The sequence below is a fragment of the Drosophila elegans genome, unplaced genomic scaffold (assembly GCF_018152505.1).
Source record: "Drosophila elegans isolate 14027-0461.03 unplaced genomic scaffold, ASM1815250v1 contig_183, whole genome shotgun sequence".
NCBI lineage: Eukaryota > Metazoa > Arthropoda > Insecta > Diptera > Drosophilidae > Drosophila > Drosophila elegans.
Window position 1 is genome coordinate 9,791,870 of NW_024545550.1, and position 136,665 is coordinate 9,928,534.

Below are 136,665 nucleotides of genomic sequence, written 5' to 3' on the forward strand. Positions count from 1 at the left end.
AGCTCGTTGGCGAAGTCACAATTTTCCCGCCATTTCCATACGGACAAAAAAATTGATCCTGTTCTGGCAGAAAAGAAAACCGAAAACCGAAAAATTTCAAATAAATTCTTGCACTCAATTAAAATATAGCGCATTTTTTTGGGACCGTAAATCATGCTGAGCCTGCGGCACAACAGGAGTCTCGAACTTATTTGCCGTTTGCACTGGTGTTGGCTCGCTAAAACCACTTAAAACTGTCAACTTAGCATTGATTAACGAGCTTATGGCATGTTTATTTTGCGATCTTTGTTGCGGACGGCCGGCAGAATGGACTGTAGATATATACATATGTATATTTTTGGGGCTGGCCGTTTTCTTCGTTTTCTTCGTGTTCGCCCGCAATCTGGCCAAGTGCGCGCGGCTGACAAGTCTTTTACGATTCGGGCCTTAGCGTCTAGGCCACATGAGAGACGAGAGACCGCTGACAAAGTCCATTAAAGCCGCGTAAGCCTTCGGTGCACGTTATGTTTTTTAATAGTCCGCGCATTTAGCGACTTAATGATTTTTCGCTGTAAAATTTTAAGCTCGTTTTCTCAGCAAAATGACTATCTTGCTAATTGGTAAAATAGAAATATTCGCTTCACTGCTGATGGTTTGAATTGCGTGTGCTGCGCGCCAATTGCAGCGCCCTCTGGCGAATTTTCTCCACAACTACAATAATCACTTCGCGGTCTGGCAACGTCTTCGATTGGTTATTTCAGACATTCCTGCCGCGGTCACACTACCACGAGACAAACAAAAACAAACCAACATTTAGTTAATTTAATTAAATAATTTAAATATGGCTGTGCTACCACCAGATCCTGTATTCAGTCTCCGATCCCCCGACATGGGCGCCGTACATTCACTTTGCTTTCAGGAGAACGATCGTTTGTTGGCGGGAACCCTCAAAGGCAGTGTTTTCCTTTGGGACTTGCAGGTGAGAACCTCAAATTTACCGAATATATTTGCGGTTTTTAAGGCACAACATAATTGGCATCAATAATTAAATAAATATTCCCTGAAATAGTTTTAAATAAAAGGGTACAAGTTTTTGTTGTTCACCTGTTGATTGTCCCCATCGTTTGTAAGTACATATAGTATAACTGTAGAGTACAATCTTGATCCAACTTTCTTGTAATATTTATAGTCCTATCACAGTGCCAGCTGCCAAGTTTAAGGTAATTATATTTAGAAGCAATGAGTCCATTCTACATTCATTGTAGAGATAGTTAGACTTTCGATCTTAGCAAACTTGGCAGATATGTAGCTAAAAAGTTTCTACAAAATATGTGGCATGATTTTAAAAATATTAATCCATAAACAAAAACCACAATAAACCAAACTAAGATAAGATTATCTTCTAATTCTTATACTTTTGTTGCTTTTTAAATTTTAAAGAAAAACTATAGAACTATAGAACATATTCAAAGATTGTAGGTCTGGTATGTTCACCATTTGTTTGATTAACGAAATAACCGCTCGTTCTTTATCCCGCTGCAGACCAATCGTTCCGCCCTGCACTTTGAGGTGGGATCCGAGCCCATCAGCAGCCTGCATCATACCCCCGACCGCCTGGTGACGCAGGAGAAGGGCGGCACCATCACCATGTTCTCCATCGGAGGCAGCAGCTACGTGAAGGAGCGCAGCATTCCGGGCAACCATCTGGGCTACTGCCGATCGGCCCTGCACACGGGCACCAGCAACACCAACGAGCAGCTGCTCTTCTATCCCTGCGATGAGTCCTCCATCGGGGTGCTGCACGTGACGGATGCGGCTGCGCCCACCCAAATGCTGGTGCCCGACGATCCGCAGTTGCCCAAACTGGGCAGTGTCACCTGCTTCAAGCCCTTCGAAAGTGCTTCGCAGCTGTTTCTGCTCGCTGGCTACGAGTCGGGCCACTTTCTCACCTGGGACATCAGTTCGGGCGTGATTGTGGATGTGGTGGAGGTTGCCCCGGATGCCACGACAGTGGACTATGATCCAGTCACAAATCGCGGCATTATTGGTAGTCCCTGTAAGTCTGCGTTGCTAAATAAGAGGTTTTCCCTGTTAGCTAAATTCCTTACCTTTTCTACAGCTGAAAAACTGATTAGTTTTAGCTACCAGCGACCATCGATGCAATTGCAGCGCGGCTCGGAGCTGAGCATCAAAAACCCAGGTGTAAACTGCGTACGCATTCGCTCCGATCAGAAGGTGTTCGCCAGCGCTGGCTGGGATGGACGCATCCGGATCTTCTCGTGGAAGAGCCTCCGACCGCTGGCCGTGCTCACGCAGCACAAGCAGGGTGGCGTAATGGACCTGGCCTACTCCAGCCAGCCGGTTTCCATGTGGCGGGCACCCATTATGGCTGCGGCGGGCATGGACGGCCAGATATCGCTATGGGACCTCTACAATTGAGCTTAAGTGTTACAGCGTCTGTTCCAGATTTCCCTGACTGCAACGGTTCAGAAATCCTCTTGAAATAGCTTTACTTTTAGAAGTATTTTTTGTAAGAACCTTTGGATAATTGTATTGGTTCGGAAATTGTTACTGAATTTGGTTAGTTTTGGAGCCAATTGAAGGTTATGGCCACATATCGTAGGTGCCTGCAGCTAGTTTCTGGTAATATTAAGTACAATTTGTTTACTTTTGGCACTCTTTAAAGAAAATGGTATTTTTTTAATGAAATGTATCTTATTAAAGTTTATGATTATTGCCAACCAGAAGAAAGGTATGGCGTCTAATAAGTTATATTTTAGTTTATTAAGATTCAATTCTGTTTACCGCATGCACTTTGTGCCTTTCTCTCTCTCGCGTTCTCTCTCTCTCAGTTTCTGTGGCCTCCATTTCCGTTTCCGCTTACACATACACACTGACACACTCACACATACATAGATAAATACATTCTACTACTTTTTAAGGGTAAATCCTAAGGTCTAAGTCTACTTTTTAGCTTTAGCATGGCCACTACTGTTGCTACTGTGGCTGTGGTTGCTGCTGCTCATATTGCACTCTGCATCGGCATCCGCCTCCTTGGAGTGGCTCCCATTGCTTCCATTGCTCTGGTGGCCATCGGTGGTCACTTCCTCACGCTCCTTGACGGCCATCTTCTGGAAATCGCAGTCGATGATCCTCTTGCGCTTGCGCAGCGGTCGACTGCACTCGGCCGCCGCCTCTTTGGTTTGGATGAGCGTCCGCTTGGTCTGCAGCCGCGTGATCTTCAGCTTGGGCAGCTTCTGGCTGTCCGCCTCCGGTTCGGACTGCGTCGCATCCCGCACAATGCAGTGCGTCTCCTGCGGCGAGGACGACGAAGCGGACTCCTGTGAATTGGACGGCGAAGCCGGGGTGGTGGTGTCCCTTTCTGGTTGTGTCTTTGGTATGGATTCCTTCACCTCCTCCTCCTGCTCCTGCTCCTGCTCCTGCTCATTGTCTAGCTCCTTGGGCTGGGCTGGCTCCACTTCGGGCTTCTCCTCCTCCGGCTCACTTCTGGCCTTGCTGCAGTCCAGCGGCTGTGGCTGCTCCTGCTGCTCTCCTGGATTTGCACCCCTGTTTGGGGCAGCGCGCTCCTCGTCGAAACGCTTGCGCTGCTCGGGCGTCAGATGTGCCTTGTAGAAATCCATCACCGGCAGCGGAACGGGTATGGGTATGGGCAGGGGTATGATGATCGGGTAGGGCACCATCACGGTCACCGGCGGAACGGCACCGAGCAGGGCGCCCAGCTCGGGCATTTGCGGCGGAAGTGGTGGCCCGAAGGGAGGACCAAATCCCCGGGGCATCATGCCATGCGGCGGCGGCGGATGCATAAAGTGGTGATGCGGTGGCGGTGGTGGGCGGCCCACAAAGGGATGGCCCATGGGCACGCCGTTCGAGGGCGTGGCAAAGTAGCTGGCCGGAATGGCCGTGGCTCCCCCTTGGCAATCCTTGGGTTGGTCCTTGAGGAGCAGGACCCTGCTGCTGCTGCTGCTGCGGCTGCTGCTGCTGCTGCTGTGGAGACTCCTGCATATTTGGCATGGGCGAGAGAGGAGGCAATGGCACACTGGATCCGGCAAAGTCAGCCGTTAGAGTTGGACCTGGCTGATGTTGCTGCTGCTGCTGCTGCTGCTGCTGCTGCTGTTTCTGCAGCAAACTGGCCACTGTTTCCGAGCCCGAGGAGGTGGAGAGACCTCGCCGCTTTCGGCGTCCCAACTTCGAACCCAAATGCCGCTGGACAGGCGGCGGCGGAGGAGGCGGAGCTCCTGCCGCACTTGGACTCTTCTGGGCCAGCAACTTCGAGACGGGGGCCACTGAGATCAGGGGTTTGCTGGGATGCTGATGACTAGGCGGCGGCGACTGGGGGGCAGATGGGATAGGACCAGGTCCAGGACCAGGACCCGGACCCGGCGACACCGAAAGCGTGGAGGCGGGCGAAGCGGAGCGACTGCGGCAGTTGCGCAGCCACAGATCCGGCGTAATCAGTCCCGCCTCGCTGCCCGCGTCCAAGGCCTGATCCCGCAGGTGCGGATGCATGTCCAGGTGGGCCTGCGTTTCGTGGCAGAAGATCTGCATCTTGTACTGGTTGAGGCACTTCTCCGAGCAGAACTGCAGCTGGGAGGCGCCGTCCTGGAAGTCCACGTAGCTCACCGCATGGCGGACGTGCTTGCACCAGTCGCAGGTCTTGGCCTTCTTGAAGGAGGCCCTCCTGCTCTGGGCGAAGCAGGACTCGGAGCAGTAGCGCGGTCCGTCGCAGCTGGTCAGGTAGTCCGGCGCATTCTCCGCGATCGGTCGATGGCACCAGCAGCAGTTGCTGAAGTCTGTGGAGGACATGATAATGATATGATTATGATAAGTAACAAAAATAAAATGTATACAAATATAAAAATTAAAAAATACATGTATATAAAATATAAATCTTTAGAAAATCCTAACCATTTACAAAAATTCTTTAAATTACTTTAATAACAAGGATGTTTTTTTTTATTTGCTTATTGAATTTCAAGTAAATATAAAATTATACTTTTATATAAATTATAAATAAAAGATAAATCATATATAAAATGTACATCTTTAGAATATCCTTACTATTTCAAAAATCCTTTTTAAATATTAAATATTTGCTTATTGAATTTCAAGCTTGTCCCACACTGTATAAAACTATAGTATATATAAAATTATACTTATAACAGTAATATCATATCATTTTCAGACCCTTTATTGTTTTATTTTTTTAAAGGAAGTCCTGAATTTATACACCCTTTATTGCTTTAAATGGTAAAGAATAGCCCAAAAACATTGTAACATTTAAAAGTGTAAGCAAAACATGGCAAATATTAATTTATCTAAAAATAAAAGTAATGATTTAAAAACCATAAAAGCACCATCAAATGGAAATTGATTCCTAGCGAACTTCAACATTGATTTCCACAGGCTGCCGTACAAACTGAGCACTGGATATCCTATTCCTAACATGGCCCGACTCCAGCTGCCTTCTGCCCCACTTTGCTGGCCAAAATTGTGTAAACCATATTTGGATCTTAATGAATCTGTTATTCGATAATGCAGGCAGCAGGCATCGACAAACTCCGGCCGGAGTTGCTGAAAAGTTAGACCCGAATCCACGGACGGATTGCAATCGAAGGGAATTGCAGCGGTGCGGTAAAGCAGAAAAGTTGAACTTATCGAGTTTGCTTCAAAAAACAAAAAGCACTAGAAACAAGTAGATGATTGTTTCGAGGCAAGGAAGTAGTCAGAGATTTTATCTGGGGGTTCAAGTCACATTTCCTATACTACTTTGGACAGAAAGCTGCAATCTTGTTTAGTTAAGGAGCAAAAGCAAGTCTTTCGATAGCAGTTTTTACATTGTTTCAAACTCAATTTTGAATGCCACCACCTGTGTATTCCTGCCTACGCCCTTGTTTTGGTGTTTTGAGTCGGTTACAGATTTTTGATTTTCGATTTTGACTTTTGCTGTCCATTTTCGGTTGCAATCAGCTCGAATTACCCATTGGTAACCTGCAAACTGTGCACTGCAACTTTCATAGTCAACTGGAAATCCTTGGTTGCTGTATATTTAATATATATATGTTTTTTTTAGCTAATAATATTATCTAATTTAGCTTTAGATAGGTTATACAATAAATCAAATTTGTTTTAATAATGTAGGAAGTGTTCAAAACATTTTGGGATTTTAAAAAATATAAGCAATGAAAAGAAATCAAAAGAAATTACTTAACATTTGAGCCTTAAAATTATTTTCTTTTTGAAATAATATTATTTACTTATTAATTTTTGTAGTACCCGTATATCCTCAAATAAATGTTTGTTACTGATAAATATAACTTTGGCTGTTTTTAATTTTTTTTGACTTTCTATAGTCTTTTAGGTGGAAGTCTATATGTTTTCATCGCAGTGCACTTCTAAATAAAACCTGGCCTGTAAATCGTAGTTCTGAGCCCTCTGTAATATACCCACCTATTTTCTCCTCCGTGTGCGGTACTCCCGCTGGTTTTCCGATGGAGTGCGGACTCTTGGAGTCCTCCTCCCGTGAGCTCCGAGTGTCGTGGTCCGAGGGCGTGGTGGTGGTGCTGCTGCAGTTCATCAGACCGCCCTTGCGTCCACTCCCACCTCCAGTACCGCCTCCCCCTCCACCTGATCCATTATTCTTGTTGCTGCTGCCATTGTTATTATTGTTGTGGTAGGCTGCTGCCAAGGAACTGCGACTGCTGCGCAACAGACTGCCCCGCTTCCTCTCCAGAATCGGATGCTGGTCCAACTGATGCAGTGGGTGGCTCTGGTGGTGCTGCTGTTGATTGGCCACTGCGGCAGCAGCGGCACTTTGCAGCAGGCGCGATGTCTTGGCGGTTAGATCCAGACGATCCACGTCCACACCCTCGAATCCGTACCATCCGAGCAGCTCGTTCATGGTGTTGTGTGCGAATTCCTGGAAGGGTAAAAAAGAAAAAAAAACCCATAGATGAGTGGTTGCAAACATGGAATCGCTGTCACAGTTCCCCTAGTTTCCCCCCGATATTATACAAAGATCGAATCGGTAGGTATACACTCCAAAAACTGCATTTTTTATTATATTTAAATGCCTTTCATGAAATATATTTTGTTTTATTGGATAATCTTAAACCTTAAAACTTTAAAATTTGATAAAATAAAAATAAAAAAGATATTCATAAAATAAAAATTAAGAAAACACATCTTTGCAAAAGTAAACTGTTAAAATGCGGTGCTTAAAAAATTCTTAAGGACGTGATCCTTTCCCTTTTAATTTTTCTGGCATTTTAGATTTAGTTTTTAAACTAATGTGTTGCATGTTCTTGAGTAAAGGGTATTGAAACAAATTCTAAGTTGTGCTTAATTGTTTTAAGTTAATCTTGCAAAGTTGTCTTTTTGAAATATAAAATACAAATTTTTTTAGGTATATCTTTTCTCTTTTTTTTGGTATTTCATTAATTAAGTTTTAATTTCCAAACATTTCTTTAAGTATATTGCACTCAACGGGCAGCTGAAACTTGGCTTAATGCAGACAGGTGTAAAGTTGTGGCCAACTACTGGTTTTAAAACAAAGGAAAGAAATACTTAAAGGGCAGGGCGTCCGAAAACATTGTACCTCAACTGAACGTGGCTTTCACTCATTATTGTTTACCTTTGAACGTTGACCTCTGAGCACAATGTCCAATTATGCGAGTCCTTAATCTAACCATATCAAAGCAATGTTGCAGTGAAATCGATAACTCTGGAGGAAAAGCCCACGCATCGAACACCTCACACACACCCGAGTTTCCACAGAGATATCACTATCACTGCATACAAACAGGTAACGGAGAACTTCATTACGGCAAGAGGGCCGGACTAGTTGGCTTTTTCTGGTGGCCAAAGTGGGTGGCATTTGCATTTTTGCCTTGGCCGGACACGACACTCCCGCCCTTTGTTTTGATTCTTCCTGCATCGACATTGATACCCCATACCTTCGACCAAACTCTTTCGCTTTGCGTGTTTCTCCTGCCTTTTTGCCTTAAATTTAAGCCGAAAATTCAGCCTCAGGCTGAAGTCCAAGATGCAAAAAGCATTTGCGGCTTTAAAAGTTGCTTATTTCTGGCTCTTGCATTCCCATTCCCAATTCCAGTTTCATTCCAATCACAAGGGAGATATATGTACATATGTGTATCTGCACACAAAAATTTCACACAAGGCTGTGAGAGCTGCTCAAACTAGGGGATCGGGTTACATGGAAATTCTCAAATTCAACGTGGTTTTTGCTGCTCAAAGTCTTCAGCCAGAGGCGGGGATTGAAGGGGCAACAAAATGTCTGCTATAAAGTGATACATAAGTATATAAAAATCTTTAAGAAAAATGTAAACCTTTTTGAATACTATAAACCATGACCTTGATTTTTTTAAGCGTAACTTTTACGTTTGAAGCTATGTAGGAAAAAGTTTTAATTGCAAAGGAAAGCACTTTTTTGCTCTTTTTTAAAAATAAAAAAATTAACTTTCTGATTTTACCTGATCTCAAGTAATATGCACAAAAAAGTAAAAAATTAATTTGAAACTAATGAAAACGGTATGAAAAAAGGGTAAAAAAGGGCATCTGAATTTAATATCTGAAATATGTAAATACTTCAGTGCACATATTTTTTTCTGTGCAGCCCTTTTTGGTTTTAAATTTTGTCAAGTAGCTGCTTCAGCGGAATGCCAAATTGCTCATACGCCATGTGGCCACAATCGGTGTCCAATGCCGAGATTCAGGGGAAATTGGTCCGCGCGCCAGAGCCAAAGCCAGAGCCAAAGCCAAAGCCAAAGCCACAATTGGCCAATGCTGGCCAGATGAATCATCGCCTCCATTGCATCTATCACAAGCTCCAGCTCCAGACAAACTGGATATCCCCGGCGTTATCCGATACTCTTCAAATTAAGCGTTGCTGCCAACTTGCTGACAAATGCAAGTCGTCTAATAAGTCTCCGTCTCTTTCAGACCCCCCCTCTTCCCCTCTCTTTCGCACCGCATTAGTTCTCTCTTTCGCACTGGAGACACCTTTCTCTTTCGCACTCTGTAAGTAGCGCTCACACGCTCGCTTGGTTATTTTTCTGCAGTCGGATATCGGTGACAATCGCATTCAGGTTTTCACTGTCTTTCTCGCTGCGAGTGAGCGAAAAGCGAAAAGAGTATTAACAATTCGCACGATAAAATCTCTGGGGCCGGCTGCTTGGGTACGGTATCAATTACACGCCTCAGGTGCGACCTCGTCCAGGTGGGGTAAAAATGGGTATTACGGAGATGAAGGCTATATGGTAAGGGGAAGGGTGGTTGCGAAGGGGGGTTATGGCGGCGCACGCTTGGCTCAAGTTCAGCATCTTGCAGTAACCGGAGGAACGCAGATACAGATACAACTCCCTCCGTCTCTCTCATTATCCCATGCGCCGTCTCTTTCGGCAGCTCGGTTTTTAGTATCATTTGTCTGTTAATTTATGTTCGGTTTTTAATTTCTGATTTGTGCGTTCGTTCAGTTTTTCAGCTTTCTGCTGCCTGACAGTGGCTCAACGGGTTCAAGAGGGATGCCAAAGGGGGGCAGTGCACAGGAAAAAATAAGTCAAAGCTACTAGTTTCATATAGCCACTATTCCCATCAAAACCGACCATCACGCTTAGTCATAATACTCAAATAAAAATACTCATAGTAAAATCTAAAAACCTTGCAACTTTTTTTAGTGTTAAATAGAATATAGTATCAAACTTGTTATTTAAAAAAGTTTAAATTGTCTAGTTTTTACAAGAAGTGATTTTATAAATTTTCCGGTTGCAAAAACAGCTTAGCTTAGTTTTTGAAAACTAATTTCAGACGTAACTTTAAGTCAACATAATTGTATACAAATATTTTTATAAAACGTAAGTTTTAAACATAATTTAATCTTATAATCGGTTTCAGGGTCAAAAACTCTTTTAAAACGTATTTTTCACTTAAATAAAAGATGTTGGGAGACATTTTGAAAAAACTTCTTTTGTGACACTGTTTTTTTTTCCAGTGCCATCTCCGCCAGCGACACTCAAACTCGCGCCCATGCCTGAAACTCTACACCGAAATGCGAATAAAAATCAATTAATTAAAAACTGAAATTGTATGCCGTCTGTTGTTGCTGATGGAGTTGGGATCTGATTCGCCCTGCCCGCACAGTGGTATGTATTAAAGTGTGTGTGTGTATTAAGAAATATACAAGCACACACGTCTACCTTTACATTTCCAATTCGAATTTCCTTTTTTCTCCATACCGCCAAGCAATCAGATCTCTTTGGATTCTTGGCTGGCTTTCCATTTCGATGTTTTTCGTAATTATTGCCCAAGAATCCGGTGGATACATTTGCAATACTCGTTCTGTTTCTGACTGCTCAAGTTTGTTGTGTTGTGTTTTCTTTTCGTTTTGCAAAATCTCAACTTACAAAAACATATCATATTTTCGTTTTTATTATGAATCGTAATGAACCGACTTGACGGCTGAGAAGCGGGATCTGGGAACTCCAAGTCGACAGCCAAGTTCGTTCTTTGTCTGGCATTGGTTGCACTGCGAAAAATAATAGTGGTTTTCTAAAAAAAATATAAAATCTAAACAGATTTATATTTTTATGGAAGACTGAATATTTCTTTGATTTCATAATTAATGATAGTGCTTGGCCACCTCTGAAAATAATTTATTTAAAGATCTGATTCTTATTGTTAAAATAGTTTATCTTTATAAAAATAAAAAGGAACAACAAGTTTTAAAACTAGAACCTTGGGATAGTTATAAGATTACAAACCTAAATTTCGTCTGCTAAAAATAGTTTTAAAATGAAAAGATAATTAAATGATCTAGTGTAAGAATTTTGTTATCAAAGTTGTAAGGTAAGATTCAGTACAAATTACAGGTAACTGTTCAAAAGTATTCCCAAACTATCGACCGAATTGACTTCGTTTTCCTGACCTACTTCCGAACCCATCCGAAGAAATCCAAGGGAGCTTATCCCGCTGCAGTGGAGCCGCCTGTTATGCGAGTGGCTCGCATTAATACACGTCTTGGGTTACCGGCGAGGAAACCCAATAGAATAATGTAAAGTACACGACAACGGCAATGAGACACCGAGGCGCGAACGGGCGGTACTGGGGGGTGATGGGGGGTACTGGGGGGTACTAGGGGATGGAGGAGCGGGACCGGCAACCCAATACGCTTATAATAACTCACCCTGAACCCAGTAAACTGAACTGAGACTAAGGCGAACTAAAACCGAGCTGCAGCAGAGCTGGTGTCCGGACCGAACCCAATCCCAGGCCCCCCGAACACCACCCCGAAAAAGTACGCTCATATATATGGTATATGGTCATATGGTTGGGTTGTGGAAACAACACCCAATGGCAACAAATTCTAGAATTACGCTAGTTTTCTCAGACAGACGTACGTATAGTACATATGGGTATGTACGTATGGGTGCTTTTGCGAGTCGAGCACAAAGTCAGTCGGTTTTTAGTTTGCTGTAATCGAATATCGATAGCTCAGGATTGAATGACGCGCGTCCTTCTTTTGAATTCTTACATGACATACTTGGCCTTTGCCGTTTGTTGCTTTTGCTCGGCGAATTTTCAGTCGCCCCTCGACTACGTTATGTATTCTATTTCATTTTAATGTACACCAGATATGGGTGGCTCACGGCTCAGACAGAGATGCATATGAACTCGAAACACTCAAGAGGGGTGAGTGGGTGGGAAAAACTAAGGGTTACCTTTCACAGTCACTATCAATATAATGAGCGGTAGGTCGGATAGATTATTTTGTTACTGGTTCAAGTAATGTTCTTAGTCTTACAAATATTTTATACAATTTCTGTTCTCCCGAAAAAAACATCTACATTTTTTATAAGAATTATTATAAGAATTGAAATATTTTTTTTATGCAAAATTTAACTTGTTGTAAGCCATTTATTGTTCCTTAAAAATTCAGAATTCAAAACTGAATTATTTTACAGAATTTAACAATAATAGGAACATATTTTTCTGAATGTCTTTAAATTAGTTTTTTTTTTGCAAGATCTGTTTTTAGAATTTAAGCTATATTTTGAAGTATCAATAAATGTTTTCATTTATTTTCCCCGGAGACTGGAAATAATACCCAATGTTCCTTCAACTGACTTTATAAACCATTTAAACAGATTTATTAAATTCCCGTGGAAATTAGGAAACTGGATATCCGTCCGTGTGAGCATCGATCCTTTCACCTGCTGCATTTCGAGTCAAGGGGCATTAAGCCACCCACCCATCCTGCCATCCACCCAGCCACCCATCCACCGAGCCACCCATCCACCCAGCCACCCACTCAACCATCCAGTCATCCACATTGCCTCCTGGCCACTCGGGTTCGCTTTCGTAATGCTGGGCCATCAGCAGTGGCTCGAATTAATTTAACGCTATTTTAATTTGAGCTGCTGTTTGGGGAAGCGGACCGGAGCGGGGGGTGAGTGGGTGATTGGGTGAGTGTTGCATGTTGGCAGGTGCCTCACATTACCTGTGCACTACCCATGCCTCCCCTCTGTCCCACCTTTGAGCTCTGGTTCCTGGTGTTTTGTGTAGAATTTATCATATTCTATTTTGTTTGTAACCCAATCTGCGGCGCTGTTATTAAAGTTCTGCTGCTGCGGCGACATTTGAGCCCAGTTGCCACCAAGCCCCCTCTATTCGCCACTCCCCTCTCTCCCCTGCTCTGTATTTGGTATTCCTGAGTGGCTGCCTGGCAGGCTAACGCTGTCATTGTGTCATCGTCATCTGGCCCCTCGCAGTCTCCCCGATCTGTATACTGTATGTGTATGTAGTCCAGGTTGTGCGAGTGTAACCCAATCCCATATCCCCACTGCCCGGAACCCTGGGTTATGTGCATAGAATTCTCCGTTTGGAGTCTGCCATCACTTAACTCGGGGGCGCTGTTTAGGCAATGAATATTATGTGACTACATCAGTGGCTGCTGGATTCCAAGATGTGCAACAAACTTGACAGCATGTGCATTTGAATTTAATTTTGAAAAATTTGAATTTAATTTTTCAATAATATTTCCATTTCTATTTGAATTGGATTAAATTGTATCTTTAAGTGAAAATACTTGCTTTTTATATTAACACATCTAAAGAATATATATATAAAATATGTATTTTTCTTAACAATCATAAGTATCGCTTTTTGAAATGTTATTTTTAATATTATATTATCAGTATTAAGTATATGTATTTTTAGTTTTCTTTAATGAACAGCAATATAACAAAAACATAGATAATTTAATTTCAGAAACAATATATTTTCTTACTATTTATTGATTACGATGCATTTTTTAACGTTCTTAATTAATAATAATCATAATGCCATAATCGGAAGCACTCAGTTCTTTATAAATCAATCGACAAGTTGGACTAGTATTGATGGTATATAAATAAATTAAGTGTTATTGTTTTCCCCCAAAATAATTATTATATTCAATATATGTTAAGCAGCCACCAACACAATACTTTGTTTACCATATTTTCCTTACTATCCGCCCACAAAGAGTTATTGATTTCGGTTATGGATGGGCCACCTACCGCACTTCTTCACTCTACCCACTTCCCAGGATAATGCCTAGTGTATGCCTCGGAGACATCCTTCCTTGTGGATATATATGGCCCAGCCTCAGCTTCGGCTTGACATCGGTCGCACAGCGGAAACCTTGAAGGATATCGCCTTACCCAAGTCCTATCAAATTGCACCCATGGAGCGCGTTCGAATTCCCTCCCCTTGTACCTCTTTATACCTTATACCTTATTCCCTACCCCTCACCACGACTTGTTGTTGTTGTTTAATTACGCTGTGTGCTTTTTGGTGTGCCTTCGGGCCATTAAATATAAAAATTTGTCCTGCTTGCTGTCTTTGCAGCAAATGCAGCTTGTAATTATGGCCAGGGGAGCCGCAGGAGAGGCTAAAATACTGAAAACGAAACCGAAACTGGGTGAGGTAAGCGAAAAATCAAGGTATGAATTACAATATTTTTAATTGATATTTTAAGACAGCAAAGTGTTGCATACACAAAGGAGGTTGGGCGACAATTGAGAGCCTGAAGGAAAGGAAATTTCAGGCAAAACACAAGGCAAAAAAATAGATACGCATAAGAAATTAAATATTGTGAAAGAAAATCACATTTAATAAATTAATTACACAAAGATAAAACCACAATCTTCTAAATTTAAAAAGTTTTTCAAAATTGCTAAGAGTATTACCAGTTTAAAGTAGATTAAAACCATAATATTTGGTAATGTTTCCTTTTAATAAAGATTGGGTCGCTTTAAGTTTATTTTTTTTTTAAATTAATAAATTACTTAATGCAAACATCTTTAAAGTAAGCAATTACAAATATATTACTGTGTGAGGGACCAACTCAATATTTACATTCGCCATTCGATTACAAATTTCCCATGACAGACATAAATAACTATACAGATATCCGTATAAATCCCACGTTTACCTAGAAAACCAGTCGACAAGCTCAGTCTCCAGCGAATACTCAGTTCCCAAGCCCCCGACCAGCTCATTCATTATAATAATTTTGGTTTTGCTGCTGCTGCTTTGTTTTTGTTTTTGTTTTTATTTTGTATATTTATTTCCCCTCCTTATGCCCGATGGCCGACAATAAGTATCATTGCGCCCAACTGCAAGTCAAGGGGTATAATTTCAATTCGCCGATCGGATTACACGTGCTGCAAAAATGTTGCTCTGGGACTCTCCGTCCCAGTCTGTGGCATTAAATTAATTTTGCTCATTTGGCGGATAAAGCAAATAGGGGGGTGGCTGAGAGAGGGAGGACGGAATCGGACCCGCTCACTCGTTAAAATGATTATAAAAATTTATCAATATAAAATTACCGCCAACTCCCGCTCGACTTACGTCCCGTAATCGCGTTAGAGCGTAATAGCATAATCGCAATCGCAATCGGAATCTCCTCAGCTGCAACCACCGGCAGAGGCAACTCCTCTTACAAATTCCGGACCCGTTCTGAAACAAAGTTGCATGGAATTTTATGCAGCACTTCTATTCTGCGCGGGTGTATGTATTGCTATTGCATAAACATTTCCAAATACCCCCACAAGAGCAAACTGAAAGCCGAAACGCTTTTCGGTTCCCTGGCCCAGGCATTTCGAGTCCGATTCTTGGATTTCAGTGCTTAGTTGGAAATACTCGGTTGCTTTTAAACGGAGTCTAATTATTTGCAACATGCAGTTCAAATCTTTCAGGGCTCGTTAAACCAGGAAACCTGGTAACGCAATAATCACGACCTTTAAGGATGAAATAATTGGGATATGGGATCTGCTGCAAAGCTATTTGGTTGCTTCAAAATTGCCAGAAATGAAATAATATTTCAAAATTTGAAATAATAGTTTTGTTAAACGGTTGGCTGACGAAAGAGTGGATACATATTTGGTCCCTCGAATTTTGGTTTTATTAAATACTTTGTAATAAGAAATGTTATCCCTTTTTCTTAATCCAAAAATTCACTTTCTTTACTTCATGATAAAACTTTGTTTTCATTTCATATTTAGTTTTATTTATAATTTCTACAATTTGATTTCTTTATAATTTATTTAATATTTACAATTTATCCACCCCAAGGACCAGTCTTTAGCAGTTTTAGATCAAAACAAATATCCAAGATCAACAAAAATTAAAAAGGGACCCGACAAATTTAATTATTATCAATTTTTAAAAAATGAGTAGGTTTACTCCCACTGGATATTGGATCCACTTCGAAGCTATTCCAACGTAAAATATGAATGTGCAAATGGCGAGTGGGTGTTATTCACCTTTCCCCATCTAAACACAAAAACAAATAATAATATTTGAGCTTATATGCAATTCACAGCGATACAAGTAGAATGTTTTGCCAAGAGAGCGAAAATCTTTTTTTATTTATAAACCCAACGTAGACTTTGCCTTCCATACATTGTCGGCATCCTTGTTATTGAATACTCGGTGAAATAATTTGCAGACAGGGGTAATTAATTGTCAGGCAAGAAAGTATCTCAAAGTGTGCATTCACAAGAATAGACTCACCTTTATCTCATCGCTGGGCAGTTCTTTTTTGATCTGCACGGGAATCGAACTTGAGGATCCCACGTTGCCATCTCGGGAAGTGGACGATGGCGACGTCTTGGCGGACATTTTAGCGGGTTAGATTGTGTGCTTTTGGTTGAAACTGGAACACAAGAGAGGTCAGGGGTCAGAGCGGAGCCAGCAGATTCTTTTTTTTTGGGTAGTTTAGGTTTGAGGGGATGTATTTTTAGGGCGCCGAGTCATTGATCTTGCCACTGTAAACAAATGAACTTTGGCTACATCAATCACTTATGCTGTTCGGCCCCAAAACAATTAATTACAGCGATTCACAGTCTTTATTTTTTTTTTGTTAATACTCTCAGTTCTTTGGGGGCCCTCTTTGCAGGCCGATTCGCATCCATTGGATACGCATGCGGCGGACTGCGATATATTTATACACCTCGCTGTATAAGTGAGTATCTGTGAGCGAGCGTGTTCGCTTGGCGCGCACTTTGGTGTCTTGTAATTTAATACCCCGTACGAAGCGAAACGTTACCACCTATCGCATGACACAAGACTACAAATTCGAATTCAAATACGAAACACAAAAACAGAAAAACCCAACAACACTGGCGATGTATGCATATTGTGTTTGTTGTCGTTTCGGAGGAAATCAGACAGAAAAAGACTAAAACGGTGGCCACACAGAAAAAAGTTAATATGACAGTAGATTATTTAGCAGCATTTCAATATATACAAAATTTCAACATTAAAAAAAAACTTTGAAAATATAAATAAAATTTCACCAAGCAGCACTGCATTTTTATAAGTTTTTTAAAACTATTTATTGACATTTTTTGAAACCTTTTTTTCTGTGCAGCCTGAAGGAAAGTAATCGGAATCTGAAGGGAATATTTTTGTGTATCCAAAGTTGAGCAATGTGTATTTCCGGAAATGTACTAAATGCTCATATACACTCAAGTTTTGGCTATGGGATTGAAAGCAATCCTTCATCAAGTCCCTCCAAGATCGTTTAAGTAACGCCATTGTTCGTTCATCTTTAATGCGTTCGTTCCTCGTTCTACGCGATATATCTACCCGATCTTCATTATTTCTGATTGTCCATTAAAAACATTTCACTTTAGCGTGTTCTTTTGCCTTGGACTTCTTTTCGTTTTCGTTTTCTTTTTTTTTAAATTTTTATTTTCTCGATGGCTTTGTTTTGTTTTTGAAAACTGTTTTCGAAAACGAAATGCAAGTCAAATGGAAGCGTATACGAGATATTTTTTAAGCATTATCATTTCTCGAGGTTTTTTGTGTGTTGCTTCACTTGGCGCACAAATTTTCCAATGCAGCGTGTGGGTAAAACAAATATATATTCCAAAAATAGCCAGATATTTTCAACATTATATTTTTGGCGTGTGTGTTATTCAGCTCTCACTCACAATATATTGGCCTTTCTGCTTTCGCACGCTCTTTTCAGTTTTCTTGGGATGGATTTTCCGAATCGAACGTCAAGGAAACTCATGCACCGTGCTCATTTTCATTCTTCATTTCGTTTTCACTTTCACACATGCACGGCCCGAGAATTCGTTTCGAATCAACCGATTAAACCGAATAAAAACCGATTCGGAATTACAAACTTCTTGTGATTCGAAGCGGTTTGGCGCAAAACGACGTCCACACGCGTCCGCGTTTCATGAACATTTGAGGCAGCAGTCCGCTGGCATGTGGATTTTACTTGCTTTTCTGCTGCTTTGCTGCCGCTTTGCTGCTGCTTCTCTGCTCAGGCGCTGCTTCGTTGCTTTGTTGTTGCCTTCGGTTCTTCGTCATCGTTGTGGCGCAGCTGTGGGTCTGATTTGATGACGTAGGGCCCACCCCCTTTGCACCCAAAACATCAGACACATGGGGAGAAATATACCCGGATTGACAAGAAGACTTTATGATTTTTTTACCGTCTTAAGTACTTGAAACAATTTTTGATAATATAAAAAATTAAGGGTTTACTTCTTTTCTTCGAAATTGCACTGTCAGAAATATAAAACTTAAGTTTAAAATTCCTTAGACTGGATGTAATATTGTTCAAAAAATTGACTTTCTTTCATAATTGGATTTCATTTAAAGTTTATTACAATTATTTAAATTTAAAGAAGTACTATTTTGTATATATACCATATAAGAATTTTCTTCAAATATACAATGAAATTTAAACCCCAAATTAAATTTATTAAATTGATTTTAAGAAATATTAATATCAAAACAATTAAAAGCAGACGAAATTAAATTTCTTCAGGATACATTTTTCTGCCAGATTCGTTCAATGGATTCAAACTATTCTTTTCTCACAGTGCAGTGACTCAAGAGAGCGGCGCAGACGCTGGCATCTCTGGCGGATGAAAACGAAAACGAAATTGCACTCGGCTGCAGCGAGCGATTCTTTTGCATAATTTCCTATATGTAGGAGCATTTGGGCAGTTAAAAATAAATCGCACCGCTTCACCTGCCTTCGTTTTGTTCTGCCAGCGATATTTATGTTATGTCCAATTTTTGTTTTAATTTGCAAAAAATACTTGTGCCGGCGGAGACAAACGCACTTGGGCAGAGATCAGAGAAACTGCTATGGGAAATTAATGGGGGGCAACTTAAGTAATGCGAGGAGAAAATGCATTCTGACAGCCAGAAAGGTCGCATTTGGCAAGCCGAGGATAAATAATATCGAAATTGATCATCCGTTTGGTTATATTTCGTGCCAAAATGGGACATTTATCTGTGTTATATTGAAAATATTTAAATTATATTTTCAAAATCAGCCTTTTATCATTTCAATGTAGTTTTTATATTAAGCGATTTAATCCAACTTTATTTGGGCTATCTTAATAATGTAGTTAAGTTCTTCTTAATGTCATTATGTTTTTAATGGTTTTATAATGTTATATTAACATTGAGAAATTTTAAAACATATTTTACAAAATAAATGCCATCCTTATTGTTTTGGTTGGTACATCAAAATATCTTATGTTTGGTCTCAAATAGCTTTCATATTGTATAATAAGCTAAAATGCTTTAATATCGTTGATTTGTATTTAAAACTTCTTATTTCACACACTAAAGCTGGCTACGGATTCTATCACTCAAATGTAATAACTTTTCACCTGATTGAATCACAATTTCCTGAGGGCCCGACTGCTGGCCCACAGAGTTATTGGTAACTGGCTCTGGAAAACAGTTGGCAATTCTATCAATAAGCCCGGTGCTTGGGGGAGAACTTACCACTAGCCGACGCCCAGTACCAGCTATCAGGAGATAGTGCCAGTCCCAGTACCTTCGCGACTATTGCCCAATAGCTAAAATAACCGAAATGACCGAGGAAACAATTGAATCGCCTAAGTAGAATATCATAATCAGAGAAGAACCAGAGGAGGAGCAGCTGGCATGCCAATCAAGCAATGGCCCGCGGATAAGCAATGCTCTAATATAAATACATGTTGCATTTTATGCCGAGAATTTTATTTAAATTGAACACGAGCCAGATAAATTTAGTGTTGGATGTCACTAATTCCTTCGTTCCCACGCCGCATCAGTAGACAAAAACATAAGTTTGTTAGGGCGTTTCAACAATTTATTTTATTTCGGCGACTGACTCATTAGTGACAGTTGATGAAAATTGCAATTTAAACATTAATTGCCGTTGACTTCTGGCTGCAGATTGTTTCCCCACCCCGAACACAGCTTTTCACTTTAAGTGCCGACATAAGATAAATTCATTTAAAATGTTCCTCCGACAATAAATGAACATCTAGAAATATGTTAGGTGGATTATTATTATAAATGACATAAAAACAAATATATTATACTATCATTAGTGCAAACAAATTACACTTTTAATTGCAGGGCTAGATTTCAATTTGTTAAATTAATTGCTTGTACGAAATATGGTAGCCGAATTGTCTTGAGATTATTTTATAAGACAGTGTAAAAGACTAGAAGGAGATAAAAATATATAAATTACGATTTGATATTTCTTTTTAATAAATTCTGTTTTACAATTTAAGTCGAATAGCTGCAAAAACAAAAATCTTAAATTGTTACTTATACAACAATGCCTTATTCATTTGTAATCATATTGGCATTCAAGCGCATTTTTAATCAACATTTTTAAATAGTAACGGTTTTGTATTTGCTTGTCAAACTATCGTTTCTAAAGTGCAACCTCTAGAAGAATCCGCCCATCTCTAAAATCATAACAGCTGACAGTCAGCTGTTTCTGTTTTGGTTTTACTGATTACAAATAATTACGGAAAATGACAAGAAAACTTTAAGAACTATAAACTAAACTTAAGAATTTAATTAACAAATAGCAAACAATAAATCTTATTAAACCCAAAATGTCCAAGGTTCCCAAAGCAGCACTTAGTTTAAAGCAGGTAAGCTGAATTTTAGAGGTATTTAGGTTTCATTAAGCTATTACTTTGACTTAAAAATCGGTTAATATATCAAATATATGAGTTATAACATGTAAAACTTGAATTAAGTGAACTAACCATAAATTGCAATTCAACAAAACTTCAACTTACTTAAATAAGATTATAAGGAAGAACTTTAACCGAAATCAAGCTATTTAAGCCCATTCGGTATTATCATTTATATTATATTTTTCCTCCAGTTTATGCTGCGCCAGGAGGTCCTGAAGCTCTACCGCGACATCTTCCGCACCATTCGCCAGGTTCCGGACAAAAACAGCCAGCTGGAGCTGCGATCCTGGGCTCGTTACGATTTCCAGACGAACCGCCACCAGAGCGACGAGGTGGCCATCAAGATGCTCCTCCAACATGGCAGACGCAGCCTCACCGAACTAAAGACCAGCCTCCAATTAAGCGGGGTGAGCGAGGGCAAATAGGTATATTCTTTAAACCGCGATCTTTGCTTAATTTGATTTTATATTTTTGAGCTCGACAACCGTACGAAAATAAATACGAGTTAAGACTAAGGACTATGACAAAAGCTATCGAATCTTTGAGGTGCTACAATTCGCTGTGTGTGTATCGTGTGTGCATCGTGGAGGTGAATTAGCAGTCTAGCGTCTTTGGAGGGAGTTGGACTCCCTGGTTCCATCCTATCAGTTATCAGCATCAGTTCCTAAAGCAGGGGTCGCAGAAAGCTCAGCCAGGCCACCTTGAGCAGGGCCAATCCAAAGAGCAGGGAGCCCACGCTCGTGATGATCACCGAAATGAGATCCCTCTTGGCATGCTGATCAACACGGCCCACCAGGAAGCTGTGTATCACTGTGCTCGTGATGTGGGCGCCATCGAAGCCGAAGCAGGGAATGGCATTGATCAGGGCCAAACCTATGCTGAAGACCACATTGTACTTGAGGAGTAGCAGCCAGGCATCCGGCCAGGCGGCCTTCAGGAAGGAGTACCTGGGCACAAAGGCCGAAACCTCCACCGTTCGCGTGACATCCCACGGATGACCCACATAGATCACTGGCGGCAGCTTCTCTCCGCGCGAATTCTGCCGCTTGAACGTCATTATGGCAGTGATGTTCCGTATCAGCGGGCGCAGGCAGAAGCCCTCGTTGCAAATTCCCGAGGAGCAGTGCTCGGTAACCTCCTCCAGGGTGCGGCGCACATTCAGGCACACGTGCTGCGGCAGCTCCACGGGCACATCCCCATTGACATCCTCCACCACCTCGAAGCAGCTCACATTCGGATTCAGCTCATCGCAGCACTGCAGCTGGCCATCGATACTGTGATGCGAGATGGCGCTGCTCTCGTCATTGAGCTGCACAAAGTCCGCACTCACACAATAGCCCGGCTTGAGTTTAAGTGAGTTCTGCAGACAGGCCATCCAACTCTCTTCGCTGTCCACCGGACAGCCATTCACCTGGGTGATCTGGTTGTCCACCTGCAGGCCACGTTCTCCCCGCAGCGGCGATTTCCTGGTCAATTCGGTGACCACCACGTGCTGATTGTAGGCGTACAGTGGCGACATGGTGATGCCCACCGTTGAGATTAGAAGGTAGCACACGCCGGCGAACACAAAGTTGTGCCAGATGCCGGCGCACAGCACTCGCAGTTTGCGGAACCAACGCAGGCTGTTCAGGTGGTCGTGGGAGAGCTCTGTGTACGCCATTGGCAGGCAGAAGATGAACTGGAATGGAAGAAGTAAATAAGTTAACGGTCCTCTTCAAAAGTGGTCAAGAAAATCAATAGGTGTACTAATTATAATGCAAGATTTTAACTCTTTTTTGGAATAAATTTAAGCTTGCTAGGAAGATCTAGGCCATTCCCTACCCAATCCTCACCTTAATCCCAAACCCAGTGACAGGCACATCCTCCATGACGGCGGCCAGAGCGTGTCCCATTTCGTGGACCACCAGACACAGCACCAGAGTGGTGATGTAGTAGCCGATCTCCTCGAGCGGCAGGTTTACGCCCGGCAGCAGGATCTCCAGCTGAACGGGCACTCCAACCGGCGAGGATGTGGACGCAGATGAACTGTCCTGCTCGCCACTGCTGAAGATGGTAGCGATGAGCACGATGAGACCAATGGGGAGCAGTGAAAAGGTGACCAAGACACCGACATTGAAGCTGGTGAGCATTACTCGGCGGGTGCAGCTGTTCCCGGCGGATCCCCAGCGCAGAAGGGTCCTGTTGAAGGCACTCGTGTGCCAGTGAAGGCTCATGAAGTTCACACTCAGTCCGGTGTTCTTGAGGAAGGCATCGTATGGGTAGTGCATGCAGCTCTGCGGGTTTAATCCAGATTATTCAGATGTCAAAGGAGGTTGCACCTTGGAACCCACCTTGAAGAACCGGTCAAAGAAGTACAGAACGCCATAGATCGAAGCCAGCACTATGAAGAACACCAAGGGATCCATGATTTGTGCGCGGTTAAGAGTTCATCGGAGTTTAAGGATGTTAAGTCAGGCGGATGGGAGAGATCTACGGTTTGCAGGACCACCGCCTGCCGCTGCTCGTGCTCCTTTTCCGGCACAGAATCCTCCCCAGAATCGTAGTCCTTCGGTTCCAACTCCAAATACTGGAACTACGTGAAAGCCCAGGCCAGAAATAAGCATTAATCACGTCTGAGAAATCGTGTCCGCAAAATAACCTGCGTAAAAATAAATTAAACATATACTAAAAATACTACAAGGTAATCGTAATCGATAAGGGATAGATCGAAAAACCGATTAAAGTTAACGATATCGATAGGTCTGAGGCGCCCGAAGTTTGAAATCAAAACAAAATTTCAACATGTCACAAAATAAATAAACAAAATATAAATAAAATTTATGTGAAAACTAAAAATTTACTACAAAAAATATCAGTCAAAAAGAGGCAACTTTGAAATATGTGCCAGAATAAGGAATTAATACTTTGTAATGGAAAACACCGCTTATCAAAAATTAATCTTTAAATTTCTTAGCTTTAAAAAAAAAGGTGCAGCATCTGGAAATCAAAAAACGTTTAGCATGACATAATTTACTTAAAATACCTCGTAAAAATGAATGGAAACACTAAAAATCAAAAAACAATATTTTAATGAGCGCGAACGAATTCACGTATGGAAGACTTCTGCCGACATGCCGGGTGGTGGTCTCTATAATGGCCTGCTTATCCATTCTGTCAGGTGTGATTGCTGGTTACCTTTTCATGACCAGCACGTCGGGCGTTTCACTGGCGGTTAGGGTTGTCTGGACCACTGGATCGGCCATCTATGCTCTGGCCTCAGTTTTACTCATCATAGGAGTTTGGAAGGTAGTAACCCTCGTCACATAACATCTTATCCAAATTCTTTTTCTTAGCAGCAGATTAAGTGGCTGGTGTATCCGTACATGTGCCTGCTTCTCATGGCCATTGCCGTTTATACGATGATCCTGCAGTGGTTATTCCATAATCTCCCGGCTGCCGTTTTCGCATCCGTGGCCATAAGCTTCATATTCCTTGGAGTGGCACTGCACCTGACCAAAAGTTTGTAACAACTTCGCAGAGAAGCCGCCACTTAGCTGTAAAAAATGTACCTTGTGGAAATGTCCTTCATTCAGATTTCTAAATTATAGAGTAATTATTATATTTTGAAAAAACAATGTTACACTCAAACATATTAATGTTTAATTTTTTACTATGCCATTTTCTCGGGGTGTGCATCTTTAAATGCAAGTCTTTTTCATTTTATTTCTACTCTACCACTCTTTTTTAGAGTGCCACTAATATTTGTGAAAAACCATGTGTTTTCCTTTAATTTCTAATGCATGCAATCCAGGTTCATTCATCAGCTGTTTGCCAGAAATTAGGGGTTAGTAGGGGGTTTTTGTGGGGAGGTGGCATTGTAGGCAACAAGCGGCCAAACTTGGCTAGCAAAACAAAACGAATAAAGGACGTGCGGCCTCTTGCTCTTTGGCTTTTCACGCTCCGAGGAGGAAAACCCACCTCCACCTAGCTCACCACAAGCCAGTTGGGTTTTCCACCACGTCCTCCAGAGGACATGAAAATCATCCGTTCAGTCGTGAGCTTGAGCAGCAGCAGAAGAGACGCATCCGCCGAAAACCGGGCAACCGAAAAAAGAGTCTTCACGGAAAAGGGATTTTGCAAAGGGTTTTCCCCCACTCAAAGAAAGTGTTGGCCAGTTTCTGAAATATAAAGGGCGTAATTTCAACAGTTCTAAATTGGTATAAAATATCCGATTAGAGCGTTTAACAGGATAAACCTGATACAAAAGACTTCAGCTGGAATCTGGCCCCATATCGATTTGTTCCAAAAACTGCATATTCGCCAGCGAGTGAGTGAGAGAGTGCGCTTGTGCTGAAAGCGGAAACGGAAAGGGGCGACAAGGAAGCGGAAACGGAAACAGCTGCTGCCTAAACAAGAGCCGAAAGGGAAACCCAACGATCTGTGTGTCTTATCAAAAGCATCATGACGCCCGAGCAGCCAACAGTATATCGCCCCTAAGAAAACCCATACAAGTTCCTCGAGGAAGCCCCTTAAAAATAAATAAACGAAAAAAAATAAAGGAGGCAGTAGTAAATCGAATTCGACAAAGACAACCCATCAAGACGAAACCGCAAAGGATTCAGTGCCAAAGGAGCCGGGGCGGCGGCAGTAGCAGTATAACGAATTTGGGCCATCCGGTGAAGGCCCGCGTACGTCAGCTCTTCAGGATTTTAAGGACCCAATCCAGAGGCAACCCAATGCATTTGGGTGCACAACAACAACGCCCCAAGCAACAACAACAACAGCGCGAGCAACAAGAGAAACATCAAAGGCGTTTCACGTTCAGTAAAGGACGCCAATGTCGTCCCTACAGCGTGACTGGCATTTACAGGTGAGTGAGTAGTGGTCGTCCAGCATCCATTTATCCTTTCCTTCCCTTTGGGAAGGTCAAGAAACAGGCCTCCCCCTTTTTTGGGAAATTCTGCGGAGTGGGCCAATGGCACTTTTATTGAGGTAGCTAGTGGTTTGGGTTCATTTGGTGAGCATGCGCCCTGGCCAAAACTCTGACTTACGACTAGGTAAACATTGTAAGCGATGCGAGAATGGGTCAACGTAACATATGGCTGGCTTTCGTAAGCGCATCCATCATTATCACTATCGAAATGGGGACAAGAAGGTAAACAATGGGTGTCCCTGACTGGAGAAATAAATGCAGTTTGCAGGGGCTAGATTCATTAAATTAAATGGTTAACCATAAACATAAAACTCAGTGCAAATAGGTCAGGAAATGAAAACTTAACAATGGGACTGCTAAAAGTGATAAATAGAATAGAATACAGAATAGGAAATGATATTTATTTATTTTTTCAAAAGAGTTATCAAATCATTTTTATTCAAGGATAATAACAACACATTATAAAAGCCACAGTTCAGATACAAGACTGTTTTTTAGGTTGTTTGTAAAATATTAACTCATAAAGTTACTTTTTGTGCTCATATCTTTATACTTTTTTTTCATTTGTGTAAAGTTATTTAAATGAATGAAATTAATAAAAAACACAGCTCAGATACCAGGTTGTTTCTTAGGTTATTTGCAGAATAACAACTCTTAAAGGTGCTCTTTATTATTTATATAACTTTATTAAATGTTTTTATTATTATTATTTATTATAATATCTAATGTTATTAAACATAATATTTTTAATGCCATTTTACATATCTATATTTTGTTAATATGGATATTTGCAATATTCCTTAATTTGATAAGTTTATCAAGGCTCAGTATAATCAAGAGGTTATTAAACAAAAATTGTAACTGGCCAAATTGCTAGCTACAAAGTAATAAAGTTATCTGATAAAAATAATGTTGGAAAAAAGAATTTGACACATATTTCCGATTTTAAAGATATAACAAAATAATTATATTTAAACTTATTAAGTTAAAGATTTCACTTTACCACTGTTAAACAAGATTTTAAATTAAACCAACCAAGATTTTAAATTAAACCAATTTTAATTGATTTTTTTGGTTTCTACCAATATCAAGAGCAAGATTTTCTTTCGGTGAATGCTGCGCCCTGTTGATTGCGTAAACTATTGGCCCACTTGGCGGCCACTTCCAACTAAAAGCAATCATTACCGATTGCTTTCAATTACTGGCCTATATAGCCCTGCTCAACAAGTTGAGCCTGAGTGGTGCGTGGCTGCCACCCAACTAGTGAGCACCCCCAACTGGCCACCCTCACCTTGACCGCTTATCGTTCAGGCCCACACACCACACGCCACGAGCCACGAGCCACCAACATACTAACTTGGCCCGGGGGAAGGTCCTTCCGTTTCATTAAGTCCCGGCCAGGGCCTTGAAATGTTGGGAAATTGAAAACAAATAGCGATTGCAGAGCTCCCCCAGCGAAAGCTTCCTGACAACTTAAGCCGGATTCCAGTTGACAGGAGGAGGCGGTGCTCCTGGCCCCCAGGACATGCTACAATGGCAGTCTCTGACATTCGACAAGGTCACAGGGTTGGGATGCTGTGACTCATGTGACTCATGCTCTTGCGGGGGAGCTGCCAAATGCCAGAGTTGGCCAAATCCTCATTAGCCCCGTCAGACGTTCCGCCAAGCCGATGCATTCGCCTTTGAATATTGCATGCCCATTTTTTGCCATTCGCCATGGTTATTTTCCGCCATCAATATGGCAGGCAGTTCATTAGCGGCACGTTCACCGAATTTGACACACGCCATGACACTGGGGAGAATTGGTCCTAAGTTGGTAATATATCTTCCAAATAAGGTTTTATGTTTAAAAAAATATAGTTTTTTAAAATAACAAATTTAAAATCACCAAGGAAGCTGTTTTTAATTTTAAAAAAACATTTTTTTTGGCACCTTACAATATTTAATCTTTTAACGGCATTGAATAAATAAGTATTTTGATATGAAAAAGACTAAGATCAAAATTAATACTGTCATGCAGTTTTTTTTATGTAATTTTCAAAGAAATAAACAGCATAGGTATCGAATAGGAGTATATGGAGTAAAATACGTAACCTGCGCACATAACAAATGAGTTCAACTAGCGATGAGACCCAACCCATCCCCTCGTTGGGCTTACGCGTCGTATACTTCATGTTGGTTGTTTAACAGTATATCATATTACGTATACGTCAGAGCAAATACTTAGAAAAAGGTGTGAGCTGGATAACAAAGTACGGAAAGAAAAGCCATTAGGAAATGAGTTAAGTTGAATTATTGAGGAAGTGAGTTTAGATTACGTTACACATAGATACTTTTAGGTGCAGGTAATGCAAACTAATTAAGAGAGTGCTTCGATAACCAAGTAAAAAATGTATTAAGAGTTAATCCTTGTAACACCTTAAGTTTTTATATGCGAAACATTTTTGGGGGTTCAAAATAAAAGCTGACGAAATTTCATTTCCAGTTTCAAGCCAAGCTATAAGCTCGATAATATCTTAGATCAACATATCCAATTCAGCAGTTTCTTGCTTGCCAATTTGAACTTTCCTTCGAGGGCTTAACAAAGTTTGGCGTCTTTCCATTCAACCTTATCACCACGGGTCTTTCCTGGCATTAGCCTTGGTTTCAAACATTGCATCAGCCTTGGATTGGAGCAAACACCCATTTCCTCACAGCGCTGCCAATCGAACCACCCATCAATTTCCGGCAACAAAGACAGACCCTAAAAAACCAAACAAAAAAAACCAACCGCAGGCTAGACCGCCACCCCCACCTTGCAGTTGACCCTGAATCGTCGGAAAACAACAGTTTGCGAGGGGAGGAAAACCGGAGTCGCTTCCCGCAGACAAAAGGAAGAGGAAATGGAAATGGAAAATTCCCAGACGTCATGCCAACCCAAGTGGCACAGCATGCACATTGCAGCTTGGCATCGATTTAACAAAGTACATATAACAATATAGGCAAACGAGAAAAGCCTCACGGTCCGCGCGTAATTACAGACAGAGCCCAAAAAGAGCGGGAAACCGGGGGAAGTACTGGATGTTAACTCAATTAAACAAAACGTATTGCATATATTAGGGCGCTGCAGCGACATCGTCTGAAAGTCTGGAGTTCGCGTGCGCTCCTCGCATTTCGTTTAGCAAGGCAAATTGGGCCCAAGTTGTTGCTTCCTTGACCCGCCTCCAGTCGATTTGTCAACAGGCCCGCATTTATGACAAGTTAACCCATTTTTTAATGGTACGGAATGGAGGTGGAATTTTGGATGTATGCTAATTTGCGATGTTACTTCGCAATAACAAGTGCTTGATAAATACTATCGCAATTTAACTTTCATAATTGGGCTGCTTGTTATTTAGGCATAAATAGCAAAAAGGTCATGTAAAACAAAACAAATTAAATCTTTATTATTTTTTTTGTATTTTATTGCTAAGAACTTTCTAACTCAATTAAAATTAATTGAATTTCAATTTTACAAAACATATCAATCCATTTTTTATTGTGTTGCATGGCCAAAATATTATACAATTAGTTTTATAATAGAAAATTTAATTTTAATAAATTGCTATTTATATTTATGCTACTTCTTAGTTATACTTCTTACTTTGAAGTTCAAAAACACGTTTTGATAAATTTCCTATAAAACTTAAACATAACTATCTTTAAAGATACTAAGAATTGAACATTTTTTATATTTATAGTGTGCCCATTATACGAGTATTTAAATATTTTATCTAGGGCTTAAAAATAAGTAGTAAGGTTATAAAGTTGGCTTATAATTATGATATTTTATTTAAAAGATTGTTGCTTAAAAAAATAAGAGTACATAGAAAATTATATTTTAAATTTATTTAAAGCATTTGGAGTAGGTTCAAAAGTAAAAAATTTTATTTTTCTTAAAAAACGATTAAAGGAATCGTTAGATTTAAAACTCATAAAATAATGTTTTTAAATTAAATTTTATACCAATTATAGAACTAGCAAAGTGAAATGTGTTTCTTCTGCTTTCAGGGTTCCCGGGGATCGGTTTACTGCGCGAGTGAACCGGACCCAGCTGGTGGAGTCCAGTACGAGTCGGGAGGGCGCCTTCTCCACACGAATCCGGCCGAGGGCTCCGGCGGAGGGGCGGGCGTGGGCGTGGGCGGGGGGCGTGTCCGCTGGCGGAGTTGGCGGTGGTCTCGAGTGCGGCTCCCTGTTCTCGGTGGTGTCGGCGCCACCGGCTCCACTGCCCGACATCGTCGTGCCCACCGAGCTGGATGGCCAGCACTTGGCGGCACTGGGTATGGGCATGCCAGCCACCTTCCACTCCGGCTGCTGTTCGCCCAACGCCTCGCCGATGCGACGACCCGCCACCCTCAGCCTGGACACGCCCTGCTGCCCGAGGACCCTGCACGCCAGCCTGCTGGAGCACCACATCTCCGAGCTGGAGGAGGACGACAACGAGAACCTGCTGACCGTGTCCAGCATCACGGCGCGTCCGCTGATCGCCAAGTCGCACGAGCTGCGCAGCAGTCGGAAATCCGGATCCGGATCCGGGACTGGTCTGAACACGGCCCGGAGCAGGTGCGTCCGGCGGGCCAAGGAGCGGGAACGGGATCGCGTGGCCGTTCCCAAGCGGAGCAAGCCGGTGGCCAAGGATCGCGACTCCTCGACGACCACAACGGAAAGTGGTGGTGGCAATGTGGAGCCACCGGATGGCGGCTACGGTTGGTTCATCGTCTTCGGTGCCTTCTCCGTGCAATTCTGGGTGGCCGGACTGGTTAAGTCGTACGGCGTGCTGTACGTCGAGATTATGGAGACGTTTCCCAGCTCCACGGCCACGGTGGCCTCCTGGATACCGGCGATTCTCTCCGCGCTCTGTCTGGTCCTCGCTCCCCTCTCCAGTGCCCTGTGCCAGCGATTCTCCTGCCGCGCAGTCGTCTTCGTGGGCGGCATCTTCTGCGCCATGGGCATGATCCTCAGCTATTTTGCCACCAGTCTGCTGCACCTGCTCTTCACCTTTGGCATCCTCACAGGTGGGTGGGTGGGGTGCGCTCATCTAAAAGCCAAAAATAACGAAATTCACCTTAATGTTTGACTAAACAATTTTTCTAAAATAATATATCATATTTCTTTCATATTATTTTCATTTGAAAAGACCTTTGCAAAAGAGCATTAAATATTTACTAACTCTGATTTTTGTACGTTTGAAATAAGATTTCAACCTTTTCAAAACTAAATTATGAGTGTATTCTATTAACTATTTGAATTTTATAATATATTATGTTATATTTTATTATTATATAGCTTTAGAACTAAAGACATGCTAATTCTTGAAAAAAGGGGGTTCAAAAATAATCTTTTAGGGCAATATACCATAAGCTTGCATTGCTTACAAAACCTTCTTAAAAATATAAAAAATGTGTACAACATTCCATAGAATTTTACAATGTTGGTTTTATTTTTTTTAAAAGGCAAACTTTCTAAGATTAGGGTAAAATATATTACTTCTTCTTTGAATTTCCATCACAGGAATTGGAGGAGGACTTTCGACGACTCCTGGCATAGTGATAGTGTCGCAATACTTTGACAAGCACCGAGCCCTGGCCAATGGAATCTGCGTCTCGGGCACCGCAGCTGGTAGCTTCATCCTGCCCGTGCTGATAAAGCACCTGGTGGAGAACTGTGGCTTCCATGGCACCATCCTCATCCTGGGCGTCTGCATGCTGCACGTGTGCTTCTCGGCCACCCTGTATCGACCGATCAGTGCATACACGGATCAGGATTCGGGCCAGGGGCAGGAGGAGACCGCGAAGCCGCTCAACGAGGACATCAATCCGAGCACCACGGGCATCCTGACCACCTCCACGTACCTGGACACCTGCGAGGTGGGGCCGGGCCACGAGCTGAGCGACAAGTTCATCGAGCACCTGTTCCTGGAGGAGTCCAAGAACCACCTTAACTACTATTCCAGCAAGCAGCCAGGTGGTGTAGCCAGATCTTTTGTACATTTATAAATGTTAAATCTCATTCTATACATTAGCCCATGATAAATCTGCCCAGGAGAGCGATGACGAGGTGAAGGACATCATTGGCGAGACCACCTTCATCAAGCCCATGAAGAAGGTGCGTAGCTCCGGATTGCTGCACTCTGTGGAGGATCTCAGCACGGACTCCACCTGGGTGTACCGCAAACACTCCGGCACGGACTCCAATCGGGGCAGTCGTCGTCGGCGCAATGTCTTCGCCAACGATGAGGTGATCTCAAAGATTCAGGCTCACCTGGAGAAGCCCCTTTCGCCGCCGAGTGTGGTCAGTCGCGGTTTGAGCAAGAGCATGGAGATTCCCACGCCGGTGAGCAACCTCAGCGATCTCAAGCTGCAGCCACCGGAGCAGGCCGAGAACGGGATCCTCGACTCCCAGCTGGTGGAGTCCATCGATGGCGACTGCCACGGTGTCGCCGACGAGGATGACGAGGACGACGAGGAGCAAGGACCACGCACTTGCTGCGAGCGCATCGAGATGTACCTGGACATCAGCCTGCTCAAGGACCCGAGCTTCATCCTGATGTGCCTCTCCGTAACCCTCATGTCCGTGGGGTGTCCCTACATGCTGTACTACCTGCCCGCCCACGTCATCTCAATAGGTGAGTCCTGGAATGAAATATTACATTAGCCATTAGTCATTTATGATTTCTTAACCATATTTTTGTAACTAAATTTTACTTTCTTTCTATAAAGAAATATTTTGTACAGAATAGAGCATAACTCAGAATTTATTAGATAAAAAAAAAAAATTAACGTTTAAAAAAAATATAAAACAAATTAAGCTAAGTCTATTATTATTTTTTGGCTAGTTTACATTTTTAACTTTAGAGTAAAATTTCAATATAATTAATATTACTCCTTTTGGAAAGCATTTTTAAAAACATCAGTTATGCATGAAAAAATGTTTTTTTAATTTCAAAATGGTTGAACTTTTACGTTTTTAACCTCCATATTAAATTGATATATATTTTCTTTTGGGTTCCTTAAAGCCACATATTAGGAAATATATTTTTAAGAAATTGCTAGAAGTTACTGCACTCTAAATATTGTAAAGGCTTATGCTTTTATGCATTTTTGCTTTTGAATATTTGTTTATATCTAAACTTAGAGGTATTGCCTTGCATTTCCAATTTCTCTGGACAAAATAAACAGTTTAATTTTTTTTTTAAATATTTTTCTAAATTATTGCTGTGCTTTTCAGGTTACAATAAAAGCGAGGCGGGTTACCTGGTAGCCATCAGTGCTGTCCTGGATTTGATAGGCCGCCTGGGTCTGGGATGGCTGTGCGATCTGCAGCTCTTTGATCGCAAGAAGACCTACACTTTGTGGTGAGTGGACTCAAAAAGTAAATTGACGATTTATATTTAAAGTATTTTCCGTACATGAACAGCATTTTGGGCGCTGGATGTGCCGTGCTCACGATTCCCTTCGCCAAGACCCTGGTTTTGGTGGGTCTGTCGGCTGCGGTTTACGGATTGTGCCTGGGCAGCTGGTATGTGCTGATGCCCGTGCTCCTGGCGGACGTGTTCGGGACGGACAGGATCAGCTCGAGCTATGGCCTGGTGCGGATGTTCCAGAGCATCGGGGCCATCTCGGTGCCACCGCTGGCGGGTCTGTTGAGGGACCTCTCCGGAGACTACGAGATCTGCTTTTACTGCATGGGATCCTGCATGGTGCTCGGCTGCACGCCGCTGGTCGTGTGGTCCATTTTGGAGGCCCGGAACCACCGGCTGTTCGTCCAGCGCGAGGAGGAGGAGGAGGATTGCGAGGAGGCCTAGGAATAGGTAGTTGGACATTAGTTGGTTGACCCATAAGTTAATCGTGTTTTAGTAGCGATCAAATACTAGTTGAGTTCCTGAGTTTCAGAGTTCGAATGCCTCACCGATATTGCTGATTCTACCAGTTACTACTATTAATACTATCCGTAACGTACTCATCCTAATCTTATCCAATCCATGCCCATGTCCACTCCCACTGGCACCCAATCGCTTGTTATCCTTCGGTTGAGCAAACAGCAAACGGATGTGTGAGATGAGATTCAAACGAAGAAACCAAACAAAAAAAAAAACAACCAACCAACAACTGAGCACCAAAAGTTGCGCAAAAAGAACTGAGTTAAAAAGACATGAACTACAAATACCCGTACATAACTTTATAATATGATAGTTACGATCCATGCTCTGTCCAATGGGACATGCATGGCATATTTCCATGCCCGAGTAGATGGTTAAATAGGCCGACTATAGTTCTAGGTGTCGCATGCCCATATCAGAACGGACTCAAAGTGTTGCAGGAAAAAAAAAACAAATAAAACAGAGACTATATAGGCAGATCGGTGGCTTGACTTCAGAACATCGCATTACATTACCCTAGAGTTAAAATAGTTGTTGTGAGACATTTACCCAAAAAGAGAATTACCAAATAAACACCAAATAAAAAGGAAAAACGAAATTGTGGATTTCATTGCATTTCAAACCTTTTAGAAAATATATCAATTTAAAATGAATTGCTTATTTTATTTAGCTCTTACAAAATTAAACAAATCAATTATTTAAATAATTTTGTGTTATAATCTTATAGAAATCATATATTTCTTTACTTAACGCCAATTTAATGTTTAGACGAGATTTATTTGTTAAACTATTTTTTTGTATATTTTTAAAAAAATTGTATATTTAATCGTCTTGATTTATTTGTTTTAGTTAATAATATATGAACATTTGAATTCGAAATTTACAACCAGTGTTGCAAAACAGCCGCACTTATCGTTTTTACTTGTCGTGTGAGTAGATAGGTTTTCTCCACTCTTGGATTATTCCGCACTCCACCCACGGTCACTCTGTTTTTCGCGTCTCATCCGCGGCTGAATGTCTGCACATTTCACAGAAAACTAAGCATATTTTGTACATTTCGCACCGCTCCACTTAAATTTCACCACTGCTTGACAAGGAATAAGGTGCGAATATGGATCTCAGCGGTCCACAAACTCTGGACCAAATACTTCAGCCCGACGAGTTGAAACTCGTGCCGGATGACGTCCAGAAGAAATTGTCGGCGTACATAAAGAATTTCTCGGATGAGTACTGCAAGGAGCGGGCGGCCGCCAACCGCCTGGGTAAGTTATTATCTAGTTTAGTTATTTAGTCTGCCAAACACATAATTCTCGCTTGTAAATAATATACATACATCTATGTATATTAGTTTGGTATGTGTGTCCACCTTTGGGGCTCCCATTTTGCATGTCTTGCCGGTAGATTTTGCGCTACCTGTAGCTTGCAGAACACTGCAAATACTGGTCTAAGCTCGAATTCCAAACTTGCTTTATATCAAATATGCAGCCAGTTATCAATTGTACACAGCAAGAATTGCTATTATACATTTTGTTTAATTTTCCGGCTTCTGGCTCTTGGCAAAAACAATGGCTGCTGCATATTTCTTTTTTGTGGGTCACTTTTACCTGCCGCTGGTATGGTCACACTGGCATGGCCATTTTTCCCGCTAAATTATTTGAATTGCCGCTATTTGAATTGCCGCAATATTTAACTCTCTAAAGTTTTTAAATCGCCTATAAAGGTGAAATTTATATGTAATGAGACATTTAAAAAGCATCTGACATTATCAATAAATGACGATTTTCTGTGTTTTGACACTCTTCAAGTGTTCTTAAAGTGTTGGTCTTCTGTCATTCTTGATAAAAACAAATTTTTCAACCTGACTCTAAAAGATGGAGAGTATATCGTAGTATCTATTTCCGCCTCTAGAAGCTGACAATTGCTGTCAAAGAGCGAAGATTTTGCTAAGTCATAAGGTTGCAGTTGCAGGAAACACGTTGCATTCGTAAAAGTGTGCTAATTCATTTGCTAGTCGACATTTCTTTCTGAGTGTGCCAATTTAGAAGCCTAAAACTTTTACAATTCTCCCAAGAGAAATAATCAAGGTAATTTGAATAAAAGTAGTTGTATGTTATGGAAACTAACGAAGCCATTGTTCATGCTGTTTACTGCACAAAATGAAGTCAAATCCAATGACTAATGAATTTATACGCATTTCACAGCCGAAGCTGAGCAAAAAAGCGAAGATCTGGAGAACAAGATGGAGGACTACCTGGTCAAGTTCAACAACTTTGAGCTGAATGTCAATGAGTTGCGCACCCAGCTGGACCAAGTGTCCGCGGAACGGTCCCATCTCGTTGAGACGGTCAAGGGCTGGGAGCAGAACGTGGCCCAGTTGCGTAAGGAAAAGATCGCGGCCGTCGAGGAGCTCGATGTGCAGAATAAGGTCATCGAGCACAAGCAGGCTGAGGTGGAGCGCCTGAAGCTGGACGTCGAGACCTTCAAGCAGCAGCTGGGAGCGGCCATCGCCGCCAAATGCGAGATCATTGCCCGCGTGGACGAGATCCAGAGCAAGGAGGCGGCCCTCGAATACAGGGAGAGCCGCATGGAGACCGAACGCAAAATGCTGCAGCAGGAGAATCATTTGCTCAACGCCGATCTGAACCGGAAAAGCTCCGAGCTGCAGAACATCCGGCGGGAGCACTCGCTGCAAACCATGCACCTAGAGTCGCGCCTCAAGGACACCACCGACGCCCTGGATCTGGTGCAGAGACAATATGCACAGGCGAGCACTACCATTGAGGAAATGAACCGCAAGCTGGAGGCCCAACACGATGTCACCTACAAGCAGAACCAGGCCACGGAGGAGTACGTGGAGATGCTGAAGAAGGAGCTCGATGCCAAGGAGAAGCTGTTCCATATCTTCAAGACCACTGAGGCCGATCACTTGAACCAGCGGGAGGAGCTGCTCCAAGGCATCGCCGATGTAAAGCGAATGCTGTTCGAGTCCGGTGAGCTGAACGAAAAACTAGAGGAGGAAATGGCGGCCCTTAAGCAAACACACGTCACCGAATTGGAAGAGAAAAACAAGCGGATCGAGGATCTGCAGCGGCAGCTCGTTTGCGCCAACGATTTGCTGAAGGAGGCCCAGGAGAGCACCCTGGAGAGCGCCATCTGCAAGCTGGCACCCACTGCGGCGGTGGCCAGTCGCCTCATGCGCACCGATCTCTCGCTCACCGAGCTCTACTCCATGTACGCCAAGAACTGCGAGGAGCTGGAGTTGCGGAACCGCGAGAACGAGCAGTTGCGGCTGCAGGTCAAGTCCATTATTGACGAGCTCAACGAGAATGCTCCCCAGTTTGAGAAACAGAACTCCGAATTGCAGAAGCTGAAAAATTACCACATCCAGCTGCTGCAGGAGCACGATGAGTTGGCCGACAAGAAGATCTCCTTGGAGCACGAGCTGGAACGAACCGTCTGCAACCTGACTCACTGCCAGAAGGAGAACAAGAAGCTTAAGCAGACGCACAGCGACCTCAGTCGCCAGGTGTGCATGCTGCTGGACGAGCTCAACTGCTTGAGGGCCGGAGTAGCCAGCGTCCGCAGGAAGCCGCTATCTGAGCCAACCTCCAGCGATGGTGTCATCGACACCCTGGTCACTTTCGCTTCCATACAGGAATTGGTCGACAGAAACACCCAACTGCTGGCTGTATCCCGCGACCTTGCCGAAGCGTTGGAGGCCAATGAAAAGCATAACGACAAGATCGTGCTGGAGCAGTCCGAGAAACAGGTGAAGAAGCTGAACGAACGATTTGCCGAAATGGAGGAGATCGTTGCCCAGAAGAACAACACCATAACCACATTGCTCTCCAAGTGTGATCGCTACAAAAAGTTCTACTTCGCGGCCCAGAAGAAGCTGGGCCAAAAGACTGTCGACCTGGACGATCCCAATCTGCAGCTCAACGAATCTGTGCTGGACACTTCAACGGTGTCAAACGCCCAGGTGGAGGAGAAAAACGCGCTGGAGCTAAGAGTGCGCCAGCTGGAGCAGCAGCTGGAGGAGGAGGTCAAGAAGTATGCCGCCCTCAAGGAGAACTACGACTACTACACCAGCGAGAAGCGCAAGAACGACGCCCTTGCCCAGGAGCAGTTCGACGCCATGCGCAAGGAGCTCCGAGAGCTGACCAGCAGCAACTGCAAGATGATGAATGCCTCTGAATTCCAGAAGGAGCAGATCAAAATGCTGCACACCAACATTGAAACCTACAAGCAGCAGGTGAGCACTCTGGAGGAGCGCACGAAGTGCTACGAGAAGACCATAGTCAAGCACGAGCAAACCGTGCTCATGCTCAAGGACGAGGTGATGGACGCCCACCGCAAGCAGGCAGCTGCCGATTCGGAGGCCCACAGCCTGCGCCAGGAGAGCCGCATCCTCAAGGACACCGCCGCCCGCCTGCAGATCGAGAAGGAGACCTACCACCGCGAACAGCAGAGTCAGTCGCTGCTCCTGAACAGCCTGGAGTTCATAAAGACCAACCTGGAACGATCCGAAATGGAGGGACGCCAGCGCTTGGAGCAGCGTTTGGACGACACGGTGCGCGAGCTCGCAGCCCAGCGTCGCCACTTCCAGGAGGAGGAGGACAAGTTCCGCGAGTCCATCAACGAGTTCAAGCGACAGGCGGAGACGGCCACCAAGCTGAAAGAGGAGGAGAGGCAGCAGGCCGAGAAGTGGCAGGCGGAGCTGGCGGCCGTCCGCGAAGAGCTGGCCAAGAAGGTCACCCAGGTCAATGAGCTAAGCAAAAAGCTACAGGACAGCCTCACGCCCTCCATCAACGATAATCCCATCTCGGCGGCCAACAAGCGAGCCCGCGAATTCGAGCTCAAACTGGAACAGGCCCTCGTGGAGATCGCATCGCTCACCAAGGAGCTGGCCAATGCCCGCGAGCATGGCGAGCAGTTCTACAAGATGTCGCAGAGTGCCGAGAGTGAGATCAAGCGGCTGCACGACATGCACAGCGAACTGGTGGCCAAGCAGGAGGAGCAGATCAAGGCGCTGCAAAGTTCCGAGGCGGAGCTGAAGACGCGCATCGCCGACCTGGAGGCGGAGGCCATGCTGACCAATGTCACCGAGCAGAGCAAGACTGTCAACCAGTCCGGCCAGCTGAAGATGGCCCAGGAGGAGCTGAAGAGTGTGCTGGAAAAGCTGACGGAGGCCAATCGCACCATCCGCACGCTGCGTGCCGAGAACACCACTCTGGCCGAGTCCCTGAGTGCCGTCGAGGTGAAGTACGCCAACGGCATGGTGCAGCACTCGGCGGACATCCAGGAGCTGACCCGGTTCAAGGCGGAGTTCTACAAGGTCAACGACGAGCTGAATCAGTTGAAGTCGGGTCGCGCATCCCTGCAGGCCGCCTACGACGAGCTGCTGCGCTCCAATGCCGAGGCCCAGAAGCTGCTGGACAAGGAGAAGGAGCAGTCGGAGCAGCGCGTGGCCGACTTGCATGCCCTCAATGCCAGTCTGCATGATCAGATCGAAGCGCTGGCCACCAAGCTGACTGTCCTGGCCAGTCAAGTGCAAAACCCGAACGCTTCCCTCAATGAATCTAGCGTGGATGCGGACCAGAGCCTGAATTCCTCTGGACTGGCCGGCGGCGAGGAGGGCAGGAACAACGAGCAGCTGCTGAAGATCATCAAGTTCGTGCGCAAGGAGAAGGATCTGTTCGCCGCCAAGCTGGACATCCTGAAGGCGGAGAACGCACGTCTCGTGTCGGAGCACACGCTGCAGCAGAAGAAGCTGGACGAGCTGAATGGCTTTCTGAACCAGGAGCGCGCCAAGAATCAGACCAACATGTTTTCAACCCACAAGCACGAGGAGGTGCTGCGCAAGATCGAGACACTGGACGCTATCACCGACAGCAATCGCATCCTGCGCGAGGAGCGCAATGCCTTGAGCCTGACCGTCGCCGAACTGACCAACCGCATCAAGAGTGTGGAGAAGGAGCTGTTCCCGTTGCAGTGCAGCAACAAGGAGCTGTCCTCGAAGGTCGAGGAGATCAATGGGGAGAACAACACGCTGCGCACCGAGGCCATCAAGTGGCGGCAGCGGGCCAATGCGCTGGTGGAGAAGAGCAACCGCAACCCGGAGGAGTTCAAGCGACTGCAGGCCGAGCGCGAGCACCTGGCCAAGCTGCTCACGGCCGAGAAGGAGCTGAGCAAGAAGCAGGCGGATGAGCTGGCCCTGCTCAAGCAGCGCCTGGACACGGAGATTCCGTCGCTGAACAAGCACTTGCAGTTGCTGGACGAGGCGCGCAAGAAGCAGGCGGACGAGTCCACCAATCTCAAGCAGAGCAACACGCGCCACACGCAGGACATCATGGAGCTGAAGAACCGCCTGCTCCAGAAGGAGGAGGAGCTGCTGAAGGCCAACGAGGAGCTGGAGACGAAGGACAAGGCCATGGCGGACAAGGACACCAAGGAGCTGCAGCTGCGCAAGCTGGCCAAGCGCTACAAGGACTACTACATGGGACTGCAGGCCCAAACCGGCGGAGCCGAGACCATCGCCGAGCTGGAGAAGGTTCGCGCCGAGTTGGAGGAGGTCAATGGCCAACTGAGAGCACTGAAGGAAGAGCAGGAAAAGCTGGCCAAGGAAAACGAGGAGCTGAAGAAACGCCCTGAGCCCGAAACGGATGTCACCGCCGTGCGCCAGGAGTACAAGGCCAAGCTGGACAAACTGGTGGTCGATCTGACCGTGGCTCGTACCGACTTGGCCAACCAGGAGACCACCTTTGCCGGCACCAAGTCCTCCTACGACGAGACCATCGCCCGCCTGGAAAAGGAGCTGCAGGACCATATAGCCGCCAACAAGGACATCAACCAGCGGCTCACCCGGGAAAACGAATCGCTGCACATGAGAATCAACCAGCTGACGCGCCAGCTGGGCTCGCAGCAGTCCACCAAGCCGTCGACCAGCTCCGTGGCCGAGAAGGGCAACATCTCGGAGAGCTCGCCGCGCACGGCCAACGTGAAGCCCATGTCCGGCTCGGCCACGGTGCAGCAGTCGGCCACCGTGACTCCGTGGCGCGGCGGCGAGACCCCGTTGGCCAGCATCCGCCCGATTTCGGTGCAGAACAGTCGCACGGCCGCCATTCTGCCCACCAGCCAGCAGCCGCCGGCTGGCTCCAGTGCGTCCACCTCCTCGTCGTCATCTTCTTCGTCCACGTCCACCACCTCGGCTGCGGCCAGCGGCGGCAGCTCGGCGGTGGCCCAGACCGCTCTGGTGCCGCCCCAGCAGCAGGTTCACACCACTGGAAGTGGTGCCCTGGAGTCGATGGCCTCCTCTTCGCCCACATCCTCGCACACCGATTACATGCCATCGACCAGCTCGGCCTCGGTGGCCGTGGCTGCCATTCCGCCGATGGGCGCCACATCCGCGGCCGAAAGTTCCCAGGAGGCGGAGAGCATCCAGCATCCGCAGCAAAACGATTCGCAGTTGTTCGTGGGCGGAGCCCAGCAGCAAGTGGTGGCCCTGGTTTCGCCGCGCGTCGAGGGATCCTCGTCGTCGTCCAGCTCCACGTCGGCGCCGAATGCCACTGCGCCGAGTGTCCAGGATGGCGGCAGCCAGAGCCAATTGCCCAGCACTTCGGGCAGCAGCAGCAGCTCCTCCACGGTGGTGAGCAGCCACAGCAGGCACACCCCGTCCAGCAGCAATGTGACGACCACCCAGGCCGGCTGCTCGTCGCAGGGCATCAAGCGACCACGCGACGTCGAGGGTGACTCCTCCACCACCAACGAGGAGGGCGGGCCCGAGAAGATGGCCAAGATGACGAAGCGCCTTCGTGGCGGCCCAATGCACAGTGGCGAACTGTCGGCCGGGCACATTGGCGACTCCGGCATGGATGTCGACCAGATGCCCACCTCTTCGCAGCGCGACCAGGAGGATGACATTCAGGTGGTGGACTCGGACGACGAGGAGGACGTGCTGGCCGACGCGGACGATGGTCCCATCGACGGCGGCGAGGCCGAACAGGAGGGCTACGAGGATTCCTACGAGCAGGACAACGAGATGGACGACAACGAGGGTGCCGACGACGACAACGACATAGCTGTGGATGCCCAGGACAACAACGAGGTGGACATCGAGGAGGTACCGGAGCAGCACATGCAGGCGCAGGAGGAGAGCCAATCGCTGGACAGTCAGGCCGTGGCCACCGCCTCCGCTTCCGCGCAGGAGAACAACCAGAGCCAGGCCATCACCAGTGGCAGTGGCGAGTCCTCGAATCCGGTGACTCTGCCGCAGGCTGAGGTCTCCAACTGGAAACAGGCAGCTGCATCCACATCCTCGGCAGCGGCCAGACGCAACGAAAGGTGGGTGAATAAATGATTTGTCTCGGAAACAAGTAACTTCATATTGATTATTATGAACAGCTCCGTGGAGATTGTTAGCTCACCGCAGGTGTCGAACTTCAGTGAGCAGCCAGCCGCCCGCTTGGAGAGCGCCGAAGTGGATGGCACCGCCGAGGTGGCCGAGGGAGCTCCCCACGACAGCGCAGGGCCCAGCAATGAGGGAGCCGCTACTGCCAGTTCGCCACAAAAACAGGGCGAGGCAGGCGAGAGCAGCGGCAGCGGCGATGCCAACAAAACAGCCGATGAGGGTGAGCTCGCTGGAGGAGCGGAGAACGCCAGCGAGGCGGACGAGGCCTTCGCCGAGGAGACACTGGCCGCTGGCCAAGGAGAAGACTCCCAGCCACTGGGCAACGATAGTAAGTTGGTAAACGAAACGTGTGAATAGAACGAAAAACTGATCACTTTGGCCCATGCAGATCCAAATGTGGGCACCAGCCAGTCGGAGGTGTCCCATAACCAGGCCAATCTCGCCGAGGGCAACCCCACCGAGGACAGCGAGGGCGCCGATGGCGTCTCGTCCGAGGGTGAGAAGCAGGCGGTGGGTGTTGAGGTAAGGACGCGTTCTTGTCCCAAGTAGCACCACTTTCTCTGGTGGCTAGTTGGCGGTGGAGAGCAGCAGGTTGGTCCGAATGCGACCTTGCATGGGAACTAATTTCATTTTAATGCCACTAACCCCCCGTTTGGAACTATTACTCTTGGTTTAAAACAAATTTTGTTAATTTGTTCAACATGTATTTGAACAAACAGAACTTGAAGTCCGAAATTGATCAACTTTTGTGGCTTAATCTAAACTGGCTAAAATACTAAAATATGTTTTTTACTTAAAATCATTGCTTTTTGCTCTGGTTACAAATCAATTGATTAGTATTGTTTTTTTTAATGATTTTAACTTAAAAGCCCGAAAAAGTGTTAGTATTTCATGATTTTAATTCTTTTAACTTGTATGTTAATGAAACCACTAGGTTTTCTTAACCAAGCAAAGCGAAAACTACACAAACTACTTAACAAAGTAAATTAATATTTGGATTGGGTATTTTCTAGCTCTTTAAAGGGCTTAAAAGCAAATTTTCAATTATTTTAATTAGTTTTTCAGATTATGTTTTAATTTGTTCATTTGTTTGACGAACCAGTACAAGTGCTTTAAACGACAGACGCATTTTATGTACTTAGTATCTATAGTTTAGTTTAAAGATACTTTAGCTTAACTGAATCCTAACTTCATCGATTTCGCTGTCTTTTAAGGAGGAGGGTCGCGAGGCGGAGGCCACGTCGCCGTCGGAGAACACCAGATTTCGCACGCTACGCAGTGCGGTGCCCACGCGACGCGGAGGTCGCATCATAGTGCGCGGCGGCAGTCCCAACAACCAGAACCGGCCGCAGCGGATCGTCTGGCAGCGGGAGACGTCGCCGGGCAACATGCAGCGGGAGCAGGGTAACATGCCGCCCAACAGTAATCGGTTCGCCCAGCGTGCCCGCAGCCGACGGCCCATCCGTCGTCCGGCGCCGAACAACTTCAACAGCGGCGGACGATTCCCCTAGGACGAGGAGTTCGGCTGCCCCGCAGACGAAAGTGAAAGTCTGCTGTAGGCTGACTATAATCAATGCGCTTACTGGGCTAGATATAAGTCTCCTCGCATTTAACTATTATTATTATTATTATTCTAAATTAATGCTCTTACATTTACATTTACATTTACAACTCAACATTCTCCCGTTTGCAAGTCTTGATACTTTGCTGCTGTCAAGACGCAAAGAGCTTCGGCTCTTGTACATTCATTTAGCTGAATAAATATTAATGTAACTGAGAACATTTGGGACATGTATCCTTTCTCCAGGGGACTTAATTTTAAAGTGGTTTCTAACTCATAAATCTGTATTAATCTTCATTAATGTAACTTGTTATCAAATACATTATTTTTATACCCTTGCAGAGGGGATGGTATTATAATTTCATATTTTTACACTACTGTTCTTCAACTTTTTGATCAAAATCGGACGACTATATCGCATAGCTCCCACGGAAACAATTGGAAAACAAAAAAAAAATGATTTTTCGACAATGGTAAACCATTCCATAATTCAGAATTACGCATTTAATTTTATTAAAATAAGAAAACGATATCATAAAGCTGCAATAGGAACGATCGAATAATTTAAGTGAGAATCATCAAAGCTTTAAAGGTTTTTATTACAACTCGAAATTTAGATGTTCAGTTTTTGCAATAGTATAGTATATAAACTTAGGCTTTAAGCTAATCTACTGACTTAAAATTGATCACCTCCAAAATTGAGGTTTAAATAATTTATAAATTCTCTTATCAAAGTTTTGCCGCCATGTATTTAGAAAGGTAGAAAATATAAATATTAATATAAACATTTTATAATTTAAGAAATATGGTTTATACATTTATTTGGGTTATTAAAAGTTCTCTAATGTGTAAAATATAGGCCATCGAATGATAATCTTGCACTGCAATTTGATGGCAATGACCCTAATTGTTGTTTGCCATACAAAGCCGATTAATTATGCAGACCACAGCCGTGGAACATGAAACGTGATCAGAATGGCCGGCTCAAACATAATTACCTGTTGTTGTAAGTCAGTGGGCCAGGAGGGAAATATCTGAGACGGGTTTGGAAAAACTATCATACTACCGAACCAAAAATGATTTACTCGGACAATTGCTGTTGCTGTGTGCAGCTTAAGTGCGGCTGCATCCTGATAGCCATCGTTGAGGTGCTCATCCGCGGGCTGGATCGGTTCTTTGTGGATCGTAAGTGGCCTGAATATATATATATATATATATAAATTGGATGTAACCCTGTTCGACAGGCGACAGTCTGTTGGGACTTTTGTCCCTCATAGTGAGCGGTACTTACGTCATCTGCTGCATATTCCTTCTGCTCGGAGCCGTTTTGGTGAGTTCCCTCGATAGCTTCGATTCCTAGGATATAAAAATCCTCAATTTCAGGGACTGCGAAGCTTTCTGTGGCCATATCTTACGGTGTCCTGCCTCCGTTTCTTTATTTTGGTTGCCGAGGGCGTGTTCGTGGCCACGGAAGGCATTATCAACGACTATCTTGTCTTTGATGTTCTCCAATCCCGTAAGATAAACTTATTATGAAAGGTATTTGTAAAGATTGCTTAACTACCCATTTCCAGTTCTTGGCTTGTACTTTTGGTTGGTGGTCTACTCCTACTACGATCAATTGAAGGACAAATGAGTTCTTTTATATTTTTAATAATATAATATACATTTTATTTTTTAAATCTTATTTAAATTCAATAATTTTTAGATGATTTAGCTGCGTAGTTAGATAATTGAATAACGAGGAGCAATATTTAATTACATTATTCCCAATAGGCACAAAAACCATCATTGCTGGAGGAACCAGTTAAAATGTAAATTTCTTAACTTCATAAATACTTCATGATTATTAAAACAAAATAATTTAATTGTATATAAATAAAAATATTTAATGTGTTTAAAGCCCAATTATAACTAATTGCTTTCGATTTTTTCTTTACCTTTTTCACTTACCATTTATCGGTAAACAATCTTTTCTGTTGACACTGTTTGTTATTAAAGTAAAAACTCATTTGTATTCAACAAGGGCTCTCTCATCAATAAAACAAATATTGAGTGCTGAGCTCATTTCGCATCGACATACCATTGTTAAGATGCAGTTTTTGGTTTTCGTATGCCAGGAGTTCAGGATCCGAAAAAGAGCTTACATAAGGAGGAATGTATAATATAGTTTAAGTCAATGTTTTCCTAAATAATATGGCCTGTATTTTATGAAGGAAGTCAAGAAGCCACTCTAGCATTAAACTCTTTTTTAACAATAACCTCCCACGATAGGAAAGTGTTCATATCAAACAATATGTAATAAATTTAAATATCTTCCGCCATCTCCCTTACCTTCCTTATCTTATCTTCTTATATGTCAACTTTTCAGGACCGGGAACCCCTTTTATCTATGACATAACTCAACTTATCATAATAATCCATGTCTAACCTTGAATGTGTTGTCATAGTTATACATGTCTGGCCTTGAATCTGTAAAAATGTTGCATTTTTTAAACTCTCTCAAATCCTCAATTAAGTATTTTACGTTATCTACCTTGTCTTTTTTTTTATTGTAAGCTACAGCTATTGACCTTCATAAGTTGGGAATTTAGGGTGTAAGGTGTTCCTTGCATATATGACAATAACTAAACAAGATATGAATAGTTATCCATATCACCTTGAATATGTAAAAATGCAAATTCTGCAGATCCAGCTTTCTCCCTTATCTAGTAGCTATTATAGATATACATTTGCCATTATACCAGGATATAAAACATCTTACATATATGAAGTCATTGTATGTAGAAATTCATGGATAATTATCCTTGAAGATCTGGCAATAAACACAGATTTTTGTTTTGCATTTTCTAAACTCTCTTTAATGGCAGCGATCATAAATAATATGTACATTCATGGGCTGTGGACCTAATCGACACTACAAACTAGAACTGCTCGAGGGTGCGGGGGGCAGGTGGTGCTCCGTACTCCTCCGCGGGGGCGGAGGGTGGTGGTCCGTACTGGGTGGCCGGCCTGGGCTGCTGCTGCTTGTACTTGATGAAGTACACCTCCGGCTTGCTGGGCTCCGTGGGCTCGGGAGCGGGCAGGATGAGGGGCTGCTGCTCCTCGGGCTTCTTCACCAGCACATAGACGAGGGTCTTGTGCTCATCCTGCACGGGCGGCGGCAGCACCTGGCGCACCGGGGTGGGTGGATTTGGCGCCTTGATGAAGATGATCTTGTAGTGCTTCTTGGGCACGGCCGTCTGGATGGGCGAGGAGGCCGGATAGAATTCCGGCTCCTCTGGCGGCACATGCACGTACACGTTCTTGGTGACCAAGGCCTCCGAAGTGGCTGGTGGTGGTCCATAGAAGGCGGCTGGTGGTCCGTAGCTTGGCAAGGGTTGTGCCACCTGAGCCGGGGGTCCGTATTCCTTTTGGGGAGCCGGCGGCGGCGGTGGTGGTCCATAGCGGGACTTTGGCGGCTCCGGACGGGCCACACATATGGCCAGACTGGCGGCCAGGAGGAGGAGGACACACTGCGTCTGCATGTTGATCTTGTCGATGGTTCGGCTGCGAATGAAGCTACTGCTGCAGGTCAATCGGGCATTTTATATGCCGCCTTCGCCGGCAGACGATGTGTGTGATTTGTATAACCCCCGCCTTTTGCATAATATTTCCGATGGCTTCCCAATCGCGTTACGCGGAGCTCTTCAATCCCCGCCAGCAATCCGCGATGCATACAAATGAGCCAGCGCACTGTGCCCGATTCGGTTTCGTTTTCGTATGCGTTTTCGATAAATGAGTGGACTTGGATTCCGTTTCCGATGGGGACTCGCCTTTAGATTCATTCGGGTGATGATGAAAACGAAACCGAAACTGCTCGGCCAGAAAGATCGACGGGGAGGGGCCCGTCGTTGTCACGTTCTGCCTGTTTTGTTGGGTCTTCCCGGCCTTTTTTTTTTTTTCTTTTCGGCCAATATTTGCCAAAGGCATACGCCGCATTAATGGTCGATTGCGATGTTCACTTGTAATTTATTATATAACTCGATTGACACGATCGCACATTCCGTTGGTGGGCCAGGGACGGTCATTGGATCGGCGATCTGCAACTAAATGTTTATAGGTCGCCTACTTTAGCAAGGGGTTACTAACCCATGAGTCAAGAAGAACCCACCTCGTAAATAAACTTAGTTTTTAAGATCAGAAAATGGGCTATGATTATAAGACTAAAAACTAGGAATACTTAGGGTTTTACGGTAGAACTAGGAAAAAAATATATTGAGATAGGTATAAGCTGAAAGTAAAATCAATTTTACTATAATACTTAAGTTGTAATTGAAAAAGTAAAATCAATTTTACTATAATACTTTATTTTTAATGCATATAAATTCGGGAAACTCTCTTAATAAAAGGGTTTCTTACTTGTGAGTAAGTGTAAGTGTATTACCTCCCAGGTGTGTTTGATTTATTGAGTAATGGGAAAAAAATTTGTACAAATATATCACGCTAAAAATTAATTCAAAATATGTTTTCTACTTACGATAAGAAAGTGTTAAATAAAAAGCTGCAAGTAAAATGAATTGTACACCTTTACTGTGCCAATAAAATTGGGGCTACAAATTTACGAGTATGTGGGACAAACCTCCTAAATTTGTTGTTTTACTTTTGAAACTCATTGCTTTAATTTCATACAAAAACAATATAAAAACGTCCTTGTTAATAACTTTGCGTTCAGTGTCAAAACCTACACAATTGCCAACAATCTAAAAAACCCTCACTCGAACCGAAAGTCTTAACCCAGTGAAAACGAAGGGCCTTAAAACTCGATAGACCATCGGCAAGATGATCTACCTACAGAATTGCTGTTGCTGCGTGGATCTGCGTATCGGTACCATTATAATCGGCGTTTTGCACATTTTAGCCGATGTTCTGGGAGGGACTTTTGTGGCATTATTTGGGGAGTCTGGTGAGTGACGAGAGGGTCTTCCGGAAGATTGTCCCGATTTATCCCGATAACCCCGTTTAGGCATTCCCGATTTGGGCCATACTCTGTTCATTATTTTCATGATGCTGCACATTCTGAGCTGCGTCTTCCTGATCATCGGCTGCTTTCGGGTGAGATCCACCCTCATTTCATAACTTTAGCTTTAAATTTGATCATTTCATGTAGCTAAGAAGCAACTGGATGCTATTCTACATAATAATGACTATGATCATGGCATTGGCCATGCTAATACTTATTGCATCAGACGTCATACTAGAGATTTGGTTCTGGGTCATGATCACCTATGCCTTTATGTTCTGTGAGTGGTATTGTGGTTTTTTTTCTCTTTGCTCATACTCAAACCAAACCTTTCAGTTATTTGCCTATACTTCTGGCTGGTGGCCTACTCCTTCTATGCCGCCTTGGGAGGAGCTCTGTTCCTCTGAGATCGCCTGATCCTGATCTTATGCCACCTAGTTGTTGTATCAAATTTTACGGTGCTGGTAGTAATAAAACCTTTGGTTCTCTGACAATGGCCCTGCCTTTTCAATCAGTTGTCAGGTTTCTAGTGATCAAAATTTCAAAATGTGCCAAATCCGAAGATGCTGTTGTTGCATTAAATTGCACAAGGCCTGCTATTTAATCGCCGTGGTGGATTTTTTAGTCAACGTGGTGGTGCTGAACATGGCCGGTCGTAAGTGCCCGATATTGATCCATTCCGGTAATTAATCCCCATCCCACATTTATCAGAGGAGTTCATCGCACACATCGAGCAGGCGGTGGCCATCTGTCACTGCATTGGCTGCATTTTCCTGATGGGCGGAGCTCTACTCGTAAGTCCAGATGGCACCTCCAGTAGCTGATCCCACGATCCCACGATCCCATCTTGAAACACCACTACAGAGATCGACCGTCCTGCTGATGTTCTTCCTCATCACCAGCCTGACCAACTGCATCATCCTCACGGTGTACAGCATCTACCTGCTGGTTTTCGAAGAGCGATACCGGGAGATAATTGTTCCAGCATCGGCCATATATATCTGTGAGTTTCTCATTGAGAATTGCACCTTGGACACCTATTACTCCTAAGAGCTTGCTTTACAGGCTGTGGTATATACTTCTGGATCGTCGTCTACTCGTTTTACGTTGAAGTTAGAAATCATAATGAAGTCATGGAAGTTTGATGATCCGTTTAAAAATAGTCTGTATTGAGTTATGCAAGAGTTCGCAACCCCAATAGCATTTGATTTAATTGCTATCCTTTGGTGAAAATCGTACATAATAACATATAAAAGTAATTCTTTAATCATTTATTAAAACAAAAGTGGTGCTGTTCCCTATATCAGCAAATTTGCTTTGTCGTATATAAGTGATATAGACAGTTCAGACAAACAGATCAAACAATCATAAATTGCATTTTACATTTATGACTTAACTTTTGTTGTGTGCTGCACAAAGTCTCCAAAACAGAATGGTTGCCTTAGAGTCGATGTTATTGATGGCACTTGCTTACATCTGTAAAACGAATTGACGCCATTTAACTTAATTATCAATGGTGTTAATGTATGTACTTGTACTTACCCATGAAATATAGCTTGCCTCTCGACGTTGGCGTTTACATCCTCAATGATTGAGCGAAAGTCCTTCGTGAGGCCATGTTGATCCATCAAATTGCACAGAGTTTGAATGAAAAGCGATCCATTTTTGGGGTGACGATAGCTCTTGAAGCCCTCGGTCGTGCTGTAGCACTTAATGTAGGATGAGGGATTCGCTTTGATTATACTAGAATCCGCTTGCCAAGCGCCTTTGCAGGCCTGAATTATTAGGATTTTGGGTTTATTTGCCAGAGATTCATTCTGGAAGAGTGGAAATAAAATGTCATCATCCAAGTTGTATGCTTTATCGTCGCACGTGTGGATCTTATCTTTCTGGTCTCCATGGCTCAAGATGACGATGACCAAAGCTGACAGGGTGAGGAAACTTTTCAGAGCCACTGTTGGAAATGAATTGATATCAATAGGACAACATTGGTCTTCTACGTCACCCACATTTCCTGATCGTGTCCTTAACCGTGGCCAGTGTGGGATTAGGAACTTCTTCGATCTCACATTCTAGCATTCCAAAGGTTTTGCGCAGAGCTTCGACATCCTTTGAGCTGCCTTGTCGATTCGTTTCTGGATTTTTCGGAAATACCTCGTGATTTAATATGGAGACATATGGCGGCAGTAGTTTCTGCGGAGGATCGAAGGATTCTAATAGAACAGGAGCACTTGAAGTTATCTCCCCTCGAGCATCCTTTTAAAAACAATTACAACAAATAGTTTCTGGAATATTGTTAATAATTTATAATTTACTCACGAACTGGAAAAGCATACTAGCGGGTTGGAATTTTCTGGGCGGTGTATCATCGGTAGTCGCATCCTCACTGACCAGTTCAGCAAACTTTTCGCTGCCCTGAATAGATATAAAAAAAAATATAAACCCGTTACTCCACAAAAACAAAGCAGCGGCACATAACTTAACTCAATAACTTCTAAAAATAATAGGTACTGATAGGTATGATCGTAAAAAATTACTAGAACCTGCATTGAAAACCCAAATGAATTAAATAAAATAAAAAAAAAACAAACAAAAACACAAAGAACAGATTAGTCATGTAGATCCATTCAGTACTTACCCACGGAAAGACCTGAGATATAGCCTGAAATTTCTTGGCGGAATTGACATCCTGTGCTGTCGAAGCAACTTCGTCCCTTACTTCCTGTTGAGACTACAAAGGAAAAATTATTGGAATAAACTTGGTACTTGATTACTTCAGAACCTCTCCACTTCCCAGCGGCAGCTCTTGTCGATTCGAATCCATAATTAAGAGTGATTAACATTGCCGTTTTTGCCGCATGCGTTATCTCAAAGATAAGAGTTTTAAGAGTTGCCAAATCATTTTTGCAAAACCTATATTTTAATAAATCAAGTAAGACTTTCTATTTGTTGTAATTCCTTTGCTTTATAGTTTATGCAAGCAATTAAAAGTTTCCTGTAGGGAAAGGAACTTCAATTAATAATGCATATGCATTCTTTCTGATGATCCTTTGGTTTAAGTGTCTTTAGTTTTTAAGAGTAATATAAATAAATTATACAAGATCATATTCCTAGTTATTTTATGCATTCTTTATGAGTATCGGATCCTTGACTATCGGTTGTCGATCTTCATTCAACTCTCTTATGTTGTTGCTTATGGGGTGCCTGTCTCAAGATAAGCAGCCAAATACATATATAGCTCGGCCAAGATCACCAATATTAGTTTTTGACCAGCCCCTGCCCAGTCCTTATCTGCCGAAAAACATTTATGTCTTTGTATCGCAATTTCAGAACGCTGTTCGCAATCATGGAGTTAGAATAATATCTAATGACCACCAGGTCATCCATTAGGTATTCATTTATAGTTAATAAAGTCCATAATATAACATACTATCAGCTGATCGACGGATGATGTACATAGCAGATGTTGTACATGTCTCAATTAATTCATAATTTCCTACACAACAAAAAGTGAACGACAAGGCTATTCGCGGTATGGATGCCGAGATTTCTAGTGGAGAAATACTGAATCGCATTATAACTTCGAAGAACGGTTAGGACTTTGACGAAACACGTCATTACTTTAAGCAGTTGAATAATGCCAAATTGCATACAATGAAACGAAACTCGTAGAATCAACAAAGTTATAATGTTATAATGTAGCATTTGGGTTGTCTCAGCGTTTGCTGACAGTTTTAATGTTAGAATTGTACACATAAGTTCAACTCGATGGTAACTTATTCCGTGTAGGTGTTGTGCCAGAAGTAAAATTTCTTCTTTCCTAACGTCGAAGTATACGATGGTATCATTTCCCTCCTGAAAAAAAGAAAGTCATTACTGACAGTAAGAAATATTATTAAAATCAGAAGCTCCATTTTTCGCACTTTCATTACCCACATTTCCTGACTGTGTCCTTAACCATAGCCAATGTGGGATTGCAAACTATTTCAATCGAACATTCAAGGCTACTGAAGGTTTTGTGCAGATTTTCAACATCCTTTGAGCTGCCTCTTCGATTCATTTGTGGTTTATTCGGAAATACCTCGTGATTGAATATACAGACATGTGGCGGCAGAAGGTTCTGCCGAAAATCAGTGTTTGATTCCCGTGGCAGGCTACCTTGGGCATCCTTTCGTTATATTAGCAATTATAGTTTAATTAAAATACAATAAACACATAAATAAACAAATAAAGAGACGCACTCTGATTACGTATGTACAATATAGAAATTGATATGTTGATATATTTGAAAAATCTTTCTACCAACTTTCTCAATTGAAAAGTAATTGTATTTAATAAAATTATTCAATGCTAGATTATTCATTTGTAGGGATTGATAGACTCACACATTGAAAGACCTCAGATATGGGCTGATATTTTTCAACAGAATTGGAATTCTGCACAGGCGTATTCATTTTGCCTCCTAATTCCTGTTGGGAGTTACAAATATTTGATATTACAATGAGCTCTTTAATTGGGCACACCTTCAATTTTCAGTTCTTGCCGATTCAAATACATACCTAAGACTAATTTTGGTGAACAATGTGCAGCTATTCTTATCGACACCTGGGTTATCTGAAAGCTTTTTATGAGTTATTAGCTCAAATATTTGAAATGCAAGGGGACATATGTGTATATTTCGAGGAGGAAATTGTGGGCTCGTAGTATGAAAACCCTAAGATTAAGTGGCTTATACATAGTTCATAATAATAATATTAAACATTTGCTTTATTTTTTATTGATTAACTTTTTTATCTTTTGCTTTTTTGAACAGCTTTCGTTAATCTTTGCACTGTATATAGTATTCTATAATGAAAGCAGTTTGGACTAATAATATAATAAATATTTGATTCATTTAATTGCGTTTTGTATGATTAAAATCACTGTTTTCAGTTCAATGACCACAAGACCTTATCTCAAAGATTACTAAGCATTGCTTTTTCCTGATATATCCCAATGAAATCAGAAAATGAAGTTAGTACACACAAGTTATTGATTAAATTGGCAAACTTTTATTTTAACTGTTGATCGAGATTTCTTATGAGTTCAGTTACTGATTGGTATTTACCCCCTTTCAAACATATTCAATTGTTAAATCTTATTAGATAAGAAATTATCGGTCTTTTAGCTTTTTCCGCTTGTTAGTCATTTCTTCATCCGGTCGCGAAACATGAAGTGCTAATGCTAATAACACTATCATTGACCGAAATTGATTAAGCAAACTGCAGATAAGGAATAATAATAAGCAATAAAGTACCTAATAAATTATTAATAACCGAGTTTTCCGATTATTTAAATTATATGTTTGTGACCAAAATCAAGAGCAGTGCCGATATGAACATTATAGCCTACTTCATATATAAATATGATTTTATTTGAACTCTTAAAAAATATGAAGGAAATATAAAAAATTATTATTACTATTTAGTTTTTTTTTCAAAACCTTATGGTGGGATTTTTTTTATCATTATTTCTTTATTAATGAAATTGTGTTTTTTTCATTCGAAAGCTAATGTACTGCAGTCCAGTTTTAACTTAGAGATAAGGTAGAAATATCTTCAGATAAATGTCTATCAATGGAGACCTTTTCTGCATAGGTGTTTTGCCAAAAATAAAATTTTTTTTCTCCCAACGATGAAGTAAACGATGGTATCATTTGCTTTCTGAAAAAAACAAAGCCATAACATATAGTAAAGCGATAAATACTATTACAAAAGCCAAGATATACGAACTTCAATTGTTTGGGAGCTTCTTTAGTGACCGTCTCGTTCACTCCCTGTATGATTGTCTGGAAATCCTTGACCTTTCCGAATATATTCATGTGTTGGCATAGGGTTTGAATGAAAAGCGACCCAAGGGAAGTGTGTCGGTAGGCTTCGAATCCCTCGGTGGTTCCGTAACAGATGATGTAGTCCCCGGGATTGCACCTCATTGGGTTTGAATCCGCCTGCAAAGATCCCTTGCAGGCCTGCACAATCAGTATTTTGGGCTTGCCTCTAAGAGTATCGTTTCTGAAAAGGGGAAACAGAACGTCCTTGTTCAAGTAGTAGGCCGTATCGTCGCATGCCTCGATCAACTCATTGCAATCGCCATGGCTCAGAATGGCGATGACCAACGCGGAGCGGAGTTCCAGGTTCTCCTTTTCCACTGGAACATATCAATTAAATCCAAAATACAAAAAATACCCTTCGGAATACCTACATTTTTTAAAGGTGTCTTGCACCGCAGCTAATGTGGGGTTTTGAACCTCGTGCACATCGCAGTTCAAGCTTTCGAAAGTACTTCGCAGAGCTTCGACATCTATCGAACTTCCAGTTCGGTTTTTACTTGTATTTATGAATATTTCATGATTTAATATGTATACCAATGGGGCTTGGAGTTTCCGCTGAGGAATTGTAATCGTAGTCCCTGGCTCTTTACTAACTGGAGGTATCATTGGTATTGCACTCGTAGTTGACGTGCTTGAAAAATGGGCAACAGGAGATGTCCTTGCACTTGTATCACTATTAGAAAAGAATAGAATTTATTGAACTTCTTTTGTTTGATTGCTATTTTAATCTCTTACGTTGCGAGCCGCACGAAGTCTCCAAAACAAAATGGTAGTTTAAGAATCGACGTTATCGATGGAACTTGCTTCCATCTGCAATAGGAAAATATTACAATTAATAATCAATAAAAGAAGATCCAAAAACATAGAGTAAAATATTTAATATTTGATCGCTACATCATTTACCCAAGTAATTTAGCATGCCACTCGACGTTCGCATTTGCATAAGCAATAATCGATCGGATGTCCTTTGAAAGGCCGTCCTGGTCCAACCTATTGCACAGGGTTCGAATAAAAATCGATTCATCTGTCAGGATACGATTGCTATCGATGCGTTCGGTCGAGCTGTAGCACTTGGTACAGAAGGGGAGATTCCTTTTAATTCTCTTAGAATCCGACTCCCAAACGCCTTTGCAAGCCTGGATGATCAGGATTTTGGGTTTATTTGCTAGGGTGTCATTTTGGTCGAGCGGAAATAAAATATCTTCGTACAGAAGGTACCCTTTATTGTCACACGTAACTATCTTCTCGCTTTGGTCGTCTTGGGTCAGGATGACAATGACCAAAGCAGACAGATGCACGAAACTTTTAAGAGCCACTGTAAGAAATGAATTGATGTCAAGAAGCCAAAGTTGGTTTCCTTGGGTGCATACATTTCCTGATCGTTTCCTTAACCGTCGCCAGAGTGGGATTGGGAACTTCCTCAATCTCACATTCTAACCTTCCAAAGGATTTGCGCAGAGTTTCGACATCCTTTGAGCTGCCTTGTGGACTCAGCTCTGAAGTATGCGGAAATTTCTCGTGATTCAATATGCAGACATATGGCGGCAAAAGTTTTTTCCAAGAATTGACAACATAACCCAACGGCATTATACCCGCTCGAGCATCCTTGTTAAAACATTTACTTGTTATATTTTTTTTTTTAATTTATATAATTTACTCTGTACTTACGATCTGAAGAGACATATCTCCAAAAATTGAAGTGTTCTAAATAAATATAAATCATATAACAGGAAAATTCAAAATAAAAGTTGTTTTAAAAATTGCAAACTTTTAGAATAAATAATTTTCCACTTAAGTACACTCACACTTTTTGTTTTTAAATTAATATAATTATTATTTTTAAGCCCAAGAAATTTTTAAGAGCATGAACACACTGGTAAACTTTTCCAAATATCACACAAGGTAAGACAATTCTTTTAATGGATTACAAAAAGTATTTATGCCGATTACTAATTTATTTTCATGTTTCGTTATCCCAGCAGAATACACAAGCTGTACAGGCGTATTTAGGATGTCCATCAATTTCAATAATACAACTTTACTACTTAGGCAACTGATCTTGTAGGTCCGAGTCTCCAGCAAATACTAATTGCAGTGACAATTTTGCACTGTTCATTTCAAACAGCGTTATCTGCAAGCTTTATAGAGTGTTCTTTACCCATCTCGGTAGACAGCAGCAAAACGCAAAGAAACGTGAAAATCTACTACGTTGGTCACGAATATAACGAGTAATACCCCAATCGAAACAGGTCACTTATGGAAAATAGTGTGCAAACGAAAATACATTGGTTCAGGCGTAAAATCGCTGTGTTAAAGTGAAAATTAATAAAAAAAAATTTGCTTTTAGGAACAAGTGCTGCGAAATGTTTTAATTTTTTAACCACTTTGCATTCTTGTTGAAAAAAATCAATCAATCCATTTTCAAATTGAAAATAAATTAAAAGTTGTTTAAACTAAAAAAAATTTGGAAGGATTGGGTTAATTTTAAAATTTAGGTCATTTTTGATTATTTTTTTTTTTAATATTATTGATTTTATTTAGCAGAACCGAATGTTGGATTGTACAGATAATTTTACTACTTAGCAACTGAATTCATATCAAACTAAAACACCTCTTAACGAGGTAAAATAAAGTCGTGACGATTGCACCTTCAACATATAAAACATCTAATATCAAATTTAGTGAAGAAAAATGAATAAGCATTTGACTAAATAAATACACTTTTTAAATGTTTCAATTCGGACCACTTCATCCAGGTATTTTGCCTACACAGGCATTTTTTATTTGAGCGTAACGAATGGGAACATTTAAAAAATTTATTTATTTATTTAAGAACAGAGCATCGTATCCAAGCAAATTTGGTGTCACTCGACGCGTATTTTTAATAAAATTGAAACTGTGTGAAAAAGTGTAATATTTTACCAACCCAAGCTTAGGAACTCCACTTAAACAAATTTTTAGTATGTCACTTGGTATCCAATTCTTATTCATTTAGCGATACCTTTCGATTGGTGTATTAGTCGTCACGATCGCACCATCACAGCAGATTTTCAATTCTGCGGCTATATAATAGCACACGCTCTTGGTGCGCATCGTCACTACTTGTACTGTCGTCCATAGTGATAGTTGTTGTGCAAAAATAAAAGTTATTTTTAGGCGACTTCTTAAGTACTTTTGTACTACTTGGCTGGCTGCTTAGGCTGTGACTCTTTTCGAACTTTTGGGATCATTTTAATAGTTTTCTTTTTTTATATCTTATCAACTTATGTTTACACCAATGGAAGGTTTAGTCTAAGCTGCGTTTTATTAAGCGATTTCCTTGGAACTGTGTCGCGTTCCACCAATATTCTTTTTTGAATGGAGTTGGGTCTTCCACAGCTTTGACGATTTATAACTTTTTATTGAATGATATCGCCCAATGACTTCTGAACTCTTTAAAAACTTATCAATGTTTGTTTTGGTCTTTATGATTAAAATATCCTTCACTGATTGATAATAATCTTCTGTCACATTTAATGTGATAAGATAAGCAATTATCATTGGATAACCTTTTTCTTCCTGTTAGTCATTTGTTCATCGAATCCAGTATGGACGGAGTTTAAAATTGGTGCGATTTTGGATAAATATTAAAAAAATATGGATACACACTTGGATTTAAAAAGATCATAACCTTCAAGGGTTGTATATTATATTGTATAAATGCAATATATTAATATCCAGTTCTAGTTATCATTCCTAGGTTGTGCTTCAATATTTATGTAATTTCAGCGTTTATTGTTCCCGAAATATCCAAGAGTTTTCAAAATATCCGTGTTGCTTCGTAAATTAATAAAGTAAATAAATAAAAAATACTTTTAAATAAAAAGAGTGTTGTTTATATACAAATTGTAATTGTCAAAAAATATATATTACATTCATATCCGAAAGAGTTTAAGTTGCAGCTATGTTAGTGCGCCTCAAATAACAAAATCGTTACATTTTCAATTCGTAAAAATTATTATTTACAAGTGCAATATATATCTAGGTGGCATCATAACAAAGCCAGTAATAAATCTAAAAGAAAAACGTAATTGTAGGCTATCTTCGGGGTAAGTCGTTAGGAGAGTTCTTTGTTGCCCACTATACTGAATAGTGTCAGCATATATGGGTTACTCGCTGTTAACCAGCTCGAACCATTGCCGCATGGCTTCGCTTAGCACGAGGGGCAGTTGGTTGAGGTCCCGGACAATCACATAGTAGGGGAACGGGAAGCTTTCCAGATAGGAACTGATGCTCACTGAGCCATCTGCGTTTACCGCCACATGCTGTATGTCCAGAATGGAGTTCTAAAAGTAATCAAAAATCAATAAAGCTCATATGGATTAAGAACAAAATTCCCTACCTTGTTGTCCGGATTGTCGATGATGATGTAAACCAGGAAGATGCGCTGCAATCGCGCCAGCTTTATGGCGTTCTTGACCTTCTGCGCACCCTCGCTGAATATATTCCGTCCATCGCTGAGGATAAGCAAAAGGTTTTCAAACAGGCCATTATCGCCGCCCAGGCCGCTTTCTTCCGCATTGGCCGTGCGTATAAAGTCCAGCAGGCCGGCTATCTTGGTCTTGTCCTGGTCGAAGTTCAGGGCATTCACCAGGCGTGGCCCGTCGAACTGCTCCGTGTGATTAAGGACGATTTGCGGCGCCTCCCCGAAGGACACGATGCTCAGTCGACCACTTTCCAGCAGCGTGAGTGCCTGCGACACCAGGGAGATGGCCTCCAGAGTCAGCGTCTTGGAGTTGTTGTGGTGCATCGACTTGGAATCGTCGATGGCGATGGTGATCTTGTAGTCACGCTGCGCCGGCTTTGTGCGTCGCAGCCAGATCTTGTCCTTGCGGAACTGCGAAGCGATGTAAGGGATAATCTTCTTCATATTGATGCGCCGCCCAGTGCGGTAGTCGCCCTTCAGCCGCGTACACTTGGTGGGCTCCAGGATGAGGCGCAGCTGCTCGCACAGCTCCCGAGCATTCTGGGTCATGCGGTTGGAGATGCCCTGCCAACTCTCGTAGTCCTCGTGCTGCGGCTGTGCCTGGAACAAATCGTTTAGTATGGGCATAACCATATCAAATGTCGGAAAACCTACCCCTCGGAATGTGGTCAGTTGCTGCTGATACTGTTGCCGCAGCTCCATCTGCTCCGCTGAGCTCAGCTCCTGGGCCTGCGAGCTTTTGTCCAGCAGGATTTCGGTGCTGTTTAATCACATAAAGATTTGTTTAAATACAAAATAACATAGAAAAAGAAAGTGTCCAGTACTAACTTGCTGTGCGCCGTGGTTTCAGCACTACGAGGAACCGTCATGGTGGGCACCACTTCGCCCTCAATCTCCATGCCCTCGGGTGTATCCAAGCGCTCCTTCGACTGATCCGTCTTGGACGGCTTGTCGGACTTCTGCTCCGTCTTCTCGGCACCCAGCTGCTCCAGTTGGGCATCATCCTCCGGTGCGACTGCTGGCTCATCGGTTTCCATCAATTCGTTCGCATTCTCCGCCTCATTTTCATCCTCGTTCGGTGGCTCATCCTCCTGGTGCTGAATCTTCTTGGACTGCTCTTCGGTGGCATTGTCCAGCGTGGTCTTGTCGCTGTTTTTGGGCTCCTTCACGTGCTGGTACTCTTCGGCTTCTGCCTGCTCCGTGGGTTCTGGCTTCTCCTGGTCAGCACTGTCCGCTTCCTTGGACTCCTTTAGCTGGTCAATTGTCTTGAGTTGCTTCAACTTGTTTTGCTCCGCTTCGCCTGCAAGTTAATAAGTTGTTTAAAATGGAAGTGAATGTGAATGATTATTTGGCCTGCTTACCTAAGGATCGTTCTTCGTTGGTTCTCCCCTGTTTGCGCTTCTCCTGCGTTTGCCTTTCGTTCTTGCGCTCCTCTTGGGACACCGTTTCCTGGGTCTCCGCAATGCCCTGATGGCCACCATCGTTGGTCTGCAAATGGGTTTCAAGTAGAGTTGTGTTCAAGAGTTGAATCAAATGTAATTGAAACCAAAACTCACATCGTTTTCGGCCTGGCCAACGCCATCCTTCTCCTCGCCCGTCTCCTGCTCGTCGAGCTTTTGGTCCTGCTTGATATCCGGGTCCTGCGGCTGCTGCACTTGGTCCGCTGAGCTGCTCTGCTCGGTCTCCGGCATTGACTGGACATTCTCCTCCTTGCTGGCCTTGTCCTTGGACTGGGTGTGCTGTTCCGGCTTCTCCTCGCGCTTTTCCTCCTCTTCCTCCTTGGCATCCTCGGGAGAATCCTCGGGCTTTGCTTCGTCTGCTTCGTCCAGTTCGCCGCGTGTCTGAGTCTCCGGCTCCTCCTTTTCGTCCTCGGGAGTGGCTTCGTCGCCCTCGCCCTGATCCTCCTGGCCTGGCTTCGCTTCGGTGCCCGCCTCATCTTCCTCGGAGTCACTGCCGTCGCTCTGGGGATCACCTTCCTCCTCTGCCGCAGGCTCCTCTTCGCCATCAGCCTCGGGCTCCTCGGCCGGCTGCATGTTCTCCTTCATGGCGTCAATGTCAAAGGGATTCTCGTCCGTGGGCTGCTGCTCCTCCTGATCGTCGTGACCCTCGTCCACGTTATTCATGTCGCCCAGGTCCATTTCTTCGGGCTCTGGCGGCTCCTCCAGCTCGTTGTGCATGGCATTGGTCTGCTCCTCGTCCATTTCGGGGTCCTTCATGTCGTCAATGTCCTTGGCCTGCTCCTTGCGCTTGTCCTCGCCGCTTGGCTCATTGGTGGCATCCAAGCCATCCTTTTCGTGCTCATCCTTGCCATCCTCCTTGGCCGCATCGTTCTTCGTGTCCAGATCGTTGTGCGCATCCTTCTCATCCTTGCTGCCCTTGCCCTGATCCTCCTCATTCATCTCCGGCTCCTGCTCCTCCTCCTCGGGCTTCTCCTCGTCATCGCCCCAGATCTGGTCGTCGAGCTTCTCGGCTCCCTCCTCCGTCTCACCCATCTCCTTGTTGAGATCGTCCTCCTCCTCTTCGGACTCACCGCTGTCATCCTCCTCGGGCTTCTCCACATCCTGCATCTTGGCATCGAAGTCGTCGCTCATCTCGATGCCCTTCTCCTCCTTGCAGTCGGGCTCCTGCTTGTCGCCCTCGTCCTTGCGGTCCTCTGGCCGCTTGGCATCGTCCAGCTGATCCTCGGACTCGATCTTATCGGAGGCATCGTTCTCCCCGGTGCCGTCCTCCAGGCCAAAGCCCTCGCCGTTCTTGGAGTCCTGCTTGGACTGACCCTCCTCGTCCTGCATCAGATCCGGCGGCACACAGAAGCCCTTGCTGCCGATCTCCACGAACACGGTGAGCACTATGGACAGCATCTTGGCGGAAACCTTGTGCGTGGCCAGCTGCTGGAGCAGCAGATAGTCCGCCAGCAATTGGTACTGCTCCAGAATGGGCAGCAGACCAATGGCTCGTCGTACGCAAAGGAGCTTATCCTGATCCTCGGAATTGGAGTGCTTCAGCACAAGGAGTACATTGGACAGCTTGGCCAGCACACGGGGCAGACTTAGCTGTTGCCAGTCCGTGTGGAGTTGCCCCGTGAGGCACTTCTTCAGATGCTGTTCCTGCAGCGCCTCCTTCGACTCCTGATCCTGCTCCTGTACCTGCTCCTTGGCTTCTCCATTCTGAGGCCCATCTTCCGGCCTGGCATGTTGCTTGTAAATCTTCTGCAGCGATATAAGCACACTGTGGGCTATGTTGGCCAACTCGGTGTCCGCATTGGCCAGATCGATGGCCTCCGAGCTGATTTCGGTGGGCTTTTCGCTTCGCAGGCTGGCCAGCAGTTCAATGAGTGGTTGCGCCAAGGGCAGATGATCACTTTGGCCGGCACGCAGTAGTTCCAAGGTCTTCTCCATGATTTGCAGGATCTGCAGATAGCTTTTCTGGTAGTAATCACACTTCTCGCTGGGTAGGAACTCCAGATTGGCGGAGCTCAGCTCGTTAAGCAACTTTTGGCTGCTGCCTAGGATCTGTCTGCTCAAATCCTGGAGCTCATTTTTGGCCAAGGGAATGGTCCGCACCAGTAGGCTGTTGCCGGAGTTATCGTTAACCGAACTGGGGGCACAGCTCAACAGGAGCTGCCACTGCCTGAAGACATAGTGAATCTGGCAAAGATTATTCTTTATATCCGTTGCCATGTCTGCATTCCTCACAAAGCTCAGAGCTCCTGAATTGCTCTCAGCTTGTGGCACAATCTCGGCCAGTTGGCGCAAGCTATCCAGTGAGTTCCTCAGCTCATGCAGCTCCTTGGTGGATCCGGAAAGCTGCTCCCGCTGCTGCTGCACCAGGAGGAACAGGTCGACGGCGAAACCCTTGATGCGTTCGATATTCGGAGGACCCAGCTCGGACAGCGGCGTCAACATAATGTTCTGCAACAGCTTCAACTTGAACACACTCTTCATGTAGTACAGGTCCAGGTGCTCGTTCAACTGCTGGGCACTGGGATGCAGGCGTGGCAGCATGGAGCGAATGGAGTAGGGCGTCAGCTGGAAGTCCTCAAACTCGCTGCGCAGCGAGAGCTCCAGCAGACCGGTCTTGTAGCTGGCACCCAGCCGATGCAGCGTCTTGAAGAGATCGGTGAGAGCCTTGCGCTTCTGCTGCAGGATCTGCTTGGCCTCCTGCTTCTGCTGGGGTCGCTCCTTCGAGCGATCCACGTTCAGGGCACGCAAGTGCTCACATCGCTCCAACTGGCTGGCCAGCAGGTCGTCCAAGTCCGTGATTAGTTCGCCGTAGGGAGCCTGTCGCAGGGTTTCCTTCACCACATGGCGGGCCGTCCGGAAGTGCTTTTCCAAGCGCTGCAGCAGGGCATTTTCCGAGACAAACTCGACCGGAGTGTTGAACTTCTCCAGCAGCTTCTCACTGGCCACGAACTGCTGTCGCTCCGTATTGAGATACCTGATCTTGTTGTAGTTCCTCAGGCCCTTGCCCTTGTCGGTGCCAAAGGTGTAGTCCCTGGCCGTGGCATCCTTGGGCTGGAACACCTCGCTGATCTTCTCCTGCAGCGCCAGTCGGTACTCCTTGAGGAACTTGTTCAGATTGCGGTGCACACTGGCCACGCTGTTGCGCATGCTGAAGTAACTCAGATCCTTGCTGTAGCTCTGGATCTTGACGAACTCCTTCAGCTTCTTTTCGATGGGCGAGCGCCGTGACTTGGCAGAGTCTGCGATCTCGCCAGCAAACTGGGAGAAATACAGCTGGAGATTGTGCAGGGCTGCGATTAGCGGAGGCAGTCCCTCGATCTTTCCAGCCCTCTCCACATTGTGCAGGTACAGCTCGAAGCCCTGAAGGAGCTGCAGCCGTATGTGGAAGTCACCGTAGCACGAGGCCTCCACAAACTGTCTCAAAATGCGCACCACTTGCGGCAGCTCCAGGCGCTGGGCCTCTCCCAAGTCCTGGGCATCCAGCAGTTGCTCCTGGGCGAAACGTTGCTCCGCAAACTTGATGTCCGTGTAGGACTGATCGAGCTGCTGTTGATGGAGGAACTGCTGCAGCAGATTGTAGATGAAGAACCAGTAGCGATAGGCCTGCAGCTCCACTTGGGCGGCCGTCTGTCCGAGGCAATTGCGCCAGTGCTGCAGCTCCAGTCGTGTCCAGCGTTGCACAAACTCGGCCACCTCGATTTCCTCCGATACCAGATTGTTCTGCCTGTGGGCCACCTCGTTCCAGAGGGCCAACTTCTGTCGCAGCAGCTGGAATCCGGTATTGAAACGCACCACCGGGGCATGGGCAGGCAATCGTCGGATGCGCGAGATCACCAACTTGATGTCGGCCAGGCCTGCGTGCTCGGGATACTGTTCCAGTTGCTCCAACACACGCTTCTCTATGCGCTCCATCACGCTGAGGCAGCTTTGGATCTCGCTGATATTCGAATCCTTGTAGAAATCGTAAGGGGAACTAGCCACTCCCTCCTCCAAGTCAATGTCCTTAAGCTGTTTCTGTTGCAGGGCCAAGCCAAAGGCCAGACCATTGCAGGCCCTTTCGTCCAGATCGGAGCCCAAGGCTGTCTTGTAGTGGCCATGCAAGTGGGCAAAGACCTGAAAGCGTGCTCGGTACGGGGCAAGTAGATGGAGCTCCGATTCCTTTGAAGACTTGGGCTGCTCTCTGTAGTAAACCGGAGTGTGCTGGGTCATCACCTCGATGAAATTGCGCGCCAGGAAGGCATAGTCCTCCTCGACCACAATCTGTGCCTGCTTGGCCTTGGCACTGGCCTTCTTGTCCAGCTTCAGCACCTGCTCCAAGGTGGGCTGCGACACGAACTCGGCAAAGTCCTCGTCCAGGTTTGTGGGAAAGTTCTGCTCGATTTCCTGCATCTCGATGAGCTCCTCGCTGTCCACTCCTCCCTTGGTCTTGGTCACGTACAGACTCTCCGCCTCCGCCTTGAGTTGACAGCGACGCTGCTCCTCCTGCTGCCAGGTCTGGTTACAGATACTGAGGGCATCGTCGTAGGCGGCAAAGGTCGTCTCGTCTATTACACTTCCCAGCGAGATATAGTTTCTCAGCTCAATCAGCTTGGCCTTTAGCAAACGGAAGTACTCATGTTCGCTGTGTGGCAACTCGGCCAGCAATCCATAGAGCCTGCTGTTCCTGATTACCAGTGGCTGCTGCGATGGGAATTGCACTATATCGCCGATGGTCTGCTGCAGCTGCTCCGCCTGCGAAACACTGCCGGCCTGGTGGACCCTGGCGAAGATCACCTTGAGGGACTCGAAGCCAAAGCGCAGCTGGTTCACCGAGCATTTGATGGGCTCCACAAAGTCCTGGTAGTAGGAGGAGTATCTGGCGAGGGTGTGATGCACGAATCTCTGGGCATTGGCCAGCCACAGCTCCAGTTTGCCCAGCACCTCGGTGCTGCTCTTCAGCTGCGCACTCGTGGCCGCCTGGGATCCTGTGAAGTTAACCCACTCGGAGCTAACAAGTTGGAACAGCTTGTACAGCGACTCACAATCGCCGTTCGAGTGGAGGAAGTGCGTAATGTCTTGGACCAGGGCGGCGTACATGCACTGTTCCGGACGCAAGGCCAACTTTTGGGAGAGCTGTTGCTGTCGCTGGTGCGCCGCCTTCAATCTAACCTCCAGTTGGCTGCAAATCTCCTCGCCAAAGTGCCGGTACTTCATCACAATCTTCATGAAATCATAGGCTGTGGTTAAGGTGCTCAGACAACCAATATCCTCCGCTATATATTGGTTCTTCAGGCGGTTCTTTTCCACGGGATCGATCAACGGGGCATTGGTGAGCAGGCACAGCTCAATGGCTCCCAGCAAGGCATTAGTTAGGGAAACATCAAAGGCTGTTGTCATGGCGTCCGGGTTAATGTCATCCTTTTGCAAATTGTTCAGCATTTTTTCCAGTTCTTGGGCACAGCTTTGGAAGCCTTCGTTTGGTTTCTGCTCACGCTGACCTAAGTGGCTCACATATTCCAGCTCCTTGAGCAGTTGACTGGCGTTCTCCTGGACATGTGACAGATTGTTGACTCTGCCACTGTATTTGGAGCTCAGGAGCTGGGAGTTCTCCCACAGCAGATGGCGCGTTTGCTGCAGGGAGGTGCGCCACTCCTGCAACTCGCTAAGGGGCACCGATCGCAGCTGTCCGTTTGGCTGGCAAATCAGGGACAGGAAGACGCCCGACAAAGCGGGTCCCTGATAGACCAAGCGACTGGATATCTCTGTGCTGCCCTCTTCCGAGGGTCCTTGAACGCAATCCAGACGGTTGGAAAGATTCTCCAACTGATAGCACTGAATGGCGTTACGATACTGCCTTTGATAAGTGCGCAATCCCTTGTAGCTGCTGCCAATCCTCTCAAGCAGTGTTTTAAACTCCTCTTGATCCTGCAACCCATTCAATTCCTTACTTAGTTCAATCCAAGCACTGGTTACTTCAGCATGGGAAGCACTCTCAAGAGTTTTCAGGCAATGCCAGAGATTGCTGTTCAAGGTGAGCAACTGCTCTGTGTAAAGGGGATTCACTTGCTCATCGAAGTCCTCGCGCAGAGTTCCCGTCAACAGGCGCTCCATAAATAGTTCCCTTAAGGCAGCCAGTAATAATTGTGGTGTGCTGGCAGCTATACTTTGTGGATGAATATACGAAGAGCTGTCCTCCTTTTCGACTTCCAAGAGGGTCTTCAGACTACTGAGATCCAAGTCCAAATCAAATCCGTTTTGTGTATTAGCTTCCTGAGCCTCCTTTAGCTTTGTTTGCAGTCTTTGCAGACGGGACTGAAGTGTCTCATTCGTCAGGGAGCCACTCAATTCAAAGGGTTTAACTTGAAAGCCATGAGTGTTATTGCGAAGGAAGGAGCGCCACTTGTTTGCCTCATCTGATTGCAGTAGCAGCCATATCTTGAGCCAAGAAGACAGCTCCAAATTGCCATAGCTCGGTACCACACAGAGCAGTTTTTCCAGTTCCTCCAATTCTGTATGGAGTTGAATCTGCAATGCAAAGAAATTACAATGTTGAAATATAATTTTAACTCCTTACATTTCACTCACCTGTTGATCCTGATAGTAAGGCTGGAAATGGGTAAACTGCTTTGAGTATATCTTGCAAGACACATTCAAAGGCCTCCTCGTCTCCTCAATGTACTCCTTCATTTTAAGAATACACTCTTGAATAGTAGCCAATTTTTCGGAAGAATTTTTGGAAGTCAATTGAAGTAAGGGATTCAGAAGGTGCTTCTCCAGCCACTGGAAATGGAGCACCAGCTTGTGCATCAGCGGCACATAAAGTTCGGTGTTCATTAAAAGCTTCTGTTGTGCCGTAGTCAACAGTCGATTGAACCAATGGAAGCGGGTCACCAATTTCGCATACTGCGGCAGATCCAAGTCAGCTTCCTCCAAATCCTCCAACAAACTGCTGTGTAGGAGCTCAAGGAATGTCGAAAGGTTTGTTAGGAAGTCATTGGCGAACTTCACAGTGACTTGTTGCTTCTGCAAAGCCTGTGAATACTGCAGGGCATTCATTCGGTTTACTGCGGTTTCACAATTAGTGGGAATGTCATCTACGACAAGGCGCGACAGGAGCAAAGCACTCAGGTTTAAAGGCTTTAGTTCCGAAACCTCAATATCTGTAGAGTAATCCCTGAGTCTAGGGAAAAGATTTCGATTCCAGGGCAGATTAACCAGAGCTCCTTTTACACTGTTGCTCCTCTTCTGCAGGCAGTTGAAAAGATTCTGAGACAACTCTTGCATGGACGTGTGTTCCGACAACCACGGCTGCAGGTAGAGATGTCTTAACTCCAAGTCTCCGAAGGCCGACGACTCGTAAAGTATGTACAGGAAGTGGCGCATGAGTTGTTGAGGATTTAGCCCATTCAATTCGAGGTTCTCCATTTTTTGAAAGAGCGCAGCCAACTGCTTTTGGGGAATAGTTTCCACCGAGGATCCATCCAGTAAAACTTTCAAAACCACTGCCTGAAGTTTGACTAGTGTCAATGAGTTTAGGTTTCCAGAATTGAGTATTACATCGCTGAGGAAATCCTGCTGACTAGTAGTCACTTCCTCAAACAATTCGGTTTGGGCCAGCACCACCTCGCGCAGTTTGTTTTGGTAGTAGGACAAGCCAAAGCCCATCAAATCTGTGCTGGCAGAGTACACATAGACCTCCATGGCGGCCACGTAAATAGCACGTTTCAGTTCATAGCCAATCCTTTGGTAGGCAGCGCTCAGGAAGGCAAAATGTGTGAGGTGCGAAATGGAGTAGCTATTAAACTCGGTCAGCTGAGTTATGCCCTTGTGAACTCGCAGGATGCAATCTATAGCATCCGTTTGATGCACACCCTGCTCATGGACAAAGGCACGCATGTCATCCACGGAATAGGTGTCCCGGGATAGGGAGAGCTCCACACATCGGTTGCGCATCGCTCGCGATAGTTCACCATTTTTGGGATCCACGGTTAGGAATGCTCGGAAATTGCTCGACTTGTGGACCACCTCAGCATTTTCCTGCGCTGTTATTCCCTTTTCAGCTATGAGTAAGCTTCCGTTTGGCTCGAAGACGGGATTTAAGCGATCCAGGACGGCCGAGGAACAAAGATTCACGTGCTCCAGCAAGATGAATTGACCGCACTTCAGTGAGGTGACAATCTGCGAGTCCACCCATTCGAAAGATCCGCCAGTGTTGAGGGAATCTGCCGTCTTGATGTAGGCTTGAAGTAACAAGAACTGAGACTTGGTCTCGGGCAATTGCTGGAATGCCTTCACTTGGCAGTTCTTTGGTGTGACCACCAGTAGCTGGATGATCTTGCCCAGGGAATCCAGACGTTCGCCGAACAACTTGAGTTCATCTAACACGCTGTGCTGCTGACACTCTAAAAGGTATACATTTAAGGGGTCTCTTCCTTATGTACACATTTCCACTTACCTGTTGTGACCTTGGCCAGTTTATTGTACTTGCTCCAGGAGTTCCACAACTGTTCCACAAACTGAAGCTCAATTTGCTGGACAAAAGCCCGCTGAACACAGGCAAAGACTAGCGCCTCCACCTTCTTGTAAATGACCTCCAAATGACGATTTAAATCGATCTGGGATAAGAAAAATAAAGTTAAATAGGTGGATCAAGTTAAAAATGAGTTCGTAAATCTCACCTGCTGAAAACTACCAGTCACAGAGTCATCAATTATATCCGTATTGCACAGGCGATTGGAGAGCACACAGAGGGCATCGATCAGCTTGGTTTTGCCACTGTCTGTGGATCCGCAGAGCAGCAGTGGCTTCTCCATGTGCACAGCCTCGACGATTTGCTTGAGCAACTGCCTCTGGCTGTCCAGCAGCAAAGGAGCCTGCTCCTGTCGAGTGGCCAAGTCCAGGACATCGGCTTGTTCCCGCTCCAGAACCACGTCGTTGAGATATACCTTATCCGCGGTCCAATAAAGAGCCACATCATCCGAAACCGCATTCAGCTCCTCGGCGTTGCATTGGAAAACGTTTGAGAAGACATTGCGGATGTATGATTTATCTTGGTCACAGCGCATTCTTTGGTAGTAGACCAACTGCATCCTTTCGTAAAGTGTCAGTAAGAAGTCTTTGAAAGCAGATTGGAAGGAGCAGGGTGTGGATGCCATGATGTAGCCAGTTTGCGGGTTGTGAAGCAGATCGCACCAGCGGAGAATGTCACGCAGATTAAACTCGTACGGGCCACCCTTGTAGCCAAACTCCATGGAAGAGACGCCGCGATCTAGTAGCTCCGAAAAACGCACCAAGCGAGCGGCCAAATCAAAGGTATTTGATTTAACCGAAGCATCCTTTCCGGAGTAAATCTCAAAGATGTTGCCTTCGGTTTGCTCACCGAGCAGCTCCAGGAAGTGTTCACTCAATTGATCAAAGTACTTGCCATATTTCACATTCACCACATGAAGCAGATCCTCGGTGGAAAGTTTACGCAGATACACTTTGGTAAATCGATTCAGGAAGGACTGGGGCAATCCCTTGCGACCGCCGCCCTGCTTTAGAGGATTCTGGCAGGCAAAAATGCGGGTAGAGCCAGCCAAGTGGAAGCTCTTGTTCAGCTCCGGTATGTAGACCTCTCCGCGATGATCGAGCACCGCATTGAGACCTTCCAGCACGGATTGGGGGGCCAGATTGAGTTCGTCCAACAGAATCCAGGTGTTCTTTGCCTTCAGAGCGGCCAGCAGTGGACCGTCGCGCCACACAAAGCTGCCCATTTGTCGACCGGAAGTGGGTGTACTCGATTCCAATAGGTTATCCTCCGCTGGCAAATCGGTGCCAAAGAGATCAGCCAAATCAGTGTGTTCGCAGAGATTGATGCGCACAATCTGGTAGCCAATGGCAGCCGCTATGCTCTCCACAATGGAGGTCTTACCCACACCAGGTGGACCCTCCAGGAGCACTGGTTTCTGAAGCGAAAGGGCAGAGAGCAGACGGAAGAGATTCTGCTTGGTAGTGGGCGCATCGAAGAGGAAATCCTCTTTAGCTGGCGTCAAACGCTCCTCGTTTACATCTATGAAAAAGGGACGAATGCCAAAGCGGGATTCATCCAGCTGGACCTCAACACCTCGCTTCTTGCTAACTTCCTCCAGCGTAAACTGCTCGTTTAGAATTAGACCTGCCTGTTTGATGGCCTGCTTGATGATACTGGTCTTCAGCTGCTCCACCTGCTCCTGCGATTCGTGGGGCAACATTTCCAGTGCATCCAGGAAGATGGTTTCCAAACCAAAGATGGCCTGCTCGGCAAAGCTCAGTCTGGCGTTGCTGATCATGTAATTGGCCCAGGCTAGGATATCACGCACTGAGAACTTGAACTTTTCGTTCGTGTCTCGAATGTGCAGCACTATTTCCACCAGGTACTCGGCCACTTTATGGGTGTCGATCGTCTGTCCTTGGTGCTCCTTCTGTCGGCTCATGCAGTTGTAGGCAATCTCAATGAGGTCCTCCTTGTTGTCGGAGGGCAGGCACCAGACCTCCGTGAAGCGATTCCTCAAGGCAGGCGAGAGCTCCTTCTTGCCAAAATCCCCGCCAGGATTCATGGTGGCAAGGAACTGGAAGCCGGACTTGGCCTGCACCACAAAGTCTGGATTCGCCTCCAACTCAGCGACGCCGCCCTTCTCGGCCAGCAACACCGTACGCTCTGGTTCCAGGATGCAGTTGAGCCGCTCCAGCACGGAGTCCTCAGCCAGGGATATCTCATCGGCCATGAAATATGATCCCTCCTGCATCGAGTATATCAACGGACCATCGGCCCACTCGAAAAGTTGCGTGGATTCTTTGCCGCGACAAGGACGCAATCCTCCCAGGAAATCAGCTCCTTCGGTGTGCATGTGACAATTGAGGATGCGCAGCTGGACATCCGCAATGCTGGCTAGCAGTTGGCACACAGTGGTCTTGCCACAGCCCGTGGGACCAACCAAGAGCACGGGTTCGTCGAATTCCAAGGCCTTGGCCGTAACCACAGCCATGCGTGTCATGTTGCGGGTCCAAACGATGTCTCCTCGCAGTTTAAAGTCTCTAATGGCATCGAGGATTCTTCTACTCACCATGGAGGAGCTCTCCCTCTCGGTTTGTATGTCGAACAGCAGCTGCAGATCCACCTTCTTGCGGAAATTGGCGAACAAGGTCTTCTCTATTAACTCATGCTCTTCCTGGGAACGCACTTTCGAGGACAGAACCAGGTAGCCCTCCTCCACGAGATGCTGGTTCCAGTCGTACCTGGTGTCCTCGTGCAGGGACTTATCCGCATGGGTATATCGGTTGCCCCAACGGAACAGATCGCGCAGGGTGAACACCTGTTTGGAGGTATTCTGGCGATGTTGCTGCAGCTGGGTCATGCACTGCACCATTTTGCGGGCATAGGTGGGTGGAATAAAGCAGCGCTTTTCCAAAATGGTCTCCAACTCCACGCGTGGTATGTCACCAAAGTGGAGCTCTATAAAGCGATTCTTGAAGGCGCGCGAAAGCGTCTTCCTGCCGCCATAGAGTCCCGGAGGATTCTGCGTAGCAAAGAGCATAAAGTTGGGATGAGCCTTTACCAGCGTCTGGGTCTCCGCGATATACAGCTCCCTGTTGTCGTCCAGAACTCGATTGAGAGCCTCCAAAATATCCGTGGAGGCGAGATTGAGCTCGTCCAGTATAATCCAATAGCCATGGCGCATGGCTTGCACCAGCACTCCTTCCCTGAAGGTTAACTTGCCATCCAAGTCCGCCGCATATGTGCCAATGTACTCCTGGAGATCCGTGTGCTCGTGGTTATTGATCCTCAGGCAGCGATTTCCACTCCTCTTGGCCACGTAGTCAATCAAACTGGTTTTGCCCGCACTCGTGGGTCCCTGGAGCAAAATGGGCAACTTGCCAATCGAGATAATACGGGCTAAGTCCTTCAGGTTCTTCTTAACACTTTCCGTGAGAATGTAGTGGGTGCAGGGCTGTGGTTCCAAGTTGCCCGGCTGCACCCAGTAGCCCTCGAAGTCCAGGTAGTTCTCACCCAACTGGGGCAGCTGCTTGCTCAAAATAGCCTTGACATTTGACAGCAGTGCATTCTGAATGAGCAGAAGAACCACATGATGCGAATCCGGATCCAATTGGGTGAGGAAACTCAAGCAAAAGCTCTCGTACAGATTCCGTTCGATGGAGCCGCACAAATTTCTCGCACAAATGCGCAAACTGCGGCAAAGAGTACGCAGTGAATACACCGGACGATTCCCGAGGCCATCGTTTAACTGGAGCTCGGACAGCTTGCGCAGCGATTTGTACAATTGGACGATGCTGTGAACGGACTTTCGCTGGATACCCGTATTTGCCAGATAATCGCTGACCAACAGACTCAAATCCGCATCCGTTGTGAGTTCATCCACAAAGAATTCCGTGAAACGATTGCGTATGCCCACGGGCAGATCCTTCTTGCCAATGTCCGTATTGGGATTCATACAGGCGAAGATGCGGAAGTCGGGATGCCGCTTAACGGGCGTGAAGTCACCACGTTCCAGCAGCACCACTGAACCCTCCGGTTCAAGGATGGTCGAGAGACATTCTAGCGTCTCCGCGGAGGCCAAGTTAATCTCATCCAGCAAGACCCAGTCGCCATTGCTAATACAGTTGACAAGGGAGCCGGGTATGAAGGCGAAGGAGATGTTGATGCTCTTGTCCAGCTGCATCTGAAGCTTCTGCAGTTTTTCCCTCAGCGTCTGCCAACGGGGAAGCAATTTATTAAGCTTTAGCTCCGGATTCTTGGCCACCTGTAGGCAGATGTTGATCATTGTTCGGATTATCACAGCGTGACGACCACTGTTATAGTGGATGGCAAACAGCCGCAGGAACTGAATGTTCTTCTCCTGATTAAAGGTTTCGGAAAGAAGATACTCGAATTCGTTGCGCAGAGGTGCCAGCACATAGTTCAGTTCCACGGGCTTGAAGCCGCCCACCAAGTCGGACACGTCCGACTGGTTGTTCATGTTGACCACCACCAGTTTGTGCTCCGTCCGCTCGGCCAGGTATTGCACCGAAGAGGTCTTGCCCACTCCGGTTTCGCCCACCAAAAGCACAGGCTCCGAGTGACTGACACACACGGCAATCCGTTCCAGGATGCAGCTGGCCAGTCGAGTGAATGAAAAGGTGGTCCGCTTGCCTCCAATCTTGCCAATAGCTCGCTTCGTTAGCTGCGTTAACTTTTGCCGCTTGAGGTCCTGCTCTGAGGTCTCTTCATTCTCACTGTTTTCCAACTCAGATTTAGCCAGAAGGGTAGCCCTTCCGATTTTGATGTGCTCCAGGCCAAATTCCACATCTGGTTTGTATTCATTGGCGAAATGCTCGCAACGGGAACGAATGATGCCCAGCTTGGCTCCGATACTGGTGATCAGGGTTATCTTTTCTCTGCTCTGCGGAAGATATGAGCAAAAAACATCCACGGCGTTTTGGAAGACAAAGTAGGCACATTCCGAGCTGGTCACCGAAAATTGTGAATTGGAGCGGTGGCACAGCTTCACCAAATCACGGGTGGACACTAATCTGCCCGAATTGGGACTGGAGGTCAGGGAAACCTGTTCGAAGGGCAAGGCCACATATTTCTCCGTGTTGTCCGCCTTGTCGCCCGATTCCTGCTGCCTCAAATTATCCGCCGATGTGTGATGCCCACTGGAGAAGGTGAGGAACACATCCACAATGCGATTGGCCACAGTAGCCAGCTTGGGATAGTTGGTGCTGACCACTTTGCAAAGCTCATTGCGGGAAAGTGGCAGTATATTGATGGTATAAAGATATTTGTCCAGCAGGGAGTAGAGCGATTTTTGGCTTGAGTTGCTGGCCGATTTGTTGGTTCTATGGGATAAGGAAAACAAATTAAATAAGGTTACATTATTGCTTGGCTTAAATTCTTACCGCACTGTGACAAACAACTGAAAACCAGGCTCTATTTTCACGGAATCGCGGAAACCGGGAACACTAAGGCACCGGCGTTCTAGAAGGCTACTCAGAATGGTATAAGTGTCTTGGGTGGCTGCATCCAGATCCTCCAGCAGCAACCAGTATCCATGCATGACGGCCTTTAAGAAAAAAACTTTTTAATAAAGTCTGAAATATATAAAAGGATTAACTAACTCACCTGCGTCAGAACTCCCGGAAGCCAAACAAACTCCCCGGGCACATCGGTGCAGCGATATTGGCCTAGTAACATTTTGCTATCGGTCTGATCTCCGAGCTGAATACGTAGAAATCCATTCCTTTGCGTCGTCTCTCCCAAGTCAAGCAGTTCCTCCAGAGGCAACTCCTCCACTTTGCGCTTGTTTCCCGCCACCTTTGGCTTCTTTTTCGGTATCAGCAGTTGCTCCTCCTCTTCGGCTTTCTTCAAGGCCTTCTCCTTGATTTCAATCTCATTTGGCTTGGGGCAAATGCGTCCAGTTTTGCGGGCCAGGTACTCGATAAGCGTAGTTTTACCACAGCCCACGGGTCCTGACAGGCAAATGGGTTTGGCAGCAGCCACACCCAGGGCGATACTGCGTAGATTGACGACAGTTGAGTCCACCTTGACAATACGGTCGTAGCAGCCATCGGTGCTGCTATAGAACTCCAGGTTCTCCTTGTTGAAAGTGGGCAGTAGAACGCCCTCGATGTTGGTCACAGCCTGATTGATTCCCTGCAGCTGCAGGCTCACAAGTTGATCGGAGTCGTCAGGTTTAAAGCTGCCAAGGGTGCTCCTGGCTAGTGTCCAAGCTTGCTCCCTTTCGTGGTCGAACTGCAGTCGCGTTTCAGTGGATATTTGCTCATTTAAATCATTTAGCTGGGGCGCACTCATGTTGGTCAGCATAGCCATGATGTGGTTGCAGTAGATCTGCGTCTTCGGGCTTAATGAATTGTGTGCATAGGTGGCTATAAAGCTGGACCAATCCCACAGCTCGCGGAAATAGGGTGTATCACTTTTCAGCAATTGATAGCAGCATGTGATGATCTCCAGATCCTCCAGGTTGAGAGAGTGATTGCCATTTTTTAACTTTTTACTGGGCAGGCTGTCTTCGCTCTGGCTTTTATCAAAGGGAGCTGGCTTGTCGTGGAAGTAGCTCTTGGCAAATCTGCAGCAGAAGAGGTTTAAGAATTGGTTTCTTTAGGGGAAAAATGACGAAGGGTCGAACCTCTGCGCATCCAGGGAGAAATCCAAGAGCTTGGCCAGCGCCGCACACTCCAGTTGATACTGGCCAAAGCTTTGGCCAGCTGAATCCCAGCGGAGCGCCATGGAGAGCAGTAGGAGCAGCTGCTCCTCGAAACTAACGGCCACGGGCACAGTGTAAGCGGGCAGAGGCAGTTGCTCGCTGAGCGTCCGGAAGAGCCGCTCCACATCCTGGGGCACATATTTCTAAAACGCACAGAATACTAAGTATGCTAGTTTCCAATTACAACCAAGTTAGCTCACCTGCTTCTTGATGAACTTTTGTAAACTTTGGGCAAACACGTTGTCTTCAGACCCATTCGAAATTAGCTGCAGCAATCGCTGGGCGCCAAGTCGCAGCTTGCTGGCATTCACCTCCATCTCTCCAGAAACTAGTCAATCGTATTCTTAGTTATATTTAAGTAATATTTACGCCTATTTTCGTTGAATTTCAGCACAATGTCCCGGAATGAAGAGCAAAACACACGCGATTTTAAAACACGTGCAGCACACACCAGCAGCGTTGCCAGCTAGTTTCCACACGACCATCTGATTGCAACGATCTGGCAGCACTGGCGGTTTGTTTACCTTTTTTGCCGGCACGCCACTGAAATCTGGCAGCGCCAGCCGGTATGTTTTGTTTTTGTTTTTGTTATTGTCTTTTGCATTTTGTGGAGCTACAGTAGGCATTCAATTATAGCAACAGAAATTAATTTCATTAAATAATTATTTTATTTTGAACTAAATCTGTATTTTATTAACCAGCTATAGCAGTTTTATTAATATATATATATTTAATTTTATTTATCTTAAATGGTATTCCAAACAGTTCTTTTTAAATTCATTATTTTAGGCTTTGTTGTATTTAATTGTTATTCATATTAGGAAAATCTGTATTGGCTCAATGTGAAATTTAAAGATTTTTTGAAATTGAAATATTCATTCACATACGATGCTTTGGCGTTGCCATGTGGCCAAAGCAACGGTTCTTTTTGCAAATGCAAGCCAAAGTTTAACTTCCGCTTTGCTCGTTGAAGCGCCTTAAAAACTTACTTTCAATGATTTCCAATTACCAAATATTGAATATCCACGCCCACTCCTGGACGGAGGAGGACAAACACCTGTTTCCGACAATAAGCAAGCCCGTTTCACATGGCGGATTCAGTTTGTCTCCCACTGGTCAATTCGAAGCGAACACAAAAAGAATAGGTTTCATAGTGGTGCCGCCGACTAATAGATTTCCCCTCTCGTTGCGGGACAATGAGCCCGCCCAGAAGCCGGCGAAGATTCCCAAATATTTCCTGGACAACATGCTCCTTTTCATCGAATCCTCGCGATTTGGCCTCCTCAAGCCGGCCAATATGCGCGTGGAGGTGAACGCCCACATCGTGTGCACCAGCGAAGTCCTGGAGCTGATAATGTGTGCGCCCTACGAGAACAAGACGGGATGGTCTCTGGGTGTCTCCCGGTATCGCAACACCATGTATATCTGCCGCATGGACAGCGAACAGGCCGACCCCTTCGACCAGGACAATCTAAGGAGGATCATGCAGGAGTCCTGGCTCAAGAAGCTGCATAAATACTGTGTTTTCGGTAGCAGGACTCTAGAAATCCATAGCAATAATCCTCTAATCTCTTGCCATTTTCAGAGAACGGCAGTGCGGTGCCCAAGAACAAGCATGGCTCTGAAGAAGCTGGAGCTTTTCATGGAGTCTTTTCCTTCGAACTAAATGGCAATCGAGTTCTGTTTGATTCACCAGTACTGGCCGAAATGAATCCCAATGGATTGTAAGTCGTTTGCCAAGAGATCCAAAATGCATTTCAAACATTAATATTGTTCTGCTCAGTTTTGGTCCTGCCCAAAACTGGGCAGAGCTGCAGATGCGTCTGGTGCACATGAACCGCCTGGATTGGACGGCCCACAATCGCACGGAGGCCCTTAAGTGGTGGGTCAAGTGCTTCCTCCTGGGCATCGAAAGTCTGTATATAGCCCTTCGCGATGAGCATGCCTTCGTGCTCGACATCCAGAAGACTTCTGTGCGGGATTTGTGGAAGAACTGCGTTAGTATACTAATTTTTGTACATATATAAAGATCTTCCAATTCAACAGTTTCTTATTTCCGGATATCCAAACTTAAGTTTCTTTCTTAGTGTGTTATTAATAAAAATATAACGATATTTTCTCCCGCAGGAAAAAGATTGGTCGACCATTGTGTGCGCCAACTTCTTGGTTCGCCTGCTGAACTGTATGTCCCAGGTCATGGCACCGGTCGACTGTCCGAGCACCGTATACATTTTCAAATACGACGCGATGCAAGGCAAAGTGGCCTACAAGGCCTTCCAAGGACGAAACCAATACACATTCATTGCCGACTGGTTTCGAACGATGCTAGATGAGCACATGGAAGACATATTTCCTATGAACGAAGAACCGCAAGCCATGCCAAAGTAGTTTCCAAAGGACTTTCAATTTAGATTTAAGGCACTGGACAATAATATGGAAGACATGTTTTTTGAAGAAATAGGAAACACCAAACTGGTTTACTTATTTAATGAAGATTTAAGTTTATTGCGACATAATCATCAACTTGTGTTCGTACGCGTTTCATCACTATCAAATAATTTAATACAATTTTGCTCAAATATTGTGGAGAATGCATTCGATTTTACAAAAATATGGAAATGCTAGTTGGCGGCCAGTTTAACCCGGCGTGCAGCTTAGAGCTCGGTCTTCTTGGGCTTACCGCTGCGGTCGAAGCCCTTCAGTTCTGTGGTCGCCTCCTTGGCAATGTACTTCAGGAAATCATCGACCTCGCGACCCCCGTTGTAGCTCACTGGCTTGTTCTTGGCGTCCTTGGGCAGCCAGAACAGGGTGGGGAAGCCGCGCACATTGAACTCTGGCGGCACATCGTTAGCGGTGGCATCCATCTTCACGATGGCAACCTCCTCGTCCTTCAGCTTCTCGGCCAGCTCCTCGTAGATGGGGGTCAGCTTCTTGCAGTGACCGCACCAGGGGGCGTAGAACTCGATCAGTGTGTCCTTGCCGTTGTTAATGACCAGATCGTCAAAGTTCTTGGCCACGGCCACTTTGACGGGAGCGTCGTTCGACTCTGGCACAGCCTCGCTCTTGATGTAGGGCTCCAGCTCATTGGCCAGCAGCTTCTCCACAAAGTCTTGCAGATTCTCCACGGAGAACTCGTCCTTCAGGGCGTATTTGAGATTCTTTGCATCGCGAGCCAGAACAACGGGCTTGTCGCCAACGAAATCGTAGCCGTACTCGTTCAACTCGTGCTGGAAGTCATCCTTGGAGGCGATCGCAAAGTTGATCTGTCCCACAAACTCCTTGGCCACCTTGAGGACACGATTGCGCCAGTAGTTGGTTCCCTTGGGGTTCTTCTGGTAGTCCACGCTGAAGTAGGCCGTGATCAAGGGGTTCTGGAAATCCTTGACCGAATCCTGAGTACGGTGACCCACCAGACCATGGCTAGAGTAGAGTGTTCAAATGTAAGTTGCTTTCAAAAAGAGTGGTAAGGAGTGGCGCCACTTACAAGTTCTCCTTGACAAAGGTGGTCAGATCGGAGTCAGAGCTGCCCTCAAACTTGATGGTGGATGACTCGAACTTGTTGCTCAAATGAGGGGCACGAATTAGCACAATCTTGTCGCTGCAAGGAATAGAAAGAAAATCCAGTGTTTTTTTTAAATTTCATGTTATCTAAGTGATTTAAATAAACCCCAAACAACTTTTAAACCTTTTTAAGTAAGATATGTAAAGTTAATTAATTGTATAGTTACAGCTTAAGCTTTGTTTCTAAAATAATTCTGATTTTTGCAAAGAAAAAGAAGTTTAACTTAAAAAAAAATCAACATAAATTAAAAATTAAACTCACATAGGAATTTGATTAGAAGTTAACAAACTCTCACTTAAAACTATTTATTAACACTTATAAAATATATAAAACGAAAGGCAGTCTTGAAAATATTCGAAAACGAACTCGGTCTTGATCTCATCCTCCCACTTACGTTTCGCCCTGCTTCTCGAGGACTTCCTGGTCGCTGGAGTGTCCGAAGCGGTACTTCTCGCGGTTCTTGTCGGCGAACTTCAGGAAGACCTTGGCCAACTTGGAGTCGACGTCGCTGAAGTAGCCGAACACAGTGGTGTCCTTGGTGTCCAGGAACTTGGTCAGCTCGGCGACGGAGCGCACGTTCTTGGAGGCGGGTCCCACCTGGGCGCGCATGTACTTGGCGATGCCGGCGGCCTCACGCGGTCCATTGTAGTCCTGAGATACCTCATCCTGACGGAAGATCTTCAGCGTGGGATAGCCGCTGACCGAGTATTTGCTGCAGATCTCCTTGCCAGCTTCCGTGCAGTCAACCTTGGCTAGTTTGATTGGCGGATCGTCGTCCTTGACGAGCTCTGCCGCCTTGGCGTATTCGGGCTTCAATCGCTTGCAATGGCCGCACCTTAAAGAAGAAGAACAACTCTTTTAGGACACGTCACTTCATCATTTTGGGAACATCAGTTTCCAATTCATCATTTGTTATCAAGACAGCGGGAAGACAAGTTCCCGAAAAACTAGCTTGTAATTAAAGTTAGGGTGCGGGACTTATCAACCGCCTTATCGCCCACTCTAACATTAAGAACAAGTGCCCAATTAAGCTTACAGAGAAAGAAACGTTTTATTTTTTTTAACTGAAACTATAGATATTTTAAGTCAGTGGCTAAGTGTACAATTAATATCACTTTTCGCAAATTATAGTAACCAAGTAATAAAAGAAAAAAAATCTTTTAAGTACCAAGAACTATAGCACTTATTAAAGCGGAATACAGATTTGTTAAGATTCTGAAAGTTCAGAAATGTAAAAAGTCTCTAGTTTTCATTCTCAGTGTTTTAATGCTGATAAGGTTATTAAATGGGTATAATCATTTCCACAAAAAGTAGCACAACAACTCTTTGGGGATTTAAAGAGCTAGCACGCCGACCGGCAAAAAAAAAAACAAATAAATTACTTTGCCAGTTCATTGCTCAAGTGTGAGTTTATAGTTTTCCTCTGATAATGGGCAAATACACATATTTGTTTAAGCGAGTAAATATAAATAAAAAAAAGTACCATAGAAACCATTTTTAAAGTTTTTAAGACTTCTAGTTTTGGATTTACTTTAAGCTTATATGGCAAAATAACAATTATCTCTTGCACATATGGAATTGCCTAAAATAAAATAACTTTTCCAGAATACAAATTAGTTTTATAGCAAATAAAGCTGAATTTAATATTCTTTTAATGATTTTGATGGCAAAATCATTTTAATGAAGAATCATCCATAGATGAATTGTTTTGTTATTTTATACCTAAATGCAAATTGAATGTAAATGTTATATGGTATAACCTAGAATTCCCAGTTTAAAGTATTAAGGATAAGTAATTAAGCCACATATGCACAAAGAAATATAAGTAAAAATGGGTGGGAATGTAATTACATGTTCTCTGCTTAAGATGATGTGGTATAAACACTAGTAAAGAAACACAAATCAAGACATAACTATCCCTTAACTATCATTATCCACTGCTTAATGAGTCACAGACAAATAGACAGTAATTGTATGTACATTATACCAACTTGGCACCCCGCTCTTTAAAATGGCCGACAACACCAATACTTCCAAGTCATCTTTGTGCTTTTCGTTTCTCGTTTTCTTTCTTTTTTTTTGCCGGCAAACGCTGACGTGTACTTTGCGATTGTGAATGCCGGGAATCGGCGGAATATGGAGTTGAATTAAATTGCAGACGCAACAAGCTGATTAGCCACGAATTGCACACGCAATGCTGATGCTTTATGGTATAAGCCCCTGCCACGCCCCTCACTCACCAGGGGGCGTAGAACATAACCAGCGTAGTTTCATGCTGTTTCAGTGTGGTGACAAAGTCATCGTCTCCCAGATCCAAAACATCCTGCTCCGATCCGGTGGAAATGGCAATGAAGCCGAGGAGGAGCACTCCAGCCAGTCGCCACATAGTGCTTTTGGGTGTTATTTAAATGTAATGTGAATTAAAGTCGGCCGTCGAACCGCCTACTACAACAAAAACTTAGGACCGGACCGGTTCAAATTTTTTCAACGATTGACTTTGCTTTTTGCCTCTTTCGCCACGTCGCTTCTTATTCTGCTTCGTGGTAGTGTGGCCAGATGCGGCTGGGGTATAAATGTCACAAGTGCCAAGAAAGCTAATATATTAATTAATTAATTCATTTATTAAAAGCTTTTATAAAAAAAGTAGAACAAAGTTTTAATTTAAATTTTTTTGTGTATACATTTTATTTAATATTTTTAAGTTATATTAACTCAAGGCGATATGCGCCATATATCTTATATTAATAAATTGAGAAGTTTTATATAAAAATGTAACAAAAAACTTATTTTATTTTAATTATTTAGTTATGTTTATTTTTTTGTTTTGTTCAGAATTCTTCAATAGTTAAAACCACCAATCCGATCAAATATATACAAAAAGTAGAACAAAGTTCAAATATAAATTAATTTATGTTTAAATATATCTTAAATTTTATAAATTACTTCTTATTTTGAATAGTTGTTGATAAACGGTTAACGTGGGTATAATTTTTATTATCAAAATTCATTTCACAAAATTAGGAAAGTACAGAAAAGCTTTTATCGTATTGTACTATAAAAGAACGCACTGATTACTAACTTTTGATTCACGACGAAATAAAATGGTGAGTAGAAGTGCTTAAATATAGAAAATACTTTAAAATTAAAAACCAAATATAAAAGTTTAGAGAAACGAGAGAAATAAATAACAAATTCTTAAACAATTAAAATTATAAATATAACAAAATAATTTTTAGTGTTATATAACAGGACTGTCAGTGTCAGTGCGGCTTTTACTTGATTATTTTGTAAACCTTAGTAATACTAAAAATATATTTAAATTATATTAAGTCCAAATAATGACGAAGACGCCAAAAAAATATCCTAGGCTGGTTTGTTTTGAAAATTCCGTCAATCCGAAATTACTAAGCCTAAGTTTTCTGCAATAGACATTGTTGATAAAGATTTTATAAGGTCCAGCTAAATAAATAAACAAATTTCAAACTATTACTGTTAATTTGAAAATAAAATTTGGCGCCGATGGACGCAACTAGTGGAAACGTCGCAGTGGGAACATTGTCTATCGCGATATATAGATACCGCTTTGACAGCTGCCAACTGCGGTCACACCACGTGTCAAACGAGGCTTCCTGGACTGAGCGCTGGCGAACTCTCGTTCACTTTGTTCGAATCCGTCGCCGCTTAGACTTCGTGATTTCTCATTCAGCTTATTCGAGAGTAAGTTTTATTAGTGAGACTATAATTAAGTGAATTTTGTGACTCTGCATCGAAACTGCAACCAGCGAACAATTAATAAACAAATATGCATTTAAGACGCCGAAATTGTGCATATTTCGTGGTGATTTTGTGTGTGTATTTCGGAGATAACCTCTAACGAGGAACTTCCAAAGTGAAAGGTGGTGGCTAATACATTCGAACAAAAGCGAAAAGCAAACACGTGGCAGTCTGCAAAGTCAAAAAATTTCAGCTCGTGTGGCTGGTTTTAATTAATAAAAGCATCTGCCTAACCATTTTCCGGCTTTATGAGTCGCATTTTCGCCCTGCAATATGGTGCAATTAGCGTGTAATTAGTATGCCACGCCCACTCGTCACTCAGAGGTCATCCACCAGATGTGCCAATTAACACGTGAAAAAACGTGGTTTCTTTTGGTCTATGGCTTTTTGCTTATAGACTTCAATTTTTTTCTCTGTATGTGGCATAGAATTTCAAAATGGCGGCCCACGTTGCCCAGTGGTGCGAGTCAAGTGGGCGAAAAAAAACCTTTCCTAGCAACACGCGAAAATTTGCTTACTTCGGCATTCCCATTAACATAACTTGTGAAATTGCCTTGCAGTATAATTTCGTCATTTCTAGCAAATCTGCTAAGTATTTAAGTCAAAATGGCTGCCATTGCACTTTAAATTCATGACTAAATCGTTTTTCTTCTCCCCCTCTCTTTCAATTCTTTCCAATTGTGCCACCGCGGCGAGATCGTTTGCGTTGGTATTGGTATTAGTCACACATACTCGTGTCCAGCCGCCATTTTGCTCTCTATTTCTCTTCCTCTCTTTCATTTTCCTCCGGCCGGCAACAGCGTCATACACACACACACACACACAGACAAAATATGCACACGCGCAGGCCGATAAGCACATGTGTATTTGCGAATTAAATTTGCTGGAATTTTCCTTTGGACTCTCGATTTAATATGATGATGATTTTCAGTTCTGCTACTGAAGAAATTTGACGACAGCAAAAATACCAAAATCACTGATAAAATCGAGTTTCCATTAGGCTAGATATTTTTGCACGTTTTTAGTAATTTTTCTCTCATACCCACACCCCTACATGCGGGCACTCAACCTAACCTCAAAAAACACGTTTTGTACTCCAGCTCGAGTTTGAGGTTAGGTTGAGTTTGGGCATGCAAACAAAAGTCAAAAGTATGGATAGGAAATGTTTTACCCACTAATAAATGTAGTTAATAAAATTGTATTACCCCACCGAAAGCTAACAAAACGTTTTACCCTTTGTTTATTCCAACCTCTCTTGCTCGTCAACCCACCATGCAACCTTCCAATGATCCAACATTCCAACAACCACCGAACACACATACACACAGCCATAGTGTAATCATCCAACATGGGCAAGGAAAAGATTCACATCAACATTGTCGTTATCGGACACGTCGATTCCGGCAAGTCGACCACCACCGGTCACTTGATCTACAAGTGCGGTGGCATCGACAAGCGTACGATCGAGAAGTTCGAGAAGGAGGCCCAGGAGATGGGAAAGGGCTCCTTCAAGTACGCATGGGTTTTGGATAAGTTGAAGGCCGAGCGCGAGCGTGGTATCACCATCGATATCGCCCTGTGGAAGTTCGAGACCGCCAAGTACTACGTGACCATCATTGATGCCCCCGGACACAGGGATTTCATCAAGAACATGATCACTGGTACCTCGCAGGCCGATTGCGCCGTGCTGATTGTTGCCGCCGGAACCGGAGAATTCGAGGCCGGTATCTCGAAGAACGGCCAGACCCGCGAGCACGCCCTGCTCGCCTTCACCCTGGGTGTGAAGCAGCTGATCGTTGGTGTGAACAAGATGGACTCGTCCGAGCCACCATACAGCGAGGCCCGTTATGAGGAAATCAAGAAGGAGGTCTCCTCGTACATCAAGAAGATCGGTTACAACCCCGCCGCCGTCGCTTTCGTGCCCATCTCCGGCTGGCACGGCGACAACATGTTGGAACCCTCTACCAACATGAACTGGTTCAAGGGATGGAAGGTGGAGCGCAAGGAGGGCAACGCCGATGGCAAGACCCTGATCGATGCCCTCGACGCTATCCTGCCCCCAGCCCGTCCCACCGACAAGGCCCTGCGTCTGCCCCTGCAGGATGTGTACAAAATTGGCGGTATTGGAACAGTACCCGTGGGCCGTGTGGAGACCGGTGTGCTGAAGCCCGGTACCGTTGTGGTCTTCGCCCCGGCCAACATCACCACTGAGGTCAAGTCCGTGGAGATGCACCACGAGGCCCTCGTGGAGGCCGTTCCCGGAGACAACGTTGGCTTCAACGTCAAGAACGTGTCCGTGAAGGAACTGCGTCGTGGCTACGTTGCCGGTGACTCCAAGTCGAACCCCCCAAGGGCGCCGCCGACTTCACCGCCCAGGTCATCGTGCTGAACCACCCCGGTCAGATCGCCAATGGCTACACCCCCGTGCTGGATTGCCACACCGCTCACATTGCTTGCAAGTTCGCTGAGATCAAGGAGAAGGTCGACCGTCGTTCCGGCAAGACCACCGAGGAGAACCCCAAGTTCATCAAGTCTGGCGATGCTGCCATCGTCAACCTGGTGCCCTCCAAGCCCCTGTGCGTGGAGTCCTTCCAGGAGTTCCCCCCTCTGGGTCGTTTCGCTGTGCGTGACATGAGGCAGACCGTGGCTGTCGGTGTCATCAAGTCTGTCAACTTCAAGGACGCTTCCGGTGGCAAGGTCACCAAGGCCGCCGAGAAGGCCACCAAGGGCAAGAAGTAGCTGGCTTGCACCCACTCAGCAAAAGCAACAACAAACAACAGCAACAGCAGCAAGCAAATAACCAACATCATAATGCAGCCAACAACACCACTCAACAATACCAGCAACAGCAGCAGCAAGCACAATAGTAGTCTAACAGCAACACCTGTCCTGCGCAAGATGACCGATAAGATGATGTTCCAGCAGAAGCAAAAGTTTAATTTCTTCCATCGAAAGGAGTTTCGACGGATACGAATGCTAAATGTAGTCGAGGGCGGCTAAAACTGGGAAACGGTGGATCCCAAGGAAGAGTGCAGACTGGGAAAAAAAACGCATGCATTTATGCATCCACTCCTCCTCCATCTCCCCCCGTCGATCTTTAGTTTACTACATATGATATGATAAGGAGTTGACTTCGTTATGATATCATATCTAGATATCCTCCGTAGCATTTATATCGTTTAAATTAACCTTTTTACTTTGATATGTATCATTTATCTTACCCTATTTTTGCACACACTACTTTGTACACATGAAAAACAACCAGAATAGAAGCGATAACTTTATTTACAAAAAATAAAAACCCTATTTTTGTATTTCTTTTGATTTTACCACCTCAGCTATTAAAGCACCATCTTTTCCGTTGTGGCTTTTTGATTTTCAGCGCCGTCATCGATTTCCCACAAATCCGAATGTCCAAGTTCAGCTTGTCGTCGATGCCACCAAGTACAAACTACAAACAAGAGCTAGTTGAAAAGTGTAACAATTAAATCTGACAACAAATACCTCGATCGTTTGAATAAAGCGAGCATTTGCAACTGAAGGAATCTGAATATGTTTGCTTGGGCGGGTAATTTTTGGGTTGGAATCAATTTATTCGGCAGAGGAAAAAGTTACAAATACCTAAAATATTGTTTTTTTTTTTTAATTTGAAACACAAGAGGATATTTACATCATAAATTTGTTTGGCAACAAGAGACTAAAAATAATGGATATCTTTTTCATATATATATAACTTAAATCATTTTTTTTAATATAATTTGCATTTATTCAAGTTTCTAAATTGGAAATATGAATACAAGATATAATTTATATTTCAGCAGCTTTAATAGTTGTAAAAATTTATTAAAATCGAATATTTATAAAAGGTTTTTATTTTTATTTCAAAAATAATTTCACAAAAATTTTAAAATTCTGAATGTATTTATTTACTAAAATCAGTTTTTAGTCTCTGTAAAGTCTAAAATCACTCAAATTAAAAAGCTATACAGAAAATAAAGAACAAATTACACAGATTGTAAACTAATAAAGAATCAGACGAACAGTACATATTAAATAAAACTATATTTACATGGGCTTATTTAAAAAGTTTTGAACGAGAAATGTTGATGCTTTAAAATATGACCTTTGTGACAGAATAACGTGGGTTGCACCCGCCGATCTCTACTTGTCCAGCACCAGTGGTGGATCGATGTAGTCGTGATGACGTCTATGGGTTTGAGTTGGGGCCTCCTCATCGCGCTCCCTGGGATCCTCGTACCGTATGCCCTCGGCCGAGACGATGGCGCTCTTCATCAGGTATTTGCCGAACCGCTGGATCTGCATGTTGGTGATGCTGTCCAGCACCCAGTAGGGATCCAGATAGACGCGATCATCCTCGGCCCGCCTCTTGTCCCCGATCACGTACTTGGCCTTGAAGCGGTTCTCGGTCAGAGTGGCGCCGCCCAACAGGAGCAGCTCCTTCATATTGTTGAACTGCACGGGTCGGCAGAGCGAGGACACATAGAAGGGTTCCATGAAGCGGAACAGCTCGCACTGGTAGTGGACGCCAAAGGCCTGGCGTTCGGTGCGGCAAATCTAAAGGATTGAGAAAGGGAGTGGGTTACCATATATCGATTGATATGGCATCGAATGACTCACCTCGATGGCCCGCGAGAAGCGGGTGAGCTCGTAGGGCTCCTCGCCGATCCACTTGCCGGCACGAATCGATGCCAACACCCATTGGTAGCTCACGATCCAGACACCGCGCATCAGGCCGCGCAGGAGATTCAGGGTGCGGCGCGGCTCCAGGCTAACCAGGTGGGTTGTGCGCTGGGTCACGGTCGGATCCAGACGCATGCCGCGCAACTTGCGCAGGGCCTGCGATTGAAGGCGGTTTTCGATTAGGATTTATGACCGCCTCGGATATTGTTATTATTTATTCAATTTGGTGCGGGAGTAGGCTTTACAAATGGCGGGGGGGGGACAGCTCTACCAATCTACCGAGTGTTGTTTATGCTTAATCAATAATTAATATGGGCCATTAACGAGTTGCGAGTATGCTAATTTACAAACTAGTTTGGGTTTACTAACTAATCCCTTTGGGGGGAGTTGGAGAACTCGGTCTACAAAAGTTACAATCGAAGAGTGCTGTGGATGGCGTGCTGGTCACTTCGACGTGCTACCAACCTTGTGGATGACCTGAATCTGCTCCTGGTGCATGTTGGTGTGCACGAGTGTGCGAACCCGCGAACGTGGCTTGCCCTTTGGCCTGTCGCCAGCTTCCTCGCCATACGATTGGGTATCTACATCTGCTTCAGGAACGGCATTCGTCGAGGTCTTGGGAGGGACAACATCCTCCTCTATCCCAACAGTTTTGGGTACATTAACCGGTAACTCCGAAGAGGAGATTTTCGCGGGAGTTGCCAGCGAACGACGACGTTTCTGAACGGAGCCCGTGGAGCCAGTGATACTGAGGCGACTCTTTCGATTGCTTTTCGGTGGCGATATGACCACCTCGTCATTGGGATTGAAAAGGCGCCGCCTTTTGGGTACTAGCGATGGGGTGGCCTCCTCCTGCGGCTTTTCCGGCTCCGACACTTGCCGACACTCGCCCAACTCCGCCTCATTGGCCATGGCCAAAGATCTGCGATGCGACTGGTTGAGTCTCTCGATGCTTTCGTTAATCACCTCCATGTCCAGGTTGAAGATAGTGCGCCTGCGGTTCCCTGTAGACTGACCACCGGGTAGGCGAGTGGAGCTGAAGAGCGGCGTCAGTGGCTCCCCCAGGATGTGGGATGTCTGCGTGGTAACGTTGCTAAGCGATTGCCGCCTGGCCAGGCCAACGGTTTCCTCGTGCAGCTCAGAGCTGGATGTGGCTATGCTGCGCCGCCGGCCAGCACTTATGTCCATCCATTCCGAGGCGTACAGAGTGCCACGCCTATCCGCTGTGTAGGAAGCTTCCGCCTCCACGGCGGTAATCTCTATCGACTGCTCCACGCAATCCGTTTGGTTGGTTACCTTGTTCTCTTTCATTACTACTGAATTCCTGTCCTCTTCAATGGGAGCCAGCTCCTCGATTATGGTTTGAATGCCTTGCTTTTGGGTCGTTTCATCTGCCTGCTTGGCAGTCGCAAGCAATGAGCTCCTGCGACGCGTCATTCTGGGCTCCGTGGCTGTAGATTGAGCCGGTGAAGCTTCCTGTACAGATGTGGTAACCACGCCTATGTGAAGCGAACTCCTGCGGCGAGTCATTCTAGGTTCCATTGCGACCGGACTGTTGATTTCCGCCACGCAGCTGCGACGGCGACTGGTGCGCACGGGAGGAGTCATCACCGGAGCGGGTTCCGCCGTACTCCGACGGGGTCTAGACGTGCTCGATGCCTTCGGCTGCGGAGGGGGTGTACTGCAGACCGACTGCTCTTCAAATTGCAAACGCTTTTGGGCCTGCACTTCCTCGGCCACAGCATCTCCACTGCCATTGGTTCCCTTCTGCTGAGAAGGAGCCATGGCCGGTAAGGGAGTGTAGCAGCCATTGCTTATCCTGTGTCATAAATAAAGAAGGGATTTAGTTTTGCATAAGCACAGTACTTAAACAAAACTGACCTGTTTAGTAGTTTGGTGGCTGGTGAGTCGATTACCTCATCATCTGAAGCTTTGTTACGGTTTAAGGTTCTGAAGAAGCGGCTGATGTCATTCTTTAAGATATGGCATATTGTTAGAAATATCAATTATTATTTAATATTCATTTAGAGCTGATAAATAAATACTAATAATATTTTGTGATTAAAAAGTACTTTAACAAGTACCTATAAATTACGAATTGCACAAATTGAAATGTAATATTTTCCCCCAAAAGTAAAATGAAAATAAATATCCCCATCACTTACCTTTGGTGTTGTGGTTGGAGTTCCTGTCTGGGCTCGCTTATTCACCGATCCTGGTTCATTATCCTTGGTGGATGTTGGCGTTGCCTGGCGTTTTCTTGGACGCTGATTTAGCTCCGAGTCCGGTTGCATAAACTTGACGCGCTGCAATTTGAATTCAAGACTCAAATAAATAAAAGTTGGCTTAGAACTAATTATGGTGAGCAGCTCTTGCCCTTTTGGTGTTATTGTTGATGCTGCGGATGCTGCCGACTTCTTTGCCCGACTCTGTCAGTCATGTTGACTGGAAAACACTGTTTTATTTGTTCATAACTACGTGATATCTGGCCCGTTGTTTAAATAGAAAACGTTCTTATCTAGGGTAAGATAAGTACCAGGTGATATGAATTCACTGGATAGTAATCGATAGTAGTTACTTTTAGTTAATAAAGGGGTTTTTTTTCACCTTAAATTAGTTTTTACAAGAATGCCTGTGAAAACTCCTTAGAATTTGAAAGTGGCGCCATTGGAATTTGTCGGGCTATAGTGTCCCATCTCTATCACCTGCCCGCAATCGATAAGTCCCACCGATAACACTATCGATAGCTGGAAGCAGTTGGGCAGGCCCTATAAAAATTGCTTTTTGTGGGGCTGTCAGCTCAGTCAGCGGCTCATTCATCACTTTCCGACGCGCTCCAGTAGAGCTAGTAGACCTTTTTATCAACCCGACAGTATTACGCGTCCCCCCAAAATTCCCCCTCTTCAGTATACCACCACATTCATTCCACAAAAACGAGCGATAAGCAACAAGTGTTCCGGAGCAGAGATTCGATTCCCTTGAAACAGAACTTAAAACTCCCATTGAAAGTTGTACTGTTGTACTGTTCTGTTTCTGTTTTGTTTACCTGCGCAATCAGGGCCCAAGAACGTGGCATATTTCCAACTGCGGGTAAACAATTAAAAAAAAACTTGTTCCCGCCGCACACGCGAATAAATCTTGGGAATACCACGGCACAATAGCATACCAGCCGGTGCCAAGTACGAAGGAGGAGTCGGAGCAGCTGCAACCAAGATGATTCCCGGCTATGGACCCGTCACGCAGGCCCTGCTGGGCACCCTGCTCACCTGGGGACTCACAGCCGCCGGCGCCGCGTTGGTGATCTTCGTCCGGGGCAACCAGCGGAGGTCACTGGACGCCGCCCTGGGATTCGCAGCAGGCGTGATGATAGCCGCCTCCTTCTGGTCACTCCTTAAGCCAGCCATTGAAATGGCCGAGAGTTCACACTTGTATGGCGTGTATGCCTTTGTGCCCGTGGCCGGAGGCTTCCTCCTGGGCTCCATCTTCGTCTATGGCTGCGACAAACTGATGTCCTATCTGGGCCTCAACAGCACCAACATGATGATCCAGATGACGCAGTCGAAGGACAAGGCCGACATAGCCATTGAGGATTCCAAGCGCAATGGGGGCGCAAATGCCGCCGACAGGTTGGCCTCCAAGAGCCTGGACAGCTTCTCCGACTGCCTGAGTGTGCAGCACAGCGGCGAGTCGAGGCGCCGCAAGAAGGGCGGCAGCATCAACGAGATGGAGCAGTGCACCTACACCACACCCGAGGAGCAGCAGCGCGCCGACGAGGCCCTGTCGCAGTGGAAGAGGATCATGCTGCTGGTGGTGGCCATCACGGTGCACAACATTCCCGAGGGACTGGCCGTGGGCGTGAGCTTCGGAGCCATCGGCACCACCAACTCGTCGACGTTCGAGAGTGCCCGCAATCTGGCCATTGGCATTGGCATCCAGAACTTCCCCGAGGGATTGGCCGTCAGTCTGCCGCTGCATGCAGCCGGATTCAGCGTGAAGCGGGCCCTGTGGTATGGCCAGCTGTCGGGCATGGTGGAGCCCATCTTTGGCGTGCTGGGCGCCGTGGCCGTGACCTTTGCCAACCTGATCCTGCCCTATGCCCTGTCCTTTGCGGCCGGGGCCATGATCTACATCGTTTCGGACGACATTCTGCCCGAGGCGCATGCCAGCGGCAATGGAACGATCGCCACATGGGGCACTGTCTCCGGATTCCTGATCATGATGTGCCTGGAGGTGGCGCTGTCGTGAGCTGCCACCGTCGTGGGCCTGCCTTCGCCCGCCTCGCAGAACCATTAAGCTAGTGTAAAACTCAAAGATTCCATTGTACTTAACGCGAACTTCTCGCTTCTGCGCTGGCATGTAAATAGAAGCGGGCTTTGTACAAATCTCAGAACCAGCCCCAAACGAGAATCTAATAATCTAACGTAGCGACTAAGTTTCTGTTTAGAGAAAACACTTGACAACTTGGCCATGCCGCGCGTGGCATCCGTGCAATTCTGTGTATCTGTGCACCCACCGTCTACAGCATTCCCAGCGAGTTATGTAAATGAGCCCCGTTCGCGGAAAGATTGTAAACAAACGTGCATGTGAATTAGGTTTTAAGTTGTCACCGGCGTCCAGTGGCTTGTGTCTTTTTAAACTGTCTAATGTTTAAGCAATAAATTGAAGCGCATTCAAATGAGCAACCCTTTTCCTGGTGACAGATATAGCCTTGCTCGGACAACTTCCTGGCCTACGATAGCCCGATGATAAGAGCAAAGAGTAAATTCAATTAGATAACCCGGAGAGGCAACAACACCAGCACCAGCACCAACAAAACTGGTTGACTCGCTGTCAACCAGTGAAAAGTGATAAGTGATAAGAATCTGTCCGGTCCGAAGAGTTCCCAATATTGCGCGTATTCTGTGTTTGAGTTACGTGCAATTTCAGACGGCCCGCGGCCCTGCGTTTGCGGTTCGCCATTTTCTGGATTAACTAATCATTTCAGAAATGTAAGTACTCGTGGACGAACACCGTCCACCCACTGCGATCGTGGTCATCGGCAAAAGTGGTCGATAAGACCCCTCTTGGTAGCTATCTTTTGTTGAATTTCCATACTTAGTAGTTGTTTATGTGCGCCATAAACTAATAAACATTGGCCGCTAAGTGACCTATTAGTTGGGGACATATCTTGAGTGGAGTTAAAGCTTCTGTGCCAGCAAAGCCATAAATTGATAATGCCATCGATTCAAGCAATTAAAGGCTTTCTTAATTTCCTTGGCGGGAAAAAAAGAACTTTGTTAACATCAGCTTGTTTCGTCTCTTATCTCAAGTGGAGTTGATGAGTTCGTCTGAACAATGTTATTATCGTCAAAAAGCTGATAAAGCTTGTTGGGCCTAACAAATTGTAGTGTTAGGAATATTTGAACTTGAAGGAAAAAATTGATAAGCCAAAATCTTGGCTTTTATCAATCAATAAGCAATACTTTTCTTTTCATTCACTGTTAATAACTACAAATTATGACCGATTACTGAAGTAACTCTACCTTTATATACAACTATATAATCCCTTGCAATTCCCCTTCGATTTTCCAATTTAAATATTAACAAATAGCTTGTTTGACTTACCGGCATCTTGCCAAAGAGCTCTGGATACTCGTACATGCGTATGTTGCTGATGGGAAACTCGCTGGGATCACAGATTTTGCGCTGCACCTTGCAGGCCTCAATCCAGAGAATCGAAACCACTGGTATTTTCCAGTCGGCGGCTTTTTTATATGTTGAGAGCTGGCCATCCTTGAAAACCACATGTGTGGTGTTGCTATGGGCCGAATGGTAAAAGTTTTAGAATTGATTTTCTTTAAGTCAACTACTATTAACTTACCGCGTGAAGCGATCATTGACCTGGGCTCCCATCTTGGCAATGATTGCTTTTACGCCCTCGGAGCGATTGTCGTTCCCGGTTCGCACCTCCACATAGACAACAATGTCCTTGAGCAACTCGGGCAGTGTGGGCGGCTCCTTCGGTTGGCGTTCCTCCATGGTGATGATGCTCTGTTCGGCAAGGGGCACATCGAAGGTGTTGTACGCCGACTTTGTGGGACTCCTAGGAAAGACGGTTGGTATACGATTAGATTTAAAACTTGAAGTAAATATAAAATAAATTATACATTCACGTATTGATTTTATATTTAAATGTTTAAATATAACCTGTATAAGTAAATCAACAACCTATAAAAATGTATTTTTTTATAACATCTATGCAAGGGAAATAAATTTAAAGGAAGCAGCAGATGAAAGATACTTTCCACATTATTTAAAATGATCCTAAGCTTAAATGATGGCTTTCAAAACCAAGAGGTATTCTTAACACTAAATATTTTAAACAAAGAATTTAAATTTTGAACAAATAATGTTTATAATAAATAAATAAACATCAAAGTATGCACAAGCAAATCAAACAAAATGCACAAAGGCGACAAAACATAAATTAATGGTATGCATGCCTATTTTAAGGAACATGAGTTGCTTTTTTAAATAAAAATAAAAATAGAACGGATTAAACTTCGTTATCGGTTGAATTCTTATCAAATTCTTTGATAGCTCTTGTTTAATTAAATTGGTTTAAGGAGACTAACGATGAACTATTTGTTTTATAGAACGAGACTATTGCACGGAACATAATCTACTTATTACTATTAAATGATCGTTTAAAATTAATTTTATCGTAGAATAATTGTGGCTCTTAAAGTTTATCGTTGAATGATTGTTGCTCTTACTTCAAGTTTGTGGTTCAAAGTAAACAAGGTTTTTATAATACGAAACTATTTTTAAGAATTTAATTGGCTTATTTATATAAAATTATCGTATCGATTATATCGAATGGTCTTTAGTAACACACATATATATCAGCTAACTTCTCGGCAGGATTTCTACTCTATGTAAATCGCTTACTTTAAGGCGATTATGGGATTATTTTTTAGCATATTGATGATCGTAGAATTGATTTTAACAATGGTGCTGGACAGGAATTGTTACTCTTGTTTCACAGCTTACTTTAAGGCACGAATGGCGCGCAGACGGAGTGCAGCATTGGGGCTGTTGAGATCTTGCTGCAATCGCGCCCACTGCCCCTCCTGGCGGTGGGGCGTGGAGCAGGCTATTGCGGTCGGAGGAGCTGCTCCCGATCCGGCAGCCTCGTCCCTGTTCTGGTCCCTCTGGAACTCCGAGCGGTGCTGGCTGATGGCCTGGGAGACGGCCAGAGCGGGGTTGAGCATCCGCCGATCCTTGGCCAGCTGGTCATCTAGCAAGAGAGAACGGAGCTGGTTAGCAATAGTTGGGTCAACTCTCCACATGGTTATGTTTTGTTATATCTAAAGTTTCTGTACTGATTTCTACGACTACAAATTTAGGGTTAGCTACGCATCCGGAGTTAAAACTACTGGGTGGTGGGATAGGTCTCGTAAAAGGGTAAGCACAGCCAACCTGCTGGGACCTGGGTTTGAGATTTGGGTGCCAGGGGCGACGGTTTGAGCCTGGCGTCCCCCAGATTCGAATCCTGCAACGGTCGGCGGATCGGTGACGCCGCCGACTTGGCGGAGCTGGCCGCCATCGAGCCATATGTCTTCGTCTTCCACGTGGGATTGCGCAGCAGGAACTTGTCCATGGTCACGGGGCAAGTGCTCTGCACACCTCCGTTCGTTATTGCACTAAAATCGGTCGCCAAACTCTAAAAAAAGACGCGCCAATCTAATAAAAACACCAACCGGCCAGAAAATTAGAGATGAATGTCATCGATCATATCAAAGCATCGGTTCGATCGATGCTTAGCAGGGTATATCGATATTTTCCCTTTTCCAACGAGTATGGAGCTCAAACTGTGAAAAATGGTCACACCAAAAACTCTACTCCAGTAATCACTCATTGTAAGTTTCCACTCAAATTTTCTGATATAACTCACTCCAAATGCTAACAGTTTTACTCCAGTTCTGTGAGATTCCACTCAATGTTTTAGTATGACCACTTTTTAGCAGTATAAGTTATCGGTCTAAAAATCGATTTATTTAAATAGGATTTTCGATTCCTTTAGTTCACTTTTTAATCGAAATTTGAAATTTGAAATAATAGTTATTAATTAATAATACGAAAATTAACTTTAGTCATTGCGATGACTTTAGAAACAAAAGTGAACAAATTCTGATACTTTTGACAATAATTTAAATTGCATTGCAAATAACGACCAGCAAATACAAACAATCGACGTTTATAAATAAATATTTATAATTAAGCTTAAAAAAAACAAACAATACACAGTTTGAATAAAACAACAACATTGACTTTTAGAAATTTTCTTTTAATGCATACTAATATCGTTTACATGTTTTTAATTCGAACTTATTTACATATGAATTGTATGTACAGCAAAAAATAATAAGAAAACAATAATTTGAACTCGCCTAAAGTAGCAATTGATTTGCTTATGACATTCTCTGCCCCCATTTCTCGACTCTCCGCCAATCTCAATATCAATCTCAATCTCTCCGTGCGCTTTTCGTGGGCTCTCTAGGACATTCTCTCAGTCTTAAACGATTTAAAAAACTATGGCAAAATTTTAATTACTCATTACAAATTGCATAATCATTAAATCTCTCTGCTTGCCTTAAAGTTAACTGCGGTTAATTAGAGTTAGTGCGTATTAAGTGGTCTACGCTAAATGGCTGCATTTCGCTGCATTTATCACAAAACTGAGCGAAATGCACTCCACAGTGATTGTCCATCCAATGGTCCAATGATCCGCCACTGACCAAAACTAAATCGTAAGCTTTGACTAAATAATTGTAGAATTAATGCTAGGACGATGAATAAATTAGAGCCAGCCAGGGTGATCATTCTGAAATATTGGATTAAAACATTTAAATTAAAAGGGGAATTGTTTTATTATAGAATAGTTTTGCCAAAAAGACACCCACCATGTGCGCTGATCAGACTACGTGCATCCCAGAGGGACATCTGCGACTGGGAGAGACGGTGCTGCGCCGGATAGAGTTTGTACGGGAAGTACGAGTGGTGGAATGTGGCAATGGGAATGGGTTGCGCCGGCTGCAGGAATTGCTGGTGCTGGTGATGGTGCTGGAGCTGGTGCTGCGCCGAGATCTTCCGCGAGATCTTCGGCTCCTTCTTGGGCTTGCTGGCGGAGCACGGCTGCTTCGACGACTTGATGAAGTTGGGAATCCGCGCCAGCAGACCGCAGTAGTACGGATCGTCCTGCTTCTTTCGCTGCTGCGCCCCGCTGCTCTTCTGCCGCTTCTTGTCCGCATAGATGGGCGTCAACGATCCACCGCCCTCGTAGTCCGGCTGGAAATGATTAATTCAAGTAATTAAAATAAATAACTAATGTAGATCATATAATATAAAAAACAATTTGTTAGTCATATGGAATTAAAACTTCAGTTAAAGAAATTCCAAAGTCTTGGCTTAATAAACATGCTGTTGAAAGAACAACTTCTCTTTTAGAATGTGTTGTACAATTTCAAATCTATTTTTGTATAAGTTACTCCAATTTAAGGAAAGATGAATGGGAATTAAAACAGAACACAAAACAACAAATTATGTAAAAAAAGCAAGTGCATTTTCATAAATATTTCAACTAGCTCTTTTGACTCAATTTACAAGTTCTAATAAAAACATTAACTACAAGTTTAAATGAAAAAAAATAATTATAAAAGCTATTATAGCTAGACCCAAGACATTGTTTAAAAAATGTTTTTTCTTTAAATACTTTTTTTTTGCTTTTAAACAATAAATCGAAAGTAAGAAATATTTCTACTACAAATTTTTCAAAAATTTTGAGCTCTGCTTTTAGCAAATATTGGAAAAAAGTCGCATCTCTTCTTCCAGAAGGCCTAAAAAATTCTAATTTAAAGAACCGTGTCCCTATTATCTAAATAAAAGTCATACCTTGGGCACATAGGGACCCTCGTTGAGGAAGGCGGCACTGAAGATGCTGCGCCGTCCCTTGCTGGAGTTGCTCGAATTCTGTGAGTTCTGCGAGTTCTGTGAATCGTCGGAGGCGGCGGGCGTGGGATAGATCAATCCCACCTGGCTCTCGATGGTGGAGTAGGGATCCTCGCTGCTGTTCGTGAGCGGCACGCGCATGCCCATCGCATCCAGCGACTTGGGAACGCTCTGGAGGCGACTCCGCAGCATGTCCATGGCCACCACGTTGACCACGAGTATCCAGACGGGGGAGTTGATCAGATTGTTGTTCGACTTAACCAGCGAAACGGCGGACAGGCACTGGCGCTCCAATCTTCCCCGTTCCGGATAGGATCTCGCAAACTCGCGGTTTATGTTCGTTTGGAACTTCTTCATGTCGAAGAGTCGGCCCGAAGTGCCCGAAGTGAGGGACATCTGGGGCATTTGGATTATGTCGCCGCCGATCACCGTCTCCTCGTTTCCCTGCGACGTGCTGTTCACGTAGACGCTGCTCTTGCCGTACCGCTTGATGAAAATATTGCCAATGTCGTCCATTTTGATCTTGAAACCATCACCAATCGATTTCTTGATCACCTTTGTCTCCGCATCGCGCATGGGATTGTCGAAGCCATTCAGGCCAATTCTGTGGGTTAAGGATATATATATTTAGTAAGTTTTAATAAGAGGGGTTTTTTAAAGTGGTCTCCTAAAAAGGTCTATTCATTAAATTGTCATTATAAGTATTACTTTGAAATTAAAAATATACTAAAATGTAAGGTGATATTTAACAATATATTAAATATTTTAGGAACGCACTTTATAAATTTGTAAATCTTTTAAAAAGCACCCAGTTATAAAAATTATTTTTATTAACCATTTTCTAATATTTTATCAAAATATAAATTAATTTTAGATAATTTGGGATATATATCTAACATGTTATGCAACTCTACATATTTAAAGGGGCTTAAGTGCTCTTATTAAAGAGTCTATGTGATTATTGGCATTACTTTTTAATGAAAAATATATTAAAATAGAACGGGTTATCTTTAAACTCCAAGCTTACTTCTTTGATATTTACGCATAATTTATTAATTTGGAAATTTCTTGAAAAATTGCTTTAAAATCTTTTAGCTACACCTTAACTAATGTAAGATAAACTGGAAGTTGCTCTGCAAAATAACTTATTTTAAAAAAGCTTTGAACATTTATATAACTGCATTAATGGAATTTATTACTTTCTTAAAATCAACAAATTAATAGTTTTTATAAAAATAATCACTAAAGGGTCTTTTAGGCAGATAGCTAACTTTTATTTGTGGAAATTGTCATTGTGGCTTATGGTGGCTTTATGATCCCGAACTCACCGCACTCCATCGAATCCGTTCTTGGATCCATTTATGGTTATCACAGAGGAGCGGGCGTAGGCCTTGGCCACGCGTCGGTTCTTTTCGAAGACGATTATCTTGGCCCAGATCTCGTCATCGATCTGCTCCCACTTGGACAGAACCTCGTTGATGTGGTCCTGCAGGAAGTGAATAGAAGGGGTTGAGCATTAGCCAAAGTTCATGTTTTTGCTGTAGAGATTGAAAACCATACCCTGAAGAGCTTCTCGCGATCGTGCCAGACGTCTTCCTCCTGCTCCTCCTGCCCGATGGCATCCAAATTGTCCAGCGAACGCGATATGATCTTGCGGCGTGAAATCATCTTGTCCGATTCGTTTCCTCTGCAACGGGAGAACATTTTCCGAAATTATTATAAATAATTACGAGACAATTAACTACCGCTGGCAGCGGGTGCGAATCACTTTGATTGGATCTGGCTGACACAGACGGAATTAAATCGCCGGCGAATGGGACACGCACTGAAAAGATTATTAGGCAATCGGGTTCAATCAATCTGCGAGCCAATGAACTCTGCACACGAAACGTACCTATTTTGTGTGTTTTTTTTTTTTTTTGGGTGTCGGGTATTTCAACTCCGACTCCTTGGATCGATCGAATCACCAATGTCACCGCCTCTAATTGAGATGCCTTGACAATTGTTTGGTGCTAAACACTTTGTCGCACGACACGCGGTTTTGCATTTTTTCATTTTTTTTTTTTTTTTGTTCAGGTCAGGCCAACTGGCCTGGCATTTCAATTGGCCATTTGGGGTTTTTCTTCAAAGTCAGTCCCGATTTGCTTATGCACTGCGTTTTGTCACAAAATCCAGTAGTCGTCGTAGTAGTAGTAGTAGTAGTAGCCACTGTCAGGTGGATTGGCGGTCAGCCACGTGATTGGCATTAATTGCGGTCCAAATGCGATTTACCAATAAATGTGTGTCACACACTATGTGTATTCCGACGAGTGGCAATGAAAGTGAGTCTGTCTTGTTGGTTGAGGAGCTTCCCATTACCATTACCATTCCCATTCCCATTCCGAATCCCATTTCTAGCCCCTACCAACAAAATGTGACATTTCTTGGCGTGATCAAATTAAGGGCACGACATGCCCTGCATTGTTTTACAAATTTCCCATTCATGGCCTATTTTAAATGTTTTCCAAATTACCCAGAACTGCAGGCATTAAGTTTCCCGTCGAGCATTCACAAACACCGATCCGCAGTCATTGAAGCCGCCGACTTTGGCTTTCTATTTGCTAAAGCGTTGGCGTTGGTTCTTTAATTAACAAACAGAATGGCCATAAAACCTGATAAATGTCACGCACTTCTATATGTGTTCAAAGATCCGTTTTGGCCAAGAAAGAAAGATAACTGGTTTTCTTTTTGGCAAAAGTTAAGATTTATGGCGAATAATGTTCGCTAAGAACATGCAGACACGCCCACGAGCCAAAGTTTTGGACACTTTTGTGGTTTTTAAGTGTACAAAATTATGAGAAATGTAGGGGATTTTCTGGAGAATCTCAAGTATTAAGTTACTTTGAAACAAAGTGTTGAAGTCTTGTAAGTCTGCACATATCACAGATTCAATCTAATGTTTTTACACAATCAGTCACCTTTCGGGACCCCTTTAGAATTCGCTAGAATTGGCCAATATTTGCTTAATTAGAACCCACTCCACTTTCATTCATGACTCAGGGGCCCTGCTGTTAATGATGGTCAAATATCACTGAGATATCATTACCCAGCCACGACTTGACCTCTTCGCGAGTGGAAGTCAAAAGCCCGAGAGCAGCATTCAGTTCTGTCGGTTTCATCTTCTATTTTAGAGCGTTATGATTAAGTCGCGGGGTTCCTACGTCAATGGGCATCTGGTTATTTTTTCTGCTTTGTCTTCTCTCTCTTGACAGACTGTATTATATTGTATAATATATACGCATAACATTTCGTTCTTTTCTCCATCGCCGGCGATGAGTTTTTTTTTCTGTTGCTGCTGTTGCCTGGGCCAATAAGTATATAAAATCTTTTTGTATGCCGAACGTGATGTTGATTTTTTGGCGATGATCGCATTCGACAACAACAACAACAAGAACCACACTCACCCGAAACATCTGTATATACTTGACAGGGGTATGAAATTTAATTATCTAGCTGGCCTTTGGTTATGAGAAGTTTAAACTGCATTTAATAATTAAAGCTTCTTACATGGCCAGCCGAATGATTTATCTTGTTTGCTAATTTATTAATCCGCAGTTCGCAATGCTTGTTTGGTTTTTGGACCCACTCGAGATGATCAACAAAGCGGTGTCGTCAAAGGAGAGCAGATAGATATGTGCCCTTTTTAAGAGTGCTGCAGGCAAGTGCCCGTCAAGTTCGTGCCTTGAGTCTTTCGTTTCAGCACATTTTCCGCATACCGAGCGAAACCCGCTTGCAATTAATTATGTAAGCCCCTGAAGGTCGTCGGGAGTGTATTTTTAGCAGCAGCACGGCAACTGTTCTGTGCGTGAGTACGCAGTTTATAGAATATATACCATATACCATGCCGTACCAGTTCCCCAAGGTCGTGGCGCAAAAGGAAGTCTTTTTTTCGGTTTCGAAGTCCGGGCTTCTTTGTCCGCTGGCTAAGCCGCTTAGCACTCTACTTAATTGGCAACTGCTGCCGCTGCTGCTGCTGCTGCTACCATGAGTCAGTTGCAATTGCGCAATTCCATGGCTTGTGCCATGCACTTCTAAGGGGGCCTTTCAAATGTAGTGACTTGTCATCTAGAGGCCCACACCCAAATGTAAGCTGCCTTTCAGCTGGTGTGCTGCTACGGTTGTTACCGTTGTTACCGTTTCTGCAAGTTCTTGACGCCACAGCCAACCTTGAAAGTGAACCGAGCGAACCGAGCTGAACCGAAAACTGGAGTTCGCATATTTACCCCATGCGTTTTACATGTCCGGCTGGAAAACAAGTTTTCGAGCTTTTATTCGAGTGCAATATTTTTGTTTTCTGCTCTTACTTTCGGAACTGGGGAGCTGCCATTAAATTTGGGTTTCAATCAACGCAAAATTATGAGCACTCAAAGACCAATCAAAAATGATACATTTTAATTTTAACATTTCTTTTCATTTGCCACCGCCCGAGATTGTGTTTTAATGGCATAATGATTTAAATGCAAAACAACCAAAAAAAACAAAACAAGAAATCATATACAAAATTGTTTGCACAATGTCGCGGGCGGCTGTGCACTTGTCACTTTTCGTGGCGACGCAACAAAAGTCAGTCAACAAACAAAACCATTAACAACAACAACAGCGCGAACATCTGTGGCTTACATTATTATGAGTTGGCACTTTATTTCGTCTCCATGTGAGCAAGGCGACAAAAACATAACAAAAAAAAAAATGGCTAAAGAAAATGAAAATTAAATCGCATATTGTTACTGAAGAAGATGATGATGAAAAAAAGTATATATACATATATATATGTGTATGGAGGGGCACGCAACATGCAAGAAAATCCAAGTGAGGAACTCATGGATGAAGAGGCTGTCTTGGACGCCATAGACACTGGGCACGTGTGAGTGTCATAAGCATTGGGGGGTCTTCAGATATATATACTATACTATAATGATTAAAAGTAGGGTAAGTCTTGGGCATAGGCAAATACTTAAAGCGTATTCCCTTTCCAATAAAATGCCGCACAGTTACTGTTAACTAGATATTTTTCTATATTTACTTATAACTGTTATATATATTTATGACTTGTTTTAATTTTGTCATTAATGATTTCTTTGTCTATGCAGTTCATAAAAAAATTGATTATTTATTGCATATTTTTCTTTATAGTTTTTTGTGCACTTTTATAATAAGCTGGATTTCAATAAACCATTAAACGACGTTGAACACTTGCATATTAATTAATTATTTTTGTACAATGTTTATGATTATGTATTTATGCATTTTTTATGACTCACTTTTTTATGCCATTTAATAACTATCAATCTGGCTGAGATATTTTGCTCTTAATTAAAAGTCCCATAAATAAGATATGTTACAGCTTTTGCCTATAAAAATTACATGATTTATATTTTGTACTTACAAAAAAATTGTATTATTGTACCTATTATTTTTACTAGTCAGACCATATTTAGAATGTTCAAAATATTAAGCTGACCTAATAAATTTGATATTAGATTAGATCATAAGACTGATAGGTTCTTTTAATTTCACGAATTGACAAATTAAAGTTTCCTACTTTCATCAGATACACTAATTATAAGCTGAACGTAAATGTGCCATTTTTCTTTGTAATCATTGTATCTGCAGCCATCTGTCAAAGGTTTCTTTCGAAACTCATCCAGATGGCAGAGCTTTAATAAGTTAAATGCTAATATCTAAATGCCTGGCCACCTATCTTCGCATCTGAACCCGTTTGCTGGATGGATTTATGGATGGAAAGTTAGGGCATTGGGGCTGCGCCATTGTGTTGGCCTGCTCACTTGCTCCAATTCTGGTTTGGATTTGGATTCGCATTCGCATTCGCATTGGGAGATGCTCTACTCTACGTGGGGCCAGCGATTACCCGTTCGGCTTTCATCTTTGTGGCGCTCTGCACAATGCGGCGTATGCGCAATGTCTGCTCTGTCACTCGATGTGCATGTCAAGCCGATGATTGCATCACCTTTTGCTGCAAATGCTGCTGCTGCTGGTGCTGCTGCTGCTGTGGCAGCAACAAATAGTGGCAGCTGCTCGAGGCACCGTTTTTTGCGGTTGAAAAATCGGCACACGAAAATTATAAATTCCGATTTTCACTTGCCTCGCCGCCTTTCATAATATTTTCACTTATTTCTCTCCCATTGCAGTGCTGAGAATTTGCAATTCTCACCAAAGTATTTCGTGCCAGGAAGGCGCCAAAAAAACAAATGAAAAAAAAAAAAAAACAAATAATAAAAAAAGACAAAACAAAAAAAAGGAGCGTAAAAATAAAAGAAACTGTTGCACAGCACTTTCGTGTGGCTTTGACTTCCGCTTTTTGTTGCTGGTACCATTGAGTGATTATTATTACCCGACATTGTTTTTAATGTTCAAATTACTTGCAAAAATTCGGCTTTTATTTGGCCAAGCACGTTTTGGGCCTTGGCTTCTCTCTATGGTCTATTCTTAGGCCTCAACAAGTGGCGCACACAATAAATTCTTGGGCCCAAAAATAATAGTGCGAGATCGAAGATGACTTGGCTTGACTTGACTTGACTTGTCTTTTTCGGCTAATTAAAATCTGACTTTACTTGTTATGTGTTCTGACAATCGTACACTTTGATTAGTCATCGATTTGATTTGTTTATGCTAATACATTTGGCAGCCAATGCAATTGATAATTGGACGTTTGCCCATGATTCATGACAAACATTCAGCCCCGAATTACATCACTCAAATGAAAACTCTCCAAAGCGATTTCTGCCAATCAATATGGTCGTCTGTGTAGTCGGCAACTACAATGCAGCCGAAATTCAATTATAGAGCAGGAAAAGACTCCACTCGTAAGCACTTCAACAAAGGCCGCTCCGCTCGTATTTCTTATGATTTTGTATTTCTGTATTTCCCATACATATTTCTGTGCACCCCGCTTAATTAGAGTTCATTAATTTCGGCTTCGAATTGAAATTGAGCCGTCGTTGTCGCCGCCGTCGTGGCACAATCAAATGCGTAATTAACAATTGCGTGAATAATCGGGTGTAAAATTCTAGCCAAAGTGGACATAATTCAGGGGCGAGCGACTTGAAAACGGCCCTCGAATGTGGGCCAGGTTAAAAGACTCTATTTGGTTGTCCTAATTAGGCTTTCGTTTCGTTTTGGCATGCAAATAAGTCTTTCTGTTTACATAGATCTCCAGATGCGGGAATGGCGAATCCATAACAAAAGCCGAAAGAAAACAGAAAAAACGTCGAATAGGCCAAAGACCCCCTGTATAGTATAGAATATACTATATAGTTGGCTGAATCACATGCGAAGATCGCCGAAGATCTTCAATCTCGCCAGCCTTCCTTATTTTCGGGAATTTCGTATGCATTGAATGTTTTCGGCAAAAGCGGAGATTACATCGCTCATAAATTCTGGCCAAGGCAAGCGGCCAAAAACCGCACTGGGCTGACATTTTTTTTTTTTTTTTTTGGCCAATAAAAATATGAAATTATATCAACGTTAATGCTAATCTTCGTGTAAATTAAGCACACGCATTTCGAACGCGAACGGGTTTTTCCCAGGGCCAATGAAGGTTGCTGAACAGTTTTCCACTGCACTGGCAACTTGGCTTGGTTTCCATTCCATTCCATTCCACTTCAAGTCCAAACCAAAGAACCTTTTGTGCAGCCCAAACAAAAGACTCAGGCAACAAACTTGATTTTGTAATTTACATGCTAACACACATTTGGCCCAGTATAGGAGTAACATACTATACTTTACAGTATATGTAGCATATAGCTTAGCTTTTATTTCACACTCATGGACAGCGCGTTTCAGTGGCCTTTGGCGTTTAGCACATCCACCATAAAACCATGTTTATTTATAAGACACCACAGAATGCTAATTAAAAACTCTGGCTGTGCGACGCTGGTCGTCCGGCTAAAATCTTGTCTTAAACAATTTTCCAGCTACACAATTTAAGTGCCAATCAAACGATCTTCTCCGCTCGAGCGTGCATTCATTTCAATTAGCAGCGAACGACAAAATCAATTCCGTCAAATGTCAAGGTCGCTATGATGGTTTGGGATGACACTTACCCTGCTTCAAAGTGCAATGCGGCGTTTGAGTATCCGTAAGTCCCCTGATAATTGCTGGATTTATTCCCGAGTGTGAATCAGAATTGTATGCGAAACGCCCACAATCAATCGGCTGCTTATTGTCTTATTTTTTTTTTGTTGTCTTTTAATATTATTACTTTTTCGGTTATTTACAATTGTCTTTGAAATCTCTATTGGCACAACACTCTCAGAACTCTGCGCTCGCGACGATTACGATTTCGATGGCGATTACGACTTCTACTGAGTCTCTGCTGTGGGTTAGTAGCTGATCGCTGTTAAAGTGTTAGGCGATGGGAAAGCGCGCGCAAGAACCGCTCGCCTCAAGCTGCGTGTTTCGACTGCTCGGCTAACGGTGAGGCCCACAGCAAGACAGCCCAACTTGTGTTGGCCAAAACGGGCCCGAAGTGCCCCAAGCCGATGTTCCCCAAGCCGAAGCGAAGCTATATCTTCGCTTAAATGCGACTCGAAACACGAGCGCACTCTGAAATCCCGCTTGTCTCAACTCTCGCAGTCGCCTGCCGACTGCCAAACGAGAAGGTTTGCTGTTGATTCTTGAAAGACTCCCAAAGCAGTTTCTTCCTATAAAAATGAGTGTTTAAAAGCTTCTTCTTAGAACAAGATCGGCATTTTTAATGCTTATTTTAAATAACTTGTTTCTTAAAATGTCTCATTGTATCTAAAAGTTGATATTTAAATCAGGAATACGTGCAATATTTTTATAACATTTTGCTAAGATCAAGGTGAAAGTTAAATATTTGTTGTTTGATCTTGTGACTATAGAATAATATATACACACAAGAAATTGTTTAATAATAATATGTCTCTAAAATAATAAAATAAATTAAGTCAATCAGAATTGGAAGAATTCGTTTCTACATACAAATAAGTTGTCTTTAATAATGGGATGACCTATCACATTTTCACAAAATAAATTAAATAACTTATTAATAGTTCTCAGCTTTGATAAAAATCAATAATTAAATCAATATTGGTGATAAATTAATTTAATTATACATTTTAGGGGTCTTTTGATTAATATTTTATTAAAAAATAAAACATCTCAAAATTGTTTAATAAATAATACATATATATTTAATATTTGTATACATATATTTTTTAGTTTTCAAGTTAAAGAGTTTTACATTGAATAGGAAACAGTTCTTATATAAGAATGATCTTAGAACTCGTTCAAGTATCGAAAGCTCTTTGCATGTGCTTAGAAATTAACATTTTTGTATTCTTTTGTTTATTTTCGCATGTTGAGCGTGTGAATTACTTTTGATTTTGATTTGTTTTGGGCCGCCGCTCCCGTTGCGGATGTGTCTTTATGCCTCTACTCCCCTGGGTAATTCCCTCGTTCGGCAAGCTTCTCTATTTGGCTCTGTTTTTTGTTTTATTTTTGATTTGCCCAACCAGCGACATAATTCAGAGCGAGATTCGTTCGTTTATGGCAGTTGGCTTATTTGGTTAGCCAGCATTAAATGCAATTTATGTGCTCAAGATTCCCAGTTGTCTCGGTAAAGAAGTGAATCATAGGAGGAGGGTGTGGTCACTGGCGGTCACTTAGCATAGAATGGTTATGGTTCCATCCCCTGATCTCGGCTGTGATTTGCCGATGGAGTTCCCTTTCACAAGTCAATTATCGCGGACTGCTGCTGCCAAATTGACGCTGAGCTAAGACAGATGGAATGCCCAGAGATCTCGGTGCTTTAAATAGAACTCCTCGAGTGTCCGGCTGTCATAATCACAATGTTCACGGCTATTCAATCACCGGCTGAATGGCTGAATACGTATCGAAAGGCTGCGTTGTGCGGCAATAATTGCCCAAGAATTTCATATATACATACAATATATATTCGCAGCTCAGCCGAGCTGACCATGTTGTAATCCAAATATAATTTTGTTAGCCACTGCCTGGTTACTGTTACTGCTGTTACTGCCTTTTTTTGTATTTTGCTATTTCAATTAAAAGCCAACGCCAAACGGCAAATGGCAACAGCTACGGCAACAGGTACAGGTACAGTAAACAATGGCAGTTGTGGGCCGGGTGAAGGGGATGTTGGCTTGGGCTGTTCGGCTGTTTGGAGCATGCCAAGCAGGTCGTTGTTTTAATAATCATTACAAATTGCTTTTGGCTTCGCGGACCAACGAACGACCTTGCTACATTAAAAACGGAAAATAAAACAAAAGCAAAAAAAAAGTAGTGTTGCTTTGGGAGAAAATGGCTAGGCAAATGTGTGAGTGTGTTTTTTTATTTTTTTTTTGGCAACAAATTGAGAAATTTGCAGCCACTCCATATTTGCTAATTGAAATCAAGGTTGGCTTAGCATTTAAATTCTGATTTTAAACAGTGTTTTATGCACAATTATTTGGCTGCTCATCGCGTTAAAATAACAATAATATTAACAATAATAATAATGATGAATTGTTTGGGCGCCTTTGTTTTAGCCATGTTGTACAAACAATTTCCGCATCGTGTTGTTTGCTTTGGCTTCTTGGTGCGATTTAAATCGCCAGCGTTAATTCGCGCTGACACACAAAGAAAAAGAGCTGGCTAAAAATAATAGCAAATTCTTGATCTCTCGCCTGTCTCAAGTGACTTAGTGAACAGTGTGGGTTGACGGCTGGCAACGTGGCGTATGATTGATAAGCGAATGGTTCTACCCTTTGGCATACGTCATGGTGGCCGCCCTTTGCGGCTATCGAAAAAACCAATCGATCAAGGACAGTCCTTCGCAGAACGGAATTATGATTCAGCAGAGAAGCAGCTGTGACGTAACTTAAATTAAAGCTAATTCGTTAGCTTTACTTCGTATCAGGTGTCAACGACTTGAAGAAACCAAAAGTTAAGGTCGCTGCTGCAACCTTCGGACTGGAATTTCACAAGATTGTGACTCTTTTTGGCATGCAGGAGACGGTGTGCAATTTAAGAGCTTTTTAACGCCCGGCGAACACTCGGGCATGCAGAAGCCGATCGAATTCAATATTCCACTCCACAAAAGACAGAAAAATCACAAACAGTAACACAAAATTAAAATCAAAATCAAAATCAAAACGGTGGCGATGGGAAAAGGTTTCGCTTTTGGGTGTGTTAATTGAACTGCTGGCAATTTCCGCGTACCCAGCCTTGAAACCTGGGAAACTGCTCAACAAACCCATTTGGCCACTTCATGTAAGGCAATTTTCGGTCATAATTTGCCACTCAATCCGTTTGAGGCGTTAACAATTATGTTAAGAACTTGCTGGCGATGACGCGGTCCAAATCTGAAAGTATCCGACAATAGCCGCTCTGAGTGGCCAATTTTATGCTAATTACTGTAGCGGTAATGGATTTCATATACAGTTGAATTTCTTAAACTAAAATGATTTATTTTCCATATAAAATTGTTTGTTTTTTAAGATTTTTTATAATTGTATTATTTTTTCTAGAAAATTTATTCAATCCGCGAACAAATAATATTAAAAATTAATTTAAAAAACAAACTAAATTAATGAAAACTATCAGTAAAAGATTAGCATATCTTAAATAAATTGATAATTTACTACAAAAGTAGTACTTACTACCTAAAATGTTTCGATCATATTTATTATTGTTTCTGTTGTCTTTAATTCTAATTCTGCAATGCTAAAAATATTTAATATAAACATAGTTCTTACAAATAGGCATATCCATAAATGGGGTATGCCCGTCTGTCAGTTCTCAGGTTTGATATTTTTGACGGCCTTGCCCGGGGCAAGCAGAGATTTTTACGCCGGTGACTCAGAAGAAGACTTTTCACATGTCAACAAAACAAAATGCTGAAATACGATGGCTATCGCAGGGCCTCGAATCGGGGATGCGGAGGTGCGGAGTCTGTGATTCTGCGAGCTGGCTTGTTCGATGATATCAAAAACATGCGCCATTCATTTCACACGCTGCAACGTGCCGAGGTGCAGGTACCAACTGCATCTGTGGCTATATCTGCGAGAGAATCGGCAACTCGCTGACTTGCAACACGGCCAACAAGGTGTAATTAACTGCCAGTCGAGCAGGGGCGCCATTAGAAAAGCAGCCAACAAGTGGCACAATTCCCCTAATCGCAGCTGGCAACTGGCAACTGGCAACTTGCACTTTTGTTGGCCAGAGGCCATCAGCCATTAGAAAAGTGGAGGAAGCAAAAGAACCAGAATCCGAAGAACACTCCAGTTCTGGGAGCACAAGCACGACAACTTCGAAGAGTAATTGCGCACATTACTCATGGCTCAAGGCCATGTTGTAGCAAATGAATTTCGTTTTCAGCACCTAGCTCGAAGGATGGCTTCTCGTACTCCATCCCGATCCCATTCCCCCAAAGACGGGCTTCTTTGTCCGCAAGATGGATGGTCTCTTTTGGCTTTAGCGGCTGCTGTTCTCTGATAGCCGCGTTATGGCAGCTTATTAATCAAGTTGCTAGGCGAAATTAGCACAAGCAACTGAAACCGAAAGCTGAAAAGAGTCAGGCAATCAGACAACCAGACAAACAGACAACCAGTCAGAACGGAGAATGCCTCGTCGCCTGCAATAGGCGATGTAAGTTTAATTATAATAAATGTCAGCTTTAAATATGCAATTAAGGCATATGTAGAATGTTGGCCGAGATGGGGGCATTTAATTAAGAGGGAGTGCGATGTGAGCAGCCAGCCAGAGGCACGTGTAAATTAAATTAAATTGAATCTTTCAGGCAATAAAATAAATTGTAGTTTTATCTGCGTCGAAGAGAGCAATCATTTTTGAGTGAGGATCACTTAAATATAAAGCAATTAAAGATAAATATTTACAATCATAAAGGCACAATTACATGTCAAAAATTATTTAATAAACCAATTCAAAATGTTTTTTTTAAATTTTGCCCAAATGAATTAACTTAAAATAATATTAAATCTGTAAATATAGAAAATAATTGAGGAATAACAGAAAACTTATTAAAAGACTAAGAACTTACAAAAATTGTGTATGTATTAATATCAACAAAAATAATGATTTCTAAGATGTCATATCCACGTTCTCAAATCCAGACTTTCTGGACCTTACTTTTATAAATCACCTGCCTATAAATAAGTCAAACTTAATGGAATAACCAAACGCCAGTGGCAGAAGCCTTGGCGATAACGTACCACAATCACTCACGCCACTATTTATAGAGTTTGAGTTTGTAGTTTGAAATGTGGCAGGGAATCGGGGGCAGGGAATTCCCGATCATAATTCTCGGACGAAGAGGACGAGGATCAGGCTAACGCCGGAGTTCCTGGCCCCGTTGACGTTGCATATTTATCGCCTGCTACTTGTAATTGCCACAAATTGTATGAAGTTTTTATGCCACTTGCCTGCTGGGCCATGAATAATTGATTTACACGGTGTTTGTGTACTTGGTACCTGGCATTCTCGTAAATCCAATCCCCCAGTAGCCGTGGCCGTAGTCATCCTTATCGTTTTCGCTTTCTGGCCTCCAAGTGGGCCCATTAATCAGGAGCAGCCCGGTACATATGGCACACACTATACACTAACTATATATCACGGGCAGGCGCCCACGCTGTCCCACGGGGATGCACTCTAATGATTATGCCAATGTGCGCCATAAATCATGCAAGTCGAAGATCGGTTGGGTTACTGCCGCTACTCACTCCCCCACTTTTCGATGGCAATCGCAACACGCGTTGAAACTGCAATTAGCACAATCTCTCGCCTTAATCTTAGAACATTAATTAGTTTATTTAAAGCGACTTGAAGTTGAGTAGATCGCGGCGTCTATTGCATGGACGACAACTTAATTGCGGTAATTATGCATTAGCTCACATCGGAATGATACGGGTATTGCTGCTCAAGAGATGACCTTGTCGATATGCTTATCGAGCGGCGATCTATTTGCATACTAGGGGGAGTGATGTTAATGAAGACTTGGGTGGGGCGATTATTGGTAAACTGTAACTACATTTTATTCACTTTGATAAATACTGAGATCGGTCGTTGACAGTTGATTGCTCGCTATTTAATAATTTGCTCATTCTTTACAAATCAAGATATTTTTGTTTGTATAATACATATATTTGGCTGCAAAGAATATCAATTTAAATAAATCTACTTCAATTTAATTTTTTTATTAGGCAATCATTTAAATTTAAATTTAAAAATCGGCGACAATTAAATATTAAATAAGTTTATTAGCACAACAATTTAAATGGAGCCATACTTTCATGTCATTTTTAACAAGAAGAGTAGTAGGCTATGGAAAAATCTAATTTGGTTGTCAAAATGAAAATGAATAAAAATTCCAGTTTGTTTTCAGTTATATGTACATAAAAAAAAGCTTGTTCGTTAACCATTCGAATTGTTCATTAACCAAAGTTAAGCTGAGTTACCACAAACAATGAAGATGTTGATGTTTTTTTTTCTCCTCTGTTTTCTGCATGGGAACCTTCCGCTCAGGACGCATATTGGTGTTTGTCAATACTGGCTTCTCTTCAGGATCATGCTGTTTCTTCTGGATTTCCCTTCTTTGCCAGGCTATCAAAAACCAATATAAAATGTGATAATAAATGTGATACTTTATGCTTGCAAATAATTGATTTGTGTACATTTTGCGGCTTAGAAGAATATACAATGTAATATTTTTGAAATGTACAGTATTTTAAAGTTATGTGCCTTATAAAGAGATCTATTCCCCAATAACTTTTTTCCTACATTCTTTGCAAGCCAGCGTCACGCGATCAGCGAGCATATTCTTAGCCTAATCTGCATACTGGTAGCTAAATCTGATCTATAACGTATACTAAGCCTGACTAACTACACATATAGGAGGTGTAAGTCGGACTAAGCCGCCATATGAGTATGCAAATGCTGCGGCTGTCCTTGAATAATCATTGCTGAGACATCTGATACAATACAAACCGTCTTATGATCAGCGTCAAACTGCTGTATTTTATGACATCCAGCAGCCAAAAATCGTTTGGTCGGGTTCTATTGTAACCTGTTTTCTGAATTTATTCACATTTCGACTTGCGTCAAGGGGAGAATCGGTTGTATCTAACATCGCGTTGCGATATCAATCTTTATAGTTCATATATACTTAGTTGGCCCGCCCGCAGAAAGAAACCGAAAGGCTTTAACCAGCCCCAAACTCTTGGTTTCTTTGGGTTGGAGTTCCAACCTCAGCATCATCATCTCGGGATCGGTTCGGTTAAAATTAATTCTTTTAATGCCATCCAGCTGCGTGTGTAGTTGGCAACTGAAAATAAAAGTGATTCGTTTCCAGCCTTTATCTGTGTGTGTAGTTTTAAATTTGTTTTTACTATTCCGATGCCACTACCATATCATCAGCGCAAACTCGTTTCGGCCGTCTGATGAATGCCCAACTGTTGCCGCTTTAATTGTTATTAATCTGTTACTCTTTAATGGCATAATTAAATAAAAATAAAACGCCAATATGTAAAGCAGACCCACGCCTCCTATTTTTCAGCTCGTTTGAGTTGAGGCGCAGACATGCTCATGATCACTGTCCATCAAAAGCGCAATCTACATACAATGATCGATCTACAAATCGAAATCATAAGGTGTGGGCGTGGGCACAAGAAACCTAGTTTGTTGAAACAAAAGATATATTTTGGTAAACGAATGTGTAAAAACAGAAGATGGGAATACACTTTTTGAACTAAATTTATATTTCACTCGTCAAAAAATTAGTATCCGCATATTTATAATTATTAAACAAATGAATAATAACAATTAAAATCATATTTGATTGTTTTGATTTTTATGGCAAAAGTTTTGTGTTATTATGTCTTAATAAAATTACTTTTAAAATATTTAAATTAAAATACATTAAATTAAATTTTAAGCCACAAGGTAATACTAAAAATGTAATGAAATTAATTTTAATTTACTTATAAAACCGCTATATTATTTGTATTTCAAGATACTACAATAAATATGGAAATCTCTTGAAAAATATAAAAATATTTTAATTAAAATAAATTAAATTAAATTATAAGCCCCTCGGTTATACTAGAAATTATATGAAATTAAAGTTGTTTAATTCACTTATAAAACCGGTAGTGCATTTTTATTATTAGTTACAACAAAAATGACATAAAACTAACACAGTCTACCTATTCAAATTTAATGAGATCAAAAATCTTTGGTGGTACTTTTAGCAAACTCTTTTTAATATTAATTAATTATTTGTTACCCAAATTAATGTTATTTTTGATTTCTCCTAATGCTGTGCTAGCGCATAAATTAACTATAACACTGCCAAAATATATTGGTTGCAAAGCAATTAGTGGGATTTCCTATTTGGTTAATTTGCAGAAAATTAAAACGGGTGTGCTGTGGCATTTTGGCATTTGATTCCGTTTATTTGTTTGCCTGTTTGCTGGTCTTGTGCCAAATCGGGCATAAACCACAAATGGCAAAATGGCAGCAAACACAGAACGGAAGATTAATGAAACTCGAGTACATAGAAATCGGTGAATCTGCGGCTATATGGCAAATCCAATGTTAATGGCGCTTTAAAACGCCCAAACCGTTGTCAAAAATGGCTCGATTCTCCTGCAGTTTGATTTTTTTTCTTGTCGAACTTTTACTTCCGCCAGCAAAAAGAAATATTCATCTTTTGTGTTTTTTCTTGTGAATGGTTTAATTGATTTTCTGCACAACGTACTCGAGGCGACATTAATTGCTCGTCGTAGGCCCGAACAAGTAGCTTTTGATGTCTGTGAAAATATGTAGTGTATAGTGTTTTTGGCCATAAATTGCTGGCGAGTGAAACAAGAGATTAAAATAACGCATAATTGAACAAAGGAGCCAACAAAGAACGTGTGGTCGCAAATGGATTTGATGCCCAGGGCAAAGTTAGAACGCCGCCATGTTAATTGAATTAACCAAATGTATTATGCTGCATTTAGCAAAATTAATTTCCATAAATGGTCAATCGATCATTATTATCATTAAACGATTCTGTGTGCGAGTGAATTTCACTTTTCGGTTTCACTTTTATTATTATCTGCGAAACGTGTTTACGTGTTTCGGCCATATGACATAATACAGCGTCTACTAGTGAAGTGAGTTACCCTAACCCAAACCCCCATATATCCGGTTCAGTTCTAGTCGGGAGTCGAGTGAAACATTTGAAAATTTTCAACACAAACAAGAAAAAGAACAGCACTTATAATTATTAAGTTTTATGCCAGCTGCCAGAGTGCTTAGTGTTTTATTTATGCCATGGGCGGTGGGGGGATAAACTAGTTTTTCGTGAAATCTGAAAGCTGAAATGTCCGTAAAACAAATGACAAAATCTCCAAAGTTTAGTAGGTGCTAAATGTTCGGGTAACTGGCTTTCTGGGAGTGGTTCTATCTGTCCTATAATATCGTATTTTATAAGCCTGTTGAGAGTTCAAAAGTTCGAGCTCTAGCACAAGCCAACACGCATTTGCAAAAGTTCAACAAACGATGAGCCGCAAAAAATCATGTTACCAAACGTATTTGTTCAAGTTTTAGACATCCGTTTGATCTGGTCGAGTGTTTGCTTTGCTCTATTTGAGTATTTGTAAATATATATTTATTCCACTAAATGCCTAAATATATTCGCTGTTTTTTTGTTTTGCGTTTTGCAACCTGTAAACTGGTTCAGTTTAATTTGAGAATTTGCATAAAGTATTTAACATTTACCGTTATGCATTCATAATGAAATAAATCGAGAGAAATTGAACAAAAAAGTCTCAGACAAATTCTCTTAACTGAAAACGAAAACAAGTTAAACCAGAACGAGTCAATTAATATCGATATATAAATACATATGTAGATCTCTAGCCAAAAAATGTTGCTTTAAGCTCGATCGCGACTTGGCAACCGCAAGTGCAATAAAACCCGATCGATTGTATACGTATATATATTATATATATATTTTGTAGACCCCTATGAAATGCGGCTTTCTGTTCTTTTTTACAGGAATTTCCACTGACTGGCAATGCCAAATGATGACCTTGCGGTGCCGTTGTTTCTGTACTGAGAAAAATGTATTTGTTGTTTGATATTAAAAATGTAAACATTTAATATATATATAAGATATAATAAATTTAAAAAGAAAGAAATTTTAGTTCCAGAAACCAGTTTCTAGAAAGAATTTCTGTTATAAGATACATTTTTAAATAAATAGTATCTATATGACTAAAGCAGTGTTAATTTATATATAAATCTTAGATTTCATTACCAGAAACATTAGTTCATTAAATAAAAAATACATTTCGCATACATATTTTCTCAAGTTGAAACAATTTAAATAATTAACTATGAAGCTTAAGAAGTTTATTAAATATATAATAACTTTATTAGTTTTAGGTTTTACATTATGTTCTTAAAGAGTATATAATAAAAAGTTATTTTCAATAAAAAATGTAAATTTATTTCTTGAACACCCCTTCAATTCTCTCTGTGTGATGATGCTGCTACTGTGACGTCACACTTGATGGTAACAATATTTCATAATCAGAAAAGTGTGGGTTTTTGGCCACGTATTACCTGTTCTTGAGCATGCGGGCCTCAATCTCAGTCTCGGTCTCATCTCATTTCGTTGGATGATTCACTCTGGTAATTTTTCGGAACAAATCATATTTATTCCATCAAATAATGATGGGGCCTTTATTCCAAGGACTTCCCACTCGCTGCAACGCCCAGACAATTCTTGGACTTAGCCCGGTCGTTTAAGTTGTTTATGGGCCTGGTCGGAACCAAAGTCTGGACCACGGCTCGTTTACATTGTTGATGGGATGGATGCCCGCGAGTTGGCGTTTTCTTGGCCGCCTTGTTACCATGATGGGCAGCAGGCAGCAGTTGGCAGAAAGTGAAACTGAAATCGAAAACTATTTGCGAAAATAGAGCAATAAGTTGGTAAGGCATTGGGTCCCAGCTCACTCCTGGCCATTTCGGCTTGTCCTCCTCTTCTGGCCAAGATGCGTTGACCACGATACCCGGACAAAGTTATTAAGGACGGGCGAACGTGAGTCTGCCAACTCGCTGGACAACGTGGCGCATTATTTTATTTCGGATTTAATGATGGCCAGAAGAGAACAGAGCAGTACAGAACAGAACCCTTGTCGCCGTCTGATTGGAACGACGACGTCCAACAAATTTGAGCCTGTCTTCTGGTCTATTGTCGTGTTTTTTTACTTAAGCTTTCTTGGGGGTGTTGCTGTTGTCTTTGTCGCCGATGTTGCTGCTGTCAGTTGCGTGTTGCTGTTGTGTTGCTGTTGCTGTTGCTGCTGGCGGGTTGATGACGTCGTAGACGGAGGCGTTGCCGCCCAATCACCAAAAGTGATCGCGATTGTGCCGCAAGTCAAAGACCCAAAAAGACCAAAACAACCAAAGCGATACATATGCTCCAACAACTAACAAGGCTGCAAACAAAGTTGAAGGTCAGCACGTAGCTCTGTCTTTTATAAGTATATATATTTATATATATATATATATATCTGTGCGAGTGTGACTGATCGGCGGGGCTTAGCATATCGATATCGGTCGCAGTTGCAGTCGCCGCAGTCTCTTTACATGTAATAAGTAACAAATGCCGCACGACATTCGACAGTTTTATGCCAAGACATTTGGACTTGGATTTGGGTGGGCGGGGGTGCTGGAACCGCCTTATCGCGGTAATTGAAGCAGTTGCTCTGTCCATAAATTCCTGCCCAGCTACGTGGGCTGTCCCATCAATGCGGTCTGTTTGGGCTTGTGGACTTGGCTTACGCAGAACTATGCGGGGCGTAATTAAAAAGCGACTAAAGGAATTCTAATGTGTGTATGACACTGGCCTATCCAAAATGGGAAGAAACTTTCAAGGCGGAGTCAGTGATTTTTAATTTAAGGCTGTGAAATTAGTAACCACTACTGATACCAACTATAACAAATAAATAATAATTAACATTTGTTGAAAAATGGTATAATAATTAAATAAAAAATCATAATGTCAATGGAGTCTTTCTGTAAGTATTATTAAAGTGTACTCAAAATTAATAACTTAAATTATTATTAAGATAATATTAAGACAATATTAAATATATAAAAACTATGGAAATGGCTGCAATTATATCTTTTTATTTTGTACAAATTAATGGCTATTTTATGTATTTTTAAACTCAACACTAAGCCTCTTAAAAAAGTATTGTCCAATAAATATTTGTACTTATTTTTTCTTTTCCTATATAATAAATATAAGCTTAACTTTCTTTGGATGATTTTAAGCTCATATTAATCTTTAGTTAAGTGTCAAACCTGTAGGTTTAATTTATAGGTTTAATATAGTTAATAATCTTTGGGTTGGTTTAAACTCATATTATGTTTAAAAACAATAAATAACTAAGATTTATAAATTAACTCTATGTAACAAAATGTTATTAAACTCGTAAATTCACTAAACATTATTCATTGGCTTGCTTGTAGACTCCTCAAAATCCCTATGCCACATGGGGCTAATCAAGGCTAAGTAACCCAACTTTGGGCCCATCCGCTGGCAGGAAAAGGCCAACAAATCAAGTCCAGAGCATTGACAACGACAGCCACTAATGACCCATCCAATTCAAGTCAGAGTCAGAGACAGAGTTAGAACCAAAGTCAAAGTCAAAGTCACAGTCAGAGGCTGTCTAACATCAAACAAATGCAGTTGTTCTTCCTGCCCGACCAGCTGCATGGAAATCGAAATGGAAATGGAAAATGGGAAATGACAGGGGAAAATGAAGATGGCTACTGCTGATGTGAAATTTACTTGCACTTAAGTGAAAACACTGATTGCCCTGGCATTGGCTTAATTAACCAACTGAAGCCGCCCGGCCGACATTGACAATGAAATGGAAAACTATCAGTGCTATCGGAGTCTCAGTCGGAGTCGGAGCTCCTCCTCCTCCTAATCCTCCACCAGTGGCTCCCCCAGAACTCAGAACTCAGAACAGAGAACACAGAACACTTTCAGCGGCGGAACTCGTTACCCAGGCAAATCCGACCATCCGCCTATCGTCACGCATGGATCGCAAATTTATTTGTCAATCAGGCAAAAGTATGAAGCCAGCCGGAGCATAAAATACACATAATTGCATTTGGCCTCCGCCTGCGCCCATCTGCACTGCTCCTGCTCCCAGGGATTACTGCGTCCGATAAGACGCGTTCTTAAATCCCAGTCAAACCCAAACTCAAGCTCAAGCTCAAACTCCAACTGCAACTCAACTTCAACCTTGCCTGTGAGTTTGAAATGCTCTCGTAATAAATTGAATTCACCTTTTGTGTCCGTTTGTGTTTGCTTTAAAATAACAACGGCAGAAACATAGCCCTTTGCTTGATCCCTACACGAAAAAAAACTCAAAGTAGATAAGTAGAACGAAAAAAAGTCTAAAAGTGTACAATTATAAACTTGAATAATATATATAAAAACAGAGATTTTACATCTGTTTTATTCTATTTATATTTATTTATATTTATTTATTATTATACTATTGTAGAGTCCATATTTTGTTTTTTACTTTAAAGTAAATCTAATTATGAATTTTTTGCTTTAAAGATAAACTTATTTATGAATATTAAAAAAGGAAAATAATTTTTAACTCAAATAAATAAACTTTGTTAATTCAATTTTAAATTTTAATTTATATTTTTATAGTTAATTTTAATAAGATATCATAGGATATTATATTCTTTTTTTCAATAAACTAAGTTTGGTTTCGGTTCATTGAAGATTATCTATAATTCTGGCTTTGTTAATTTCCATTTTGTTGACTTTTTCACAAAGACTTCTGTTACATAACCATTGTTTTTTTTCCGTACATTCCTAGCCCCAATCCAGACCAATCCCAAACCCATTGCCAGGGCCATTTCCATTTCCATTTCCATGATCATCTACATCTACTGGCACTTCTAAGACCCACACACGCATGTAGCGCTGGCCAACAATTGGCATAAATATCACTTTGCTCCCTTGAGCGTGTGGCAGAAGGCAGAAGGTAGGAGTTTGAAATTCGGAGGTTGGAGGATGGCGGATGAGGTCCAGAGAATGGAGTAGACCCACGTCCAAGTTCAGACCCTTTGCCCAACCCCAAACGAAGCTGCGGATGGAATGGAGCCGAGGAAACAGCAGCAGCGGCAGCAGCGGCAGCTTGATAAATTTTATACAAGTTATTCTAACATTTTTACTATTCGCCGGCCGACACCCGAGCACGGGGCCCTTGGCCACTCCATTCCATTCCATTCCACTCCGTGATTGAGTTAACTTCATTTGCTTGACTTGGCCAAGACAAGACACGTGCTGCCTGCTCGACCAGCACTCCACTCCACTCCACTCCACACCACCCTACTCCCAATTCCCTTGGCCAATCCCCTGCTTGACCGCCAGTGGAATTTATTTTATGGCTCCTTAGCCAAACATGTCAGTTATGTTTGCGAAAGTACATATCATCAGAGGCAATGGACATGCGTGTAGGTTTCCAGCTAAGTTCCAGCCTCCAAGTCGACACGGATCAGAGATGGTGACCTGGGCTTAAGAGAATGGGGGAATCTACTACCATCTATCATGTAAAGCTATAATAATATGGTATTTTATTTTAAATTTATTGAACAATTTTTAAGGAATTGCTTAAATGATTTTTTTATGGATTCAAACGAATTGTGCAAAATAAAAAAGACATGGGAAAGCATTTTTGAAATTTTTTTATTAATTTAGACTTTTCAGCATTTTGATTGATTTTCCTTCAAAATGTGTTGCCTCAATTTTTTATATGCAATCTGGGCAATAAATTATGAGAAATAATTTATAATAGAATTTCTACAAAGTTAAGTACAAATATATATTAAAAGTATTTTTTTAAGTTATATTGATTGAATATAAATTCTTATTGATACGTTGGCATCACTGTTTAGAATGAAGTTAAAGGAAATCTACAGATACTGCTGAAAAGGGAGTTGAAGGTGGGAAGGTCTAGGATGAAATTGAAGCGAAGGAGGATTCCGGGGCACAAAGACACAACAAAAGCGGTGCGCTAACAAATTTATGGCAAATTTTTATAGTAAAATCTCGAAAGTGTCGAAATTGTACGAGAACGAGAAGGAAAATCGCGGCCAAGTTGGCTGCCCCGCATCCCCACCTTTTGCCCCCAATCATCTGCATACCCCTCCATTCGGTCGTGGCTTTTCTCTCTGTGGGGTCACAACTTGGGCCTGCCCATGTTCCATGCCATGCCAATCGTGCCGCCCTGGGTTTAGTGGCATCGACATGGGCCTCTTGGTCGCCAGTTGGACCTCCTTGTACTTGATAATGTGGTAATTTAGGGCCAAACTGCACGCCTCCCATTTCAGTGAGTCCCCACCAAGTCGAAGTGGCGGGGCAATTGAATATTGGTGTTTGGCTGCGCTTTTTATTGCTCTTTTTTCGGGGGAACCCTCGTGGCCTAGGGGGTTTTTGTTTGGAGAGAGCGTATGTATATTTTATTTGATTGGGTATACGTGCATATAACAATAGAGTGCATGTTATTTTAGCCTCTTTAATAATTTGTTTAACGCTGTTTTAAAACTAACATAACTAAAAGTGTGTTATCATTGCCTAATATAATTTTATAAGCAAATGCATTTCCTTATTACTAATAGGATTTCTAAATATAAAGTGTTCTGTTTAACTTACTTACGCTTAATATAATAAATGGTTTCGATTTATTGTACATTTAATAGAAATTTGAATTTATGATAATATTTTTAATATTTTTTCTAACTAACTTTGGTAACTGCTATTAAGAACACTTAATTTTGTTGTTGTGTTATATTTTTATATATTATTATTTTAGTTATTTCCATTTTTAATAGCCAATAACATTTTTTATTTTTTTATTTGCTGTTTATTTTTATTCAGTATTATAACTTGGGGTATTTATTATATTACTCGAAGTAATAAGGGAGTATTCCATTTATTTGTTCTTTAATTTTTTTCGGAATGTAGTACATTACATGTAGTACTGTTTAATAAAAGCAATAATCTGTTAAGTATGTTTGGTTTATATTGATTGTTTAGCAAAAGCCAGGTGGTGACCATAAACAAAGACACTCCCCAGTATTCCCTCGCACATTTTCAGATCGTTTAGCGTTATGTGCATAACTGGCTCATAGTTTAGCACCTTCGTTCACACATTTGGTCAACTGCATGGGGTCCATAGCTTCTGGTTCTGTTTCTGAATCCAAATCCGAATCCGAGTTCGATTCTGGAGCTCGTGCCGTGGCTGTCAAAGCTTGTCAAATGACTCGGCGGGTCCTCCTCCACAGATTCGCTTTATTGTTTGCATATTCGCACAGAACACATATCAAGCGAACAATTGACGTCTGTGACAGCGGTGACCCAGTTTTTTTGGAGAACTCTCTGGGCGGCTTAAGTACTTTGGCCAAGTTTCTCCGCCAAGGACTTGGAGCAGTCTCCCGTGATATTGAACTTTGGTTGGTCAAGTCGCAGATGCAGATGCTAATTGCATTGCAGATCGCTGACGTTGATCGTCATGTGTCGTTGGCATGTGGAGCGGGATGTGGGCGGAACTGTGGGCGTGGGCGTGGGTGGAAGCGGTCGGTCGGCTGTCACAATTTTGATTTTGAGCGGGACTGACAGGTGGAACGGCGACCAGGCAGCAGCATTAATTACGCTGCATTTGCTGACCGGGCATTCTAATTCGCATTCGCAGTTCTAACACAATGCGGATATCTTTACCTTTTCCGAAAACACACCTACAAAAATAATAAAAACTAATATAAAAAATATTAAGCTTAAACTCTTCTATATTTTTCCTTAAATAATTTAAAACATTTAATAAAACTGATATATTAAACTATGTTAAAGAATCTTAATCATTAAAAACTCTTGCAATAAGAAAAAACGACATTTTTAATTTTTAATAATTTATTTCATTTATAATAAATAAATAATGAATAATGTAATTTTTGTTTACTTAAGCTGTTTGCTTTTATTGTAATAGTAAAACAACTTTAAAAAACTAGTTTTAGTTTGGACTTCTTTGCCACGTCTGTTGGTAAACAATTTAGAAATACTTTTGAACATATTAAATTTAAATTTTGGGTTATTAAACTAGCCGCATGATGGTTTTCCTCCAATTTCATTTGTTCTTAGGCCATAAAATTTGCTAAGTGCAACAGTAGATGCCGCAGCAGCGGCAGTTGGATTCCCTTATCTTGTGTAATATTTTCATGTACGTGCCAGAGATTCACCTGAGACTGAGGCAGGTTACACGTGTTCCCCCGCCCCAAAAATCGCCTCAATACGTGTACTGCGGGCACACGTTGTTGTGTCCTTAGATTGCACTTAACATCGGTGTAGACACTTCCTGGCTGGAGGAGCTTGTGGCCATAGGGTCCAAGTGCCCGAGGAGTAATGCAGATTCGCGGGAAACGCCGATCGCAACTTGAGTAGCCAAGGGTTTAATTGATTTATTAAAATGCCAGCCATTGGACACATATTTATGATGGGAACTGCGGATCGTTTCAGCTTCAGCTTCGATTTCAGGCTGACTTGGCCATGATCCTCGATCCTCAATCCTCGATCCCCGCTGATTGGTCTTGGTCTTGAAATGGAAAAATTAGAACAAGTGCCACTCGAAGCGGCTGGCAAAATCAACAATGAAAACATTCCCCATTCCCAGTCCCCAGTCGCAACATCGGCGTTAGCAATAAATTAAAGGCAATTTTAGCCAAATAAAATGTTAACGGTCTCGTCTCGGCCGGTGGACACAGTGAACCGTCTGCGCAGCGACCACAGTCGGCATGGCATGGCATGGCTGCCCTTTTTCAACTCGGGCTCTGCGAACTCAGGCGGACCTGATATGATGGACAATGTTGTTGGCGGAGCTGCTAACACAAACATTTGGCCAGGCTAAGAGCACTGAGAAAAAATACAAATTACAAAAAAAAAAATACAAAAATTCACACAAATTATGTTATGAGGTCAAATACTATACATAAATTATATTCTAATAATTTCAGTACGTAGACAATAAATTAAAATAAATAAAAAAAAATATAAAAGTAAAAATAGTATATGAAATAAAATCAAACTATCATCAATTTTTAAATTAAAGTAAAGTAAAGTAAAGTAAAGGCTTAGCTTTACTTAAGTAGTTAGATGTTGTTTTATATCAAAATCTTTATTGTTATATCTTTTTGCAATTGTAGTATATTAAAGAGCATATTTTTTTTCCAGTGCAGATGCAGATGGCTTCGCTTGGCTTTTGGTATTTGTCACGTTCATCCATTTTGAGAGGACCACGTACATGTTGAGGCATTGTTAATAACTTTATTCGTCGACGGCGTCGTCCTACTTGTTGCTGTTGCCTCTGTTGCCTTTGCCAACTGCGAGGGTTTCATTTGGGGGTGGAGAATGAGGTGGGAGGTGGGAGATTTTACTAGGATGGGCTGGACGAGGTGGGGACAGAGACACATACCACCGTTATTTATGAGGCACGCTCAATTATTGGCAGTGACTGGGGCCTCGTGGCGCCCGCATCCGCATCTAAAAATCCAGCCGCAGCTCCAGCTTCAGCTTCAGCTCCATGTTCGCCCAGTCAACTTCAGCATAATCAGGCGAATCAGCTGAGTCTCTGGACTCAGAGAGACCCAAACTTGAGCTTGAACCTCCCAAATCGCTTGGCGGCGGACGGCAATTAAGTCACCGTTTTGCCGTTATGCAAATAGCAACAAGGTCAGACAGCCAACAGGTATTGGGTGGACTTTAAGGGGATAATGGAGGGGAACCATTGAAACTTGGACTCGGAATGCGCTGCATCATCCATCGCCACGGCCCAATGGGGTTTCCTGTTTTGTATTGGCTCACCGCGGAATTAGAACAAATTGTCCATGATCAATGCGGGGTCATTGTTGTTTGGGGGTTCGCCAAAGTGTGTTCACCACTGTGCGATTCGACCTGATTATGGGCCAGATTCTGACTGAGCAGCAGCCCTGGGAAGTCCACGGAATGAAATCATGGAGTTCTCTAAACCACACACTTTTTTGTAGCCCGTGAATACCCATTTAATTATGAGTTGCTCTCCGATCTGATTCACCAGCGATTCGGTCGCGGTGAAAGTTCTGGCAAATATTTACTTGGCGATAAAAGAAGTTACGGGCGGAGATTATTGAACAAGGTTCTCGTATACAAAAGTACAGTAGGGGTTCCCAATAAACGACGTCTACACTTCAGATCTCAAATAAAGAGTTGAAATGAAAAGGTATTAGTCAAAAGGCTATTTTTTATAAACTTTAGGTAGGTTACTAAAATAGTTAATAAATTATATTTTTCAGATTTGTGACGAAATTGATTTATTTTTTAAATCTTTTACTAAAAATATAAGTATATTATTCCTAAAAATGAATTTTTAAAAATTGAATTCAAGGACTTATCCTTTTAATAAAAAATACAAGTATTTAAAGGTATATTAGTACAGGACGTGAAGATAAAATAATCTTTTTTCATTATTCAAAACTCAAGGATGCACCTTGAAAGTACTATTCTTACGACTGAAGGACATTCTTTGTGTTTAATGACATGTTTGTAACAAAAGTATGTACTTTGTCATAATTAAAGAGTTTTTAAAGAAATATTAAACCCAGAAATCTTTTGTTAGTTCTCTTCCTCTATTTATTCCCCAGTTTCAGTGTCCGCCTGCGGGAATTTCGACTGTGTCTCAGCCCTCTGAGGTCGATTGTCAGCAAAAATCGCGCCAAATCTGCCATGGAACATAACATATAAATATCTGACTCTGACGCATTGACGCGTCCTTGGACGGCAGCACAGAATCGGGCAGCTAAACAATGAAATATGAAAAATTAAACCATTATTAACGAAGTGGGGGAACAGTGCACTGAGATCACACAAAGGCAGATACCGGACAACAACAAAATACAAATAAATAACTCCGACTTGGACAAGCTGTTGTCTTTGGTACAAGTGCAACACAAAAGCGAGCAACTTGAACAGTAATTATTATTATTTTTGATATATATATGTACATAGTGTTTTGCCGAGCTGCTATTCCATTATTTCGCGCATGACTAACCAAATGCAATTCGAGATTCCATTCTTTTTCGGTTTTTCCTTTTTCTTTTCCACCTCACTATGCCATTGAATTCCTTTTGTTCCACTTGGTGGCTGTTATTGTTGTTGCAATAAAACTGGCGTTTAAAAAACCTGGCAAAAACGAAACCAACAAAAATCGACAGTAATCGTAAATTTGTAAATCAGTTGCAAGAACATGTGTTTACACAGTCACTGGGCCTCATCGACTTGGATGCGGGTCATGAGCTAATTGAAACGTTCCTAAGTGCCCTCTGTTTTTAAAAATAATCTGACACACTTCTCTGTTTACTGATCTTTCGATTTCTTGCTGTCTTTCGCCCTCGCACTCGCCGATATTCTTAACCGATCTTGGAAAGCGATTTCGAGCATCGAAAGCGAAATGGATGGCAGCTCTGGGTCGTTCAAAAGGGGATGAGTCTGATTCTGAGGATGAAACTGAGTCTGAGAAGTGGTTTCAGGCCAATCGATGCCAGCTACAGGTCTTAAAAAATAATCTTAAATTTATCGTGAGAGAAATCGACTTGACTTGGTTCTGACTAAAGGGAAATCAAGTGGTTGCCGAGTGACATCTCCATAACAGAGATTAAAGTGTTAAAAGAGCATTAACTTATTGTGGGTAACTGTAAATTATACTGAGTTAAGGTACACCCAAAAAAATTAAAGTTTACATTTGTATCTTGAAAATAAACTACAGTCAGTTTTATAGTATTATTATTAATTCAATACTAAACAATATAGCCTCTATATTTTTCAGTTTCATTTCTTTGTCGAAGAGTCTAAAACTGTACATTAAGGTCTTATTTTAAACCACATCAGTTTTATTTTGATAATTAAAAATAATCATTTATAAAAAGTTTGCAAGTAAGATTTAAGAGTTTTGTAATTATGTGTAGTTTTAAGGAAATTGTTAAAAAAAACACGATAGCTTATTGTTAGATTTACAAATTTAATTTAATTTAATTTGGGCAACAATTTGAACCTACCCGAAAAAGAAAAAGCATTTGAATTGAACTTATATTTCTTTGCTTTACCTTAAATTAGGCACCGCCCAAAACTATGCAACGTTAAAGCCCAACCGATCCAAAAACAGTTAATTTTGAATGCAGCAATTAAGAAAAATTTACACACAAACTGTGCAGCTGAAGAGAGCCAAAGCTCAGGTAACCACTAAATGGTGTGCGATTTAGAGAGCCGAAGAGTCAGAAATCGTGGCTACCAAGAGAGCTTTGGCTTTATGATCAAAGCTTAAGTTCCCGTTGACGCTCTAGTCTAGTAAAACTTCACTTTGCACTGAGCGCAGGCAGCTTGTTTTACCTGTTTGGGTTTTCTGCTTTGGGCCTTAACATTATCGATTTGATATTAATTTGTTCGTTTTTTTTCGCCTTTTAATACGCTATTTTATGTTTGCTATTTTGCAATGCACATGCCAGCGACGGAGACAACGAAACCAAATTGGCCAAGAATTTACATGCGGTGTAATTTCGCCCGGCTGAGATCGGCTAATTAAATGCCAAAACAAAGGCGAGTGCAGCGATTAATTGCCGCCCCGAGTTTAAAGATTATAGCGTTGTCGCTGCCACCAAGATATGCAGATTGTAGTCCGCCGATTATACATCGCTGGCTGGGGTTTTAGCACCAATTGATATGCCTTGAACTTAGCCACAGCTATGGTTTATGGAGCTTCGAGCCAGTTCCACTCGAAGGTTTTCACCTTATTTTCATCATATCGTCTGTTTTGTTTTGAGATTTTATGATAAAACGGTTCAACATTTTTCTTAGAAATATTTGCTTTTAAATAAATTTGGATTAAAATTTTTATTTCCACAAATGTTCGCTTTTAAGATTTGTTATACTCTTGTTATATTACTTCCTTAATTTTTTTTTGATACTTTAAATTTAAATATTTGCAATAAACTTTAACATTTGTAATTTTCTTTAGAAGTGATTTTATTTAAATGGTGATTATTGGCTATTACCTCATAAAAATGTATTTTTTTATTCAACTGTTTTATGATTTTGGCCTACTCTCGATAACTTGTCGATATGTTGCTTAATTTAATGATAAATAAAGTAACAAAGCTCAATTCAAGTTAACTTTAAATACTTTCATAATTTAAGTTAATTTGTAACTTTCCGTTTTCAATTACAATCTTTCACTTTGGATTAAATGCACAACATGCAGGTTTCATTTCTTCATATCAGCTTACAATTAGAAGGAACTAGTTCCATTACCGCATCGAATACCCTGCTCGAATGCAGCTTGATCGCCGTCAAATCCGGTGGACAGGGGTTGACATGGGCTGACAGATCGACGGGGCACCAGCGATTGTGTTGTGACTCGCTGGCCACATCCAATTGAAGTCCATTGATGATGGCAGGTCATGATGATGACGATTACGATGACGATGATGATGATGTTGGAGACAGCCCACGCTTATTGTTGCCTTTAATCTCAATCCCCTCGAGAAATTACCGGTAGCTGAATGCATCTGAGACTGGCCACGTCGGTGGCTTCACATGAATCTGACATTAGCGGGCGATTAATCAAGCCGGAAAGGTACAATCAAATTCCTGGGAAGTTCCCCAGGACTCAGACTCTCTCGGCCCAAAAGAGATTCCGATGCCAAGGTCATCCCTGCGGTGATTTATGAGCCAAGTGACACATGCAAACTGGTTTCCACCTCCCCGACACTGCAGGTTCGCGCAATCTCATATCTTTACTCTTCATTTGGCTTTCGGTTTCGACGGCGACCCGTTTATCGGCATTAATTAAACTTGTATACACGGACTTGATAAATTCCAAATAGCAACTAGCTAATCAACCATTTATCTTCATTAGGGCCCTGAACTGAGACCATGTGCATCCAAAACAAATGGCGAAGCGTGCTGCAAGTCGATCTAATTAGTTAATTTGCTCGCTCAACAAAACAAAAGACTTAGGCAGCGAACTTGCTCCAAAAACAAAAGACTTAGACAGCGAACTTGTCCGGCGGACATGGGACTAAAAATGCAAATATGTGATCACTCTTTTTTAATCCGTAGCATCCATCAAGCTGTGTGAAATGAACACATCAATGGCCATTTTTGGGCCGATCTCTGATGAGCCGGCCTGAAAGTCACACAGAGCGAACAAAATAAGAAAAATAAAAAACCTTGAACCGGACGGCATAAATTTGTCGGGGCTGCGAACGCATTTTTATACTGCAAATTTTCACATGCCACGATTACGCAATCCCCCTACATAAATTAGGTGACTATTTAGCTCAGATCTAAGCAAACCCGTCCGGTCCAAGCCTAATCAGAGCCGAAATCAAGCGTGGCAAATTGGAGCAGACACAAGTGCCGATCGATCGCTGTTAACCAGCCACCAGTTACCAAGTTGCCAAGTAACCAGTAACCACTAAAAAGACAGCCAAACCGCCAAGACAGCAGTTAGCTTTTAGAAGCGAAAGCAAAAGTTTATTTTTTTTTGTTTTTCAGGCAGGCAGGCACCGCCGATGAAACCGCAGGATGGTGCGGGGTAGGGCAAACTAAAACCGCCAGCTGCCGGACAACTTTTGCACATGCTTTTTGTGTCTCTTTAAAGGGGGCTATAATTGCGCAAAAATAACTGAACAAGGCGATCGCCAGCACATTATATAGACCAGTCAGCCAGCCAGCAAGTCCCGCTCTTGCTAAAACGAACTGGACGCAACCGAACCCCCGATCAACAATCAATTCAATTCGCCATAACCATATTTTGGGGCCACACAATAGAGTGGAGCCCAAAAAAAAAAAAAAAGAAAAATAGTTTAAAGAGCACGCCTTTGAGGATCGATATTGAAAATACACTTGCCTATTAATAAGTCCTATTAAGCCTTTGGATTCTGTTGGCAACTTTTATTAGTTATCATTAATCACTAAATATTTGTCATTCACCATTTAAAGGTTTTTTAATTCTTGGTGGATTATGTAAATAGTAATCTAGTTATTAGCCATTCAAGTGGCCAAGTTTAATTTAAGTACCTTTATGACCAATTATTGTCTATTTAATTATATCAGTAAAAGGTTAAGTGACATTAATATTGTATTGAATTTGTATTATGTATTTATATTCATTATAATCACTATTAAATAGATATATTAGAAGTGTTTTAGCTAACATTTTAAAAGTATTCGGTAATATTCAGTTTAAATTAATGTCCGTCTTTAATTGTTTTTATATTCTTTTGAAGTTGATACTATTTATAGTGGTCGTTTGATATTTGAAGATCCATAAATACCTTAATGCCTTGAAAATGTAATCTGAAAATTTAAATACCCAATGCAAGGGCATACAAAAGCGTTTCCGAGTTGATTAAACAAAATTGTTTGACTTTGGGGCTTTGAACCGCCGGTTCACTGGGGTTAGCGGGTTAAATTCGATATGAATTGATTGTCCGAAGAGGCGGAAAGTCGACACTAAGGTCATCCATAACCATGTGGATTTACTTTCTAATTACTGGCGAACTGGTAAACTGGCGCAGTTACGATTTGGCAGTTTTTGCGGCTGGCTAATTTACGGCACGTCCAAAGTGCCCGAAAAAAAGTCGGGGCAGCTGCCCAACTCAGCCAAACAGCCAACTCAATTTCAAATTAAATTTGTATTCAAATAGACCGCAGACTGCAGACTGCAGACGGCTGCCGTTTGGTGCTACAAAGGTGCTGCCGAGGTGCTGGCGTGGTGCTATTTCTGCTGCTCAGCCACTCAACTGGGCAATGACAAGCAAATTAACCGCAACTGCCGCCACCGCCACCGCCTGCCGCTCGATGTTGCACCATCGCACTCCGTCGGACAATCAGCAAACTGTCGGCTCCCACTGCTTACCGATCCCCCAATTTCAAGCCCATTCCGCATCTCCATTCCAGTCGCAGTCCCAATCCCCTCAAGCTTCTGGTTCCCCGCTGCTACTATCTGCTGGCTAACTACTTCTCGTGCCCAACCCAACTTCTGATTGCTGCTGTGGCATATAATTTTCCACACTAACCTTGAGCAAAAAGAAAAATACGTGGCTGCTAAGAAACAGATTCAAATGAATATATCAGCACTTGGCTGGTCTTTTTGTATTCGGATTAGTTTGTGTAAATGTATCACAAGTGGCTGTACAGTGGAGACTGAAATAGTAGACAGCTGATTGTAAAGTCCTCTTGATATTTGGTTACACAAAAAAATGCCACAATTAACTAGTTCAGTTCCTTATCAAAATTTATTTTCTAAAATAAATAATACAAAAAAAAATAACTAAGTCAAAATCAGTTGCTTTCCTCCTACATTTTGAATACAAAATTATTGTTCAGAAAATGTTAATTTTCAAGCCCGTTTATATAAAAACCAATTAAACCAAAAACATTAATTTGCTGCATAAATTGATTAAGTGAGAGCCACAGTTTGTAACCGCTATCATATGCTAACTTGTTTTTTTTTACAGAATAACAAGCATGTTATATTCCTTTTGAGGGTACTTAAATCAATCGAAGGCTAGAATAACGAGAGCCTCCTTGAACATAAATATTCAATCGAGTTCGAACTGTAATTACATCGATAAAACTTCAATTACCGCCCTCTGCTCTGCTCCATTCACCTGCTGGTACATCTAATGAGTTTCTTTTCCAGCGCGCAATTGGCGCTGCATAATTATTATTAAAAGCCATATTTGGTCGATTATGGGCAAATTAATTGGCTTCGAAATTGGAGCGCGAACTGCAGCTGCAGTTGGCCATTGTCCGTTTGGTATTGTATTTATATTTCTTGTGGCCTACGAGGCACCCGCACAAATGTTAAATTCCAATAACAATTTGTAGAGTAGCCCGTTTTTTTTTTTTTTTTTTTTTTTGGGTTTTTTCTTGTGGCGAGTGCCCGAGCTATTTCCCCCCCCTAGATTTCGTAATGGCCACAGCCGAGAGTCGCCTTTCACTACAAGCAGGCAACAAAAGGCAGCAGCCGACTCATTTGGGACGTAATTTATTTGTATATGCCATAGAAATTAGTTCACCCCAGAAAAAAGGCCAAGTAATTCACGCCCACTGCCAAAATGTAAGTGCCAGCACTTGACTCTTGGGTTGGGGGTCTCAGATACCCCTTTCCCTTCCCTTTCCCCTGATCCCCAAAAATTGTGCAACAATTAGTGCAGCAGCAACGAGAAACTGCAGGTGAAAGGCTGCTGGCCAAAACCAATTCGGCTCACATTCCAATCGGTCCAAATAACAAATCCTGGCTTAAAAGCACGCGCTATGGAGCTATACAATACTCACCCGGCAAATATTGCGGCTTAAATCTATTGAATATCACTTAACAAGGCGCAGCTGTCAGCGGTTACCATAATGAATTGTTCACGGCACATTGTCTCAAATTACATGATATCATTCCCCAAACGCAGTTCAGCACAAAATCCCACAATCCACAGCCAACAGCCGCTGCACGTGACACAGCTTCGATCAGATAGTGCTATAATAATGTACTATACATATAGAGATCTATCCACCGCTTATAGGGTCAAACAATTTCTGTTTCTGTTTTCGGCTGCCTTGTCCAAAAATCAGTAGTCGCGAACCAGGAACTGAACTCGTTAGATTATCGTGCACACACATTTTCGGTTAACCAGTAGCCAGAGATCTGGAGATCGGTTGTGACTGGGCAAAAGTCATGGGGAAGTGGACATTCAAATTTATGACATTAAAATGGATGCATGACTATAATGCCAAGGCTTTGAAAACACATCTGGACTGCTTTTCTGCTTAAAGTCACGGAGTGATCTTCATAATTCTTCATGTAAGCCAAGGCAATGAATAGACAACTGGGATGTTATATTGGTTAAAGTCTCGGTACGATATTCAACATTCTTTGGATAAAATGACACAAATGGTTGAAAAGCAGATGAAAACTTAAGATTAGTGACAAATGAAACATCAATTAAAGTCACGAAAGCAAAGAAAGTATTTTTGCAATCAGAGAAATAATTAAACGTTAAGTGAGCAGGTAGAAACAGAAAAGAAACTGAAATGAACAGCGATTTACAGGCAAACGACAACTTTTAAGTGAAGAAAGTGAAATTTACAAAAATTTCTTTTAAAGAAAAAATAAATACAATTAAATTTATATGTTGTTTTAATAAGTACAACATTTTGCAAGTATACATAAATAATTATTTAAGTTTATGTACATAAAGGTTTTATTCTGACTTTTAACAAAAAACATGGATTAACTCTTTAAGAAAGCTAATATATATATAAACTTATTTTTAAAGAAATCTTTAAGAAATGTTTTAAAATTTATTGTTCTTCACTATATTTCTTTAAACAATTGAAATATATAAAAATGTTTTTTTTCTTACTACGTTTTGTAATAATTTAATTTTTGTATTTTTAGGAAGTTCAATTTCAAAAAAACAATAAAAGCTTTCTATCGCAGACTTTAATAAGCTTATAAATTCGACTTATAATTAGAGGTGCATAATTATGCGACTCTCTAAACAAAGAGATGTGTTTCTTTAGCACGCAAAAAATTCTCTTAAGCCTCTTAGTCAGACCATCTATGTTTGTTTGTTGCCCCAAGTGGCACTTACTTGTCAAAGGTCGCGGCAAGCGAAAGTGACTTTGTGCGTCCCCTGTTTTCAGGTTTTCTGTGTGTTTCTTTTATGGCCTTTTTTGCAGCTGGCCAAACCCGTTTCCTGCGGTTGCGGCATGCCACAAGCAGGCAGAAATCAGAAATCAGCTGCACCGGGAGAAAGAAAGGGAAAAACTGACCTACATCCTCCATCGGCGGCAACTCCCAGTTCCAGGTTGCGCAATCCCCGCGAGCAATCATAAAAAGGCACTCAGAGCTAACCTTCGCACTGGAGTTTCTGTCGGCAGGAGAGCCAATGAACCAAATGACATGGAGCACAAAATAGCGCACAATCATTTCGTTAAATGATTTAATTAAGCTAAACAGTTGAACAACATTTGTCCAATCCCCGAAACCCATTCCACAATTGCGACCATAGCGAGCCATTCGCTTTGATTCGGCACTCGAGGCTTTTCAAGTGTGTGACACATTGGCGTCAAGTTCATAATTCACAATTTATATTACTCCGATTCCGGACAAAAGGCGACCAAGTGGCGCTGATCGGGCGACATTGATTGCGATGATCTGGAGCCGAGGGACTTATGGCCGTAAAAGAACTCCACGGTCGATTCAATCGCAGATCTTGTCCCAATCGATTCTGCAGAGCTGGTCTATTCCATGGCTTCCATTGCGGAGTGTTTCCGTTTTGTTTCTCAAGTTTTTTGTTTGTTTTGCTCTAAAGAATAAAGGAATTTTTTGCCAATTGAATGATTATGCCAAGCCGGGCTTGAATGGCCAGTGAATGAGTCAACAATTGCTGTGGCGTGTGTTTTCTAAAGACCAGGGGGATACCCCTTTTCCACATGTCCCCTAACAATGGCTCTTTTATTACTCCCTATTGAAAACTTAGAATTATAATTTCTTGGTTTTCGACGACAAAGATATTTTACTTTGAAAGTACTCTTATTAAGAACAGAATTTGTATGTCAACATAACAAACAACGATTTGAAAAGTTTTCATGGCCCGCTTTATATATGATATTTCCGTATTAATTATTTTGTGGTATGTGCTTTATTATTTGATTTTTTTTAAGGTGGGTACAATTCTCATCAGTTTTGAATATACACTAAAGTTGTTTAACCAAAGAAAATATTAAAATTAACAACTGTCTTTTAATTAAAGCAATGTCATTAATAGCACATATTTTTTCTGTACTTATTTTGCAATATACAACATTGAAAAAAAAAACAATATCTGCAAATAATTATTTTCTGTCCGTTTTGATTTAATCTGTAACATATTTTCGAGTCAGTTCAGATTCTTTAAATAATATAATACTTAAAAAAAAAAAAATTTTGTGATTATGCTTATATGTGTAATACAAAACATTTAAATACTGTCTTTGTGTGAGCTCTCAAACACCAGTGATTATTTTGCCCTGCAGTTATACAACTTGTTTGTTTGCATTTTTTTGTTTGGCTCTTCCCCATGACTTTGTGTTCCGAATCTTCATTTGCCACTAGTTGGACTTGAACTTTGTGCGTGTGTTTTGGTTTTCTCATCGTTTTGTTTTCGACTTCGAGCCGCTTGTTTGTCAAGGCTCTGGCTTAGCCCAGTAAATAATAACTAATAACGAATGTGACTACAGTTGGGTCCAAGCGGGTATGTCGCGGCACCCCCATATGGAGCGAGAAATTACAAAAATGTTGACCCCAAGGCGTTTTATTTCGGGGCTTGCGAATTGGCAACGCTCAATTGGAGGCCCAAACAATTTTTTAATTACCCGAGGTGCGGCCATTTGAACTTGACTTTAATTGGCTCTCAATAAAATAATAACGATAACAGCACCTGTGGGTTCTCTCCCATATTTTTTCGGCTGTCTTTCACTTTGGTCTTTCACTTTTCATTAACGCGACCAATTGATTTTGGGCGGTGTGTGGAGTGTTATGCAATCGCGAAATGCCACAATTTCCGATGCCAGAGTTGTCCCATGGCAATTGAATATGGATTACCAAAGTGTAACAAGTGCAAAAGTGCTCGCGGGCTGCATATTAAGATGTATGAAATGAACAATAACGAGGGAAACTACTTCGCAGGCATTAACAGCCAATGCATAACGACAGGTACGCCCCCACTTTGCAGTTTCATCAGCTTTTATGATGCCATCCGCATGACTTCTCCTGAAAATGCTCATAATTTGATAATGGCATCAATTAAACTTGATTGCTGGCCGAATCTCTATGTTGGCCCCCATTGTTGTTGGCCGTAATTAGCACCCAAGCGAAATGTTTATACGCCAGTAGTCAAAACTTCTTATTGCTTCGCTGTGCAAACGGTGTCATTAGTTGGGAATGTTTGCTTTTTTTTGTTGCCTTTTTAACACGAAATGAAGTCATATTTGCTTAGACAAATTAAATGGCAAACTCTTGTGCGCTTCTTATCGATAAACAAACTCAAGAAGATGAAACAGCTCGCAGTCGAAGCAAAACAAAAGACTTAGGCAACGAACTTCGGTTTGCGTCGACTTGAATTCATAATTTTACGCGCTGCGGATTTCTAGACAGCATTCCCAGCATTGTTTCTGGGGCCGTCGTCCATCATCATCAGCAGCTTCGCGATCTTCATTTCGTAGATACACTTGCAGGCCATTACTTAAAAACGATTTTAACGCAATAAACCAGGAATTAGTGGTCATATAAAGTTTTTAAACTGTCTTTTGCTTATTATAAGTTAAAGCTATTCAGTACACTGCTTGCTTGATTTATTCAAATTAGTTCTTTGTGTTATAAAACTGTCATAAAATGGGTTAAAAAAGTAAGATTAATGTCTTATGCTTTAATCCCCAATTAACTTGTACAAATGTGTTTAATTAATAGTTTTAAAATTGCAAAGCCAAAGAAAATTAAAAAAATATTTAAACCGAACCGATAAATTTGTAGTTTTAAAACTTAAATGCTCTTAAAAAGTCTAGACATTATTAAGACTGTACGTGACAATTGTATAACTCTAAAAGCAAAAACTCATAAATTATCTTACTTTTTAATAAAGTTCTAAAGAAAATGTAATGTTCAACTAATTAATGTCAAGTATATGGTAAAATTTATTATATTCATTTGTTATGGTAGTAAACTAAATTTAATGAAAGAATTAAGTTTAATAATAATTGGATTTAGTTTAAAGATTATACAAAATATCAATCATCAAAAACAGACTTGTTTTCTTGCATTTACATACCAATCCATTTCAATGTGATGGAACTGGTGCATTTGCCTCGTGTCACATTTGGTTGCGCCTTATGATTTTGCAATTTAATTGGTGCCCGCAAAACGTGTTGAGCAAAAGACTCGGCCAACTCAGACAAGTTCTTGGCTCATGCACTTGTTGCAGCGTTGTTATTTATATAATGCAGATTTTTAATTGCCTGTCACATAAATTCCAGAGATCTGCGGGCGTAGTAAGACCGCAGGTAGTTTGACATTTCGATTGACCTTCAAAAAGCCATTAGAATAAACAGCGCATCGCCCATAAAAAA

General features: G+C 42.7%; 20 protein-coding genes and 1 non-coding gene across 26 annotated transcripts; 12 read left to right on the plus strand and 9 right to left on the minus strand.

The window, feature by feature from the left end:
- Window positions 1-755: 755 nt before the first annotated feature.
- On the plus strand, window positions 756-2,747 carry LOC108144750 (guanine nucleotide-binding protein subunit beta-like protein 1). The gene is made up of 3 exons (XM_017269854.1): window positions 756-958; window positions 1,522-2,035; window positions 2,099-2,747. The coding sequence occupies exons 1-3, from the start codon at window positions 821-823 to the stop codon at window positions 2,416-2,418; spliced, it is 972 nt and encodes a 323-aa protein (XP_017125343.1). The 5' UTR covers window positions 756-820; the 3' UTR covers window positions 2,419-2,747.
- Window positions 2,704-17,743, minus strand: LOC108144749 (sine oculis-binding protein homolog). The gene is given in 5 exon segments (XM_017269853.2): window positions 2,704-3,908; window positions 3,910-4,790; window positions 6,448-6,916; window positions 16,072-16,213; window positions 17,496-17,743. Coding segments are annotated over 5 exon segments (2,541 nt in total). The 5' UTR covers window positions 17,579-17,743; the 3' UTR covers window positions 2,704-2,942.
- A 2,566-nt stretch (window positions 17,744-20,309) lies between these two features.
- Window positions 20,310-21,037, plus strand: LOC108144809 (LYR motif-containing protein 2). The gene is made up of 2 exons (XM_017269937.2): window positions 20,310-20,474; window positions 20,714-21,037. Exons 1-2 carry the CDS (start codon window positions 20,436-20,438, stop codon window positions 20,945-20,947), a joined length of 273 nt encoding a protein of 90 aa, XP_017125426.1. The 5' UTR covers window positions 20,310-20,435; the 3' UTR covers window positions 20,948-21,037.
- LOC108144807 (membrane-bound transcription factor site-2 protease) lies at window positions 20,970-23,180 on the minus strand. The gene is made up of 3 exons (XM_017269932.2): window positions 22,853-23,180; window positions 22,355-22,795; window positions 20,970-22,200 (listed from the first exon to the last, which is right to left on the minus strand). The coding sequence occupies exons 1-3, from the start codon at window positions 22,925-22,927 to the stop codon at window positions 21,187-21,189; spliced, it is 1,530 nt and encodes a 509-aa protein (XP_017125421.1). The 5' UTR covers window positions 22,928-23,180; the 3' UTR covers window positions 20,970-21,186.
- Window positions 23,181-23,231: 51 nt separating this feature from the next.
- LOC108144808 lies at window positions 23,232-24,149 on the plus strand. Of its 3 annotated transcripts, none has more exons than XM_017269934.2 (2): window positions 23,232-23,807; window positions 23,855-24,149. In XM_017269934.2, the coding sequence occupies exons 1-2, from the start codon at window positions 23,592-23,594 to the stop codon at window positions 24,026-24,028; spliced, it is 390 nt and encodes a 129-aa protein (XP_017125423.1). In that variant the 5' UTR covers window positions 23,232-23,591; the 3' UTR covers window positions 24,029-24,149. The 3 variants fall into 3 exon arrangements, with proteins under 3 accessions (XP_017125423.1, XP_017125425.1, XP_017125424.1); XM_017269936.2 differs by having other exon boundaries at window positions 23,234-23,807; window positions 23,861-24,149; XM_017269935.2 differs by having other exon boundaries at window positions 23,314-23,807; window positions 23,858-24,149.
- A 417-nt stretch (window positions 24,150-24,566) lies between these two features.
- LOC108144866 lies at window positions 24,567-33,909 on the plus strand. Its single transcript, XM_017270017.2, is given in 7 exon segments — window positions 24,567-25,371; window positions 29,464-29,601; window positions 29,603-30,467; window positions 30,964-31,416; window positions 31,475-32,077; window positions 32,680-32,806; window positions 32,869-33,909. Coding segments are annotated over 7 exon segments (2,607 nt in total). The 5' UTR covers window positions 24,567-25,338; the 3' UTR covers window positions 33,257-33,909.
- A 385-nt stretch (window positions 33,910-34,294) lies between these two features.
- Window positions 34,295-43,521, plus strand: LOC108144444 (nucleoprotein TPR). The gene is made up of 5 exons (XM_017269330.2): window positions 34,295-34,593; window positions 35,533-41,674; window positions 41,735-42,069; window positions 42,130-42,263; window positions 42,956-43,521. The coding sequence occupies exons 1-5, from the start codon at window positions 34,443-34,445 to the stop codon at window positions 43,250-43,252; spliced, it is 7,059 nt and encodes a 2,352-aa protein (XP_017124819.1). The 5' UTR covers window positions 34,295-34,442; the 3' UTR covers window positions 43,253-43,521.
- Window positions 43,522-44,314: 793 nt separating this feature from the next.
- LOC108144446 lies at window positions 44,315-44,989 on the plus strand. The gene is made up of 4 exons (XM_017269332.2): window positions 44,315-44,487; window positions 44,547-44,632; window positions 44,686-44,818; window positions 44,877-44,989. Exons 1-4 carry the CDS (start codon window positions 44,379-44,381, stop codon window positions 44,936-44,938), a joined length of 390 nt encoding a protein of 129 aa, XP_017124821.1. The 5' UTR covers window positions 44,315-44,378; the 3' UTR covers window positions 44,939-44,989.
- Window positions 44,990-46,140: 1,151 nt separating this feature from the next.
- On the minus strand, window positions 46,141-46,868 carry LOC108144445 (leucine-rich repeat extensin-like protein 5). The gene has a single exon (XM_017269331.1). It carries the CDS (start codon window positions 46,827-46,829, stop codon window positions 46,227-46,229), a length of 603 nt encoding a protein of 200 aa, XP_017124820.1. The 5' UTR covers window positions 46,830-46,868; the 3' UTR covers window positions 46,141-46,226.
- A 1,132-nt stretch (window positions 46,869-48,000) lies between these two features.
- On the plus strand, window positions 48,001-48,798 carry LOC108144203. Its single transcript, XM_017268872.2, has 4 exons — window positions 48,001-48,247; window positions 48,308-48,396; window positions 48,452-48,584; window positions 48,641-48,798. Exons 1-4 carry the CDS (start codon window positions 48,124-48,126, stop codon window positions 48,709-48,711), a joined length of 417 nt encoding a protein of 138 aa, XP_017124361.1. The 5' UTR covers window positions 48,001-48,123; the 3' UTR covers window positions 48,712-48,798.
- Window positions 48,799-48,845: 47 nt separating this feature from the next.
- On the plus strand, window positions 48,846-49,615 carry LOC108144204. Its single transcript, XM_017268873.2, has 4 exons — window positions 48,846-48,959; window positions 49,016-49,098; window positions 49,169-49,307; window positions 49,370-49,615. Exons 1-4 carry the CDS (start codon window positions 48,851-48,853, stop codon window positions 49,447-49,449), a joined length of 411 nt encoding a protein of 136 aa, XP_017124362.1. The 5' UTR covers window positions 48,846-48,850; the 3' UTR covers window positions 49,450-49,615.
- On the minus strand, window positions 49,586-52,850 carry LOC108144201 (caspase-3). Of its 3 annotated transcripts, none has more exons than XM_017268871.2 (8): window positions 52,690-52,793; window positions 52,241-52,472; window positions 51,087-52,159; window positions 50,943-51,035; window positions 50,624-50,719; window positions 50,314-50,560; window positions 49,847-50,258; window positions 49,586-49,780 (listed from the first exon to the last, which is right to left on the minus strand). In XM_017268871.2, the coding sequence occupies exons 3-8, from the start codon at window positions 51,126-51,128 to the stop codon at window positions 49,690-49,692; spliced, it is 981 nt and encodes a 326-aa protein (XP_017124360.1). In that variant the 5' UTR covers window positions 51,129-52,159; window positions 52,241-52,472; window positions 52,690-52,793; the 3' UTR covers window positions 49,586-49,689. The 3 variants fall into 3 exon arrangements, with proteins under 3 accessions (XP_017124360.1, XP_041563568.1, XP_041563567.1); XM_041707634.1 differs by having other exon boundaries at window positions 51,087-52,180; XM_041707633.1 differs by lacking the exons at window positions 51,087-52,159; window positions 52,241-52,472 and having other exon boundaries at window positions 52,690-52,850.
- Window positions 52,851-53,841: 991 nt separating this feature from the next.
- Window positions 53,842-57,495, minus strand: LOC108144128 (caspase-1-like). 2 transcript variants are annotated; one of them, XM_041707438.1, is made up of 8 exons: window positions 57,447-57,495; window positions 55,842-55,877; window positions 55,544-55,778; window positions 55,077-55,488; window positions 54,909-54,983; window positions 54,545-54,846; window positions 54,076-54,490; window positions 53,842-54,006 (listed from the first exon to the last, which is right to left on the minus strand). In XM_041707438.1, the coding sequence occupies exons 2-8, from the start codon at window positions 55,854-55,856 to the stop codon at window positions 53,874-53,876; spliced, it is 1,587 nt and encodes a 528-aa protein (XP_041563372.1). In that variant the 5' UTR covers window positions 55,857-55,877; window positions 57,447-57,495; the 3' UTR covers window positions 53,842-53,873. The 2 variants fall into 2 exon arrangements, with proteins under 2 accessions (XP_041563372.1, XP_041563373.1); XM_041707439.1 differs by lacking the exon at window positions 57,447-57,495 and adding an exon at window positions 55,979-56,473.
- A 548-nt stretch (window positions 57,496-58,043) lies between these two features.
- Window positions 58,044-75,776, minus strand: LOC108144497 (midasin). The gene is made up of 13 exons (XM_017269429.2): window positions 75,520-75,776; window positions 75,242-75,462; window positions 74,218-75,181; window positions 73,995-74,158; window positions 68,756-73,934; window positions 68,533-68,692; window positions 66,663-68,479; window positions 60,195-66,602; window positions 60,000-60,126; window positions 59,467-59,938; window positions 59,293-59,398; window positions 58,555-59,238; window positions 58,044-58,498 (listed from the first exon to the last, which is right to left on the minus strand). The coding sequence occupies exons 1-13, from the start codon at window positions 75,634-75,636 to the stop codon at window positions 58,322-58,324; spliced, it is 16,596 nt and encodes a 5,531-aa protein (XP_017124918.1). The 5' UTR covers window positions 75,637-75,776; the 3' UTR covers window positions 58,044-58,321.
- Window positions 75,777-76,267: 491 nt separating this feature from the next.
- LOC108144735 (protein cutoff) lies at window positions 76,268-77,816 on the plus strand. The gene is made up of 4 exons (XM_017269832.2): window positions 76,268-76,848; window positions 76,905-77,043; window positions 77,103-77,316; window positions 77,447-77,816. The coding sequence occupies exons 1-4, from the start codon at window positions 76,314-76,316 to the stop codon at window positions 77,705-77,707; spliced, it is 1,149 nt and encodes a 382-aa protein (XP_017125321.1). The 5' UTR covers window positions 76,268-76,313; the 3' UTR covers window positions 77,708-77,816.
- Window positions 77,796-81,410, minus strand: LOC108144734 (protein disulfide-isomerase A3). The gene is made up of 4 exons (XM_017269830.2): window positions 81,122-81,410; window positions 79,276-79,716; window positions 78,804-78,917; window positions 77,796-78,739 (listed from the first exon to the last, which is right to left on the minus strand). Exons 1-4 carry the CDS (start codon window positions 81,265-81,267, stop codon window positions 77,974-77,976), a joined length of 1,467 nt encoding a protein of 488 aa, XP_017125319.1. The 5' UTR covers window positions 81,268-81,410; the 3' UTR covers window positions 77,796-77,973.
- Window positions 81,411-82,480: 1,070 nt separating this feature from the next.
- LOC108144431 (elongation factor 1-alpha 1) lies at window positions 82,481-85,956 on the plus strand. The gene is given in 3 exon segments (XM_017269313.2): window positions 82,481-82,598; window positions 83,984-85,003; window positions 85,006-85,956. Coding segments are annotated over 2 exon segments (1,389 nt in total). The 5' UTR covers window positions 82,481-82,598; window positions 83,984-84,003; the 3' UTR covers window positions 85,395-85,956.
- On the plus strand, window positions 83,565-83,638 carry LOC121466934. Its single transcript, XR_005977096.1, has one exon. It is a non-coding gene; the product is annotated as a small nucleolar RNA snR61/Z1/Z11 (small nucleolar RNA).
- A 761-nt stretch (window positions 85,957-86,717) lies between the features above and the next one.
- Window positions 86,718-95,092, minus strand: LOC108144595. The gene is made up of 9 exons (XM_017269599.2): window positions 94,818-95,092; window positions 94,389-94,635; window positions 93,217-93,438; window positions 92,961-93,153; window positions 89,522-89,662; window positions 89,238-89,329; window positions 87,822-89,175; window positions 87,294-87,512; window positions 86,718-87,230 (listed from the first exon to the last, which is right to left on the minus strand). Exons 1-9 carry the CDS (start codon window positions 94,996-94,998, stop codon window positions 86,817-86,819), a joined length of 3,063 nt encoding a protein of 1,020 aa, XP_017125088.1. The 5' UTR covers window positions 94,999-95,092; the 3' UTR covers window positions 86,718-86,816.
- On the plus strand, window positions 90,127-92,031 carry LOC108144596 (zinc transporter ZIP11). The gene has a single exon (XM_017269600.2). The coding sequence runs from the start codon at window positions 90,570-90,572 to the stop codon at window positions 91,599-91,601; it is 1,032 nt and encodes a 343-aa protein (XP_017125089.1). The 5' UTR covers window positions 90,127-90,569; the 3' UTR covers window positions 91,602-92,031.
- A 572-nt stretch (window positions 95,093-95,664) lies between the features above and the next one.
- Window positions 95,665-105,819, minus strand: LOC108144754. The gene is made up of 6 exons (XM_017269858.2): window positions 105,449-105,819; window positions 98,907-99,033; window positions 98,675-98,832; window positions 97,290-97,950; window positions 96,302-96,686; window positions 95,665-96,222 (listed from the first exon to the last, which is right to left on the minus strand). The coding sequence occupies exons 2-6, from the start codon at window positions 99,012-99,014 to the stop codon at window positions 96,218-96,220; spliced, it is 1,317 nt and encodes a 438-aa protein (XP_017125347.1). The 5' UTR covers window positions 99,015-99,033; window positions 105,449-105,819; the 3' UTR covers window positions 95,665-96,217.
- Between the last annotated feature and the right edge of the window lie 30,846 nt (window positions 105,820-136,665).

Excerpts from the sequence above, each read along its gene's own strand:
- LOC108144808 (XM_017269934.2), top strand. The coding sequence starts at position 23,592 with ATGAGCGCGAACGAATTCACGTATGGAAGACTTCTGCCGACATGCCGG. Across the intron at positions 23,808-23,854 it reads TCATCATAGGAGTTTGGAAG|CAGCAGATTAAGTGGCTGGT; the intron begins GTAGTAACCCTC and ends TCTTTTTCTTAG.
- LOC108144444 (XM_017269330.2), top strand. The coding sequence starts at position 34,443 with ATGGATCTCAGCGGTCCACAAACTCTGGACCAAATACTTCAGCCCGAC. Across the intron at positions 34,594-35,532 it reads GGCGGCCGCCAACCGCCTGG|CCGAAGCTGAGCAAAAAAGC; the intron begins GTAAGTTATTAT and ends CGCATTTCACAG. Across the intron at positions 42,264-42,955 it reads AGCAGGCGGTGGGTGTTGAG|GAGGAGGGTCGCGAGGCGGA; the intron begins GTAAGGACGCGT and ends CTGTCTTTTAAG.
- LOC108144809 (XM_017269937.2), top strand. The coding sequence starts at position 20,436 with ATGTCCAAGGTTCCCAAAGCAGCACTTAGTTTAAAGCAG. Across the intron at positions 20,475-20,713 it reads CAGCACTTAGTTTAAAGCAG|TTTATGCTGCGCCAGGAGGT; the intron begins GTAAGCTGAATT and ends TTTTTCCTCCAG.
- LOC108144754 (XM_017269858.2), bottom strand. The coding sequence starts at position 99,014 with ATGATTTCACGCCGCAAGATCATATCGCGTTCGCTGGACAATTTGGAT. Across the intron at positions 97,951-98,674 it reads AACGGATTCGATGGAGTGCG|AATTGGCCTGAATGGCTTCG; the intron begins GTGAGTTCGGGA and ends CTTAACCCACAG. Across the intron at positions 96,687-97,289 it reads AGGGTCCCTATGTGCCCAAG|CCGGACTACGAGGGCGGTGG; the intron begins GTATGACTTTTA and ends AATCATTTCCAG.
- LOC108144596 (XM_017269600.2), top strand. The coding sequence starts at position 90,570 with ATGATTCCCGGCTATGGACCCGTCACGCAGGCCCTGCTGGGCACCCTG.
- LOC108144203 (XM_017268872.2), top strand. The coding sequence starts at position 48,124 with ATGATCTACCTACAGAATTGCTGTTGCTGCGTGGATCTGCGTATCGGT. Across the intron at positions 48,397-48,451 it reads TGATCATCGGCTGCTTTCGG|CTAAGAAGCAACTGGATGCT; the intron begins GTGAGATCCACC and ends CATTTCATGTAG. Across the intron at positions 48,585-48,640 it reads CACCTATGCCTTTATGTTCT|TTATTTGCCTATACTTCTGG; the intron begins GTGAGTGGTATT and ends CAAACCTTTCAG.
- LOC108144497 (XM_017269429.2), bottom strand. The coding sequence starts at position 75,636 with ATGGAGGTGAATGCCAGCAAGCTGCGACTTGGCGCCCAGCGATTGCTG. Across the intron at positions 68,480-68,532 it reads ACTGGCCAAGGTCACAACAG|AGTGTCAGCAGCACAGCGTG; the intron begins GTAAGTGGAAAT and ends TATACCTTTTAG. Across the intron at positions 58,499-58,554 it reads TCGACAATCCGGACAACAAG|AACTCCATTCTGGACATACA; the intron begins GTAGGGAATTTT and ends GATTACTTTTAG.
- LOC108144128 (XM_041707438.1), bottom strand. Across the intron at positions 55,489-55,543 it reads TAAGGAAACGATCAGGAAAT|TGGCTCTTAAAAGTTTCGTG; the intron begins GTATGCACCCAA and ends CATTTCTTACAG. Across the intron at positions 54,847-54,908 it reads GACTTCGTGCGGCTCGCAAC|TGATACAAGTGCAAGGACAT; the intron begins GTAAGAGATTAA and ends CTTTTCTAATAG.
- LOC108144734 (XM_017269830.2), bottom strand. The coding sequence starts at position 81,267 with ATGTGGCGACTGGCTGGAGTGCTCCTCCTCGGCTTCATTGCCATTTCC. Across the intron at positions 79,717-81,121 it reads GTTATGTTCTACGCCCCCTG|GTGCGGCCATTGCAAGCGAT; the intron begins GTGAGTGAGGGG and ends TTCTTCTTTAAG. Across the intron at positions 78,918-79,275 it reads CTCGAGAAGCAGGGCGAAAC|CGACAAGATTGTGCTAATTC; the intron begins GTAAGTGGGAGG and ends TATTCCTTGCAG.
- LOC108144445 (XM_017269331.1), bottom strand. The coding sequence starts at position 46,829 with ATGCAGACGCAGTGTGTCCTCCTCCTCCTGGCCGCCAGTCTGGCCATA.
- LOC108144735 (XM_017269832.2), top strand. The coding sequence starts at position 76,314 with ATGATTTCCAATTACCAAATATTGAATATCCACGCCCACTCCTGGACG. Across the intron at positions 77,044-77,102 it reads GAAATGAATCCCAATGGATT|TTTTGGTCCTGCCCAAAACT; the intron begins GTAAGTCGTTTG and ends TGTTCTGCTCAG. Across the intron at positions 77,317-77,446 it reads GGGATTTGTGGAAGAACTGC|GAAAAAGATTGGTCGACCAT; the intron begins GTTAGTATACTA and ends TTTCTCCCGCAG.
- LOC108144750 (XM_017269854.1), top strand. The coding sequence starts at position 821 with ATGGCTGTGCTACCACCAGATCCTGTATTCAGTCTCCGATCCCCCGAC. Across the intron at positions 959-1,521 it reads TTTTCCTTTGGGACTTGCAG|ACCAATCGTTCCGCCCTGCA; the intron begins GTGAGAACCTCA and ends ATCCCGCTGCAG. Across the intron at positions 2,036-2,098 it reads CGGCATTATTGGTAGTCCCT|CTGAAAAACTGATTAGTTTT; the intron begins GTAAGTCTGCGT and ends CCTTTTCTACAG.
- LOC108144204 (XM_017268873.2), top strand. The coding sequence starts at position 48,851 with ATGTGCCAAATCCGAAGATGCTGTTGTTGCATTAAATTGCACAAGGCC. Across the intron at positions 48,960-49,015 it reads GGTGCTGAACATGGCCGGTC|AGGAGTTCATCGCACACATC; the intron begins GTAAGTGCCCGA and ends CACATTTATCAG. Across the intron at positions 49,308-49,369 it reads AGCATCGGCCATATATATCT|GCTGTGGTATATACTTCTGG; the intron begins GTGAGTTTCTCA and ends CTTGCTTTACAG.
- LOC108144807 (XM_017269932.2), bottom strand. The coding sequence starts at position 22,927 with ATGGATCCCTTGGTGTTCTTCATAGTGCTGGCTTCGATCTATGGCGTT. Across the intron at positions 22,796-22,852 it reads TCTTTGACCGGTTCTTCAAG|AGCTGCATGCACTACCCATA; the intron begins GTGGGTTCCAAG and ends TTAAACCCGCAG. Across the intron at positions 22,201-22,354 it reads TCACTGGGTTTGGGATTAAG|TTCATCTTCTGCCTGCCAAT; the intron begins GTGAGGATTGGG and ends CTTCCATTCCAG.
- LOC108144201 (XM_041707633.1), bottom strand. The coding sequence starts at position 52,758 with ATGAATACGCCTGTGCAGAATTCCAATTCTGTTGAAAAATATCAGCCC. Across the intron at positions 50,720-50,942 it reads TATCTCAGGTCTTTCCGTGG|GGCAGCGAAAAGTTTGCTGA; the intron begins GTAAGTACTGAA and ends ATATCTATTCAG. Across the intron at positions 50,561-50,623 it reads CTAGTATGCTTTTCCAGTTC|GATGCTCGAGGGGAGATAAC; the intron begins GTGAGTAAATTA and ends TGTTTTTAAAAG.
- LOC108144595 (XM_017269599.2), bottom strand. The coding sequence starts at position 94,998 with ATGGACAAGTTCCTGCTGCGCAATCCCACGTGGAAGACGAAGACATAT. Across the intron at positions 89,330-89,521 it reads CTCCAACCACAACACCAAAG|AATGACATCAGCCGCTTCTT; the intron begins GTAAGTGATGGG and ends CATATCTTAAAG. Across the intron at positions 87,513-87,821 it reads AGATTCAGGTCATCCACAAG|GCCCTGCGCAAGTTGCGCGG; the intron begins GTTGGTAGCACG and ends CTTCAATCGCAG.
- LOC108144446 (XM_017269332.2), top strand. The coding sequence starts at position 44,379 with ATGATTTACTCGGACAATTGCTGTTGCTGTGTGCAGCTTAAGTGCGGC. Across the intron at positions 44,488-44,546 it reads GGATCGGTTCTTTGTGGATC|GCGACAGTCTGTTGGGACTT; the intron begins GTAAGTGGCCTG and ends CCTGTTCGACAG. Across the intron at positions 44,633-44,685 it reads TTCTGCTCGGAGCCGTTTTG|GGACTGCGAAGCTTTCTGTG; the intron begins GTGAGTTCCCTC and ends CCTCAATTTCAG.